Source organism: Apteryx mantelli, chromosome Z (genome assembly GCF_036417845.1).
Source record: "Apteryx mantelli isolate bAptMan1 chromosome Z, bAptMan1.hap1, whole genome shotgun sequence".
In the NCBI taxonomy this organism is placed as follows: Eukaryota; Metazoa; Chordata; class Aves; order Apterygiformes; family Apterygidae; genus Apteryx; species Apteryx mantelli.
In genome coordinates this window covers 21,601,657-21,745,835 of record NC_090020.1, presented here as the reverse complement: position 1 = coordinate 21,745,835, position 144,179 = coordinate 21,601,657, and the positions used below count along the sequence as shown (strand labels likewise).

At 39.3% G+C, this 144,179-nt stretch overlaps 1 protein-coding gene across 1 annotated transcript; it reads left to right on the top strand.

The window, feature by feature from the left end:
* Positions 1-41,954: 41,954 nt before the first annotated feature.
* MPDZ (multiple PDZ domain crumbs cell polarity complex component) lies at positions 41,955-135,393 on the top strand. Its single transcript, XM_067315718.1, has 49 exons — positions 41,955-41,970; positions 42,574-42,740; positions 50,184-50,405; positions 51,363-51,502; positions 53,493-53,706; positions 55,654-55,782; positions 56,926-57,129; positions 58,642-58,756; positions 61,005-61,093; positions 62,800-62,995; positions 63,971-64,069; positions 70,938-71,017; positions 72,277-72,423; positions 73,130-73,297; positions 74,281-74,466; positions 77,170-77,379; positions 79,513-79,629; positions 82,220-82,381; positions 85,854-86,141; positions 87,065-87,188; positions 90,927-91,125; positions 94,090-94,131; positions 98,428-98,532; positions 101,697-101,789; positions 102,291-102,468; positions 104,666-104,776; positions 105,299-105,382; positions 108,100-108,201; positions 109,438-109,509; positions 112,286-112,448; positions 113,064-113,260; positions 115,279-115,370; positions 115,647-115,737; positions 116,082-116,162; positions 117,574-117,666; positions 117,759-117,833; positions 119,303-119,480; positions 122,030-122,175; positions 122,533-122,616; positions 122,724-122,917; positions 123,206-123,353; positions 126,493-126,579; positions 128,030-128,126; positions 128,820-128,863; positions 129,958-130,080; positions 130,996-131,100; positions 131,351-131,463; positions 132,575-132,698; positions 133,555-135,393. The coding sequence occupies exons 1-49, from the start codon at positions 41,955-41,957 to the stop codon at positions 133,699-133,701; spliced, it is 6,441 nt and encodes a 2,146-aa protein (XP_067171819.1). The 3' UTR covers positions 133,702-135,393.
* The last annotated feature ends 8,786 nt before the right edge of the window (positions 135,394-144,179 follow it).

Here is a 144,179-nt window from a genome sequence, read left to right as displayed (position 1 = left end):
TTAGTTTTACATTATCTACCTTACAAAGTATCCTAATCAGAGCACTCGTCATACAACGAGCTACTGCGGTAGAGTTCTCCTAAGCCAATGGCACCTTCATCATAAGGCTAGGCTGTCTCGTAACTCTAATGAACAGTCTACCTAAATGATGCTCTCCAGTTACTGTTGTGCAGTGGGAGTAGCTACAGGCCCAGCTGATTGTAGGTGTAGGATGCCTACAAATTCCCATCATTTTAATTGTAGTAGATTTCATTCAGATGTTTAGTGGCTTTCAAAGCTACACTGTATGCATGTTATCAACTGTATGCTGGTGGACCCCTCTAACATCATCAGACATGAGGTTTTTATATAAGCATTTATTTACTTTATATGCAGCAATGTCTAATCTACTGATTTTTAGTTTTTTATTACAATCTGACTGACCTTTGCATAAAAAAACCCACAAGAGATGAGACTGCTATTTCCAAACTTCACTGTTAAATTAGCCCTGCCAAATTTAAAATGCTGCTCCATCTTCAATTTTTTAAACTTATTCTTGTTCCCTGCATCTCCTTCAAATTTCTTGGAATTGATGTGGCTAAAAAATAAGATTTGCCTTTTTTTCTTTAGTTTCCTTCATCGGTTTAGAGCATCTTGAGCATAGTCAGGTTTTGCTATCCTGGGGTACCATTTAGAAAGAGCGCTAACTCCTTAAAGGGTTTGTGAACTGCCCTGCAGTACTCACTGTGTTTTGGAGGCCATCAGAATGTGGTATGTATGTAATGAAGTATCATTATGTGCATCAACACTTAATAAGACATTTGATACCATGCTGCCTTATGTTGTTCCTTCATATACTTATAAGACTAAGGCATTGCACTCTGAATAATTTATTTTCCCTTCTCTTTCCTGCTTTTTTAACATGAAACTGCAACTGTGACAAAGTGCCTCTCTTTTCTGACCCACACACAAAGGTGGGGCAGGCAAGTGAGAAATGTAAAATGTGCTTAATCATTTCAAACTCTTTTGTCTTGAAATTGATGAGTTATGACATAGATCACGTTTCTCTTGAGAAGTAATGTATTTATGCTTCTGTGCCATTCTAGAATAATCAGCATACATATGTGTCACTTGAAGAAAAAAATGACTGTAAGTAAAAAAATGTTCTATAAGAATAAATGTTTTTTACAGTCAGATAAAGGCACTTGCAGATGTTCTTGTGTGAAGGCTGCTCTGGAGTTTTTATTTTGCTATAAATGGTTCTAGTCCAATATTCCACCCTCCTTACACTCATTTAAAACTGAATCAGAATTCAAATAAGGATTAACCACCCATGGAGTCTGGCACAACAATAGAAGTACTTGCTAACTTTTTTCCTGCTTGTTATTAGCGAAGGGAATCTAGGTTAAAGAGTTTCACTACGGAAATATAATTTTTAATTCTTGACTCGTAGTCATTTTTTCTTTGTACTCAACAACTGAAAAGTTTCCATATATCCTTGTGGCCCAGAGTAATCTTTATTCAATAAATATTTCAGATAGTAAATAACACACGTTCTTATGAGCAACTGGAGAAGTCACTCAGCAAAGCAAATAAATTGGTTTGGTTTGCTGAATTGGAATCTAGTACTTGGAAAGAAAAAAAAATCAGTTCTTGTCTATCCTTCTCTTGTCTTTAGGGATTTGTTCAAAATAGTTAAAATCAGACACAGGCAACAAATATTTATAGTCATTTAGGGTGTTTGTCTTCATATTTAAGAGCAGCATTTCTTTCAGTCATTTTGAATGCTTATAGTAAAGGACTAGAGGAAAAATTAAATTCTGAGTTATCAAATGGAGAGTTTAATTGGCTGAAATAACACCGTAATTTGTTCCAGCCTAATCTTGGGTACTCCAACTGCCACGAAGTACAGCTATAGAAAATGGCTGTTACTAAGCTTGAGAAGACTCTTCCAAAGGCGGAATTTAGCCAGATAATTCAGTTTTCATAGCTGGGTATCTGAATATACATCATTGGTAATGACATTCCAGAGGTAATTGTATATATATGCAATATCTTGACTAGAGTTTGGAGCTGTAGTTGCAAAGTACTGTAACATCACTTGAAAATGTTACAGTGAAGGGAATGGTCTAGCAGATTGCCTTATTCAAGCCAAAAGTAAAACTAACATTGATTTTAATAGTGCAAGAATTTCACCTTTGAGACGAGTACAAGTACAATACATTTTTGCACCTTTGACTGTAAGGAAACTATGGTAGTACACTGTGTTACTAAACTCTCGTCTTGAAATACCTGCCTGGGAAGGTTATGCAGAAAGCACAGAAAAGAGAGTTGGCCTCCAGAGTTTTAAATCAAGGTCCATGAGATGCTGTCTGTCTGTATGGGCTAGTGTAGACTGAGCAGTAACTCAGTGCTAAGACAAGGTGGAGCAGTTGGGATCATTAAAATGGCTCTGGGAGTTTGACAGAGGTTTACGTTCCTGGTTTATTGTTTTACCAGTGCCTTTCATTAGCGTTGTGTTGTCATATTACATAATTTCTTACCTATAGGTTTATTAGAGTGATTTGCCTGTGGTTTCTAACTGCATCTGAAAGTAAGGGTGGGGCCAAAATGAAGCAGAGCTTCATTTCTAAAGCCTTTCCCCCCCTTCTACTGTATTTACATTCCTTTTTCTTCCTTAATAGCCAACTCCCAGTGAGGGAGTACATAATGTAGAGACAGAGGTCTTCATCTTGCAAAGACCAGTGTGAATTGTATGCACTCTGAATAGAGCTGAGTCCATGCAAGTGTGGCAAAACTAAGCTTTTTCAAGATGGGGGCTGTAAGTTACACCACTGGGCATGGTAAAATGGAAATTCTATGACTAGATTCTCCTTCCCAATTTTTATCTACAAGGTAGGATGGAACAAGGAAAAAAAAAAAGTTACATCTCAGCAGGAAAAGCTAGTTTTGGAAAATAATTCTTTCAATAGCTGACATCCTATTTAATTACAAAGGGCTCGTCTTTCAAGATATCTGTTCTCCAAGTACTGTATTTCTTGTCTGAATACTTCATTTGCAAGGACATAATGTTCTCTGGTAAAAAAAAAACAAACAAAAACAAAATAAAAATCCCAAACTCTACCAAAACTAATTTCCTTAATTTTCCTTTGGCCAGACTGTTACATTTCTATAGAATTACATCTAGTCCAGAGAACAGAATATGTGGCAGAGTTTTTTCCAGGCATTCATAGCTTTTATTCTCTTAGGGTAAAATTTTCTCCTGTGCAAAAAGCCTGCCTGGAACCTAAGCATACTGTAAATTTCATTTAATACTTCTGGAGAGAGGGATCAAATAGCATATAATGTCTTCAACCCATATTCTGAGAAGGTGAAAGTACTATTCTTGCCTTGTCCTAGAGAGATCTCACTTGCATCAGGAAGTCAAAGAAATGCCAATATTTATCCTCAGAGACGTGTGAGCTTTACTTCTCACTTTAAGAACAAGTGCTGTGTCATTATTATGAATAGGGCCAACATTCCTCTCCAAGATCCATGGGTTTTTACATTAATTTTGTTTCCAGTGCTTTTCCCTCCTTTCAGTGTTTGCTCATCTTGGATGTTTTGTCTCAGATTACTAGAGGAAGCTACAAATTTAAGCAAATATCTCCAAGTAACTGAAGAAAGAAAAATCTGAACTTCTAAATGTGAAATAATTTCTCTGGTGGTGGAACAGATGTGCACCATGTCACACGCAGCGCTGATCATCTGGCAGAACACTGAGGACCTGGGTGCAAGAATGGCATTTTGCCTATTTAAGTATGAATAATAAAATATAGTGCTATTTCATCTGGCAGAACACCGAGGACCTGGGTACAAGAATGGCATTGTGCTTATTTAAGTATGAATAATAAAATACAGTGCTATTCCTTCAGCAAAGAAGGTCAGTGTGAAAGTTGCTTTGCCTTATAATTGCCATCTGCACCATTTAATGGCCAGTGGCATGGGCACTGCCTGCCAGTTGGGTATACCTCTTGCTACCTATTCAAAGCCCAACAAGACATTATCATTCCTACAGCATGTCCAGCTAGGCAGGTGAAAGGGAGTCATGACCTTTGCACCCTGCATGTGCAGTTGGGACCATACTAGAAGCCATTCAGACAAACAGGTTCAAGACTGTGTGCTAGCTGACAAGTTCTGGTGTTCAACTCTGGATTAACACATGTGAGTAGGGACATCAGAGGATGAGTGGATCTGGCTTTAAACAGCCTTCATGCTATCCCTGTCCACCTGATAAAAGCTCAACAATATAGAATAAACTTCACAATGCTAAACTTACAGAGGTCCAACCACACAATGAGGTGAAGTGCAAAACAAGAATTGCACACAGAAACAATTTGGGAAAACTTTCTAAGAAAATGTGTGTTTCCATGTTTGCAAGAATTTTATGAATGGAATAAATTTGTGAAATTTGCCAGTCAAATGTTTTTCTGTAAAGTGTTTGCTTGTTTCTATTTATTGTTATAAAACTGGTCAGTCCTTAAATACTTCTCTTCCAAGTTCCTGTTGCACTATGGGCCTGGAAACAGATTGAAAACGAAAATGACCAGCTAGTTAGAGAGACAGATGGAGCATGGGCCTTTTTTTTTTTTTTTTTTTTTGCTGTTGTTAAGAAAAAGGGTAACCAAATTAAGTGTTCAAATTACCATGACCAACTCATGCATGATATTTGCATGACTTGCTAACACTTCTGCACATTTCAGGAAATTCATTTGCCTTTGAAAATTGAGGCTGTAGTGTTCAAATGAAGTGCCTACCCTTCAACTCAGTAGGTGCCTGATGGAGCTGAACAGCTGCATCGGCTTGAAAAGAGTTGCTATTGTGCATTGCTCATTATGGTCCTGAGAGCAAGAACTGGCTGCTGCCAACCAGCCTTGCTCTCCACATTTACTGCTAGTAAGTGCCCTCCAGTTGAGAAATTGATGCCACTGAATAGTTTCCTCTCTATTTCTTCTTCTCATGTGGCTATATCCCCATGAAAAAGCCTTCTCTTCTGCACTTATCCTCCTGGTGAGAGGATAAGTGTAAGGGGTGCTGTTATGGGTGATGTAGGTGGAAGACAAAGTGCTGGCCTCTGCTGCTTCATCACAGCTGGTGCCTTTTTCCCTGGCTGTAATCCCTTGATAACACCCCTGGCTGAGTAACATTATATGCTGGCTGTTTAGTCCCCGCTGTAGCCCATCAAGAAAGAGAAGAACATTGTATTCCTAGTGCTGATTCATCCTGAGTGCCAAGCGCAATAGCGCTAACCACAAAAAATAGTGTTATATGCATGTGGATGCCATCCCCTACATGCTCTTTAAAGGGTTGTGTTCTCACCAGGCAGGAGACCCGCATTTGATGATGACCAACGCTGGCCTCTTACTCCACCAGTGGCAGGTGTGTGCAGCCTTGTGGAGGTGACACCATTGGCCCCTGTGGAGCAAAGGACCCTTTACAGCACTCGGTGGCAGTCTCTCCCGCGAAATGAGCCAATGGGTGGATGAACTCCAAGCAGAACTGCAACCCGTTCACCTCAGCCAGGAGAACGGAGGCTCTGGCTGACGCTGCTGGGGCTGAAAGCAGGGAGAAAAGGAAAGAGCTGTTTGCAAACAGCTCCATTTTGAGAGCAGCACAAGTGAACCAGAGGCTATTTTAAGATTAAAACAAATACGATATTTTTGACAGGACAGGGGAATGTGTTTTAGCCCTTTATCTCTTGCTAAGCTACTGGGCATTTGGAACTGAGTACAGCAGAGTATTTTTAAAGGCTCACTCTCCTGTTATGGTATATAAGTGAAGCATCACTGAAAACTCATGGAAACACCAAAAGCGTCAGGCTGCAGCAGCCTGCCCACTATGCTTTCCACTGTCAGACAGTGAAATACAGTGATTATAAGGGGGTGCATGTGTGTGTGGGGAGCGTCAGCTGAAAGAGCTGCCAATATCTTGATTGTCCCATCCTCCAGGGGCAGAGGTTTACTATGGTTTTGAGGGTGCACTGTAGTTTTGGAGGTAATTTCCTCAAACCAGCTCTTCTGCTGTTCAGTGACAGTAGTGTGGGCTGTGGTAAGATCTGGGGCTGTGACAAAACCCACTAGACAGCAGAGGAAACACATACCTGTCCAGAATCAAAACCCTGATCTCTCCTTCCCTTTCAGAGCTTGCATTAGTCAAATCAGGGCGGTCATGCTGTAGTGCTTATCTGCCATAGATCAGTAATCATTATTGCATTTTTTATGGAAATCTGAGTTTTGAGGCTGTGAACTCAGAGCAGCCTCACAAGAACAGGTATGAGCATGACCATTTCTGCACTAACTGAATTTTTCATTTTAAAATACAACAGGTAAGGCTCAGTTCTCATTAGTCATAATGGATCCACACAGAGATACCTTCCCTTAGCACACAGCCCTGCCATCAAACTACCCTCTCTCATAACTAGCAAATATCTTCTAGGCGTGGAAGAAAATAATCTGGCCATGGGACTATGGTCCTTAACCAACACCAGGTTGCCCTGCTGCTTGTTGGATAACTGTGGAAACGTTACTGTGTGTGTCTGTGAATGAAGGAGGAAAGGACATGACCTGGAAGATAATTCTGTGGATTTGCATCACCAAAATAACACTTTAGCTCCTTCACAAAAGGGATTTCTGTGTTCATATTAAATTTTCAAAGAACTTGAAGAAAATAACCTCCCTGGAAACTTGGGGAATATTCGCTGAGCAGGGAAGCATCTTTGTTAATGTTCAGATTTTGGCTGAATTGTTCTACAATTTTGTGTTTGCCAGGGGAATTGCGCTTCCTCATCCCCTCACTCTGCAAGACAGGGATCCCCTATTCTTGTGATCTTCACCCATTGGGCTGTTGTGATGTGATCTCAGAAATCCGTTCATTTCCATGGTGAGGCATGGAGGGATAAAAATAAAGCAAAAAATAAAAAAAAGTAAATGATATTCTTATATCTTTATTGCCTCCAGGCATTGGCAGAACTATCTCTCATGTCACATTTCTGCAGTAGCATCACTTGGCTTCCAAGAGAAATACAGCTTGTCTTTCTGCATTTGAGAAACAGGATGTCCTGATGCAGGACCCCTGGAAACTCTATGGGCTGCTCAAAGGATGGGCCTGTGCAAAGGAATACTGCACTGTGAACACAGTGTGGAGGCAATTCCTTAAATATTCCTTACAATGGTCTTTAACACTGTTCACCTCCCTTCCCCTCTGCACCTCCACCCCCAAGTGTCAGATGACTAGCAGGACTTTTTGCCAGTACGGTGTGAATGTTAAGTGCAGGATTATTCTAGCCATTTCAGGTCATGTAACCAGCTGGGCTCACTTCTGTGCGTGGGTAATAAACACTATGCACATTTCCTGTTTCCTGATCTCACACTGGGTATTTATATATGTAGATCTGGTGGTTGATTTCAACGTTTATCGCTGTTTCCCAGATCATTTCCGGCTTTCCTTCTCCCAAAAGCACACTCCTTCCTGAATTATATCAAAGTAAAGTACATTTCTGGGTGGTGTACATTTGTTTCCGGACAGGTAACACCCAGCAGAAGCAGATAACTCTGGAGAGTTGAGGTTTCAACATGCAGATATTTTTGCAGAGCTACTGAATCCCAACACAGCTCCTGCACATCCTACGAATGTTGGCAGAAGACAACTCCTTGCCAGCTGGTGTGGATCAAACTTTTCCTCACTCTTCATTTTACTTTGAGCTATGTACCATATGGCAGGTGGTGGTGTGCCTGAGTATAAAGGAAGGACAAGGCTGAATCCAAACAGTGAAGTTGCACCTAGTCCCTCACCTTTGACAGTGCACTATATTTTTTAGTGTACTGTCCACTCTTATTTCATGATCTAGTGCATATGTGATGGCTTTTCTTTCACATAAGATAATGCCTTTGGCATAATGTATGCACAGAAGTTTTATTTTATTGGCAATCTTATTGTAATAAAGTCTGCATATTAATAGCTGACTTTATGATAGTTTTTTTATATCTCTTCAAGCTTTGTGTATTTTCTTTATCCTGTGTTAAGCAATTCTTTAGACTGAAAAGATATTTACTTTTCAAAATAAAGCTATGTTTGTGTTTAAAAGTCCACATAGCATTTGCAGAAGATGACAGTTTGATGACACTGTAAACTGAAGTCTTCTTTTTCCTTAGTAAACTGTTCTAGCACCAGCGGGAGAGAGATCTGCACATAACTACTAATCTTCTTTGACCTCTTCCTGGAGGAAAAGTTCTCAGAATGACAAACTTTGCCCACATACCTCACTTACTCTGGTTTTATACCCATCTGGGAAAGCCAACAGGGGTGCCATTTATAATGGCCGATTTCTTTTCCTTATCTGTGAGAACTGAGCAAAGACCACAGAGGTCACTAATGCAACTTTTATTCAGTGCTGTATTCGGACTGGAATGATCTGAACTATTGAGGTCCCTCTGTATAAAGGACTTCTTAGCTTTCTCAAACCCTTACACAAAGATTCAGCCAATCTGCCTCCTCATGCCTGCCCTGCCCCCTGCCAATCCTTTATATTTAGGTAACTTCACTTCTTCTGTCCACAGATTAAAAAAGTAATACAACTAAGTTTTAGTGGCAATTTTTCAAAAGTAATATAGGGGTTTGCCTCATGGCTCTCCTTAAATTTAATGAGTCATATGACTAAATCCCATCATGAAATGAATTTAAAGTGTAGAGAACAGTCAGTTAAAACCAACAGACATGTATCTGGAGCAAGGAAGACTTACTGCCATTGGAGATACACCAGATGGATGTGCTGCCACTCACAGAGACTTGACAGGTAGGTGAAATAGGCAGAGAGGAACTCTTGAGGTTAACAAAGGCGAGTGCAAAGTCCTTTCCTTGGGGAGGAATAACCCCATGCACCAGCACATGCTGGGGGCTGACCAGCTGGAAAGCAGCTCTATAGAGAAGGACATGAGAGTCCTGCTGGACAACAAGTTGGCCATGACCAGCAGTGGGCCCTTGCACAAAGAAGGTCACCAGCCTCCTGGGCTCCATTAAACAAAGCGTTGCCAGCAGGTCGAGGGAGGTGATCCTCCCCCTCTACTCAGCCCTGGTGAGGCCACATCTGGAGTGCTGTGTCCAGTTCTGGGCTCCCCAGTACAAGAGAGACATGGAGCTACTGGAGCGAGTCCAGCGAAGGGCTACTAAGACAGTTAAGGGACAGGAGCATCTCTCATACGAGGAGAGACCGAGAGAGCTGGGACAGTTCAGCCTGGAGAAGAGAAAACTGAAGGGGGGATCTTGTCGATGTGGATAAATATCTGAAGGGAGGATGTAGAGAAGATGGGGCCAGACTCTTCCCAGTGGTGCCCAGTGACAAGACGAGACACAATGGGAACAAACTGAAATACAGGAAGGTCTGTCTGAACATGAGGAAAAAATTTTTTACTGTGAGGGTAGCTGAGCACTGGCACGGGTTGCCCAGAGAGGTGGTGGAGTCTCCTTCCTTGGAGATACTCAAAAGCCATCTGGACACAATCCTTGGAAACGTGCTCTAGGTGACCCTGCTTGAGCAGGAGATTGGATTGGATGATCTACACAGGTGTCAGCCAGCCTCAATGCCTCTGTGATTCTGTGATTCTATCACTGGGACAATTAAATGGAAAATTAGATGGCTTTGTGTTTTATTGTGAATTCTAATAAGTAGAGAAAAATGGTACTTAAATGGTGGAACAGCTGAACAAAAACGTAAGTTAGGCAGTAGGGTTTTTTTTCTCTTTTTGGATTTTTTTTCTGAGCAGGTTAATTTCAATGAGATGGGGGCAGTGAGTTGATTGTAAAATCAAATCTGAATGTTGGTTCCTTATTGCATTTGTAAAAAATGCTTCATTTTCCTGAGAATACTTTCAGCTTTGAATAAGGCTTTGAAGTTCTTCATTTTAGACCAAAAGATAAGATACCACATACAAAACAGAGAGATTGTATGACTTTTTAGCAACTCTTCCCGAAATGTTCAGTGAACATGTTTAAAAACTTGATTACATGATTCTAGTAGATTACATTTGGGTTAATGCCAGCAAGTTATAGACTCCAAGAAAGGTGAAAATCTCCTCGAACTACAGTGAAATTAATGCTGCCAAAACTGAGTTGAATACTCTCCAAAAGTATTTCCAAATAAGACTCCTCCATTACTCTGTTGGGTGCCAATAAACAGGTCAACTTTAAACCTTGGAACGTTAAATGCAATGAAAGCCAAGAGCTCATTTGCTACATTTTCATGACAAGAAGCTTTTTTTTTTTTTTTTTAATTTGAGCTATTAGAAGACACGTTCCATATAAAAAAAAAAAAGTTGCTTGGCTTGGCTTTATTTAAGTTATTGACTTTACTGTGTTCCTCTTATGTAGAACAAAAGAACTGGAAGAAAAGTTCTAAGATGAATTCTCCTCTCTGTTAAACTGGTGAAAATAAAGGGTAGTCATTTTGATTTATACTAGTGTAACTGAGAAGGTGATATGGTTTTTATTTGGAAATTTACTGTGAGTGCCTAGCAATTTAGCTATCCTTTCACGCATTTTTTTTCCTTTTTTTTTGCAGTGAAAATTGGTCTCATGATAAATGTTTTAATAAATTAAATCATGATATTGCCTGTATCCAATCCAACTTGTCAGGCTCTGTGTGTGTATAAATATGCAGCTGAAATATCTTAGTGAGTAAAAATATCAATAAAATGTAGTAATATAAATACAAATACAAATTAGAGAAGTACAAAAAAAAAGTATCCACAGTTTTACATGTGATTATTTTTATGTTTTTAACATCTATTGTACTTTATAAACATAATTTTGCATGTAGGTCTTCTATGGGTCTTTGATCTCTGACAGAACAATGTGAGCCAGACTTAGCTTTTGTGTTACCCCAATGAATGCTATACAGCTACATCAGTGACAAACTTGGTCCTCTACGTTGTTTTACCCTCTACCTTCATTTCAAAGATCTTTTGAGACTTGTCTCCTGTGAGTCATGCTGAGAGTTGGAATGGGACCTGTTATCTTAACAGCTCAACTGAGCTTTCATTAAAGTCAGTATAAGTGAGAGTGCAGTCCTGTACTGAGTGATGAGAGCTGCCCTGCGCATAAGTAATTTGCAGAGAACCTCTCATACAACACTGGAGTAAACATTTCTTCAGAGGAAAACCATGGAAGATTTCTTGCAGCTTGGCATGCAGCTGGAAAAGGAAGTACTCTCGATACAATTCTGCAGAGCACCTTTCACCACAAGAGGGAAGTGGGCACCTGAATTTACTTTACCGTTAATATTGTAGATACTTTGGGGCAGGCAGGGCAATTGACTCTTTACATCCATGCACATTTAGCTGTCAAATTGGCAAGTACGCAACAGTATACCACATTTTTTAATGCTGTATATATATGTATGTAAATATATATGGCATCTGCTGCAGACCAATAGGCTTCTTATTGTGTGATTTCTCTTACTGAGACTGTATTTCTATACTAAGATTTTTAATTTTCCATTTCAGTCTGTGTGCATCTATACATATTGCTTCCAACAATTAACCTCAGTAGATATAACTAGCTAAGCCCAAACTCTAAGATTTTAAAAATTAAAAAAGTGAAAGGCAGAAGGAGAATGACTAAACTGATTTACTTTCAAAATAGGAATTGAAATGGAGAAAATGTGTTCAGATAAAAAAACTATTCTGTTAAGTCTCAAAACACTTCAGAGTAAAGGTTGATAAAAGACTGAGAAGAAAAATGATTCACCATGTAGGAGGGAAAAAACAAAAGCAGAATCAGAAAACAAATATTTGGAGCAGAAAAGTAAGATGAAGGAGAATACTCTTAAGAAAACTATCTGTAAACACAAACATTAAAAAATTTGGAATAAAAAGGCTAAAGGAAAAACAAGCAAAAAACAAAAATGCAAGGATTAAGGTTATTCACAGAATCACAGAATCACTGAGGTTGGAAGGGACCTCTGGAGATCATCTAGTCCAACCCCCCTGCTCAAGCAGGGTCACCTAGAGCACATTGCACAGGATTGCATCCAGGCACGTTTTGAATATCTCCAGAGAAGGAGACTCCACCACCTCTCTGGGCAACCTTTGCTTGAAAGTAGTTTCTCAAATCTTTCTTTATCTTCCCCTCTGTTTTGTGAATTTTTCTTCACAGCACCAGGTCAAGAGAGGAAAAGTTTCAGGTTCTGTTCCCTGCATAGCTCACAAAAAAAAAAAAAGAAAGAAAGAAGACTCTGAAGTGAAGTAATTAATCTGAAACCTTTTTATTATTAGCGCTCACATAGAGAAATTGTAACTATTGTACAGCTTTAATGGAAAGTTTATTCTGTTATGCTGTGAATTTCCACATACAGACAAGCACTGAAAATGGAAACATAAAAAGAAGATTTATCCTTGCAAACCCTTTGTGTGGATCCAGCATCTGTCCTAGGCATACCAGCCAGCAGAGACCTCTAGAGGCTGCTCATGGCTTCATCTTCCTGCATGTTGGCATCCATCATGCAGGAGATGCATCTAAATACTCCACCATCTGTGGGACAGCCATTTGCTCCCATGGTGTGTACATGAAAGTCCCACAGCTTTCCCATTTCTGGACCATATGCTGCTCTCATTTAGATCCCATGGATTTGGAACTGAGGCGTAATGTAAATGGGGAAGCCTAGTTATCTGGCTCTGCTGTTTAATTTATGCAAAACTGGGGCACAGTCATTCTACAAATCATATGGCATCCATTTCAGGAATCCATCCATTTGTATAAAGATGGGGGTGTCCTTTAAAGTAGATGGGAGCATATGTATATACACATCTGAATCACCGAATTCACACTTAGATTTCTATTACTACCTCATCTCCAGCTTCCATGATATTCCATTTCTCACATTTAGGTCAGATCATTGCAGACACAAATAGGAAATTTGCATCTGGGCTAGGTTTCCAAATGCCCTCAATATTTAGGTGGATATGCAGTATTCAGTCAGCCACTCTCTATTTTTAAAGTCTCCTTTTACTCAAAATTCTATGAAGACTCTTCTTTCTCTCTGTCAAAAATACACTTCTGACCAATTTAATCTATTAACAATTCAGTTCTCCATAGAAAATAGAGGTTATTCTTTTTTTCTTGTGAATCAAAATATTAAGTTGACTCCACTAGGGACATGGACTGTGTAATCTGTGTTTCAAGTCAGATGCTATGGATGAATTTTATTTTAATTACTTGTATTATGGGCCTGGTAAGAATCTGCAGTCAAACTCATACTGTTTCCATCAGTGCAAACTGATATGCAGTTTTATTACTTTCAGAAGTAATTGCTTTCAGAACAGCCCTGTGGCCAGCACCAAGTAGTGCCACTGAAAGTTGGACTTTGGCTAAGCTAATCTCACCCACCCTTGTGGGAGCCCGTCTTGATCAGCTGGCTAGCTGCCACTGTCTAGAAAAAGGGGTCGGGGAAGGTGCAACAGGGCACTCCTCGTTGTGTTTGCTGCTCACTTGCATGCCATGTGCTTTTATCAGATGACGTATTTTCTTCTATTGCCCTGACTAAAGGCCAGGTGCATAATGCTCAAAGCAGTCATTGGCTAGGAGTTAGATGCCTAAATGCCTTTGTGGATTTGGACTTCAGTGCCTCCCTCCTGGCACCATGAAACCATTGCCTCTGCAATGAGCCACTGTACCACTGAGGCAAACCATTGAAAAACTGCTGGGGCCACCACAGGGCTTGCTTATTTCTGTTGCTAGGAGGAGTTTTACTAGTGCGGGTTGCTTTTCATGTCCCATTTGGCAGTATCTCTCATAGCTCTGGCTATTGAGGCTCCTCTTCAATAAAACAGCAGTCTAGTATTCTTCAAAAAAGAGACGAAAAAAAATGGGGTGAATAGTTGTTGTCTTCCTTGTGCTACTCGGTTCATCCTTCCTTTATTTTCTGAAACATCACATACAATATGGAGCTTAGGGAAATATTCAGCTGCCCACTTCAACTTAACCTTAGAATAAGCTATCAAGACTCCTTATCTCATCAAGCTATGTCAAGCATTCACTGCAAAGCTACAGAAATTGGAGTCCAACAGCACCCTGCTGTCTTGTGGCTGTGTAGAATAAGTATGCTGAGGCACAACTGGTGTTTGCTGAAGTCCTGAAAAGAAGCAAGGGGGTTGAAGGAAGGTTTAGTCAAGTTGCATAGGTTGGTAAGTGATGCCACCATCTTGCGCACTATCATTTTTCATAGCTGATTGTCATGACATCCTTCCTCAGCTGAGCTGTCACTGCAAGGGCTATGGTTGGAGCTCGGTCCACCTGTGCTGGCCAGGTGCCCCCTGGTGACCATGTCAGGCCAGGCTGCATAAGGAGAGCACCCACTTGTGGAAGCCAACAGAGGAGCTGTGGGACAGTAAGACTCCAGCAGGGAATGTTTTGTGTTTCTCTTAGACTTTATTATTTTCCTGCTGGAGGTGAATTTTGCGAGCTAGCGGTGAGGCCAAGCCCCCTCAGGGCTACTAAAACTCTTGCACAAAAAATATGTGATCTTCCTCGTACAGGGAAGGCATGACAAAGTGGACCCTCAGCCACCAAATATTAGAAAGGTCTGAATGATTATGCAGCCTGGTGCTGTTGCATTCAGGGCGGGCAGCCTTTTATCACATTTTGAAGTTCTTTAAGTTTAAGTAAAATGCAACGCTGCTTAACTAATGACCCCTTTCTCCCAGAAAGGCAGTGCTTGTTGTGTTACATTGTGTGAGATTTATCTTCTCTCTGCTGGTTAGCTCTCTTTTTAACAAGAGTTTATTTATTGAAGGGACCGATTTTTCCCTTGTATTTTGTCAAAAAATTAATGAGTATTTTTAGATATTTGGCTCTTTAAAGAGCAACAAGTGGAAAGATTGTCTCTTTTTTAGGAGAAAACCTTCTCATGTAGTACCTATTTCTGTGTGGTTAGTAAAAGTAGCAGAGAAATGAACCAAAAGCTTTGCAGCACTACATGCCAAGCTCTATTTTCTTTCAGTGGTATGTTGATTATAAGTGGCTAGTCCATGGCTGAATACAGAATGCCTGTCTTCACCATTTTTAATTCTACCCACATTTCCAGGCTGTATATCAAACACAGTCTCCTCAGTGCCTGATTTTATCTCTCTTCTTTCTTGTTTAGAGTTTCACTTATCTGGCCAGAGAACTGAAAGTGACTGATGCATCCTCATTCTGAGCTCTGTAACCACCCTCCTGTACTGCATATTATGTCCAGTATACAACTTAATGCTAGCTGTCTGGTAATGATCAGCAATGTGTAACTCTGCCTTTCACAAGAGCTGTGGAGATTATAAATAATTCAGCCTGTCTGAAGAAGAGATGCTAAACTTGCTATGACTCATGAAACCAGGAAGCATACTAGTCAAGAACAGACCTGAGGTTGGTGTTTCTCTAAAATTACCCTGGCCTCTTCAGAGAAAAATGTGCATTTCTCTAATCACTTATGAAACATCCCATGCATGTCTCAATAGTTTTCATTCTGCATGATGATGATGGACTTTGGTTTTTGGAAGGATGAGTTTTAGAATTTTGTGTTTTCTTTGTCAACAATGACATCAGTAAACACCTAACTTATGGTGAAGAATCTAACTTTGTGCTCTACTTTAGGAGTTAGGGCTATCATCAGCTATTGCAGGAAAGAATAAAGAATCACAGCCTTGAAGTACAAAAAATTAAAATACAGGAGAAGAGTATCTTCAGTTGTTATATGTTTTTAATGTGATTATAAATCTACTCATGCAACATATCTGGTCTTGGCAGCTAACCTATTTATATAAACCTACATACATGTGCATATTTGTGAAAAAAGATAGATGTGTGTAGAAGTGTAACAGGAATGTAAAATGTGTTTTTTTTCCAAACTAAAGCACATTCTTTATGCTTAGCTTGGATGTCATCATATGCTTGAATAAAATTTCTCTCCATATTCCTTCCTGAGAGAAAATAGGGCTTAATCGTGCCTCTTGTAGCATTTGCTATTTTTACCTCCAGTTTGTAAAACACTTTACTAGCCTCAGATGAGAAAGTGGAAGGCAGATAGCTGTCAGAGCTGTTCAGATCCAGAGACAAAATCCAGGCCTTTGTATTTCCAGGCTCATGTCCTGTGGATCAGTTTGTCACCTATGCAAGGATAGTTGAAGAAAAGTGTATCTGCAGGACGTGGAGGAATAGAGAGAGAACGCAGCCACTGCTACACATTAAGTGCAGATCCTCTTTTTAACAGCTGTGCCAAGGTGTCTCATGGCAAACACTCATCTGCAGGTCACAGAAGTCCCATAGCAGAACAGTTACAAGCATATAAATTCAAAATAGCCAAACTGGTACCAGAACGAGAAGGTCTGTTATAGTGCAGCTTGATAAATATTCACCAACAGGGATAAAGGATGTGATCAGCACGGAAATTAGATCTTGTGCTACCTTGGATTCCTTGTCTTCCTTAGGCCGAGTCTGAGCGGGGGTTTGTACCATGAGTGAGTACTGGTGAGACCCAGGTACCCAAAAGGCGCTCTTGCCCTTGCTACATCCTTCCACCCTGGTCTCCACAGAAGAGAAACTTCAACGCACAGTCCAGAAGCCACCAGGCACCTGGAAGTCAGTTTAGCCTCATCTTTCATTTCTTTGGGCTTATATTTGTATCTCTGTGGAATGCAGTGAGGATAAGATTTCAAATATAATAGGGAATGGGGGTCACAGACATAAACAAAAGATGGAATTTGACACCGTATAAATGAATATCTGACTGTTTCTGATCAGCTCTCATTTTGTCTAGGTGTCACTTAAGATCTTGGAAAATAGATCTGTTTGTGGCAGCTAAAACAGTTCACTGGGAGGCTACTTCTTATTTTAGGTTCTAGATTGTAACAGACGCTATCAGCCTGTTTTGGTCAGATGTAAGAGAAACCAAGCTGTGACATTAAGGATTCAGTATTTAAAGTATTACCACTTGATAATGTTCAGATCCAGGATTCAGGCTGCTTTAAATAACAGGGTCATCAAATGTGTGTGCATTGTATACGCAAGTATTTTTTTGTGTGGTATGCCTTTGCAGCTATTAGGCTGTCAGATAGAAGTAAGGCAGAATTGGTGGGGTGAGTATATTAATTGCACTAAATACAGATTTTTGGTTATTTTGGTGCTACTCAGAGTGTTAATTCTGCAGCTTTGGGGGCTTCTGGAAGACAGGGCTTAGTCATGATTTCAACCCAAGGAGCAAAGTGTTAAAAAGGGAATGGGAGGAGATGAAACTATATCAGAACACTCTGGGGAAATAATCTCCCTGGACCACAGTTAATAATGAGAGTTTGCCATGCCCTTATGCAGAGATCTTTTCTAAAGACGTAGTCTAGTTCTGTACTTATTAAAGCCATCACGATGCCACTCCTACTCCTCCTTGCTTTGAAGGTATCCAGTTTCAAGATCTATATCCATTGACTGCCTCAGACTTTATTTAAACTTCCCCATCCCCTTGAAAGTCAGAGAAAGACTTAATAATCATGAGTTATAGTCCTCCCAAGTATGGTCTTGCAGATATTACCTAGAAAGATCAGAGAAAACTACAGTTATCTTTGATGAGGTTTAGTCATGTCTCAGTGGTTGGATTTCTAATTCCAAGGCTAGCTGGCAAAAAATAATAGTCTCAATACCTATTTCTTTAAAAGCTATGAATTCATTAATGTACAAGGAAAGGATTTTGGAAAGAAAATGGATGATTAGCATTGCTCTTCAGCAAGTAATGAAGATGGCTGCAAAAATACCTTTAAAATTGTTTAAAACATAAAATCTGTATAAGTGCTAGATGTTGTAAATCAATCCATTGAAAAAATATGGACTCAATCTTATCCAAAGCTCCAGGAACAGGTGTTCCATGATATACAGATATTCAGGATATATTCCCTATCTGCAGTAATGAACAGGGAGAATATGCTCTGCTGTCTTGTAGTCGAATCCAATGATTGTACTGACATCTACTGGTACAGTAATATTTATAACTAATATATGACATATTTGAGATAAAAGATTAGAAACTTGTTAGGTGTGGTATAGAAAAAAACAACTCTCTGCAAGTAACTTCTTTTTTGCATTAAAACAAGCAACTATGTTATTTTATTAACATCTTTTAATAACGGTTTCTGAAAATGAAATGCCACTGACATATTTTAAGTATTTTAGCAACGTGCAGAATGATGTAAACTGTGTCTGGGGAGAAAATCTTATGAATATGTAGTGGCTGCAGAAGAGAAATGCAGAGGAAAACTGGCTGTGCTGGGCTGAGGGATAAGGCAGTGGAGATACGTTCAGCACATCCCTGCAACCCTGAGTATCACAGTTAATCTCTGTGGAGATCCACGCAGGAAGAGATATGCTGGGACTAAGGGTTGTTCAGCAGAACAGCAGAGGCATGCATGACGGCTGAGACATTGCAGCACTTGTCCTACAGAAAGCAATTGGGATGCTACAGCCTAATTCTGCACTGAACGTAAGTGATTGCAGGGACGTGGAAGGGCATGACCACAAACTTAATGTCAGACATAGGTTTACTGGATCAGAGTTTAAATTGCCCTTGGGTAGCTACTGAACTGAACTGCTGTGCTATGACTTTGACAGTGCACACACCCTGCACCCGGCTTCTGCGTGAGGACAAAAAGACACCCATCCCTGTCCTGCACTTCTCAGTGAATAAAGTTATTTTGACACTTCTTGGAGGAATTTTTAATTCATAGCTGGCCAAGTGCATCATGAAATGAAAGGGAATCTCATTAGAAATGAATACACTAAAAAGTTGTCTGGGAGGGAACAATATATATGAATTATTGCTCTTCACAAATCACTTTGTTAGAAAGACAAAAAAGACAAGTAAACCAGAATTATTAAGTGTAATAAAATTTCCAATGAAAAATATACTCATCCATTTAAAACAGGAAAGAGGCTAGGTCAGGTTTTTTTAAACACCAGCTTGAAAGCTTTCAATAGGTAATTTACACTACATTTTAGATGTTTTTACATCTCAAAACTTGAAGAAGAAAAAATAAGTTAAGGCAACATTTTTTAAACAATGTTTCATTGCTGAACTTCAAAGTCATATTACACAAAATGTCTGAAGTTAGTAATGTTCTCTCTAATTTTGAGTGAGACTCCCCTGACTGCAGAACAACATTCTTAATCTTGATCAGAGAAGGGAGGCAAAATAGTCACTGTGCCAATTCAGGAGTGGACTGGAGATGACCTAGATCCTCTGTGATTTAATAAGAAATGTATGTGCTTTGTCTTTCAGAAGCCCTTTGAAGTAGTCTGTGGAATAGCCTGTTTAAAAATGAAATTTGTAGGATGTGTATAGCAGCTGTTGCTTGATTTTTATTGCCATCATTAAATTTACCTCACTAACAAGATGTGCAAAAAGTCATCATAACGCTGTATAGGCCTGTGTTATTTGGAGCAGAGTTACCCTTAAAATGACTGATTTAGGTTTGACCTGCAATCAGACTGAAACAACAGAGTTGCACACTTCTTAAATGTGATTATACTTTTAAACTCAGGCTTGGGACTTTATCAAAACAGTGAGAAAATATGAAGCTGAAAGACCAGTAATCTTGACAAGTGATTATGAGCTTAATTTGGGAGGTTAGAATATTAATAGTTTTTTGATTACCAGTAGGTTTGGATATTAGAATATTTTGCATGTGTGAAGATCTCAGATTCTTTATGAATTAAACATCCTAATTACCTTAAATGAATCCTTTATAATTGAGTCATTATAGAGATACATGATTCACTATAGTTTACTAAGAGAAACTGCTGATAGGCATGTCCTTTAGCCACTAATGCTTTTCCTTTACTGATATGATATAAACTTTCCAAAACTATGACAAAGCATGAACATTTGACCCAATCTAACCATCTTATCATAACATATTTTCAATGTGCCATTAGAGCAAGGCTTGAAGAATATTAATTCATTTTTAAATAAATGGCTATTATTTTTAAGATATTTAAATATAGTTAGCAACAATATGAAAAGCAGCTTTTAGTTGGAGCCTTCAAACTGAATATTACACAAATGCTATTTATAAAACATGGCACTTTCACAGTGTTAATTTATGTGAATTACATTCTTTTTATAGTTTTCAATACCAAATAATCCTTGTATATCTTTCAATAATCCCTAAGGCAATGGCAAGAGAAATCTAAACTGAGATTCAGGGCTGCAAAGACTGAATTTATTTAAAATTTAATTGAAATGCTGCTGCTGTAACTAGCAAAGCTAAATATTTGAAAATGAGAATTTAATGTCCCCACACAGACTTAAACCTTTTATTTTCAAACTGTGGGAGTATTTCAATAGAGTTTTGTCTTTATAAAGGGAGACAAAGATGAGCATACAGATAAGCTGTTATAGCTGCTTTTAGAAACTGTTCATATAATTAGATATCACACTTAAATACCTACATGGCTGGATTTGTTACCATATACCTTAAATGCCTGTCATATTTTGCCACCTATGGTCAAATCTATCACATACTTGATGGTAGAAGACATCACGTACCTCTGAAGCAATGCCCCTTCATTACATATACCTCTGAAGGACAAAACAATGTTTGTGCCCTAAATTTGTCAATTCACTGATGCTGAGACCATGAAAGTAACTTTAAGCGTACCAGGCTGACTTCTTCTGTGTTCTGGAACATTAGATTTTACATAGTCTCTTCCTTTGTTAAGATCAGTGATATCTATTTTAATAAAGTTTACTTTCTAATTAGCAATAGCATTTCTTCCAGAAAGGCATGCAGCCTTTGTGAGAAAGCTTAGCAAGCGGAATATCTATTGTTTTACTTCATAGTTTACCCTATATGAAATCATTGTCACTGTTAAAACAAAAATATATGCTGAAGTTACATTCTGATTTTGCCTGCTTTAAGTAACCAAGAATTGGATCTAGAAAAAATATATAAAAGCTCTTTTGAATAATGTGACAATGATAAACACATGAACTGACATGTTGTTTAAAGCCCTAGACATGAATCCTGATATTTTGGTGCTTTGAAAATAAAACATCATTGTAAAAAAATTCTTATTTAATTTGTCTTGATGAAAATAAGCCATGTTTCAGTGACAGAAGCTCTTGATGACCAGCCTGGGCCAAAAGAGCAGAGTCCTTTGACACTGGTAGACATTCCACTATCTTATGCTTGGAAGGTCTGATCCCAGAGGTGGATAAGACAGGATGTTGCTGACCATATAAAATTAGATAGAAGGTCCCTACTGGTGAACTGTCTTGCACTACCTGACTGTGCCTAATGAAGAGTGTGAGAAAATTATGAGTAGAAATATGAGACTTCCTCAGAATATTTTCTCTGTACCCTGTTGTTTATCATGTCTTCATATCTGATAGCCTTGAATAGGTTTTGTTCCATATATTTTTTTCTAACCCTACACTGATCTCATGCAAACTTCTGTCTTGTAGCAAGGAGTTCCATACATGCTGTACAAAGAAGCATCTCCTTCTGCTTTAATTGGTACCTTTGTACCTGGTTTTGGTTACAAGGTCTGGGTACCAGGTCTGGGTTACAAGACCTTCTAGTTTAGTTTGAGGTCGCCTAGCGTTCATATTGGAAGAGACAATGAACTATTGTTTCCAGTTTTGTTTCTTCATGACATTTGCTATTCTACAGAGTCCCTCAATGTTGACTTCCTGTAAGCAAAAATTGTAGCAGCTTTTACTGCACCTGTTGGGGAAATATATTTGATGCTGCACCAGTCAACTAATTTGTACATCCTCAATTCCAATCTTTTAACCTAAAAACATTGCCAGTAGGTTATCATATTGTAAAACACTGATGATGTGTTAATAGCTTTTGTGCACTGTGAATTGTTTATGCCCTGTAGTAAATATTTGATACTTGAGTGTGTCAACATGATGCATCTACGGGGGTACCAGGAGCAGTATAGACATGTTAGCACAGCAGCCACCTGGGCTAACATGCTCTGTGCTCAGGAGGACTAATCAGCTTTGGCAGAGTACTGCAGGAATGCGGATCTAATGTTTCTGGTACCCAGGCTATCTCTGAACATCTGAAAGGGCTCTGTTGCCTATCTCTGCACAGCAATGCATCATGCCACATAGATACCTCTGAAGTGCCAGGTAGTAATATTGCTGCTGACAAAATATCAGGATGGCTCCCACAAGCAGCTTGAGCCACCCTGGGCGGCAAATTCTGCAGAGAAATTAATGGGGACTAGCTGCCTTTCTTACTTTATGAGCTTGTAATAGGTTTAGTAAGTTCCAGTGATGAGGTACTCAGTTATATTGTACACATCTCCTCATCTGACACTTGGTAAATGTAATCCTTAAATTTCTCTTAGTTACTCTTGGGTGTTCTACTGATTTATTTACAATTTTGAAGAGAAATTAAGACACTCCTTTTTTAACCATCTGCCAAATTAATTTGAAGTATCAATCTATCTCTTTTGTTTATTCTCTCCAAGCTTCTATGTTGAAAGTCTATCAGATTTATTATTTCACTCACTGGAGAAACACTTACTGAGTTTTAACAGATGTTCTTAATTCTTTAATTTCTAGAGTTTGCAATTCCCCCCTGGTCTTAATGAGTTTCTTCTGTACCTCTGGGTTATGAGATGTTATGTTCTCACAGAAAATTTGATTTCTCAAATATCCCATCAAGGGTGAAAAATCACTTACCCCCTGCAACTAATGCCAGATTTGTAAGGAAGAAACCCTTGTAAGCAACGCCTAACTGTTACTGCTCTATCTGGCACATGCTTCCCTAGCTGAGTGCTGATGCTCAGGGCTTAGGGGAAGCTGAAAGTCAGAAGTCAAAACTAGTACAGACATTTTTCTCAAGACTAGTTATAACTGGGTATAAACATACTGTCCCCTGAACAAAATTACAGAAGCAAAGTGAGTCTTACTGAACTATTCTGAAGATGAATTTGTCTGTTAAACGTACTTTGAGCACTTCCTGTACAATTAATACAAAAGGATTCAAATCAAGATGTTCCCAAACTGTAGGGGGTTAAATAAGAGAACCATTTGGGCCTTCTCCTGAGACAAAAAGTAGAAGATAAGAAATTTTGATCTGGATCCAAAAAATGTGGTTAGTCCAGGTTGATATGGATTTTCAAATCCATTTACTAGATGGAAGAACTGAGATTTGGGCAGAGAACATTTGGTATCTCAGTGAAGCATACCAGGCCAAAAGCTGCCTTAGTTAGAAAGAATATAGACAAGGGTATTTAAACCTTTTTTTCCCTTCTGGGATTCAGGCAGCAGTACATTCTTACAATGAGAAAAGCCTAAGCCAAAGACTTAAATGTTGCCTCTGTTTTAAAATGTAAATAATGATCTGTACATGGACTGCAAAATGGAACAGTATCAGTGCTGGATGTGAAGATGGTGCCTAACTCAGCACAACATTAGTTAGGTATGGACAGCTTAGGATACTTTTGCAAGAATGTGAGTTTAAATCCCTTCCAAGAGGATTTTGATCTTCATTCATTTGTCTGAGCACCAAATTTTTGCTTAAAAGCAGTGAGGAAACAGCAGGTTGCCCTTTGACTGATGCGGTACCTGGGCAAGAAGGTATTTTCTAATAGACAAAACCCTCAAAATTCGACAAAAAAATGTTTGGTTTCTGAGTCCTAACAGGGCTTACATGAGGGTAGAGGAAGGGTATGTCAGGAAAAAGAGACAGAGTCATCTAGGCAACTGTAATGTCACAAACTTAATGTTGATGGATCCTGAGGAGTTAAGCAGGCAGCAGCTTTGGGTGGGGCTAAGTGTTGGGTCTAGCAACACCACAAATCTTCGTATCTAGAGAAGGGCTTTTGGTCTCTCCAGCTGTAGCAGATTCAGTAGGAACCGACTATCCCTTCCCTGCCTAGAAAAGTTTCACTATGTAGGTCCCACATTTATTCTATTACAGAGCAATGGAGAGTGGCATTATTAGAAAAAGTCATCTGCATGAGACATCTATAGCGAGTGCGGCCGTGTGGGCACAGCAGAGCAATTCTGACTGAAAGCATCAGCAGATACTCCTGCTGTGAAGTCTGTAGGAGCCATCATGCCTGAGGTCTCAGAAGAGGGAGACCCCAAACCCAGTAATCTGGCAGAGGGAAGGAGGAAGGCTGCTTGTAGCCACAGGAGCTGGATGAAGGGCTCTGTGCTGTGCGATGAGGGGCTGTACGCAGATTAGTGGTCTGAGAAGCCTCCTTCGGTTTATGCAAGGAGCACTCCTAAAAACTAGCAGCGCTGCTCTCCTGCTAGCGGCTTCTCTCTCATCTCTCTTGTCAAGTCTGTCCCATTGAAAAACCATTCAAGGGGAAGGGGGAAATGCAGAAAAATCTCTCTTGCTGGCTGCAGCAGCTCCTTTCTTCTGTCAGAGTAGCATTTTACAAAGCAGATGTGCACTTCAGGCCATCTTTATGATTCAAGAATGTCTGTGCATGTTAAGGTAATAGGCGGTTATAAGATTTAATAACTTCAATACTTTTGTGCCCTTTACTTTCCCACCTTCCTGCTATTGATCGGGCATTTAGAGTTCTGTTATTTAAAGCTGAAGTTTGGGAATGATACAGACATGAGAGAGGAGAACACAGGAGGGAAAAGTTGATTTTTTTTTTGGATGGGTTTTGTTTATTTTCTGAAACTGCATTATCATTCTTCATTCCTCCTGCATACAAATTAGATTCAGAGTTCAAATATTAGTAACAGCAGCTTTAAAATTCATCATTTTGCAGTTGTTAAATCCATTTCCTCTTGGTTTGTCCCCTTGGCAACAAAAATTAAAAGGCAGCCACATGATGGAAAAAATTGCAGCTCATCTGAGCCTGTCTTTTCATAACACAGGCTGAAATTCTGACTGGTTGAAGACTTGACGTTGGCTCAAGCCAGAAAATTGGAAGAAGCAGGTTTATGAGTTACCTGGGACCTTGTCCTGTGCTCTGTACACCCTGAATGCTTAAAGGCTGGAGGGAAAAATGGAGACTGGGTTAATGACAGTGGCGACAACATTTTCTGTATATAAAATTGGAAGTACAGATAGGCATGCATTTTACTGCTGGAAGTGGGGGGTTCAGCTTACTACAGTTGTGTGCATTTACATGAAATATTCATTCTTATTTTTAATTATTATGGAAGTTTCTGACACGTACTGAGCAGCTAAGGCCAAATTTCCCCATGTTACATGTCTAAGTCTTTAATAGCTTCTCATGGCAATGCTACTATGAGAAGGAATCTTTATCTATAAGAGAAGCAGCTGACCAAAACCAATGAAGCATACTTTAATAGAAAAGGATTTACTGAATCAGCTTCCTGTTCTAACACAGCTCTTTTAGAGACACGCTAAATTTGTGTTTGTTTCATTTGCTGAAGTGATTTTTATTTAAGACTAAATTCCTATTTATAAATGAAATAAAATTGACCTTACAAACAGTTGTCAGATGCTTGTATAAATGGGCTTATTCCAGAAACATCAAGCTCTTTTCAGCTTTCAGTCAGTTCAAACCTATTTTCCAGTTGTGCTCATTTACAGTTCTCTTAGTGGTGTGTAGGAATCCCAAACTCTTTTGCACTGGCTACCTGGGAAGGCAGGTCTGGTACTAATTAAAGCCATTTGTAAGGATTTTTATATTAGTGAACCTGCCTGACACCTTAAAAATTCTGTCAGTTACAGAAAACCTTGTTCACATCTGGGCTCACAGTTTGTAGCTCAGGGCACCAGAAGTCTCCTCCTTTCATCCGACTCACTGAATAGGAGATGTTCTCAATATGGGAAAGCTTCTCTGCTTTGCCTGTCTTTGCAGATGCTGACCTTGCTACACAAAATAGCATGGATATGGAATCACTGGGCAAACTGCTAAAAAAGCCTGTTTCCTGGGTAGCCTCTTCAAGAGATTAAAGCTACTTTCTTGGGACATGCTGGTTGGTCATCCTTAAATGACTTCTCTGAGCTGACTAGAGGAGGAATATACAGTTTGCATGTTCGTAGGCAAGGTGACATGAACTTTGCATGTTTAAATTTTAGATTCTCAAAATCTCCATCCTGTGTATCAACACTATGTTGGTAATTCCTAATCTGCAATAATCAGATATCCTGCTGCACTATGTAATAATGGTATTAACTGTAGTTAATCATACTAATAATACTACTAAATTTAGTCCTCAAATAAAGTGCAGATACATCATAAATGAGGTGAAAGAAGGATGGAGATGTATTTTTGACTCTTCTGTAGATGTAACTTAAAACCAGGAGAGACTATGCAGGGCCAAGCAGAAACAGCCCCCTTGGAAAAGCATCTTCTGGAGGGTTGGGGAGAGGGATGGCTTACAAAGTCTCTCCTTGCATAGAAGTCCTTGGAAAATTTATCCATAAATCCTGTGCTCACTCATTGCCCTCTTGACCAGCTTATGCTTCTGATGCTGCTCTTCGTCTGAGCCTGGAAGTTATTGTTCTGATAGTCCAATAAGTAGACAAGTGTTTATCCAAAATGGGTCATAGTATCACTGTTTTGGGGCACAGAGAGCTCAAGGCAGCAAATGCAGAAATGTATTTCTCCTATGCCTTCAACTCTGAAAACCACTGAAGTAAATCCAAATAGAAACACCTCTCCAGTTCTGTAGTTTGGGACAGAAGTAAAGAATTGAAGCAGACATATTCTTAAAGTTAGTCTGTATTATACACTGTGTAGGAGAGAATCTCAGACGCATTAGCAGAATAGCATGTGTAGTGGGAAAATACTAGCTATTTGGACGTTACCACATATGGGATGATGACATCCATGTGATAAACTGCAGAGCCATATGACAAATTGAGTCTATGCATACTGGTCTGCTTTACTTTAGTTCCATTAATTCATCTTCAAGAGAATTCATTCTGAAAATAAATCAACCTGCCAGAGAAATATTTCCTTTTCTTCCTACAAATATGGCTCCCTTCCATCTATAATACACTTTGGTTTAGTTGGCTGCAAAACTAGTTAATTACATGGACTTTTTCAGACAAATTTATATCATTATTCCAGTATACCACTACATAGAGAAGAGATGCTATCATTTTCAGTACGTAACATTAACATGAGCAACCACATACAAAATCCTCAACTGTTCAGTTCTTCCCACTCCAGTTTTTTGAAACTCAAGGCAATCTCATGTAGGACCTAACTATTTTTTCTAACACAAAGTTTATTAAAAAGATATCTTGCCTTTTTAAATACTGGAACAACTGTTGCGTTGATGACTACCCCATATTACATGTTGCTTCTGGACTGTGTCCCCTGAAGCATTTCTGAAGAAATCCTTTCAAATTAGACTTTCTGTGAGCGGGGTCTGTCAAACCTGTGGTCACCCTGAGGAAAACACAACACTTTTAAAAACAGTCTTAATCTGACCAAACCAGATTCTCCTTGTAGGTATTCTGTGTCTGAAATATCTCTGATAAGGTTAATATGCTTTGTCATTTATTTGGCTTCACTTCGCGGCTATGGGCAAGGCCTGTGGTTTTAAACAATCCTGTTTGTGTGTAAATAAATGCCCTTTTAATTTGCCATAATTTCAAGTATTTTGTTTTGTAGTTATGAATAATTAACATACCTTTTATGATTTTTTTTTTTACTCTGTTCTACCTTCTGGGGCATACTTTCTCTTCCAGACACATGTGTAACCTCCAATAGCAATAATAACAGTTATGAAGTATGTCTCCAGGGGAGACAATTTCCCTAAAAATCTTTAAAATGTAAATCTATGCAACATTCTTGCCAAAATGTATGCTCTAGTAAGTGAAACTAATATCCTGTACTTGCCAGCATAATAATCCAAAATGGAATAAATTCCAAACACCAAACTTAAGGGAAAGTTTGTAATTTTAACTTTGCATAATAACATGCATGGTGTTACCTCCAACTGCATAGTTACTTCTTGCCATCTGACTTTTGAAGCGTAATTTTTACGTTGAGGTGAGGGAAGAGAAGAGTGTTATGTTTTATTTGATTGCATGCTTTTGCTAGTAAAACTTCTGGAAAATGTGGTACAAAAGTACTGTGTTCAAACCAGTTCCATGAAAAAGAAGAAGAAAAATACTGATGCAGCCTTATTTGGACAGATAAGGATAGAATGCATAACTGCATGCTTAATATATTTAGATTAGTAGTTATAGCAATTAGGATCACAGTTACCTTTGATCTCAGACTGGTTTTCTACTGTTTAGTTTTACTTAATGCAATGGGTTACTCTTAATGCACACATCTGGGAATAACATTTGATCTATGATTATTACTGTTTTCTAACAAGGAAGGTTGTTATTAGTTGTGTTTAGCCTAAATTATGAATAAATGCTCTATTCGAAAGTATAATACTGTGTCTATGTATACACACATTCACATGCATATACAGAGGCAAAATTATGCTGTAAGTATTGAAGGGTAAGGTATAAAAGCTGAAATTTATTATATTTTTAATTAAGGTAGTGTTTATGAAAAAGGTTTATTGCAATCTTTCTTTGTGTTTTATTCTTAATACAGAAATGGAATTTGTCAGGCAAAGAAGCCAATACTTATATCTCTATGACTATGTCTATATAAATATACAAAAATATAAATATATAAATTATATGTATGTATTTTATATGTATATATATAAAACACACACACACACACACACACACACACACACACACATAAAAACCACATATATAACATCCAACAGCAAAGTCTACATACAAATACAATACCCAGAGTGATTAAACTAAACACCTCTTTTTGTGAATACACCTATTTCTTAGGAGATAGACTGACTTGTGCCATAAATGTTGTCAAATGTCCTTTAGAGGCAATATCCTTTTTCCAGGGAAGTCAATGTTCGTGACTAAAATAGAGCAGAATCAGACTCACTCTCATTTCATTTGTTAAATCCTGTTCCCATTACCATTTTAAAAGACTAGATTCCCAACAGCGGTCTAATGGATGACTTAGTGGATGCTTAGCCTTCGCTTTCTATTTCTAAAGACTTTTTTGTGCATTTACTTTTTCTTCATATCGTCTAACAAATCTATGCAGTGCACTGTTAATACTAATCTGTGCTATTTTACCAGCAAGATGTGAATACCAGAAGTAAATCAGGAAGACAGACATCTCATCCAATATTGATATTTCTACCATGAGTATTTTTTAAATTGGCTTCAGAAATGAAATATTACTGGGGACTAATATTAGACAACACTGAATGTTTTTAGTTTCTCCTTCATCTCCTCCTTAAGAGTTCTTTCTGACAGAATATTACATTAGGGCTTTTGTTGTAATAACAGATCTCTGAGGAAAGCTTGTTTTACAAAGCTATTTGTAAATTTTATTTAAAACCACATGCATACCTGTATGTGGATAAATTGATTAATCTTTAGTTTGTAAACTCATTTACGCTTTGTGGACAAAGCAGATTCTCTTCCATCCCAGTTTAAGGATAAGGGTATCCTTCGAAACTGCACCGTCCTGACAGGTACCCCACTCACGCTAACGAAGCATGATACCACTTAAACCCTGCATCCAGCACACACCACCCAGCCCTCCCTGTGGAACCATCACCAGCTTGCGACCTTCCTTCCTTGGGCAGCAGCTGGAGAGCTAACACGGTTACCACTGTGGAGTCAGTAAAATGACGGTCTTTTTGTCCTACTTGGTAGCACTTCCGGTAGAAAGAAGAAACGAGTAAACACGAATTGTCTAATTGACGTCGGTCTAGTCATCTCTCTAAACCTATTATGAAGCAGGTCTGCAGGACAGCTACTATACTCCAACCCTCAATAGTTTTCTTTCTTTGCTAAAACTGTGTCTGCATGAAGAGAATCAGTTATTTAAATGAGTTCATTACATTACAGTGATGCAAATTCCTAGTACAGATGTGTTGTGCATTTACCAAGCGGCTAGGTTTGTGGGTACTGTTAAATTAGTATAATTATATCCATGCAAATATTTTTAATGGAGGCAAGGCCTAAGGTAGCATGATTCTTTGAACTTCAGTGAGTATAATCTACTTAATATATCCTTCAAGAGCCATGGCAAAATCTGAGTATAATTGTAGATGCAATTCTGCTTGAGAATAGCAGATTGCACATTAAAAGAATTATCTGGAAGATACATCCCATGCAAATACAAGTTGCAATGGGAAGAACTATCGCAAAGCTGATGTTGTTATACATCAGAAAGAATAAACTGCCATTTGGACCTATTTTGGGCCAGCTTTAGCTGCAAATATGCTTACTAGTGTCTCTGTATTTTATTTCTGTGGGATGCCATGGTTAAAACCAGAGCAACGGAATCAATAACAATAATAGTCTGATTCTGCATTCATCTAACCCACTGTGGTTAATTTTATTTATTGAATAATTATGTATGCAAACAAGAAGTTGTTCCTTCTTTTTAAGATTTCATTCTGGAGTCAAGCAACATGGAAAACTGGTGGGACACTTTACAGAGTAGTCACTGATATAACTATAGCACACAGACTCTCAATATTTAATTTAAAGGATCAATATGTTAACCAGCAAATGTTGGATCAAAAATTGTGAGCCTGTGATTTCCAGATCTTGAAAATGGTTAATTTTTCTCAGGTAAGACATGGAAGAATGACCATCAAGCAGGTGTGATTACATACACGTTTCATGTACAACAGAGAAAAAAGTAGCTAATCATCTGGAGTTCTTCAATCTGACAACTGTAATAAACAAGAAAAATATGGTGTGGGGGTAATTTTTTTTCAGATGATAATGTGTAAAATTAAAACAAAACACAATAATCCTGGAAGTGTACAAAGAGCTGTATTTCTTAAACTTTACACAAAAAATTTCCAGCTTGTGAAAGTGCTGGTATCAGGGCTGCATTTAATGATCCTCTTTTAAATATTAGAATGGTATTCCACTTCATCTCCAAAATAACGACTTTTTAAAAATTGCTTGTGGGACCCCAAAGAAAGATCCTATCACGCGAATGTGGTAACACTTACGATTCAAATCCTTTTGGAGAAAAAAATCAAACAAGATGACAAGCAAAATAACAATGTACCAAGCTTCTGCAGACTAGGAGATGACGCATTCAGCAGAACAGTCCAGATTTCTTTTTAGCTTGAAGAGTGTTATCACAACAGAGCTGACTGAGTAAACATACTTGGCAGCAAAAGGGGGAGACCATGATCCTGATCACATTGCCTAGAAGAAGCAAATTTAACAAACAAAAAGCAAAATACTTGGATTTTTTGCTGAACTAATTTTTGTTGTCATAGCAATCATTGCAGCATTATGTTCTTTACTCGTGTAATGGTTATATATGCATAAGGCATACAGCATCTTCTGATTTTTACTTAAGACACTAATCCACAGTTTCTTAAAAGGAGGGATAATCACCTGTTTAGTCCTATGATGTTATTCATCATTTTGTCTTATTTCATCATGTTTTCATATTTCCAGATGTTTCCTATTTTTCTCCATTCAAATCTGCGCTTGTCTTGTTCAAACTGTTTTTGGGGAAAAAATGGTGGTTTGTGGGGGGACAAGAAGGGGACGGCAGGCTCTTGCACTTCTGCCTTGTGCCAGAATGAGTTACAAGACTAGGCCCAAACTTTTTAGCAGGCATATCGACAAAATATGGAAGAGTTTCTTAGAGAGATGGTGCACAGTATCTTTTTAAATATTCAGAGGGGAGCGCAATGGCACCTGGTTAATTTTAAAAGCTAGACCTTCAAAATGGGAAATCAGGGAAAATCAGTGCCAACCCCCCCCCCTCCAACCCCAAATTAGTACAAACCTATTTTTAGATGTAATATCAAGTACGTTAACATTTGTGCGCGCTGAGCCACGCTGCCCAGTTCGCCGCCTTGCCGCCAGCAAAACGGAGACACTTCACTGGGGGGGGGGGGGGCACGAATACCACTCACACAAAAAAGAAAAAAAAAAAGAAAAGAAAAGAGAACAGCAGTGAGGGAGAGAGAGGTCTGGGAAGCCCTCAGGCGGTTCTTCTCCCACCCCCCCGCCCCTTGTTTTTTCTCTCCTCGGTGCACGCGGGGCATGCTGAGCGGGCGCGGGGCGGGCAGCGCAGCGCAGCGCAGCGCAGCGCCGCGGCGGGGCGGGGGGGCGGCGGGCAGGATTAGGTTTCAGGGCCGCCGGGGCGTGCCTGCGTGCGCTGCCCCCGCGGCTCGGCGCGGCGCGGCGCCGCTGCGCGGGGGCGGGCAGGGCGCAGGCGGCGAGCGGGGCCCGCGGAGCCGGCGCGGTAAGCGGGGCGCGGGGGGCGGCGGCGCTTTGTCGCGCGGGGTCCCCGCAGCCACCCGGGGGCGGGGGGTACCGGCCGCAGGGCAGCCCTCCGCCGGCGCTAAAGTTTCGAGTTTATTTTATTTGAGCTTATTTCATTTATTTTGCGAAGTTTTTTTCTTTTCCCCCTCCCGCAGCCGCTGGGTTTTGCTGGGGGGAGGCGGGGGCGGTCTGGAGGAGGGCAGAGGCCTGGGAGCGGCGGCGGCCGGGGAGCGGCGGCGGGCGGCGGCGCCTGTTGCTGCTGCTGCTGCTGCTGCCGCCCCGGCGCAGCCCGCGGGGGGCGGCCGGGGTCCCCCCCTCCCCTCCGCGCCGCGGGGCTCGGCCCGCCCGGGAGGCGTCCCCGCGTAAACAAAGCCGGCGTCCTCCTGTTGCTGCGAGGCTGGCTTTCCTTTTTCCTTCTCTCCCTCCCACCCTCCTTTTCTTTTTTCTTTTTTTTTTTTCCAGTGGGGAGTTTTTCATCCTTGCAGAAGGTCTCCTCTCTCGCCCTTGCTGCTCACCTGCTGCGCTCTGAGCACCCGAGACCTATTTTTGAAGGTGTGTTTTGCAGGCGATGCCGTGGTGGTTCCAGCTCCCTCCTTGAGGAGGGCTGAGCTCGCCTCTGAAATCCCGTATCCTCCGTGTGTGTGTGGTGTGGGGAGCTGCTGCGGCGGGAGGGGGAGATGGGACATGCTGCAGACATGTTGCATGCGCAGTGGCCCGCGTCGGGCCCCAGTGGGATGTGGATTATGGGAACCAGCCTCCTTCTACACCGCTTGTGCCAGGGAATTTGCGCAGCGCTGTCAGCCAGCGGCTGCGGGAGCGCTGGGCGATGGCCCTGAGACCGACCCCTCGGACAGGAGTGGCCGCCGTCCCTGCTTTGCTGTGGGTTTTAGTGGGTCAGTGGTGCTGGGAGCACCCAGGTTCTCACCAAGGTCTTCTGGTGCCAAAACTCAGTTGAAGTGAAAAGCAGCAAAACCCAGAAGGCCCAGCCAAAACCACTAGTTCTGTGCATCAGATTTGTGTGAAAGACTCCATAAAAACTGGCTGGCTCCTTGACATCCTTGTAACTGCTGATAAGAAGTCACCAGTGTTTTTGGTCTTATCTTTCTCTATCTGTTATTTTATTGATGTTAGGGAATTCTTGCAGTTATGGTCTCAATTATAGCTTTCTGAAGTCACAGTGAATATTTATTTAAACACATTAATCCACATTATGCAGTGGATTTAGAGGGGCAAAATGTAAGCCTAAATTTTGCCTTTTGATAGATTTGGCCAATGGAAACTGCACAGGTTGTATTAAGAGAAGGGTATTCTTTTGGGGTAATTTCTTTTCCTGTGTGTTTTTCCTTCTTCCTTCAAGAACATTCATAAATTATTGGAAAGTATAATAGCCTGTCACAAAGCCGACTGTTTGATTCTTAGTACTACATTTAACAGACTTGGTTTGTTATTTTGCTGAACAGTGTTTCATCCTTTTTCTCTCCTCCCCCCTTTTCTTCTTCAGTTGTAAAAATAGCACCTTGTCCATTTGTATTTTTGGTCCTCAGCAGCTGCAGGAAGTTTTGCTAGTACAACCTGTTGAATGGAAGATGTCATTACTGGTTATGGTACCAGAAAGAGTTTGGTACAGCAAGAGTATTTTACCCAATCAGAGCCATTGCCTGCAATGTTAAAGGGTCTGAATTCTGCTGTCCTTGAAGCTTATTTTGAAATACCAGTTGGTATCAGTATCAGTAATGTGTTTCCTTGGAGGACAACTGATTGGGAGGGAAGAAACTAAACTAGGCTGGGGGAAAGTAGTAAAATGTTCTTGGGAAATGCTGCTTGATGCTCACAGGCAAATGGAAAGATGTGTAACATTAGAAAAAAGAGTGTAGAACTAAAATATCTGAGGACATATTTAAATAGATATTAACTAGCCACAAGTTTTATGACAGCATCACCTTAGCTTTTTTTCCCCCAAACTTTTATCTGTTTTTAGCATCTGTTTTTTGTGCTTCCATCTTATTAACAGAAACATGCATGTAACAGTTTCTTGTTACCACTGGTGTTTCTAATGGTTTCCTTTGTGCTCTCAAGAAGTTTTTCTTCAGGAACTGGATACATTCTTCCATCCCTTAGTATGAAAGTGCACTAGGAAAGTGAGATCAATATCAACACAGGGGAAGAAAGAGCTGCACTACTTACATACTAATTTTCTGTCTGTCTCTGTGTCTGTGAGCTCTGTGGGGATTAGTGCCATACAGTGTTTTAGTCACTCGGATCACTGTAAATGATGTGTATTTCTCTTTTTTTTCCTTTCTTTTTAATCATTCGTTAATCACTGTAATGAAAACCATTATAAAAACCTTTTAAATCACCTGATCTACGGATAGGATTTAGTAAATTTTCTGTCTAAATGGCTTTGCATTGAAACACCCCATTAAAGCAGTTTAAAGCTAGTGGAATACCATGCTGGTGGCATGCAGTGTTAACAATGGTAAGGATAGTTTTGTTTCACCATTGGAATTCCCAGCAAGACAATATCTGAATATGTCATTTTGTTTTCAGTGCCCTCTGTTTACTAAAAAAATGCTTTGGGGTACGTTTGGCTCCTGCTTCTGGAATAACCGGCCCAGGCAGTTTTGGGGTATTTCTCTCACAGGCTTTTCAGACTTGGTCCTAGCATCTGAGCAGCCTTCTACAGTGTTCTTGTTGCATGTTGTAACAGTGTTCTGCGCTGCTCTTCCTGTATTTTCACAATACACAGTGTTTATTTTATAGTGTTTTCAGATAATAAGGAAAAAGGTGACTATTCAGTGGGGCTTTTTATTTCTTCATTTATGTGTGCAATTTTCATCTCTATGAAGTGTCAAGTGTACATTAAGAGATGCAACTATTGTAGGAAACATGTTTAATTAAGTTTAACTGAATTTAATAAATACAGTCATTAATTCCCTATGCTAAAAGCAAATAGACAATATTAACCTTATACATAGTTGTTTTTGAGACATAGATGTGCTTGGATTTGATATACTAATTTGATATATATGGTGAGACATGTATGCTGCATATGCTGAAAAGTTGCTTTTTGGTTTTTGAAGCCAATCCTGTGTTTTAAATGTTTGAAGAAAGTAATTCCAATTAATCTAAATTAAAAAAAAAAAAGAAAGAACATTTCTTCTAAACAGATTATCCATTTGTTAAATAGTTTCCTTACTCCCCCCACCCCCCTAAAAAAAAGAAAGGTTCCCCTAATATGTGGTTGTCTTTGCAGTACTACTTATTGTTTAGTTCTGAATAACGTGCATCACACATTTGTCAATAGGTGAAAGCAGTAACTATATTTTAGGCCCAATTCCAAATTGCAATTATAGTTTGTGCATCATCTAACAGGAATATTGTATTCGTGCAGAGTACCTTGATGGATCACAGAACATTATTAATTAAAACAAAGTGGATAGACAGCTTATTTATCCAAAAGCATTATAAGTTTCCCTTAAAACATTATTGTGACTTGTACAAAAGCTTAAAAGTAGCTGAATGTTCAAAATCCTCTGTTCGTAGTTGCTTCAAAATACATAATACTGTTTAGGTCTATCACAGTACTCTTCTGTGACATACAAAGCTACTGCTCTTACCTTTTAAAATCTTTTTGGTGCATTCAATGTTGTGCAAAATTTCAAGAGACTAGTGACACCACTTTAAAAAAAAATGCTTGCAGTCTTAATATAGGATTTACATTAGTTTGTGAGCTGTCTTTTTATTTTTGCTTTGAATGTTTCAGAACAATTTTTCCTAAGTGCAGCTTTTAAATGTAAATTTTGGTCGTCTTGTCTTTTTTGTCTGTTACATTCCAGCTAGTCATTGGAAATCTGCTTTGTGCCTTGTGAAGCAGTGCATATTGCTTTTTCTTCTATTAAATCCTTAATACAAATTGCTTTCACTTGTATTGAATCAGTTCTCTCTTCTGTCATCTGGAGGTGTGCAGTCCAAGCTCTCTTGGCTGATGAAGCGAGTGATTGGTGTTAATTTTGTACATTGCTGTCCTGTCAGTAAAGCAGTGGGCTAGCTTTTTTTTTTTTCCTGGTGCCTTCCTTTATGTTTATTGTTTCTGTTGCTCCTTTTCCTGCCTGTCACTGCTCTCCAGCATTTATTTATTTTCACCCCCTTTTCCTGCATGCTAAAGTATGCATGTCACTTTCATTATGAGTAGTGAAGGCCATACCAGGCAGGCTACACCCGTCAAGTCTCTGTAACATTGCTTGTAATCCTAGGAAGTATGTATGTAATAACAGAATTGCCTCCATGGGAGTAGAAGAATAAATAGAAAGTGTCTTTTTTTTTTTTTTCCCCAACATCCCTTGTATGTTTCCAGCTGTTTTTATATGGATGGAGAAAACACTTTTTCCAGGAGTCCAGAGACCACCTTAATTTTCTTGGTGAGAATGGTAGCCAGTGTGAGGAAGGTAACTGAGTGAAACTGAAGATCTCCTCCTGTAAATTGCCGGCAAAATAGAAGCTTTAGCAGTAATTAGTATCTTCCCCTTCCTGTGTGGTTTGGTTTTCATTCCCCTACCAAGTGGTGCTAACACAACATTCCTGCTTGAGCGATAGCCAGAAAGTAGGGGAGGGGAAGGACATAGGATAAAAACCAAGTACAAAAGGATATCTCCAGTTCAGCCAAATTCAGACCCAGATGTTGAAACGTAGATTAAACATTTGAAATACTCAATTTAGGAGCTATAAGATGTATATTGTGATTACTGTGCTGTTTAATTGAGTCGGATTTGGTTTTAATCACCTACACCTCCTAGCCAAAGTTTGGGCCTAGATATCGCTCTTTCTTTTGTATCTTGAGCACACTTCCAGTAATGTAAGAGCTATAGGGCAAAGCCTGTTACTGTAGTTTCTATCTTTGGCATCACATGTTTGCTAATCCAGTGCTATGAGCATTAGTTTCTAAGGTATTATCTGAAATGGATTTGTGAAATAGTAGATGGAGTATCAGTGAATGAAACAGAATAATTTTCCTTGTAGAAAGTGTATGATCAAGCATAGAAGAGTAGTTATTAGAGGTGGGTCAGTTGTTCTTTTTTTGAACCTTCTGGCTGTTCAGCCAAAAGGCTTGGATAGTTGCAATGAAAAAAGGGGAAGGAAAGTCAACATAAATTTCATGGCTATATTTTGTAAATTCTTATACCCATGGATTTTAGTGTTTTAGGACTGGGCACTAGGAAACCACAGCTGTGGCCTGTCAACTGTTTTCTGGCAACTGGCCTTACAGAAGGAGGATACCTTAAAATGAGGGTGAGAATATATTTTCATGAATCAGCCCAGAAAGAGTCAAATTTCAGAAGTGCAAGTGCATTAATATTTATTTAAAAGGGATCATCCTTAACTTTTCACAGAATCACAGAATGGTTGAGGTTGGAAGGGACCTCTGGAGATCATCTAGTCCACCTCCCCTGCTCAAGCAGGGTCACCTAGAGCACGTTTCCAAGGATTGTGTCCAGGCGGGTTTTGAGTATCTCCAAGGAAGGAGATTCCACTACGTCTCTGGGCAACCCGTGCCAGTGCTCAGCTACCCTCACAGTAAAAAATTTTTTCCTCATGTTCAGACAGACCTTCCTGTATTTCAGTTTGTTCCCATTGTGTCTCGTCTTGTCACTGGGCACCACTGGGAAGAGTCTGGCCCCATCTTCTCTACATCCTCCCTTCAGATATTTATCCACATCGACAAGATCCCCCCTTCAGTTTTCTCTTCTCCGGGCTGAACTGTCCCAGCTCTCTCGGTCTCTCCTCGTATGAGAGATGCTCCTGTCCCTTAACTGTCTTAGTAGCCCTTCGCTGGACTCGCTCCAGTAGCTCCATGTCTCTCTTGTACTGGGGAGCCCAGAACTGGACACAGCACTCCAGATGTGGCCTCACCAGGGCTGAGTAGAGGGGGAGGATCACCTCCCTCGACCTGCTGGCAACGCTTTGTTTAATGGAGCCCAGGAGGCTGGTGACCTTCTTTGCCACAAGGCTCAGGCTGGCTCATGGTCACCTTGGTGACCACCAGGACTCCCAGGTCCTTCTCTGCAAACTGCTTTCCAGCTGGTTGGCCCCCTTTTGTGCATGCTGTAGGAGATTACATGGCTCTTACATGTACCTTGGCTATCATTATCTGTATTTTACACTTTCCTATTATGAAACAGGAAGAAAGAAAGGAAGTGTGTTTTTATTTTCAATGCCTCTTTCAGATACCTGTGACTTTAAAAATTTGAAAGTGAATTTAACTTTGTATTCCTCTAGCAATATTTCTTCAAGTTGCCAATAAAAAGGTCTAATTCAGTTCATGCTCTTATTACTGTGAAGAGATTAATGAACTTTAATACTGAAACACAAAAATAGTTAAATCTACTTTAAGTAAGCTTGTAAGCTCTTTGAGGCATGAACAGCATTTGTATCATGTATAGAAGGGCTGGTTTTGGCATAAGCCTAGTGTAATACAGTTTGCCAAGAGCACAGAAAATGACAGAATCGGAAATAAATTTATCTTTTGTGCATCTAAAAGCATGTGATGGTGTTATAATAATATTCACTATAGCAAATTTCATTCTTTCAGCAAATAATCATGTATGCCTCCATATTTCTCCCCAGGCAAGATTTGCTCCACTGCATAATTATCAAAATACCTGGAAAAAAGCTTTCTAAAGGCCAGGAATTATATCTGTAATGGGTGGTGGTGATTATGGGTATGCGTATGTGGTGCATTCTGGACAGAAGCGTGCTTGCTTCTCTATTGCTTTCGCTATGTTAAAGCGATATTAAGCTGGTGCTGACAGGTCCCACTTGTTGGCATGGATGTGATGCAGCAGGAGCAGAGTCACGTGGCTCTTCACCACTTCAGAGTGCAGGCAGGCGCGAACACGGGTCAGCGTGGTATACAACATATAGAAATACCTTGTGTGGCTGAATACACTGTTAGTGCCTCTTTGGCCTGATTCTGCGTCAGAGGAAGTGTCTTGAGTGAAAACATCCTGATGGCAATTTCAGTCTGCATCCAGCTTTTTGCCACACACAACAAAAGCGTTAAGCAGGTCAGCTGACGAGGGAATCTCTGCTAATGCAAATACGAAATAAGGAGATTCAAAGAGAATTAAAATAAACTGAGAGATAAAAATTGATTTGCTGACATTAAGATAGTTCTGAACAGTATTCCTACCTGTAAAGCAAGGGGCAGATAGGAAGTATAACGTAAGAATCTTAACAGAGTCAAGCATGTCTTTTCATTGCAAATTAGGTAGAATCATCTTCATCTATACAGTATATTTAATGACTTCTGTCAATAATTGTCTGTTTTGAGAAAACTTCTATTGTAAATCATCAGAGATCTTGCCTCTGGGCCTGCATGAGCACAGTGGTGACCTTGTCCATTCTCTCACTTGTGAAACATGCTTTTCACAGCACACCAAGAGTAAGATTTAGGCAAGTATGGTCAAAATTTAAAGCAAGATCTAGCTAGTCCAAAAAGACACGGACTATCTTTATGGCTATTCTCCTTTTGAGGTAGTCAGAATCCAAAGCAGAAGAACAATAGCCCTGTATTTTTATTTTTCCTGCTCAGTTCTTTGAAAGGTAGAGCTGAAGATCTGATGCCTATTTCCACAGTCAGTTCTCCCAGTTGCTTGTCATTGCGCCTGCGCTACCTCATCAGTTGTGCTGCTACACACACGCGTGTGCGGGAGCATGGTAAACAGGATCCTGAGACTGAAGTGACTTAAAAATCCGTCTTCCTTTTTTTTTTTTGTTTTTTGACTCAGTTCTCTGGTTGCATTCATTGTACAGCCCCATATTAGAGAAGAAGCTGCAATGGCGAAACAGGAAAGAGCTGCTTCAGTTGGCACTGCCACTGGGAAAAACACCATGGCATAAATGCCGCTATTAGTAAATAGGGGCTCTGAATAAAGAATGCGATCCTGTTTTTTTGACATGGAAGCAACCTTCCTTTGTAATCTTAAAAATCCAACCCTTCTCATGTGAAATAGATATTTCTGTCTTGTTTTTGTAGGTTGACAAAGTAAAAACACAGGGTGTTCTTTGGCCTGATTTTCAGATCTGGTAATCAAGTTCTAGTGTTTACCTTGCCAAGTGAGAGAACAAATTCATGAAAAGTTTGTTTTATTTATTAGTGGCATATATTTATTACTGGCATGTATGATTGTGTAGTTTAGATCATGGAATAAAGTTACTTTGACAAGGTTACGCTAAGGAATTGAATTTCTTGCCTATCCCAAGCTGGTAGATTGTGATAAAAGGATCTTCAGTGATTCAGTGTCAATTTATCTGCATATTCAGATGCAATAAAATAAACTGATAGGAAGCTTCAGGCTTGTTGAAACTGGAGACATTTTGGCAGTGGAACTTAAAACAATTTTAAATTCACTTGATTTGGGTTTTCTGCACGGACTACAGATAATACAAGTTTGTCAAAATATTCAGCCTGGCTTGTGATCCTTCCAAGTGAATCTGTGTTGTCAGCTTTTTTCTCAGATTTATTGTGGGGATTGATGCATGCTTAATTGTATGACTAATAGTCCTTTTGAGTTTTACTTGGGCTTTCTTACACAGTTATCTGTCAACATCATCCTTTACCTATTTATCTCCTGAGTTTCACTAAAAACTTACCTTTCCTAAGTGAGAGATCACAGCTCTTTTTACAGTGATAAGCTCACCAGATTTAAATTGGGTTTGTATCTTAAATTTCTTTGCTATTATCAAGGATACGAAGGTGTTGTTGTGAAAGATATGAAGATAAAAAGCAGAGCTCAAGTCATAAACCTGTGATGGTATTTGGACTCCTCACTTGTTTTTTTTCCCTCAGTTATCCATCTGCATCAAATGTAGTTAAACACTCCAGACTTTGTAGCCTCTTCAGATAGGCACTGAAAATAAAAAAAACAAATAAACCCCACACAACAAAATTCAGGTTTTTTCCTCTCTCTGTGGAATTTTCACCTGCCTGGATCTGGGTTGGCAAAAATTAGCTGTGGATCAGAGCCGACTCTCAAAATCAGTATGTGTTAATAAATGTAGCCTGAGTCCTGCAAACCTGTGTGGCATTAAGGCTTTGTGACTTAAGTGACTCTTCTTTTTAAAAGGTAACTTCAAATATGTGCTTTGGCTCATTCTGAGACTCTTGTATTTGCACTTAGAAATGTACTTGAAATTGTCAACATAGGTCTTGAAAATGGTTCCCATAGGGAATGTTGTTATGAATCACTGAAAAGTAAAGGAATGAAACTGTGTAAAGTATCAGTGACAGCTATGATTCATAGCTGCTGATGAAAGTAATGAAGGACAGTTTGTGCAACTGTATACAGACAGCATCTTTGATATGGAAATGTGAAAATATTACAAAATACATTCCTAAAAACAATTTGCAGGCAGAATTTAAGCTCCAAAGTGAATCAAAATAGGGTCAGTTCTGAGGTTATTTTAATTATCCATGGGTTCATGGGTTGTTATTTTTCTCTTGTTTTGAGTAGGTCTTTTTTTTCTCCTTCAAAGCTTAATACTTAGGATTCTGTAAATATGACCCTTTTCCTTATCTGTTATTTTTCAGGGAAATACTGTTTTAGCTGCCTGTTATCATTTTGGGATAGAAGCTGAGAAGCAGAAAACATGTTGGAAACAATTGGTAATATTTTTTAATATTTATCAGTCTACTTTTGTGACCAAATTAAGTGTGCATGATAGATTTAGGACATTACTGTACACAGCTGAAAGACATTGTCAAAAATAGCTATCGCACTTAGAAATATATGTTGTATTTTATTTTTGCATTTTGTATTGAAAAGCAGAGAGATGTACCATCATTTGTTTAGTGTATTTATACACTAATTTATAGCCTGTTGTCTGATTTTATTAATTTAATTTTTAATAGAATTAAAATAGTTTATATAAAAAATACATTTTTTTTTTCATTGGGGTATCTCCATCACTTCTTATTTACAGTTGCCTGTAGCCACAATTCCTGCAACTGAATTTTAATGAAGGTTCTTTCACATTTGTAACCCAATTCCTAATGGACAAGAGTCTGATTTCCTTTGGCTTCAGTTTTGTGCTTTGCCTGTGACTTCCTGATTAATTAAGACATGTTTGGGCTGGGATTTTTGTTCGAATCTGAACCATTCAAGTTCTCTGTAGTTTGAACAAAAGAGGATGGTACATTAAACTCCGTTATCTGCTTGTATGTGAATGTTTCTAAACTGCCGCTGAGTGTATGTGAATATCACTACAGATACGCATCGGGCCCTCCAGGCCGTGGAGCGCTTGCAGGCAAAGCTTCGGGATCGAGGTGACATTGCAAATGAGGAAAAGCTGAGCTTACTAAAATCGGTGCTGCAGAGCCCTCTCTTCAACCAGATTCTCAACCTTCAGACTTCTGTCCAACAGCTGAGAGAGCAGGTAGGAAAATCCCTCTCCCAGGCGCAAGAGGAAAATTGACAGCAAGCTGCAAAATGCATGTGTCTCTTTGCATGTTGAATTGTGAAATTAAGTAGCTTAAGTGAAGGGCTGATCCAAAGCTTCAGGGAACTGCGGGAGAGATACCCATTGACTTTGCTGGGCTTTGCTGAAGTGCACAGTGTGTGTGTTTATGCATTTTTTATGTACGCGCCTGTTACTTATTGATGTGCGCAGTGTAGAAATGGTGATACTGGGTGGAGAGTTAACATATGACTCTCTGCCCTTCAAAAAGAAGGAACAGACATATTTCAGATGTGATCTTAAGGGTTTTCTCCTAGGAACCTTCTACTGCTCTTCTGCATCTTACCCTGCGAAAAATGAGACTATGCAAGGAGAATTGTTCCTGTAATGTGGACTTCATAAGGAAATGAGGATTTTTATTATTATTATTATTATTATTATTATTATTTATAAATAAGTGATTAAAGACAACCAAGAGCTCCTCCTGGGAGCACTATATCCCTTCTCTTGCTTAGGATGTAGGGTGTTACTTTTCTGCATGACCTCAGCAACAGTAAGAAAAGGGGCAACTTTGTTTTAAAGATTCAGTTATTACTATTATTTTATTTTCTCATCATCAGAGTAAGAACTTGAATATAAAAAGTAGTTCAGCAATTGAATTAGGACTAGGCTGCGCATCTGGCTCTGCAAATAGTTGTTACTGTTAACTGCTGTAAGATGGGTAGCGCCATGTCTGGTATGCAGAAATGCTGAAGTGGGAGGAGGCAGCCCCTGCAGTCTGCCCTTACGGTCCGCCTGGAGTTGCATCTGGTCTTTGACAGGATTGCCACTGGTGAAAAGTCCTGGTGAAAAGCATTCTGGAGGCTTTGACAGCAGAAAACCGCAGTCTGGCTCTTTGTTGCTTCTTGCTGATCATCTTGATGCTATTTTACAGACAAGAAGTACATTGGACTGGTATTTACAGTTCCATGCATTGCTCTGTTTTCCAAATTTTGAATGTTTGGTATGAGGAGACTAGGTTACTTGAAGTGATTGGAGTGATTAAAAAATTTTAGGGAAAAAGTTCATTGTTCTATATGAAAAGGAGAATCTAAAACTGACCTCCAAAATTTACGGTGAATTATGTAGTTTATGGCTCTGGGAACACATCTTCAGAAGTGAAGGTGTGCCTGAAGCTTTACCAGAAATTTTCTGAAAATGCAGATTAAATTCTCAGTACTAGACATTAACTGTGAAGTTAAAAGATACTTCTCTGCTTAGAAACAGTCACCAAAACTAGAAGCTACTAATCTGATAGCAGAGATAGGTAATTTCAGATAAGTACTTTTTAAAAAAACAAATCGAACGTTCTACTGCCCTGTACCTACAGGTTTATCTGTGCAGTAACTTTAGGGGTCTGTGCTTGTTGGATGATACCTATCCAGTCTAGCTGCCACAGGAACTATTTGTATCCTGATGTGTGCTAATATGAACACTTGTACATGCAAATGTATGTATATGCCTATTCTTAGATTTGGGTCAGCTCTTTAGCAGGGAGCCCGTAATGTCTCTGTAGAACCATTTCTTCCCTGGATTTTAGATCACATTATCTGTTTCCTCTTTGCTTTATTTAAATGTTTATAAAGAACATTACTGAAACAGGACAAAGAAGAAAATAGGTAGGAAATAAGAAAATATGTTAAAGAAATTAAATTTCTTAGTATTTTCAGGAGCTTAGTTTTGTTCAAGGCCACTCTTTATTTTTATCTTTTTGGTTGGCTTGTTGGTGTTGTGCTTTTGAAACTCTTAAATTACTGGTTGGTGAAAATTGCAAGGCACACAAATGGTGGTCCAGCTTTTTGGCCAAGCTCTGCCAGACTGAGGAAGATGTTTTCCAAGCATTTGGAGTTGGAGCTCTGTTTGAGCCATGATGTCAAATGGTGCTGAGCTGTGCAGTGTCTAGGTGTTGTGGGATAATACTCAGTAAAGACTCAGGTAGCTAAATTTATTTGGATGTTTCACAATGGCCTGGATTGAAAGTTGTAGTGGAGTCTCTTCAGAGTTAAGTGTAAGTGACAGTTTAGTAAGTTGTTCATTAGTTTTTAATTGTTCGTGAGTTTTTAAACAGTAATAAGACTCTTGCGAACTCAGGAGAGGGCCATCTTTTAGGGAAGAGTGAGCTGGAAGAGAGGATGGGAGCAGAGGAGCAGCAGTTGCAATTTATTTCTAAATCAAACTGATTTGTTCCAGGCATCAAAACAGAAGTAGGTCACTAAATGAGACCTGCTTGTGGGTGTGCAGTGGCCTCATCAGTGAATTTGAGAGTAGGAGATAGCACCACGTGGAGCAGCCATATAGAGGAAGCATAGAGGTGATAGCATGAACCACATCTTCTGTTTGTGAAATGAGTCTGGAAAATAGGTTGAGAAATCTACTAATTGTCTGCTGTGTTTTCCTAGCAAAAAACTGGATGTAAATGTCTAATTTTCGCATACAAATACTGTTTGTATTCCTGTGACAATCACTACCTTCTTTTAGGATCTAAAATATTAGACTGCCTGTTTTTTCTTTCCCACAGATGAGTGATCTTTTAAGCACCAAATGCAGATCTGAGAAAGCTTGTATTTCTCCATACTTGATGGTGTTTTGGAATATGCTGCCCAGTTTCCTTAAAGCTTGTGTGTGTTAATTGGAAATTGATCCCTTTCACTGTTGGTGTGTGCTTACCAGGAATCTCTTCAGTTTGCATTTCTGTTATGCACAGTGGTGTGGACTTACTGGCATGTTGCTTCATCTGAATGTTGATGAGGCATGCTGACTTTTAATCTGATACTCTTGATGCCTATTTATACTTGCTTTAAAGACTTTTTCTTAAATAGGCAAACAAGGTTTGTTTACACTGCAAATCTGCCATTGCAAAGTTAAGAATTTAAGTAGGAAAACTCTAGAACATGAACATATTGAATGGGTGTTTTTTTGAGAATTACTATCTTAACTTCACCAGTCAATTGAACTGAGGAGCACCAAAGTAACCAGATGTTTTTTCTCCCTCTTATTATCTTCATTCTTCAATAAATGCTTGTTTTCTGATGCTGAAGAACAAGCTCAGTGTTTGAAGATAAGGGAGTGACACAAAATAAAAATAGGAATTGTGATGTTTTGAACTTTTCAAATGTCTAATTAATGTTTTCTTTTTCAAACAAAATAATAATATTCAGGCAGCAGTGGCAATCCTTCTCTGCCTCTAATTTCCTTTCCTTTTTGTCTCTCATTTGTCCAGCTCCTCCTCCCTCCTCCGCTCAGCTCAGGGCTCTACCAAAACAAAAAAATCCTTTCCTTGGCTGGGCTACATTCCTCAGATTTTTTTTCCTTGCAAGTTTGACCCTAGTTATTTCTACACAATGCAGGAATGGAAAAGCACCCTCCCTGCAGTGCAGCCACATACTGGATTACACGTGATAGCTGGGTGCTCAGCACTGCAAAGCGAATTTAGGAAAGATGCAAAATGGAGAAACTATACCTTTTGAATAATCCTTTAACTCAGTGATTTGCACAAGTAAATGAGAACCTTCGGTTATTATTTTGAATGCCTTTCTACAAAAACGTTATCTGTTCTGTCATTTGAAACAAAATATTTCACATGCTCATTTAAAAAAAAAAAAAAAAAAAAAGGCTAATTTGGTATCTGCTTTGTACCCGCTGGGGACGAAGCCCGTTCTCAGAGCAGTGAAGGCGCAGTCACCAGAGCTGCTTTGGAAGGTTACCAGGGAGCGGGTGTCTCTTGAATAGCTGATGCTGCTTTTTCTCCTTAAAACAGGAATTCGGGGGGAGGGGCAGGGAGCCTTCTGCAAAGGGACTTTTCAGAGAATTCCTCACTCTTCGCCTCCCCCTGCAGGAATTTCATGGTGGCCGAGTTATGCTTTATTACTTTTGTTATTGTTATTACTGGTCTTGACCTTTTTGTTGCTCAGCACACCCAAATATCGGATGAAATATTGCCTCATGTAGCGTGTGATCTTAGAAGGCGGTGACTCAAAGCCTAAAATGCAGAAGCACTAAGAATTTGTTCTTTTGAATGCTGAGATCTGAAAATGCTGATTCTGTTCCTTTAAATGCTGGTGTACCACAGACATGACTGGAATAGTTTCTTTCTTATTAAAAACATCTTAAACAACTACATGTAAGCAATATTTGATTGCATTTAGCATCTAACTGTGTCTGTAGCATAAGTTTTATCATACTCTGTGGTATCAGTGAATTTTCTTTTTGTCTAACGCCAAATTATGTCAATATTGCAGATGTTACATACAGTAAAGAGAACGCCAATCAAGGCAAATTGGCATAAGCCAAATTACAGAACAAAGCAATATTCTTTCATGCAGTACTTATATAATCACAGTGCTGCGAAGCACTTTCATGATGGAATTATAGTGATTTTATTATTGCCAAGTAGTGCAATTTATATGTTATGAAAAATATTTTTTGCAACCACAAGAGCGTCATCTTTCTAAGATTTCCACTTGTGGTTTATTTTTCCCTCCTGAATGACCTATACTTGTGTGATTAGCAATAATACACACCAGTTCTTCTCAACTTTTCCCTGCTAGGAGCCTGTGTTTGGGGAGTGGGAGAGGTGGTGAAGAAAAAGAGACAGGTCATGACCTTTCCGTTTCCAGTTCATCTGGGAATTCTGAACTGCTGCCTTTGGGTTCATTATAAATGTCATTATAAAATAGCAATGCTTTGAAAGTATGTGTTTGTTTGGGGAGAGAAGGGAAGATTAATTCTGAAATACATGTTTTTGCACACACAGATATGCAGCACTTTATTCAGTTAACAGTTTGGTGTTTTTTCTTAAGAGTTTTGATCACAAATCAGAAGCCAGTTCATGTGCGGTAGGATTTCTGTATTAAGCATGTCCTCCATTGAACATTGATCTCTATTTCCTTAAAAACAAATATAATCTGAATGAAGTGCCACTATCAATTATTGAAGAAGACCTAGTATTTCACACTGCATTCTAGATATGCCGTAGTCAGAGTTTATTGCAAATTTGAGATGAAGCTTTTTAAAGGTCTAATTAAACTGCTGTAGATTGGAGAGTGCCTTTTGCTATTATGTGAAGTGTGCAGCATTTCTTTTCAGCAATATTTCAGCTAACATGCAAACCTTGGCCAGAGGGGTGGTTTGGTGCTGTTTTCTGCAATGAGGACAATGATTTAGAAAAGGAATATCTCTCCTTGACTTTATAACATCTGTGATACCGGATCCATGTACAATGGCCTTTGAGTGCACATTAGAAACAGTTTGGGTTTGAGCCTCAAAGGCCACTTCAACATGCTTTGGAAGTGTAAAAAGATTTTTAGGCAGAAGCAAATTGTGAGTCCTGCTAATTATAGTGGTGTAATAATACTCCTATAAATAATCATTTGATCCATAAAAAATGTTTGCAGTAAGGAACATGACAGTGGCATGTATTAGAAGATATGAAGGTGAAGGAGAGCAAAAATGAAGCAAACTAATTGACAAAGTTCAATTATATATGGAAAATTACTGAAGTGGGTAAGGTGGGAAGGTGAAGATGAATGAATCTATTGTATGGACTCTTATGCAGATAGCTTCGTGCTATAGCATGACCTTTATTAGGTTAAAATCCATGCATATGATGTAAAGGCAAATCCTGAGTTCATAGAAGGGTAGAATTTGATGATGTCTCTGAATATTTTTACAAATAATAATCCTGGGCACAAATTGAAGTAGAGGAAATTCCATTTAACTGGGTTTGGCTCCAAACAGACATGGTCCTGGGCAACCTGCTGTAGGTGTCCTTGCTTGAGCAGGGGTTGAACTGGGCGATGTCCAGAGGTTCCTGCTGACCTCAACAACTGCAATTATGTGAACAGTGAAGCAAAGCTCGTACTGCCTATACCCTGTGGGCCTGCTGAAGTGACTGTGTGCGGTTAAAGAAAATGTGTGTATGCACATTTTATGTATTATGATTCATCTGGAACATTACCCAAGTGATTCCTCAGGAATATGGATAACAGAACAAGATCGCTGCGTGGTGGAAATCACGGAGATCAAAACATGCTATTTTTCCTCTTTCCAATTTTTTGTGAAGAGCAGGGCTAAGTGCTACTGTATATTGAATTATTTTCTTTCTAGTCTGTTTTGTTTCAGACAGTTTGTAAAACAGGTTTTCACCTATTAACTTCGGATATTTCCCAGGCAGATATTCAAAAAAATGACATTTATTCTATTATGTTTTCGTAAAGCACCCAGACGGAGAAAGAATTGTGTGAACACAATACTGACTTCTTCATGACAGCAGTTTTAGCAGAATGATATGATTGATTTAACAGAAGTGACATATTAAAAAAGTTGAAACTGATGCAGTAGTCATATTAAAAAAATGGAGTTCAGAAAGTGATTTAAAAATACACTTATGGATTTTGATTTTTTTTGTTCATTTTTGAAATTTAAAAATAAGAGTTTGAGAAAAGAGAATTCCAGCCTTCTGTACTGAAGAATGGAAAGCTGGAATTTTTGCACTGTAGAACTATTAAAAGTATTTAGTGCTACAACTACTGTTGTAGTCTTAAATTGAAATTATTGTGCCAGGCCAGTATGAAGTAGGTTGGGGTGAAATAAAATCATTCTTGTTGGCAGTCAACAAGCAGGTGGGACAACAGACAGAGACTTCTGCTTCTCCTGAGGTTTATTTATTTGTGTAAAGCAGCGTCTCCATTCTCCCACTCCCAGCCACTCCATTAGATGGGTCAGCAGAGTCCTGTTTGGAAATGGGCAGTTAATGATGGCTGAGCAGGTTGGAGATTTTTTCTTATTTTATTTTCTGCTCTGAGAAGAGGCTGTCTGTCTAAGGGTAGGGTTGTGATTTTCAAATCATCCTGGTGATTTTAGACTTGTTTAGTAATTTTTGTATTTAACTATTGAGCTCATGCAGAGATTCACAGTGCCAGCCTTAGAGTATAGTGATGCAGAAGCCCTGATCGGTGAAATTTTAACGGGCCCTTTGTTTTCTACAGAATTGGTGAGGTTCCTCCAATATACATATCATATTTTCATTGTAAAATAATAGATAAATTTTTCTTTAAAAATCTGGGTTCTGTTGAAACAGCTTGTTCAGACTTGTTTACCACTACCTAAAGCAGTACTTTAGGCTGCTGTGCTCATATGAACAAAAGAATTCTAGGCAGAGTGCGGAAAACAATTTTATATTATTTCCATCAATTTGTTTCATATATTATGCTGATAATTTGAAACCTTATATCAATTATAAATGTACAAAACATTCTTTTTAAAATTTATAATATTGAGATATTAAATATTTTTAACAAATAATTGGCTAACCATGACACTGTTTGATCAGCAGGAACGGTTTGTCTGTGGCTGTAGATCTGTACTGTTACCAATCTTTTTCAGGTAAATATTACACCTTCCATACATACCACTGGTGAGTTCCCCCAGCTTCTCCATCATGGTGTGAGTGTGGGTTCCTCACCGCATAATGAGTCGTATTTATTGGCTCAGCAGAATGGCAGCACAGCTAATGTGCTGGAAGCATCGATGAGATCCGTCACTCCTCAGATTAATGGGAAATCCTCTAGTGATGACTTTGAGCAGCTGATCAGAAATATGTCCCAGGTAACTGTGTCTTCTGGTAACCATGAAGTGTGAATCACTGTTTATTTGATAGATTAAAATACATGTCTACTTATTTTAAGGAAATTGAGTTATTAAGCAAACCTCAAATCTTTTGCTATATGAAACAAAATTAGCCTTTTAATTTGAGGAACAATTGTTAAAGGAGAAAATGGTCTTGGAAAAATAGCCTTAACATTGTCACTGCCTAGTTAGTGTCCTTAGCTGGTCATCTCAGGTCTGCACACCATGGGTAGTATGTGTCCTTCTACGCTCATGTGCGGGACAGCTGCCCCACGTGAAGGGACTGTTTGTCATAGCATGCTCTTGAATGCATAACTAATTAAAACCTTATTTTGATATTTGATTTCAAATAAGACGGAAAATTCCTTTCTGGCCTTATTGTGCATTGTTCTGTAATCTTATAAGTATTTCCTGTGGTAGGCCAAAATCATGTGCAAGTCCCTTCAGTTCTTGGGGCTGACTTTGGCCCAGAGTGCATTTCAGCATTTTTCTAGTTAACCTTTAAAAGATGTGGGAAGTCTTCTGCCATTCTCCTGGAAAGGCTTCTACACTGTCTTGTATTTTCCCTCTTTGTGAAATTCATGCTGTTATTTCTAATTCTGCTTCAAAGCTGTGCTGTACTCTCTAATGTATAGACATAGGAATCCTGCTTTAGCCACTACTGAGCTCAAACTTTTGTATGAAGCTGTTTTTCCTAATCTTCTCTTCTTCAGGCCTGCAATAATTTTTATTTCTCAAATCTTTCATATTTTCAGCTTCTATATCATAGTTAGAAACCAGAACTGAACAACTATGTTTCAGTTATTAGCTTGTTTAGCCTTCTGCAGCTGTAGCAGTCAAATTGGAACTCATTTACCAAGCTCTCATTTACCACACTCTTATGCTACTTTTCAACATTTTTAATATTTGTACGCTTTTCTTTCTTCTGCTGAACAGGGTCGTCTTGTTGAGACCATTGAGCTTATTAAACCTGTAAGTGGTGGCCTGGGCTTCAGTGTTGTGGGCCTGAAGAGTGAAAACAGGGGAGAACTAGGAATATTTGTTCAGGAAATCCAGGAGGGAAGTGTGGCACATAGGTAAGATTACTAATGCAGTATTTCACTATACCAAGTATTAACATGACACTGTAGTTTTGTTGTTGTTTTTATGGCACAAGGACATGTTCTCTGTTAGTCTAAGCCATACATTCTAGCAGATTTAAAATTACTCATTACTGCAATTTTTACAACATTGGAACAGAGAAGCATATGATCTGTGTTTGAATTTTCCTCAGATGTAGTTACTCTGTGGTATGCTTATGGTATCTCCCTTTCAACAGGGGAAACAGGGAAGTTGCAGTTGTGAGCAATATAGATTTTGACACCATTGATTATACTGAAAAATAATTTAGTGCAAAAAAATCCTGTGCAATTAATCACATTGTTTGTGGGGTAGGGTGCCACTGAGCAGGTGTCAGAAATGCAGCTTTTAAGTCAAGCAGTGCTTGACCTAAAGTCCTTGGACTCTTAAAAAAGCTGATGTTACCAGAAACTCAGCAATAATAACAGCTTGCTGGAATTATCTTTCAGACTTTAATCCTGATCCCACAAGTCCTGTTGAAAAAAAAAGGGGGGGGGGAGGGATTTCTGCTGTAAGAACAGCCTGTGGCAACAAGCAGACTCAGTGGTGAGTGGCAGCAGTGCTGGTCCATTGTAGACCAGTGGTTGTGCTGCCGTGTAGTGTATGACTGCACATGGATTTGCCGCCCAGTCTCCTGGTGGCCGTCAGAGCTCACATGTGGTGTCATCGGTGTGTTGTGCAGGGGCTGAGGCATCGTCTCCATGCCGTTTCTCTCCCTGCAGTAGGGAACAGTGTTCTGGTGACTTGGGTCTGAATGTTGTCATTTTAAGAGTGCAGAGCATAGCCTACAGAGTTAATTCGGTTAAAGAAAAGTAGCTTGCTGTATGTCATTACGATATATTCTAATTTGCCTAAAGCTCCCTTTCATTTCTTGGATTTTTGTTCTCCCTTCAAATGGTCTTTGCTTTTGCTCCTCTTATTCCTTAGAGAACGTATCTATAGAAATCTATCTATATCTAAATTGAGGCATATCTATACCAAATCAGGTCCTGATTCGCTGGCAAGAACAGAACTGTTCAACAAATGCTATAGGCTGCATCAGTAATAAATCTAGAGCAATAATAAATCTAGAGCACTTGGAAAAACAGTTCAAAAGCTTGAAGCTAGATAGCATTCTTCCTGAATGCTGTTGAGTATTTTGGCTTCTGTACTAGAGGTGCACACAAAGGCTGGTATAATAGGTATTATCATTTTTGTTGCTGGCCTTTGTTTCATGAAGCATTGCTATGTAGGGATTCTGAAGATGTGACCTCCAGAGTCTTTGCTTGCTTATTGCAGAAGTAATAGAAGCAGGGGAGAAGACAGAGGGTAACTTGTCTGTGTGGGCTTCATACACTTCCTTTGAAGTAGGTCCAGGGAAAGGCTCAGTATGTGATTTTACAGTAGTGCTTCCTTTATCAGAGAGTGAAGAATTGTTTTATAATTTATTCAGCTTTCTTTTTTTTAATTTAGAAAGGATCTGTTTTTTTTTTGATTTTGTGCAAAACAAAATTAGTTTCCCTAATGTCTTGATGAAAGTGTGTTCCACTCTACGGTTTGATGACTATTGAGAATGGGTGCACTGAACAAAGTAGAGCACTTGGTCTGTTAAGCAAGAGGCTCAAAGTCGAGAATAAATATAAGTTCCCAGGCTATGGTTGGGAGGGACTGAGATCTAATATGCTTAGTCTCGGATGGGGGTACAGGGAGAAGAAAGCTAGCTAGGGGGTAGCAGCCAGGGGAGAGTGGCAGTGGGATTAGCTTCAAAGGAGGTGATCACCAGGGTGCCACTGCAACTCCTTGTAGCAAAACTGCAGGGAGAGATTAAAAGGTGGGGAAAATAGAGAACTGGATATTAAAAATACTGGAAAATTGTCAAAATATTATAATTTCTGTGGCAACACTTTTTTGTTTTTTCTTGTTTGTTTGTTTTGTCATCCTCCTTCCCTCTTTATACATATGTGACAGAGATGGAAAGCTGAAGGAAGCAGATCAAATCCTTGCTATTAATGGACAAGCCCTTGATCAGACAATTACACATCAACAGGCTATCAGCATCCTACAGAAAGCAAAAGATAATGTCCAGCTAGTTGTGGCCAGGGGCTCTTTCCCTCAGCTCATCAGTCCTGTAGTTTCCCGATCTCCATCTGCCGCTAGCACAGTTTCAGCCCATTCCAACCCGGTGAGTATACCCCACATGTGTCTGTATTCAGTTCTGGGCATGTATGAGCTTATTGCGTCTAGTATTTTGAGACATTTTTGTAACTTGTGCGTGCATTTCCTTCACAATTCTTGACCTTTTTTTCTTCCATATATCTGTGTTGTACCTCTTTCCATGCAAATAATGGAAAGTATTTAGGCTTGCTGAGGAGATCTCGATCTTGACCATATTCCTTTTACCTTCTGCCAAACTCTCGACATTCACCATTGCAAGTAGAGCATGTTTGCCTTCCATTATAAAGCTTTATTTGGAGGTAGCAGTAAACAGCATCTTCTTCTCTCTTTCCCCTCTGCTTGGGCAAACAGAAATTTCTGAGGCATTGCAATCTAATCTGCACCACCAGCTGAACAGGTGCTTCTCTGTTTGTTCCTCTGTTGTCTTTTAGCAGTGGAGCTCAAATAAAGCAACAGAGAGAGCCATCAAAATGCCAGGTGTGGGGAGAACACCTCAGGACCCACAGAAAGCAGCTCTGCTGCAATTCATTTCTTTTGAAAGATGTAGTATTTCTAGCTACAGAAAAGATAGTTCAAAACCAAGGTGATATTAACTGCACATTTCTCTTGATCTCTTTCTCTTGTAATGGACCATATATTTTTGCTTGCCCTGGAATGGAATGGCCTATCTTCTGTTCCTGTAGGAACATCTGACTGTTCAGATATCTGTGGCTTTTCTTTAAGGGAATCTGAAATCAGGGGTATACAGTGCTATGTCTTGAAAAAGCAACTCTTTTATTGTTTATTTTAACCACTAGCATAAAATATTTAGTGAAATTCAGAATGATTATTTTCTTCTATATGCAGATTTATACATATAAAATGACTTAAAACCAGCACATGGAAAGACCTGCTTTCTTCCAGTATGCCTATTATATACTTTTTTCTCAATTTGATTACCTCCATTATCTCTGAACAGCTTCCATTTCTTGAAAAAGTTCTTCTTAAATCTACCACAGTTCCTCCTGTTTTCTGTCTGTCTGTCTGTCTTGCAAGCCTTTTCCTTGTGGTCTCTTTGCATTCAAATGCTGGTGGAAAGCAGTTTATCCTGAGCTGTTCTTTTTCCCTCTGGCTTTTCTTTTTAGTCATTGGTTTATGCTAAGACTGTGGATACCCAAACAAGTACCTCAGGGCTTTGAATTTGCAGTACCTTGATTACTTCAATATATCTACTTGTATGTAAGGTGCTACCTGGCGGAGCATCAGGTGCACCTTTAAATTTTAGATTAGTTTATGGTGTGATTTGTCCTTACACTAGAAGCAGTCCTGTGAGCACTCCAGTAATCAGTTCAGTACCGTGGAATAGGAACTACCATTTGCGTTTCTTTCAGAGCAGTTACTCTTCTGTCACAAAATGAAACCTACCATCAGAATTATTTCATTCTAATGCTGTCAACATCAGATAATCCAAAAATCTTTGTCTGCTACGCAGGGGGCAATTTTGCAAACATATATCTCATAATATCTAGTGCTGCTTTCAAACTTAATTCCACCTGTGGATTGGGCTTATGCTTTTTTGGGAGTGTTGTTATAAATGCCAGTTTGAACATGCACATATGTGAATTTTCAGTCCTGTGAGAATTCCTGTAAGCAATGCTTCTGTCACTGATCCCAACTGGGATTAAGATGGACAGTCCTAGGCTGCTTCATAAATTCATTCAGCAATCAGGTTCTTGAAAGGCAAGACCCACTGTTCAGCTCCAGTTTTTACCACAGAAATTCCAACTGTGACAGAATGAACAATTTATTATGTTAAATACTATGTACTCTTATACCTAATGGTAATTGTTAAAAAGGTCCCATGTTCCCACCCTCTTCTTATTCTAAAACCTACCTGAGAAATAAGAGAAAATGTTTTGTCAAGTTTTAATACATATGTCCTTAATTTAATAATTGACAAATTTATTCATTTTAGGTTCATTGGCAGCATGTGGAGACCATTGAGTTGGTGAATGATGGCTCTGGTTTGGGATTTGGAATAGTGGGAGGAAAGTCAACTGGAGTGATAGTTAAAACCATCCTCCCAGGAGGGGTAGCTGATCAGGTAGGTTCAACCCAACCTGGTATTTGCCAATCAGTGCAGTGTGAAGTTGTTATTTGTCTCTCTAAAGCTGTTGAGTAACAGTAACTTTTCTGCTTACAAGTGTAAGAAACAGAGCAAGCGTTTACCTCAGTAAGGGTGTGTTTAGTGCATGTGGTCTGCACGAGTAAGTCCAAAAGCTGGATTAGGCTCTAAATCACTTTTTCAGACCTGTTACAGTACACCTGTTTTGTACAGGTGTATGTAGACTCCTAATGTCCAACCCAGAGGTCCTGGTCCTCATCCAAGGGAGGGACAGAGCAGCAACTGTCTCTGTTCCTGCCTGATGGGGCTTATACGAAGGGAATTGCGTCAGCTCAGTCCATTTAAAGCTCGTCTGGTGGACAAGTGTCCATACAACTGTGGTGCTGCTGCTGCTGAAGGGCTCCTCCGTTATAGTGCAGGTCAAGGGCTGAACAGGCACCGAGGCCGGTCAGTCTTGCGTCTGCGGGAGCTGTGCCTCGGAGAAAGGTCTTCAAGAGGCATCAGTAGCTTGCATATAGGCTAATTCATGTGAAGCATTTTTATTGTTTAAAAAGTAAAATAAATTTGAAAATAAAAATAAATCGATAGGAGAATAAACCAGTATAAAGCAATACCAATAACCAGATCACAGCAGGTGAGAAATGTGTTTTGTTCTGAAGATATGGCTAATCACGAGGACAGATTTTTAAATAAAAGCATAAAGCTTGAATATACTTTATATGCTCTCAGTTGGAAGTGTGTTTAGAGATGAAACCTGAAATCCTCTAATGTACATATATATTTTGTAAATATCAACAAGTAGTAACCATAATTGGAAGCATTTTTTTCATGCTCAGGTGCGTGTCTGCTTGAAAAGGGATTTGTCCTCGATATTTCTGTGGAAATCTGTAGTAAAATTAGTATGCGCTTTGGTAACCTATTTTTCTTCTCCATGCTATCAGGATATTGATGTGGCATTCAAAAATTAAAGTTACTTAGCCGTATCTTAAAAGTGACTACAGCCATGTAGTAGTTTTCTAATGAAACTACTTTTCTGATTTTTCTGTGATATACCTGAGGGAAATGGCAGGATGTTACAGATTTTTTTCACGGTTATTTTAACTCACTGGTTACTTCCTCCAGAATGGCAGATTATGCAGTGGAGACCACATCTTGAAAATTGGTGACACGGACCTGGCTGGAATGAGCAGTGAGCAGGTGGCCCAAGTCCTGAGACAGTGTGGAAATCGAGTGAAACTGGTAATCGCAAGAGGTCCTATCGAGGATCCACCCCCACCAGCAGTCCCTCCGGGTACACCAGTACCCACCTCCACACCAGAGAGACAGGTAAGTACCAGCGAATATGCTTAAGTTGTAGCAAACTTTTACTTCAAACTCTTACTTTTTTATTTTTTCAATTGCTGTTGGAGTACCTTGCACATGTGTGTTCTCTAGAGCCAGTATTTTCATTCCCACTAGCAGTGTTTTCAGCCTACAGACTGGGAGAATTTACATGCCATCAGTCACAGTGCACTGAATACATCCTCGAAACCTTCCAGGATCCAGGCTTGGAGACAGAAATGTGATCCAAGTGACTTCTGGGTTGATTAATTCATTAACTTGCTTGTGATTATGCAGAAATACTTTGGGAACAACAGAAATGGTGCAATCCTTTCTTTAGATGGAGCAAGCTGGCTCTGCAGCACTTCTCTGCCTGCCCGTCCTTTTCCTCTCCAGGAACACTTTTCATTCCCATATCGTTGCAACCATTCATCAGACAGCTCCTCCCTGTGCCAACCCGCACACAGATGCCGCTTCTTTCCAACGTCATCTGGCATTGCTCATTTGCTAGTCATCTTCCAAAAAAACAGTCAGCCAGCTGCTACCCTTATTCCCCTGCCGATGACTGCACTTGCTCTGCTCTGTTACTCGTCAGACTCGTCATGACTCCATCAGCCACTTCGAAAGTGCTGTAAACATCATAATGTTTAGTCAGCTTAAAGCCACTACAAAACAGGTCATTTGTGTGTGTTTACAGCAAAGTCTAGTTTCAGAAAAGTCAGGAACAGTGGCGTTTTGTCATATGTAGTTATGACCAGATAGATTTAAGTGTTCTGAATACGTGAAATAAGTTAGTGAGAGAAGAAAGATGGTGGTTGCTTTTGAGTCTAACATAGATACAATTTATGCCCCACAAAGAATTTTTTTCACTTTAGTTTTCCTGTTTCAATCCCAAATAAAAATTGCATTTCAGATAAGTCACTTAAAAAAAAAAAAGTCTTCCCTGACAGTTCCTTGCATGATTACATCTTTTTACATCTATCCATTTTAGTGGTATCTATGGAAAAGGGCAGAATAAGCAGATATAATCATCCCTTCTGTTTTGGCTCTAAGTTGGACTAAAAAAGTTAATCTTAGCATGCACACTGAATCTTTTCTGAGCAAATGAGAGTAGGGATTGGGACAGGGGTTTTTGTGTTTGTACAGCACTCAGAGGCATGAGGGCCTGGCTGCATTTTTGATAGAGCTACAAGTTATAACATTTAAGCATGGGTTGTGTAACTTACTATAGGTGACAGTGCTCAATTTGTTCAGGTTTCACCAGTCATTTTAGTTATGAAATAAAGATTTTACAGGCTAGAGGGTTAGTACCCCAGGGGCAGTGAGGAGGGGAGGGCATGACCCAAACTGCATTGTTATCTCTGCTGAATACCAGAAAAAAAGAGCAGAAGCAAATTTGCTGCTTCTTGGTAACATTTGTGCTTAATATTATATTTTTGTGTTAATGACGTCAAAGAACGTGGTGGACTTTCCAAAAAAAAAAAAAAGTTTCCGTTCTAATCACTCTTTTCTTGTTAGGCAGAGCCTCCTCTTGACAGCTCTGAAGATGGAGAGAAGTTTAATGTGGAACTCACTAAAAACATCCAAGGTTTAGGAATAACTATTGCTGGTTACATTGGAGACAAAACCTCAGGTAATGTTAGACTCCTAGAGCTTGCTTTACATTCTGTTGCTTAGAGTAGTCTACCTGCCCTACAGACTCAATTTGAGATTTGGTGTAGCATCTCTGAACAAAACCTTGATCCTCTAAAACTTTTTGAAGGCTTGTAACAAAAAAAACAACAACAACAAAAGTGTTTTCCTGTGGGAAGTATGAGATTCAGATTACAAACAATAAATATTCGTTAGAAAATCCCTCCTTAAGGTCTTGCATCGTTTCTTAGCTGAAGCTTGTCATAGGTATATTTTTGGAAAACATTTCTAAAGTAGACTGAGGCAGCCACTTTTATTAGAACTGACTGGGCTTTTTAAAGCACATTTTCATTTTAAAAGGCTCTTACAAGATAATACATTAATATTCTGAGCAGTTGAGCAGTTTTAGGAGAGCTTTTTTTTTATTTTTTTTTTTTATTTCAGTGACCTCTGAATATAATTGATCTCAGTGTTGTTGGCTGACCTCTTGATCTATTGGAGATTTACATTAGTGTATTTGGGAGCCAACCAGTAGGTAAATTTAAATAAATGGTTGCATCAGTGGTCATATACAGTTGCTTGTTTTTACCCATAATTTCAACTACATTTTTCTGAGAAATTATTCAGAACTGCCAGACCTCGCTGTTTGGCAAATACAATACTGCCATGAAAGGCTGATTGTGTCATAACACTTCACAAACAGCTGTTGCTATGACTCTTAGTCATGTATTTATTTTTAGAAAAAAGTATGGATAGGTATATCCCACATCATTGGTGGATTATGGACATAACCTGTTGGCTTTGAGAAGCTGGACTAAATTTTAATGGTCTATTAACCTAGCCTCCATAGGATGAGTAGTCAGAATTTATGTAATTCTGCTTATTAGCATCTTTGAGTAAAGCATTAAAAGGCAAATTAAATTGTAGAACATGTGATAGATTTGATAGGTTATTTTAACTGATTTAATATTGTAGTATCACTAATCCAGATTTTAAATTATTTTTCTGCACATAACTTTATTTAAAAAGCTTCTTACCTTTGAAACTAATTGAGCATCTCACTTAATTTTACAACTTAACACCTGGTTAAAGAATTACCATGCTGTCACAGAAGCAGCAATAAAACTACTGGACAGTGAGATCTGCAGCTCAGTTTTTCTTCACCTTGGCTAATGGCAACTTGTCATGTTACCTTGTAGCTGTTACAGGATATAAAGACATTGGGAAATTAGGAAGACAAGCCATTTAATTATTCACAAAATCTGGGAACACAGCAAACTAAGAAAAAAGCAAAAGAGATGAATGTAAAATGTTTTGCAAAGAAAAAAAATAGTGATGTCATGGCCTAAATATATTTGTTTTCTTATTCTTCACAAGTTAAATCTGATCATTAGAGCAAAACACAGATGCTAACTCACTGCTAACTTTTGTCATATTGAGGCTGGATAGAAGATGAGTATTAGGTCTGTTAAGGCAGTGAAGTGTCTTGAGAGCTGCTGAAAACATTTTTAGTAGATTATTTTCCCATCAAAAATTATTTGTTTAACTAAAACAGATTTCTTTTTGTAGAATGTCCCTTCCATAGGTGCTTTGTGTATCTGACTTTTTCCCCAATTCAGAATTAATGGTTACCTAAAACAGGTTTGTTGCTGCTGTGTTTTTTTCTTTTTCTTTCCTTTAATTGGATCAAATGCTGGCTTACAGCTGTAGTTAAAAGCTGGTTCAAACATATATTGTAGTCCTGCTTGCTTATGTTTCCTGCATTTGATTATCCAAGCATTCATTTTCTTAAGCAGACATAGAAAATATAATGAGTTTAACAGGTGAGTGATAAATAGTTGCTAGTATACTCAAACTGAATTTTCTCTCCCATTAGTTATAAATCAGATCAAGAGTTAGAGATAAAGCTTTTTGTCAATGTTGTCAATGTTGTCAAGATTTAGATTAAATTAAATTAGAATTTTTGTTGTTCTTTCGCTGCAGAAAATGGGATTTTGAGGTTGTTAGATTTTGAGTAAAATATCGTAGTGTGAGATGATATTAATCAGGCTCATCCTTTTGAAAAATAGTAATACATATGTTTCAGTTTAAGCATATACTTTCTTATTAATTCCTTATCTTGCTTTGAGGTTGTGTTTTCTTTCTTTCTCTCCCTTTGGCTCATGTCGTTAGTATGAGATTGTTGCATTATTTGGATTATTTCCATAATAAATTAGTTAATTTAATTTTCTCTGTTTTCTTCATCCCAGAACCTTCTGGTATCTTTGTGAAAAGCATTACAAAAGGCAGTGCTGTTGAACATGACGGTAGAATCCATGTTGGAGATCAAATTATAGTTGTAAGTAAACACAGAAAGGAGGCTGACACAGTCATCTGGGTCATGTATGAAATCACTTGCCTGCAAAAAGCTGTGCTTTTTAAAGTTGCAAAGTAAGGCTCCTATAATACTTGTTCAAAGCATTTGAGTTTGGCCTTTAAATGATAAGTCTTTTTTTGTCTGAGTATTCGATCACATTATCTTTTGGATTATGCTATCTGTGTACACCTCTGTTTCTTAAAGAAATCTCTGTGCGTGTGTGTGTGTTTCTTAGCAGCATGAGCTTTTTAGAATGCTTAGTAAAAGCAAATCATGGTTTGACGCAAATTAAGCAACTGTTTTCAAAATCTTTTTTTTAAAGTGTGTCACTAAAGTTTTGATGCTTAGAGAAAGAAGAAAATATTTATCAATATTAGGAAAAAAATGCGTAAAACATTACGTCTATTTTGTGGTGAAAATCAAGACATAAATGCAGGGACCACTTTTTTTTTGGCTGTCTCAGATCTGACCTCTCACTTGTGTGAAGGAAGCACTTAAGTGCTCACATAAAGTGCTTGGTATTTATCTAAATACATATGTGCCTGCATGTGCATAGGTGGGAATATGTTTAGTTTTTATAATGATTTAAATGCTGAGTACAAACTGAAACAGAACATTGCTAAATTTGACTTCTGCTGCTGCTGCAGATGCAGAAGGATAAAAATGATTTGAGTTGACCTAATACATAAGAAAAATCAACATTTTTTTAAAATCTGTTTTGCTTAAGTGTGGTGGAAAAAAATAAATAATACCAGCTCATTAGAGCACTGGAGTTGGAAGAAGTTCAGAGGAAGGCAACAAAATGATTAAGGGTCTGGAGAGATTGATTCTTCATGCAGGAAGGATTAAAATAATGGAATATGTGTATTGTGTAGACAGACTCAACAACAACTGGGGCTAGGGGATAGATCACTGATAGGCATATTTGAGAAACTGCAGTCACCAAGGGGTGAAAAGGAAAAAGAATAAGGTAATTTGGAGCTTGCAGAGAAAAGGAGAATAAAAAGGTCTGTATGCTAGCAATAATCGGATGAAACTGAACAACACCAGATTAGGTCTGAGATTCAGAAAATAAAATTGAGTTGTTAGATAATGGGATAGCTTCAAACAGAAAAGGTCATAATTTCTGTTGCTTAAAATATTTTAAAAACTGGCCAGAAATAGCATCTGGACAGATGAGACAGCGATTGGGAAACTGAATTTCATTGTGTACAGTAACAGACTTCACTAATCTTAGATTACCTGACTTCAGGACATCTGTGCCAGGTAGCTCTGGTTATTACCATGGGTGGACACATCCCTCATCACCCCCCACCAGCCGTTGCCAGTTATCCGGAGGGTTTCAACCTTTCTGCTGGAGCAGGGGTGGCTGGGGCAGGGAGCGGGCGCTGCGTGGGCTCTGCCTGCTGGCACCGTGCTGAGCTGACTGCCTGGCACCGCCGCGCTTCCCACCACTGCTGCCCTGTGCTGTGGTGGGTAGCTGTGAGATATTCCAGTGAAAATGCTTGGTGTAGCCGAGGACACCAAAGCTTTGAAGTTTTTTGTTCTCGTCCCTCCACTTGCTTTGTGCGCAGCCTAACAGCTGCTGAGCCCTCAGCTTATTACTGGGAAGGGGGAAAAAAAAAAGCTACTGTGACTATTTTCTATGGGTAGTGTCTTGCTGGCTAATAATCTGCTTAATCCTGCAGGTGGATGGAACAAATCTTCAGGGTTTTACTAACCAGCAAGCAGTTGACGTTTTGCGGCACACAGGACAAACCGTTCGACTCACTTTGATCAGAAGAGGGCTTAAGCAGGAAAATCATACTCAGCCCCAGGAGGACTTCAGTGCTGCTGTTGAAAAGGACTTACTGCTCCAAATGATGGATAGTGGCACACCCAAGGGTAATTAAAATGGGCTTTGCTTCAAAGTTTGCATGAAATAGTTTTCTTCCCCGTTACAAACTGGAAGTAATGGGCCAGGTTCATTCTGAGTAGCTGTTCCTGATGGCAGAGCTGTCATATGTGTGTACACAGTTCAGAAGCCAGTGGCCAACAGTAGGTTTGCCAGTGGTGACATGAGACTAGTGACTTTTCAGTGGAATCCCTAACCTTATATTGTGTGCATATTGAAATCCATACATTGTACCTTGTAGATCAGTGTGTTCGAATATCCACGCAGATACTGGATGTATAAACAGATTTTTTCAGCTGCTTATGTCATCGATTGATGTCAGCAGAGGTATATCACAGATCAAGCCATAATCACCCCCTCACACAAGATTTTGAAAGATAAAGTAGTGTGTTCACTGTATGGCATCCTGTCATGCCTACATTCAGCAGAAATTATGAAGGAAATGCTCAAAAAATGCTGTTTCTCCTGCCTAAAGGTGTTCAAGCCAGCTGACAGCCAGCAACATACCTAACAAAACTGTTGTAGTAGAACAGGCTTTCTAAAAGTGTAAAGTCTGTCGAGTATCCAGATCCCAAAGTATAGGGATTTTCTTTGTGCAGCATCAGATTCTTGAATTGGACACAGGAAAGAAGGAAAAATACAAGCATGGCTTTACCATGTGTATGCTAAAGAATGCTAAATTTGTATGCTTTCCAGTAACTGTTCTTTCAGTCGTAAAGAGAGATGCAGCTACTCACAGATGTGTTTTCATTTTTAACTTAAAAATGCAGAAGGCAAAGCATTAACAGAAGACAAAATATCTTTAAAATACATTTTTTCGTGGCCCTTCGTTCCACACTGCCACAGGAGCCATTTCCCAAACATGGATCCTCTGAAGTCGTGTAGAAGATAACACAGGCATGCCAAAGAGCTTGATTGAATATTATAATGCATAAAATAGCTGAAGAATTTTCTTCCTTTTCCAGAAAACAGTGAAACAGAACAGGGATCTCCATCACTGCCATACAGCACCAGTATGGTCAACATTGGAGAGGACAATAAACAACAGGAAACAGGTTCCCAATGTTTAATATTTTTTTCTGTGAAAATGCATTTGGTTGTGCTTACACAAAGAGCAAGTGTTTTATGTTCCTTTCCATCTCATGTGTGCTATGTATCTGAGGTGGTACAGCTAGAAAATGGAAGTAATTGTACATGAAAGTGTGTGCTCTGGATGCTAGACAGCAAGTATGGTCATTGATGACTACTGTATGTGCCTGAAAATAGTGATTATGTCTGAGAAGTCATATGAAGCAGTGTGTCTTGCTACATATTCATCTTTCTTTTTAGTCTAATAATGTGTTTCCCCTTGAATTTCTTCATTAAACTTTTTCTGTCCTCGTTCCCCTCCCTGTCCACAGAATCACAGAATGGTTGAGGTTGGAAGGGACCTCTGGAGATCATCTAGTCCAACCCCCCTGCTCAAGCAGGGTCACCTACAGCATGTTGCACAGGATCGTGTCCAGGTGGCTTTTGAATATCTCCAGAGAAGGAGACTCCACAACCTCTCTGGGCAACCTGTTCCAGTGCTCTGTCACCCTCACAGTGAAGAAGTTTTTCCTCACGTTCAGATGGAAGTGTCTGTGTTTCAGTTTGTGCCCGTTGCCTCGCGTCCTGTCGCTCGGCACCACTGAAAAGAGTCTGGCCCCATCCTCTTGACACCCTCCCTTCAGATACTTGTACACGTTGATAAGATCTCCTCTCAGCCTTCTCTTCTCCAGGCTAAACAGGCCAAGCTCTCTCAGCCTTTCCTCATAAGAGAGATGCTCCAGTCCCCTAATCATCTTTGTAGCCCTTCGCTGGACTTGCTCCAGTAGTGCCACATCCCTCTTGTACCGGGGAGCCCAGAACTGGACGCAGTACTCCAGATGTGGCCTCAGCAGGGCTGAGTAGAGGGGGAGGATCACCTCCCTCGACCTGCTGGCAACACTCTTCCTGATGCAGCCCAGGATACCATTGGCCTTCTTGGCCACAAGGGCACATTGCTGCCTCGTGCTTAACTTGGTGTCCACCAGCACTCCCAGGTCCTTCTCAGCAGAGCTGCTGTCCAGCAGGTCAGCCCCCAGCCTGTCCTGGTGCCTGGGGTTATTCCTCCCTAGGTGCAGGACCCTGCACTTGCCTTTGTTGAACTTCATGAGGTTCCTCTCCGCCCACCTCTCCAGCCTGTCCAGGTCTCTCTGAATGGCAGCACAGCCCTCTGGTGTATCAGCCACTCCTCCCAGTTTTGTATCGTCAGCAAACTTGCTGAGGGTGCGCTCTGTCCCTTCATCCAGGTCCTTGATGAAGAAGTTGAACAAGACTGGACCCAGGACTGACCCCTGGGGGACACCGCTAGCTACAGGCCTCCAACTAGACTCTGTGCCACTGATCACAACCCTCTGAGCTCTGCCATTCAGCCAGTTCTCAATCCACCTCACTGTCCACTCATCTAACCCACACTTCCTGAGCTTTTCTATGAGCATGTTATGGGAGACAGTGTCGAAAGCCTTGCTGAAGTCAAGGTAGACAACATCCACTGTTCTCCCCTCATCTACCCAGCCAGTCATTCCATCAGAGAAGGCTATCAGATTGGTTAGGCATGATTTCCCCTTGGTGAAGCCATGCTGACTACTCCTGATCACTTTCTTGTCCTCCACATGCTTGGAGATGGCCTCCAGAATGAGCTGCTCCATCACCTTTCCAGGGATGGAGGTGAGGCTGACTGGCCTGTAGTTTCCTGGGTCCTCCTTCTTGCCATTTTGGAAGACGGGTGACATTGGCTTTCTTTCAGTCTTCAGGCACCTCTCCTGTTCTCCATGACCTTTCAAAGATGATGGAGAGTGGCTTAGCAATAACGTCCACCAGCTCCCTCAGCACTCGTGGGTGTATCCCATCAGGGCCCATGGATTTGTGGGTGTCAAGTTTGCTTAAATGATCTCTAACCCACTCCTCCTCGACCAAGGGAAAGTCTTCCTTTCTCCAGACCTTCCCCCTGGTCTCCAGGGTCTGGGGTTCCTGAGGGCTGGCCTGAGCAGTAAAGACTGAAGCAAAGGCGGCATTCAGTAACTCTGCCTTCTCTGCATCCTTCGTCACCAGGGCACCCACCCCATTCAGCAAAGGGCCCACATTTTCCCTAGTCTTCCTCTTGCTATTGAGGTATTTGAAGAAGCCCTTCTTGTTGTCCTTGACATCTCTAGCCAGATTTAATTCCAAACAGGCCTTAGCCTTCCTCGTCATATCCCTGCATACTCTGACAATGTTTCTATATTCCTCCCAAGTGGCCTGTCCCCCTTTCCACTTTCTGTAGACTTCCCTCTTCTGGTTGAGTTTTGGCAGGAGCTCCTTGCTCATCCATGCATGTCTCCTACCTCCTTTGCTTGACTTTCTACTCATAGGGATGCACCGCTCTTGAGCCTGGAGGAAGTGATGTTTGAATATTAACCAGCTCTCTTGGACCCCCCCCCCCTTCCTTCTAGGGCCCTCACCCATGGGATTCCTCCAAGTAGGTCCCTGAAGAGGCCAAAGTTTGCTCTCCTGAAGTCCAGGGTTGCGTTCCTACTTCTTGCTCTGCTTCCTCCTCACAGGACCGACCCTGAACTCCACGATCTCATGGTCACTGCAGCCAAGGCAGCCCCCGACCTTCACATCTTCAACCAGTCCTTCTTTGTTTGTTAGTACGAGGTCCAGCAGCACACCTCTCCTTGTTGGCTCCTCCACCACCTGTGTCAAGAAGTTGTCACCAATGCTCTGCAGGAACCTCCGGGACTGTTTGTGCCTAGCTGTGTTGTCTTTCCAGCAGATATCGGGGTGGTTGAAGTCCCCCACGAGAACCAGGGCCTGGGATCGTGAGGCTACTTCCAGCTGTCTGTAGAAGGCCTCATCGACTTCCTCATCCTGATCAGGTGGCCTGTAGTAAACACCCACAACAGTGTCACCCATGCTAGCCTGCCCTTTGATCCTTACCCATAAGCTCTCGACTCGCTCTTCATCCACCCCTAGGCACAGCTCAATACATTCCAGTTGCTCTCTCACATAAAGAGCAACTCCACCACCTCGCTTTCCTGGCCTGTCTTTCCTAAAAAGCACGTAGCCATCCATGACAGCACTCCAGTCGTGCGAGCTATCCCACCATGTCTCTGTAATGGCAATGAGATCATGGCCCTGCGACCGCACACAGATCTCTAGTTCTTCCTGTTTGTTCCCCAAGCTGCATTCATTGGTGTACAGGCATTTCAGGGAGGTGATCGAGCATGCAGGTTTCCCAGGAGGGGTAAAAGAGGGTCCTCCATAGCCACATCCCATGCGCACTTCCCTGGCTGCATTCACCTGTTGGAGGCATCCCGACTTGAGCAGTCTTTTGCCAACTACCCTGTCACTATAACTCTCCCCTTCCCCCGTCTTTCCTAGTTTAAAGCCCTCCTTACCAGGCTGGCCAACCTGTTGGCAAAGACCCGCGTGCACCGCCTCGTGAGGTGGATCCCATCTCTCGCCATCAGTTGTCGATCTTCAAACAGGGTCCCATGGTCATAGAAACCAAAACCCTGTTGCCAACACCAGTGGCGCAGCCAGTCGTTAACCTGGAAAGTCCGTCTCCTCCTCTTCTCATCCATCCCCCTCACTGGCAGGATTGAGGAGAAGATGACCTGGGCTCCCAGACCCTTGACCACCGTCTCCAGAGCTCTGAAATCCTGCTTGATGGTCTCCAGTTTGCCCTTGGTGTCATTGGCGCCCACATAGAAGAGCAGCAGCGGGTAACAGTCCGAAGCGTGGACAAGCCTTGGCAGTCTTTGCATGACATCTCTCACACGAGCCCCCGGCAGGCCACAAACCTCTCTAGACATGAGGTCAGGTCGGCAGATAGATGCCTCCGTCCCCTGCAGCAGGGAGTCCCCCACAACAATCACCCACCGCTTCTTCCGGGCGTTCTGGCAGGGCACAGGGTGTGTTGTCTCAGGTACTTCCCTTGCAGCCAGGCCCATCTCCTCCTCATCCTGGAGGGCACTAAACCTGTTCTTCAGCTTCAAGTCTTCGGGAGGAGTAGGAGCCTTTCTTCTCCCACGAGCAGTGACCAGTTTCCAGCCTTCTTCTACGGTGTTATGATGTACCGTTTCACATGGCACAGAGCCCTCCGGCAACTCCACTGCTGTGGGGGGTTGGGACTCCTGAAGCTGCACAGTCTCCGAGAATACCCTGTCTATCTCTTGCTCATCTTCTCGGATGCTGCGCAGCCTACTGACCTCCTCCCGTAACTCCCTTACCTGACAACACAACTTGTCAACAGCAGCACACCTCCTGCAGGAGAGCTGACAGCCAGCCCAGGCCTCCCGGAGAGGCCTCAAGCACTCCCTGCAGCCTGAGACCTGTAGAGCTGCATCTGCTGTCAGAGGGTCGGTCTGGGTCCCAGCCTCTGACACAGCAACTCCAACAGCCACTGGGGAACGCGCTGTGCGGCATGTCACAACCGTACTCGGGGAAGCGTACACCACAGGGAACAGAAATGAAGGTTCCTTCATGCACAAACTGCTGCACTGCACTCTGTTAGCTGCGCTCTAGGCCTGGCTCTTATATAGGCCTCTCCCTAGCACTGGCTAAGAGGGTGCTTGACCTGCCCTAATCAAGGGCCACAGGGATCAAAGGCCCCAACTCCCTCTGGTCAGGGGCAACCAAGAGAGCTCGTTAGCAGCAGCCACTCCTAGCTAGAGCTTCTCCCAGGAGAAGTCAAGGTCTCCTGCAGTTGTCCTTGCCTAGCTTCCCCTTTCCTGTTCACAGCAATCACCTGCTAGTTCCTTGGGGGTCCTCAGAAAGCCCACAACTTCCAACAAGATCCTCAAGTTCTAGTCAGAGCTCAAACACTGCTGCGCAAACTGCTGCCTCTGTTACCTGGGCCACCACCATACCTTGTCTTCCTGGCTCCCTGCCGCTATCTGGCTACAGCTCCAGGACTTTTACCTCTCGTGGTAAACTTCCCTTTGACAAATTCCCAAGTCTTCATTCATTTCAGTCTGTGTTCTCCGATAGTGCTTGAAATTTGGTTGCTTGTGACTACTGTTATGGTCCTTCTTATTTTCTTGACAGAAATTCTTATTTTCCAACAGGTATTTCCTTTATTTCTTAAACTCTCAGGCACAGTGCTATGTTTCGGAAGTCCTATCTGGTGATGCATTTTCCAAATCTATAGAGCACTTGATGTGTGTCATAACATTTTCTTGCTTCTGGAGCTAGAGGGGAGCTGAAAAACATCACCCATATGAGTTCTGTAACATACATCTCTTCTGTGTATCTTTTCATAACTTCTACTTCCATTATTCTAGAAAGCTGAAGAATTTCTCTTTAAAAGCTTTCCTCCAGACACTGCCAGGTATTCTGATTTTGGGAAAGTACCATCACATTTGAATGCCACACAGCATCTAAGCAGCTGGCTTTATTTTTAATAAAATTTCAGAGCAATGACTAGGTTTAAAACACTTTATAGGGCTATTAGCCACTTTCATTTCTAACTGAAATCAGTGTGAGTTGGGAACTTACCTGTTTATGTTTGTATGAAGATCCTAGCCTTTGCCTGCAATGAGCATTCAGATTTGAAGAGTTTACTTTGGTATTTCCTGTGTGAGCAGCACAGCCCTTCTAACTTAAATAATTAGGTTTCTGTTAAATCTGCTGTGTTTATTAGGTATTCCATCCAAATACTGCTTTTTGTTTCCTATTGTAGAATCTAAGCTGTTTGAATGAGGAGAAAAATGAGCAGAAGACAATTTCTCTGTAGTTTGAGCTTGTAGATAAACTTCCGATCAAGTTAAGAGTTGCTGCAGTTTGATTTCTTGTCTGTCATTGTATTTCTCACAGCATCATTCCTTTTCTTCTCGGCTTCTCTTCCAATAAGCATTTCATTGCTAGTCTTCGACTGTTAGAATTATTTCTCTTTGTATGTGTGTGTGGATGTGAATCTAATGGAAAAAAAAGAGAGCTGGGACTTGCATTCTCTCACTGCCCTCTAGGGCCTACAGTTTCAAAAAAATCTTTTACAGTCATTCTCACAGTTTTGAGAACAGTTTGTTTGATTTTTTTTTTCCCCACTTGGACACTTTCTGTAAAGGTTTGTCCACATATATGCAGGGTCTGTCCGAAAGGAACAGTATGCAGTGTCATGGCTATTGGTATTTCAGCTAGCCCACCAATTCAGTCTGAGCAGCCCACATCAGCCTGATTTAACAGATGCCTGGGGCACGTAAATTTTTCATTTGTTTTGTGCCCATTCTCTTAGTAAGGTTTCAATAAAATTATTAAATACTGAGGCTAGTTTAAAAACTTGTCCTTTGAAAAAATATAGTTAGTTTTGGGGGCTGGAGGTTAATTTAGTGCTATTTGACTACCAGCCCTTAACAGGCCAGCTGGGAGGCATAAAGTAGGAAACGGTATTGAAGATGTAAGAGCTGAGTGGAAGTTTTGGCCATGGCTTATGCCCAGCACAGGTTCGGTGTTAGAACAGAGCCACGTGGGCAGCCTGCGGCTCTCGACACCCGGCGGTGTGTGAGAGCTGGGGTCCCTGCCCCTCCTCGGCACTTGAAGTGCAACCTGAGGGGTGAGGAATATTGGCAGCAAAACAAACAAACAACATAATTTGTTGGTGTTATTTGTTGCAAATTAGTATGCTGAATCTAGTATTGTCCGCAAGTGCAGGTGGAACTTATGAGCTGAAGGGGGACAAAATGTCATTACCTCATCTTTTTGAAAGTTTTTCTTCCTGTTAATCTAAATTTGGTGAGGCAAAACTTGTCAAGTTTTTACAGACACCTGGGAGAGTGCTGATGTCATGGAATGGTTCTGAAGTTCTGCATGACCCACTTACTTTACCAGTGATAAGAATAGACAAGAATGTTTAGTTTGCATCATAGTAATTTCAGACATAACTTTTAGATTTTCAGTTAACTACTGCAGAAGAAGTAGCTCTGAAGACTAAATGGCAGAGAATTATGGGTTCAAGTTATGAGATAGTGGTGAGTAAACTTTGATTACTATTGTTAAATGCCTCTGATCCATCTGTCTATTACATTGGTTACCTATAGATATGTATAGTATACATTGTGTTTGTGTCTTTATATATACAATGCATTCATATGTTCCTTAATCTGCTGAGATGATTTTATTTCAGTTATAAATTTTGAATACAGATATATATTTTTCTTCAGTGACTCTGGAAAAATAATCACAGGCTTCAAGGGTTGATATGCCTTTGAGGACTGATAGCTGTTTTGCAGGTTTAGTACCTGCCTGGGGGGTAAATGTGTATTAGGGAAAAATAAATTTTTGAGATGAACATCAAGACTCACTTGATTGGCTAGAATTTCAAGCTAGTGTCTGAAACCTCCTACCCATCCTATATACTGAATGAATTCGTCACTTGATGTAGTCATCTGAATAACATGTAGGACACTACTGTAACCACAACTAAAAAACCCAATGTCTGAGTTTAGGACTTTATTTCAAAATTCTATGCCCCAAACTCTATTCTCTACAAAAGTTGTTCTGTTATGTATGTGTTTGTCACATACGGTTTCCGCTTGCATATGCTGAAATAATGCATTTATTGTGACGAAAGTTACAGTTTTTACCTGACTCCCTTGATCCAAGCATTTTTGCACAAATTCAAATTTGAGTGCACATAGCCTCTTCCCCATTTTACAGAGATCATATTGGATGAGATTTTGTTTCAGTTTCTGCACTGCAGGACTTTTTGGTTGTTCTTGCCTCAGAATCTGAAGCACCACAAAAAGAAAGGTAAAAAAGTAGATCTATCTTGCTGGCCTTTTATCCTCACACATGGGGCAATATAGGCACGTTACTCCAAATGTGTATTTTGGTTTCTTTGTGAACAATACTGTGAATCCGTAGCAGTAGTTTTCTTTCCAGAATAGTCTTACTATTTTGTGATTGCATAACTTTCACTGAATATGGCCTGTACATCTCAATTTTTATGCAGTATTTGTATTTTCCTCTCAGTGCTTTTCATCTTACTGGGAAGTTAAAACTGGTTGATTTATTTTGGCTGCTGTTGTTACTTCCCTTAGTGTTGTTACAAAATATAGAACCCAAACTAATACCTTTGAATGTTTTTTGCAGCCTGAAACGTTGCATTACACACGACCATATTTCTAGTTCCTCACTTCTGAAATATTCACTTCATTGTATGTGAATTGAAGTGGAAAGTAACAAATATGGCTTTAAATATATCAAAAGTAACTTTATCTTCTTCTAGGTGGTTGTAGTTAACAAATTTAGTGAAAGCAGCGGGTTAGGGATAAGCCTTGAAGCTACAGTGGGACATCATTTCATCAGATCTATCTTACCGGAGGGGCCAGTTGGACGAAGTGGTATGCTGTTTAGTGGAGATGAGCTGCTGGAAGTAAGAAAAAATTTGGACTTTATCTTAGTCTGCCTTCAGTAAGATTCTTGTGAAATGACTTGCTTTTCGCAGGTTCTGACTTGGGAATGTAGCTTATCTTATTGCATATCAGCCCTAACGAGAAGTGTTTGAGCAATCACTTCATATGCATTCTTATGCATATTTATTTATGTAAATAAATATGACATGCATCTCTCAGCTAATAGCTGATTTTTCAGAGATATAATTCAAGGTGACCAAAAAAGTATACTCAACAAAAGAGTTAAGACTTAATAGAAATATCACTACCCCATGACAGGAGTAAACAACTCTTTTCTAAACCATTTTCTTGGAATTAAAATGTGAATTTCCTTCCCACGAATACAGGAAATCAAAACGATCCATCTGTTTTCATGCTTAATATGCCAATTTCCACATGAATGTGCTAATGTTCCTTATTTTATTCCACTCTCTTTCGTATTCATATCTTCTGTATTGTAAACCTGGGGGTTCTTGCCTAAGAAGTGCCAGTGTTCATGGTTTTTGTAAGGTTGAGGTGGGCAGTTTATGGGATTTATCCATTCATCTCGAAACTTGTTTAGGTGTCAATTCTACTAAAAAAAATCCAGCAGAATCGTTGACATTTTCTGTTGATAGTATTTTTTAAACTTTTTTATTATTTTTCATTATACTTCTACTAAACATTGTTTATTCTTTGTTTCTTGAGGTAAATGAGATCTCCTTGCTTGGAGAAAATCACAAGGATGTGGTCAATATCTTGAAAGAACTGCCTATTAAGGTGACAATGGTGTGCTGCCGTCCGGTAGCTTCCCCTATCAGTCACGCAGAAGTATTGGACAGTCTAAGTCTCTCTGAGGTTCAGCTCACAGAAAAGGTATTTTGTTTTAAAATTATTAAGAAAAGAAATGTTTCCTTGAGCAAAACATACAAAGTTAATATAGAAGATTTAGAAGGACCTTTTAGTATTTGGGGATTTGGAATCAAATAAATAGAAAAAGACAAGTTATATTCAGTGACCCCAATTTAAGACAACCAGAAGCTATAGATACTAGTAAGCCCCGGGCAAAAAAAAAAAATCTGGAATCCAAGAATATCTGCCCAAGTACCTAACGTCTGTTCTGCAGGTGGGCTGTGTTGGTATAGCAAATTGAACTATGTGTTTTTTAGAGTCTGAATATATTAAATCTGATTTTGAACTTAGCTTTCTGGTTTTCTTTTCTGTAGATCTCAGTGTACACTCTCTGGCATACACATTTTTGTCATTCATAGCTTCAAAGCTCTGGGCAACCTGGTGTGCTGAACATGTAGAAAGGGTATTTTTATGAAAAGAGTCACAATGAATTTCAGTTCTGGGCAAGGCACAAAATTTGGCTCATTGTTGTTAGGCTTTTTATGAAACAAAGGGAATAGTAAAACATATGTGCCTGTGTATATGTGCATGTGTGTTTGTGTGTTTTCTTTTTTTAAATGTTTTGACTCCTGTCAGTAGTAGTATGTTTAGATCAAGGCCTTTTTTTAATGTTCCATTTAGTAACAGGTATTGCCTTGTATTTAGATAAAAATATTAATGAGTGTTTTCTAAAGTGATTAGTTTGACAGAAATTCCATTTTGTAAATGTTCTTGCCAATGAGTGCTTTAATATATTTACAGCATAGGTCTTTTGTTACAAAGATACATGATTTCTATGTTAGATATGTCAGACATGTTTGTTAACTATACTGAGTGCTTACACTTTCTCTGTGTTCAGGGAAACATCACTTAGTTTTTTATCTTTTTTTGGTGAACAGAGTTTAGTCTCTGCTAATTCATGAACGTTTGCATATATGCAGTTGGTGGATATTCTCTGTTTTTTCCAGGCTCATGTAGAACTGGGATTCATTGGCTCCTCGGACACAGAGGGAAGAGTTTTGGAAATCACTGATGAGGATCAGAATATGGAAGAGGTGCAAAGCTCTTCCTTGGCGATGTGGGAAACAGAAGTACAGCACATTTTGCTGGAGAAAGGGAGTATGGGACTTGGATTTAGCATATTAGACTACCAGGTAACTTCGATATTCCCTCCTCTGAGCAGAGAACACAATACTTTGCCTTGTTTGAATCTCATTATGTGATCTAAATATGTTTTTTAATTGTAAATGTTAATGTAAGCTAGACAATATAATAAAACTATGTGGATGTCACTGTTAGCAGGCACTCCATTAGCTGTGTTACTTATTCCTCTTACTGTATTAAGACTATAGCTTCTATCATATTAATTCAGAAAAATAATCAGTAGTATACTAGATCTTCAGAAACCTCATCTTCTGGTGCCCCAGGGGCAGTGAATGATGCACACAACTTAGTATATTCAGGCATCTAGCCATATATTTTGCACCTGCAGTTGGGTGCTTAGAACTAGATCCAATAAAGGACTTAGGTGATTAAAGCAGGATTTACTATTGCAATTCCAAAATCCCTCGCTTAGCTGCTGTCTAACCGGGACATGCCTAAATGCTCCAGTTCATTTTGCATTTGACTTCAAAACTCCTGGCTTCTGAGTCTGTGGTTCTTGGTGTGTCCAGATGCTAGGGCAGCTCAGTACCTGTCTGCTACCTGGGTGTCAAGGTCCAAGAGCAAACACTCCTTCATTCAAGACAGGCACCTGAATTTTAGCGAGAAAGTAGAGTGGAGGTTGTTCTCTGTTTCCTATTGTTTCAGTAAGTATTTTTTCCAAAGTCAAATAATTTCTTCCCGTGGTCCGTATAGGCTTCTGCTCCATTGCTGGTGCCGCAGCAGTGTTAGTTACCCAGTTCTCCATTGGATCTTGTCCTTAAAAGCAGGTTGCTATTTGCATCCGGAGTTCGCTTGCAGATGGAAATTATGCCCACAGGGCACTACTTAGAATTACTCTGTTCCCTAGTGATATTTTGCGTTTGCAAACTGATAAAGGTATATGCAAAGCAGGGAGGTTTAGTAATGAGCACAAAATCTGAAGATTAGAGGCATAGTCAAATATCTGTTCTATGCAGCAGTGATTACAGTTTAATGTGTTACTTTTGGTGCCCTGAATTGAGACACCACAGCTGAGCCTGAGTATTTCCAGTCCATGTCATCACAAAGTAAGGCATGTTTTTCAACCTTCTATGTCTTATTAAGTGTTGAAACAAACTAGGATTGCCCATATGGCCAGTTACTGCATTTCATTTATGGATGATAATAATGAAGAGTTGTGAGAAGTGCCTTAAATTATTAAATTAGATTGATTATATCCTACAGTTATAGGAATCTTTCTGAAACTTACTTATCTCTATTTGGGATTTCATGTTTGTGATTTATTTGTTCAGTATTCTTTCCTCTGCAATGTGGTTAAAGCCTTTCAGTTTGTCAATGAAGTTTATTCTTTCATCTGGGATTGCGAACAATAAACTAGATTTACAGTACATATGCATTCTATATTTGTTCTTTGCTATTTCTGTTGAATTTTTAATTAATTTTCAATGAATAGTGACTAAAGTTGTGGACTATGTTCATATTGATATGCATTCCTCAATTTTTATACAGTGGCAGACCTGTTCATATCGCTCTTTACCCTAGGAAAGAACTATCATGTACACTACAGAGGTGATTTTTTCTAAAGAATATGTCATGCAGTCATTTCAAATGACCATGTAAATACTTGTTGGTAAAATAGTGAGGAAACAGTGTTCAGTCCCAAGTAATGTCTTCAGCAATTCTGGTTGTGGTTCAACTTGTAAATTGTTTTATCGCTCTATGGCAGTTTCCTTATTGCATTAATTGCCATGAGCTGTCAAGGAGCTTCTTAGTCTCCCTCCTTCCCTCTCCCACTTTCTCTCAGATTAGTTTTGAGCAGTCTCTTATTTCTGTATTTTTGGATGCTGATTTTATGGTATGCCTCTTTTCAGTTGTACATCTTGGCATGGAAACTTGTTACAGTTGCATGCTAATTTGTAAATGTTTGCTTTTCTCTTCTTTTTGGTATCAGTAAAGCTGATACTGTGTTATATTTCCTTTTTTTTTTTTTAATATGCGTGCACACAAGTGAATTAAATGTGTTGGTAGCATTAACGTGTATTTATGTTCCTTATGAATATAATTCTGTAAGAATTATGCAAAGGTATTCACCTGTGATAACTGCTACAACAGAACTATGTGTTCCTGTTCTTAAGTATTTGATGGTAGCATGTTTATCAAAATCAATGTATTGGAGAGTGGGGACTATAAAGCAGTTTTCTTTTTAAAAGCAAACTTCTCTTTGTTGTGTCTTGTTGATTGAAGAGTGCTGTACTGGTATTCTGCTATCTGTCTTGCATGCACAAGGACTTTTCTCTTATAAAGTGCTTTCTCAGCTGAGTGAGATCTGGTGCCATGAAGTACAAAACAGCTCTTGAAAATAAGCCCTTTGTTCCGACAGCTGAGTCCAAGGGAGGCTTAAGTCTGTGAAGTTTTCACTACAGCAGAAATATTTCAATTTCTGGTGTGTAATTATTTATTACAGTAAAAAGTGCACTCTGTAGTTTAGCAGAATTTTATACTGGAGATGGAGCATTGCCTAGTAATAATTTTCACATTTAAGAACTGAAAATAGGGGCAAGCCTAACTGTATGGACAGGAGGGTAAGCACCTGCTGAGGGTTCGTCTGGAGCAGGATCTGGTTTCGATTCTTAAAAGTTAATGCATAGAAATTACCCTCTCAAGACGTAAAAGAATAAATAAAATGGAATGCTTTTCTTCTTTCATCTGATTAGGATCCCGTGGACCCAGCAAACACTGTAATTGTAATCCGGTCCTTAGTTCCTGGTGGTGTGGCTGAGCAGGATGGCAGACTTCTTCCTGGAGATCGGCTCATGTTTGTCAATGATACCAACTTGGAAAACGGCAGCCTGGAAGAAGCAGTGCAGGCACTGAAAGGAGCCCCGGCAGGAACAGTTAAAATAGGAGTTGCCAAACCACTGCCTGTAAGGATTTGGGAGTTAGATGGGTACTTTTCATATCTTTTAAGCCGGTATATAGTGGTTCTGACTTCCACGTACACTTTGCGTGCTTTGGGGTGTAGTTGGATGACTCAAAGCATCCAGAAAACTATCTTAACCAGATTGCTGTACCTCCTTGCATATAGCAGGGGCCTGTGTAGCATATGAATGCTGTAGTGATTCCAGGACCTAGCATGCTTGCCTTCTGGATCAGGGATTGTAGCTGAGGAAGCAGCAAAGCATCTTGCAACCAACACAGTCTTTCAGGGCTACAGGCTGCCAGGCATAATTTTGTAACCTTCACAAAATCTTCAAATGTGTAAGATGGTGGCATGAAGTCAATTTTATGTTGTTTGTCTGGAATTTGCAAAGTCTGCTTTGCAAAGTCTGCTCTGCTGTAGGTGTAGCACATAGGCAGTTTTTGTATTCAGACTGCACATTTTATGTTAGAAGAATGCTAAGTAGCCTTCAGCTCAGACACTACGGGCCTACCTGTTATTTTGATATGTCCATAAATAATGTTGGGCTTGATTTCAGAAGATGATCTCTAACAATTAGAAAAATGAAGGTGTAGAACTGTCTTTCTTTAGCCATCCAGGGGCAAAAATAACTAACCAGTTTTCAAAGGGAGCTCAGTAACTTAAAGATTTGCTTTGTATGATGACTCAGGGATAGCAAGGAGTTCGAAGTAGAAGGTCCAGTAGTAGCAGGATTACCTAGATAGTGTGTCCGCAAGGGTGCTGTGCAGTTATGCATCCCTGCCGTTATCTTTTAGTAATTCACTCTCTGTGTTCAGGACAGCTAAGAGTCCTCATTTGCACAATATTTAAGTGTTCACATACCTTTTAATATATTAAGTGCCATAATTTACAAATAAAGGAGAATGTAGAGGATTTCCCAGGATGGAAAACAGCTAATTCAAGGTTACATAGGGATACAGTTAAAGAAAGAGCCCAGGGCTTCCTGAACTATGTTCATTTCCTCACTGACATCTCAGAGAAACAGATTAAAAAACCCCAGTGCAATCCTTTTGACTGTTATCCTGAATTATCCAGAGTAAAGTCAAAGTGTGGACTGGAGGTCCTAGCATGTTACGTTTAAATCAGTGGAATGGCACCGGTTTATATGAGCAAAGAAGATTTGGCTCACTGTTTTTGGAAGCCCGAATGCTGTGTTTTGGATTTGCTTTTGCCTCTTATGAAATGTTCGTCTTCCAGTCCCTCTGGATGCAGATTTCAAATTTTGGTTCTTAGTGGTTTTCTGTGGGGGGGGTGGGAAGGAATGGGTGGGTTTTAAGTTACTAGAAACTTTTCTTTCCTTTTCACTGTAAGAGGGCATTTTTTTAGCTTGCTTTGCAAAATTATTTTTTGTAGTGGAGACTGTATGTTGTGCACTAACATGTCTTGAAAATCAACATTTTTATGCTTAAGAAAACGTCAGCTCAAAAGAGGGCTTGTGTGGTTGTTCCATTGCTGTTCCCAGCATCACATAAAGCTTCAGTATTTGGACTTCAACGTTTCACGTATTAGGCTTGCTGATTAATTAAACATTTTGAGTAACCCTGTTTTTTTCTGAAATACTGGACAAATGTACCTAAAATCAGATTATGTGGGGAAAAGATACCGGTTTTCAGTGATAAGTATGTTTTAGTCTTTTGTGGCAGCTCCACCCAGCAGTTACAGTCTTAATGCAGGCAGTGGATGCAGTCTTCCTACCTATTAACATGATTACTTTGTGGCTAGCGATGCCTCTACTGTTGGGCTGTGTTCCTAGTGGAAGCTTTAAGGGCGTTTTTAGAAAATGTTTAATAATATGAACAGAAATCTAAAATGAATTTAGAATAAGCTATGGGTACTGTGAGATAGCTGCATACATGTTTTTCATTACTTGTGCATATAAAACAACATTGTGAAGCTGAATCAATTCAGGTAAATTAAAAAAAAAAGAAAAAACACAAAACCAAAGTTTGTTTACTTACCCAGCACTGTAGCTGTGACTGAGATGGATTCTTTGCTGCATTTGGTATTCATTTGCCTCTCTGAACTCCCTCACATAACGCACTCTGCATGTCCTCTGTCCTGGCCACTCATCCAACTCAGAGCTTCGTTCTCTCTGCAGCTGTCACCAGAAGAGGGCTATGTCTCTGCTAAGGAAGATTGCTTTTTCCGCACTGCCCAGTCACTTGAGGAGGAGGGCCCAGCTGATGCAGCCCTCTTCCGTGCTGAGCTGGCTCTGGTTAGTGGCCCAACTTACCAAAGATTTCGTTAAGTCCTTGCATTTTGTAATGAAAAAGGGTTGCTTTGTCGCTGTTCATGCTTACTTTTTAGCGTTAACTGTCAATGCACTATTCCTCCACCATAGCTGGGATGGTTCCCCACACGGTGGAAACAGGCATCTGGAGATTTTGTTCGTTTGCATGAGCTGTGGATGTGGCCTGTGATATTTTAGTTGCTGGAAAACAAGGAAATATTTTGCTGAGATTTTCAAAAGAGCATGGCCACCCACTTCTGCTTGCATCCATTGAGCATCCCTTTGAAAATCTCGCCTTGTGTAATGTTCATGCACTTACTTTATAAATAAATCTCTTCACCTGTATTTCATAACATACCTCTTTCTGCTTTCCCAGATACCCTGAAAAGTTTTTGGAACTCTCTTTTTGCATGTAAACCAGCCTTATGAGGAATGCTGTCTGTCTTCAAAAGTTGCCAACACTTCATCCTAATAGTATTCTTTAGACTTTGGCATCAATCAGTGATTATGAGATTTGCACGATTAAAGGGTGTTCACTTGTACAAAGAATACAACTTAACTGAGTATTTAGTGCTATATATAGCTCAGAAGTTTCCAGTAATAATTCAGATAAAAAAGTCAAAGGAAAGAGGACTCTACAAAAGAACAACCCAAAACCCCCAAACCCCAAATTGTGTTTATTTTTTCCTGGTTATTCATACTGATCTGGGCCTGACATGGATTTTATTATGTCTGCATTTGTTGGGGCATGAGTAGGGAAGCAGATTCTACTAAACAATAGAATTTAATATATTAAAAAAAAAACCCAAAAATCCAAACCAAACAAGAAAAATAGTTAAATGGATCCTTCCTCATGGAAAAATCTCTGAATTACTGATTCCAGTGTGTTTGTTATCTTTTGACATATTTGCAAATGACAAGCTGTTTTTAACAATGTGCTTTTAAAGAAGACTACCTGTGTTCTCTTCCTCAGTTTGGTATATTGATGCAATAGTTAGACTACTAATTATTTCAAAATAACAGAATTTGACTTCTTCCACTCATTGAGAAGAAATATGAAGAAACCAGGTTATCAGAAATATACTTTAATTAAAAATACATGGAAGAGGTCAAATAAAACTTAAGGACATAAAAAATTGACTTCTGTGTGTAACTTATATAAACCTGTTTTAAAGTAATGCTGAAGAATAGTGAAAATGCATGGCAGGTAACAATATCGTTGAAGTTGTCAAAACTGACTCTCTGACTTAATGGGCAAAACATGAAACTGAATGAGCAATTACACAGCTGAGGATGGGCTTGTAGGGTGGACTCACAAGGAATTAATTTTCATTGATAAACCTACGCTCAAATTCTAAGGTTCTTTCCTCTTTTTGCACAATCCTTTTTTAGGATTGTGCAAATATATATTTTCCAGAGGATAGACTGGGAGTAAATTACCTCAAAGGAGTAGTGTGAATTAGATGCTTGTTCTTTGGGGTTGAGACAAACAAACAAAAAAGGATCATTTGTACCCTCCAGAAAAGAATATATTTTCTGGTGTCACTGGAGATTATTGCTGTTGTGAATCTGCCATGATAATTTCACAACATGATTAACCATAAAGCCTAAACAACACAGCAGTTAGATATCATCTCTGCAGTTTATTGACTGGGTGCTCTTAGTTTCTTCCCAAGAGTTTTCAGTACAGTCATGATTCTGAGATCACTGAGCTGTTTTATATTAGCATGCATTGCTTTCTTGAACTCTACCAGAGGGGATGAAAATAGAATCAAAGTATGGTATGTGAAGCTCTGTGAAGTTGTTTTAGGATTGAATTTTGCTCTAGTACTTGAAAAGATGGAAATCTTGAAAAAAAATTATTTAATTTGAGGAAAGAGAAGAAAAAAGATTGAAGAATACTGTCTATGTCTGCAGCACTTTTTAAAATTTCATTTCTTTTTGTAAGATAGGAGAACAGTCCATATTAATCTGCTTGTTATTGAACATTTTGGAAATGAAAGTATAAAACCATGTATGTCATAAATGTTTCTTATAAATGTTTTGGAAAGTATTGCACTTTCCAGAGGATTATTTTTTGTGTGCTTTTAAAAGCAACCAAACCTGTGAAGTAGGGTGGGTGGGGAACATTCCTGAAATGTGTCATTTAAGTGAAGCTTTATATTGTTCCATCATTAATTTTTGTAAAAGAAAAGAAAAAAAGAAAAAAAATCCCGAAACAAAAACAAATATTGAGCACAGGGAGTACAGCAGAATTTTCCTAACACCTCATACTTCTAATAATAGGCATTAGCCTGTGTCAACTCTAAAATACATTTAAGTTCAGACTCCAACTTTATTTCACATATTCCTTGCAACCTCTAAAGTTGGAGTAACATGAATTGCAGCTAGAGGCAGAAATTTTGCGTACCGTGCAGTGCATATAAAATTCCATTGTAAAGCCTGGGGAGATTAAAAAAAAAGAAAAAGAAGCGAAGTGTCAGTCAGTATGCAGCGGCTGAGGTGCACGTGTTCAGGGCTTATGTGGTGTGGAGGTAAGAGAGATCCCAGCTGATTAAATCGCTGTTGTTGTTAGGTGGACTCCAGCGAGGCAGACCTAGCAGACGAGTCCACCTTCAACTCGCAGTACTCGCCGGACAACGACAGCACCTTCCAGGTGTCCATGATAGCGCTGCGTGGCAGCGCCTGCAGCGATGAGCTCAACTACAGCCTCTCTCTCCCGTCGTCAGCTCCCAAGGTAACGAGGATGGGTTTTATGGATGACAAACCTTGACTGTGACAAGGCTCAATGTTTCTATGTGGCAGCAGAATTATTAGATATAAAGGCATCGTGTTGTCACAGCTCCATCTGCACCTACATTTGGAACCAGATAAGGTGCAGTTGTGTTCTGGGATAGCGCTGGTGTCTTTCAGATGTCTGCACTGGAGACAGAGGCAGCTGGAGGGTTCAAAGTGGGGACTGTGTTTTGTATAGTCAGGTTTTGAACAGTCAGTCATTATTTCCAATGTTAAAATTGTGAGCAGTCTGCTGCAGAGAGGTTAATTGTTACTACTTCAGAGCTATTTAAAGAGTGATTACTCAAAGTACCTGCATTACTCTATAGTATTTTAGCCATAAAAAGCAAGAGTAACTTTCATAATAAGTTTTGCTTTTATACTAGGTGGTTAGAATATTTGATAATTTGCAGTGTTCTTGAGTCAGTTGTTCACAATGACACTGTAATTAAAAGTGCATCTGTAGCATATCAAACCTCTGGTTGCTAATTCATTAGTATATAAAGTCAGTACATGAAGATAAGTTCCGTAAGAGTATTTTTATTCTTGCCAGTCACATACCTATGTTGAATTGTTTTTTATATCAGTGACAGTGTTTTGTTTCTCTCCATGGTTTTTCTTCCTCCTTTTTCTTCGCAATCTACAGATTTATTTCTCTAATCCGGAATCTTTAAAGTATTTTCTTCTAGTATTCATGGTCTCTGAAACTATAGCAACGTGGAACTCTCTTCCAGGGTTCTCTGTGCGTGGTCTTGCACAGAGTAGCTGCCTCTTTTTCCTCCACACCTGAGTCTCAGTAACTGTCTTTATCCTTTCTGGACTGTGTTCAGCCCTTGCAGGCGCTTGTCTGAAAGCTGAGTTCATCTTCTAATGGACTGTCCTAATCCACAGTAGAGCACATCTTTGCTGTGCCAATGGGACAGCTTGCATTGTTTAACTCTTTAATTGTTACTTAAAGGGATTATGCATATTGCATGCTGAGAAGCATTTTATGAGATACGGACTGGATTTACATTCTGTACAGGGCTGAGGCTGCCAGAAGTCTTGAGTTATTTTCAGCATTGATTGACTTGAAGAGGGCTTTTGTTCACTTTTTGTTTTTGAAGATCGTGGTCCTGACATTTCACTGTTCCTCTTTGTGCAGTCATTTGAGCCAGTATGAACTGACTGTTAACTTATCAAATAGCATTTTTACTCTCTGCAGAGTTATGAATGACTTCATGAAGTAAACATGGTGAGGAAATCAGTTCTTAAAAGAAGACTTTTAAAGCAAGTGAGAGATGCAGTAAACAAAAAAAGTGCTATTAGATGCTATGAGGAATGCAGAGGTATTTCAGCTATCTCTGGTGATAAGGATGGCTGAAATACAGGCTCTGAATGCCTTTGCTGTCACTTTTAAAATAGATGATGTAAAAACGTTTTAAAGAAAAGTAATATAAATGGTCTAATGAGGCCACACATTCCTGCTGCTATGAATTCCTGAAGTTATGTTTATCTTCAAAGATTAAAGCATTGACCTCTCTTTAAGTGAAACAAAAATAAGAAAGGGTGTATACTGCTGCTTTATATCCAGTAGCATATGGAAAAAATGTTGCATATGATCTGGATTTTGGTAATGAGTATGTTTTCACTGATTTGGAAATGGATATATAAAAAGGCTTAAAAGTAGACATGCCAGCTGTTACTGAAACCTTATGAAATCGTTTAAATAGATTAGAGTCCTGTTCTCTAAAAGGTAGGAAATGATTTCTTGATTACATCATGCGGATTAATGGTATTTAAGCTTTGCTCAGTTATCTTGTCAGAAGTTACTTAAAGCAGTTGTTCACAGGTGAACTGTTTTTAATAATTGTCTGGGTACAAGTTCCTCCAGAGATAGCTGCCTGTATTGTCCACTTTTTTTCCTTCTTTCTTTTTGCTGGGTTGTACTGAATTGTCGGGACTCTGGCAAGCATGGCTTTTGCATTGACATCTAAACAGGAACTAGCTGTCTTGCATCTATGTCCTAAGTTTGTACTTGGATGCTCCTTTATATCAAGAAAGCTGCAATGTTAATTTGCGCACGGCATAAAGAAAGAGGCAATTGCTTTTGAGGCTAATTTAGTTGTGCCAGACCTTTGTTTAGAGGATGACTGAAATTAGGGGAGTCCCCCCATGAGGGACTGCCTGCTCATGGTTATATTCCAGGAGGTGGTATTTTTATTGTCTGAAAAGTGGATCCTCTGATATCTTTAGTTATGTTATTTGTTTGCTTTTAGAAATGTGTCAGAGAGCAAGCATTAAAGCACTTTGTGAAAAGATGAGGAAAGTCAGTTCTAACACCTTTGGTGCACAATGTTGCAAAACGCCACAAAATGCTTTTGTGAATTTTGATTTAATATCTTCCATAAAATAAACTGGAGAAACATGCTTTTTTCCAACTTTTGGGAAAAGGAATAGAAGTATTAATAGAACCAGTAGCTAAAAAGCTAAGACAGACATAGGTAGAGATTCTCGTGTCCCCATTTACTATGTTAGAAAAATCACTAGGATTGATATAGAACCTTTGTGTCCTTGATAATCTTATTAATAAATAATGGCCTACCTATTTTCAACATTATTTGAAAGCTCAGACAGGGAATATTTAAAGGGTGTGGGTTTTTTTTTTTTGGTCAGAAGGTGATTATTGGAATCACTTATATATGAATATATGAAGTTAGGCACCTTGGAATCTGGAAAATACAAACAAATTTTGTATGGTGGGCTTAACCTTAATACTGCAGCCATTATCAGTGAAATTTGCAATAAGTAGGAATTGCCAAACTTCTGTAACAGCAGTGTTGTATTTCGATGCTGTCATACTTCAAAACCTCCATGATCATTTTTTGCTCAGGTTTGACTGAGGGTTTTTTTTGTTGTATTCCTTCTTTCTATAAGAGGAATATCAAAATATATTTCACTCAATTAACTTGATTGTCAGATTGTAAGCTTATTGCATAAGCTGCTTGAAATTTCCCTTGCCTCGCTATGTTTGCTGTGTATTTTGAGAATAAAGATCTTGGTCTTACAGAGTTCTTCTCCCTGAGAAAGATGATTTTGCCCTTTAATAACTTGCTGGAGTTATGTCTAGTTTAAGAATATGCAAGTTGACACTGCTGAAATTAGTGGAGTTATGTTGGTAAGCCTCAGATTAGAATTTGGCCTCTAATGTTTGGCAGTAATGTTACTAGTTACTCTCATTGATTGCTAGTATGATGAATTGGAAAAAGTTGTCTGAGGAATCAAGTAAATTTTATAGTAAAAAGCCTGTAGGGATCTACTGAAGATACTGCCGTGACAGTAAATGTATTTACAGTCTGTAAAATTAGTTTCTGTTGAAGATTTTAGCATGACATATACATTTTAATTATACTAGAAAAGAGTGTTTGTTGTTTACTGTCTGCTCTGTTTAACAGGCTGCTGGAGAGGAAAGCTCAAACACTGCAGCTGATTTCCAAGTATCCAGCAAGAATCTTTACGACATGGACCTGAATCAGAGAGTGAGAGAGAAGATGTCCCTAGCAGGCAAGAGCTTGGAAATAGCCACTGGTTTTACTAACAAAGAGCTTCTGCCTCTGGATGTTTCGGATATCAACCAAAATGAAAATGAAAACACAGTGACTTGGACTGGACCTCAGCCAGCAGCAGAAGATGCACGAAATGCAAACCTTGCTACTACAATGCAGCTGGATCCCACTGGGAAAGTAAAGATTTTTTAAAAAGAAAAAAATAACCATAGAAAAACTATATTAAATCATAAAAAGTCTCCTACAGAAACTGACACTGGCTAACAGCCACGCCTGGTTGTTTGATTATAAATGTCAGAGTCAGATGTGGTAAATCACATCAAAGCGTATGAAATTAGAGCCAAAATGGAAGATGATTTGTGGCTTAAAGGTAGCCCTCTCCCAGAGACTGGAGGTATGGGGGTATAAAAATCTGCTCGTTTCTCACGGCAGTAGACACTGGTGAAGCTCAGTTGGACAGTTGGCCTTGCTAGAGCAAGGCTTTTCTTCTGCCCCTGTTAACCTCTGCGGAGGCATGGGCATAAGGGGGAGGGAGGCACATAGCTAGAAACTAGGACTGGGAAGCAAAGGGAGGAATCTGTGCGAATGCCTTACGTTCTGGTGGTCACGCAAGGTCATGCAGTTCAGCTCACAAATTAGTCTGTGATGCTATAGTGTCTAAACACAGTTTTTCCTAATGACAGTGACTATGATACATGTTTATATTCCTTCCATGCAGTGATTTATTAAGGAATTCTTACAAGAGCTATTGTTTCTTATAATATTTTTTTCAGCCCTTTTTTTTTTTTTTCAAAGTCTTGGCATATTGTCAGACATCTGTGGCGAGTGAGTCAGGGAGCCCTAAATTCATCCCACTAATTTTAAGAGTGTAACTGATGTCCCTAAATTAAGACCATACTTTGCAATACACTTTCTGTAATATATGGATGAAAAAAGAAACCTCACATATGTCAGTCTGATCTCTGATGGATTGACTTTTCCACTGACTGTGTAAGGAATCTGTATTAATTATGCTCCTAGCTTTGGTGTAAGGTAGGATGAACTGAGGTCAGGCTTTCCATCTTGGTGTTCTGAACTGATGTCATTTTTCTTTGTGTCAGGATCAAGTGCTTTTAATGGAAAAGAGCTGCCCAGTATCTGTGGAGGGAAGTTCCACAGTCCCGAATTCAGTCAAAAGCGTATATGAGAGGACTATCACTATCGCAAAAGGCAATTCAAGTCTAGGTAAGGTAGCTAATATTAACGTTTTTGTAACCTCTTCAGGAACATGATTTTCTATTTCTCTCCTGTATTTCCTGTTTTGAAAGAAGTGACTGAACATTCTCATTTTAGTGTGGAAAGCATGAAAAAATATTAATATTTGATTCTTTGCAGCTCTTGGTCTATTCAGCTATGATGATAGTGGATCCAACTGTAACCACCTTGAACAGAGAAGTAAAGTGTCCAGTCTCAATGAGATTTTCTTTTTTTTTCCATAAAGGAGTTTAGTTGCTCCTGGATGTTAATAGCATATTTTAATACACTATTTTTTATTGTCTATAAGCTTATGTAATACAATGAAAAAACATGATATAGCTGAGGAGTTCTGTACTGTGGCATGAAAAAAGCTTTGGTCAAAGGGTTGCATACTGGACTTTGAAATGTGGCTAAATAGCAAAGGATCCTGCTTTCTGGGATTACTCCAAAAGGTCTAAACAAGCTGTTCACTTACTTGCTACTGAATTTTATTTGTATCCTTGAGTGCCCCAATATTTATAAAAATCAGATTATTGATCCCTTTAATGGGCAACGTCTTTAGCTCTTTAGCTCAGATGCTTGGACTGCTTGAATAACTACTGACTTTGCAGCCTGGCAGTGAGGTCAGTAGAGAGAGCAGGATACAGTGCGGTCCCAGGCATTTGGATTTTGTTAAAACAATTTTGTTAGTAATAACCTCTTAGCAAAGTAGAGCTGTGTGTTTCCTATATGGCTATGGGTATTGTAAATGCTGTGAGCATACAAAGCACATTTCATGACACATATCACAATAAAGCATAAAAATACAAGCCTGGGGTGAGGTGAGAACTGTCAGACATTAGAAGCATGAAAAGCAAGAATAGCGTTTCATTTTGTATCCACGTTATGAACATGCATTATGCTTTCTCCTGGGTTTTGACTGTAGACTTTTTCTTCCAGTCTGTGCTCTGGTCCGGTATGCTGCCTGGGCACAGTGACCAATTTACACACATGGCTGCACTGCTTTTAACTTTCATTTTTACAAAAGGAGCTAAGTCAAGAGCACTGAATGAAGTTGAAAGCTGCAGCTGCATCAATTATTTCAGTTGAGAACTGGCTTTTTTTTTTCCTTTTAAATGACATCTCTCATAGCTTGCATTAGCTCTTCAAATCCAGCCATAACTGGAGCTGTAAGCTTTTGAGTGTGATTCAGAAAAATAAAAGCACTGAGCACCCATGTGAAAGAGGGCATCTGTGATAGGATTTCTGTGATACATTGATGACTTGGCAGTGACATTTACATTTTTCACCTGTAGCTGTCTAATGTGTGATATCAGAGCTGCAGTTATGTTGTAATGAGGATGTCACCATAGAAAAGTGGAGTCATATTTTTCTCAAGTACTGCTATGCCAGCCTTAGTAAAATGGTGTTATTGGCTTCATAAACAATAAACATAGGCTCAGAGTTTTAAACCACATTTTAGTTGTTTCCTAAGAAATTGGCTTTTCTATGTGTGCTACCTGTAATCCAGTGCAGAACTGTGTCTGCATTCAGATGTGGCTGAGTAATCTGTGCGAGCACATCTGTAGAGAGATCTTTGTTGGAAGGATTATGTGAATGTAAATACTAGGGCATCCATCCTAGAATAGCATCTACAATTTCCATCTGTAATGCGTTCAGCATTGTAACACCACTAATCTAGGAGGCAGAAGACAGGCAGTGTATCTCTATAGTATGCTTTCTCTAATAGCAAGGGATAAATCAGGGGCATTGTGTGTCTGTATCATAGGTCTGATATACCCATGTTTAAATTATATGAAATGCAACTAGCCTAACCACAGCTGACATAATTACCTGGAAAATCCTAAATATAAATCTCCAATCTTCTGTAATTCCATAATCTTTCACCTCTTTAATATTAATTGCCATCATGAAGATGGATTTTTGTTCTTTCCAAAATGTTAAACGATCACTTCCACATACCAAAATAGACAAGTATATTCCTGTGTCTAAGAAAATTATTGGACAGCTCCTTGCTAGTCAGGGCCACCTTTTTTTAGCTTGACAGCTATGCTAATCTCAGCTGCAAATGAATTTGCGGAGACAAGACCAGTAAAAGCTCTGTAGTTTCTGGAAGGAGTCCTAAAAAGCACAAGTGAATATTAGTGTTGTTCTCTAAGGTTACAGTATTTTTTTCTTTCAGACAGATGTAGAGGCAGATGTTTGTATGGCTGGCTGAGTTTGTGTACCCTGGTGGTTAGAGCTGTTTTCTAAAACCTACTCAGCCAGGTCATATTCTGTAGTCTGTCTCCCAAAGTATAAGTTTGTAGAGTAATATGTTCAATCTTTCCCTTCTGTAGCCATGTATGTATATAAATGGTTAGAATTTTTTCATAATTAGTGTCCTGGGAGCTTTTGCTGTGGGTAGCTATCACCTTGGAGATCCTCTTCCTTCTGTTCACAATCTGGACAACACAGTAGAGGTCTGCAGATACAGAACTGTGCTAGCAGGGTTTGCTATCTTGATGTTTGCTTGAAAAACCAGGAGAACACAAGTGGAGTTGTCACAGCCAGGAAATTTCTCCAGGAAATGTTGCCTTGTAAGGCACTGTTTCTTCAGTTGCCTGATGTTGTTACTCAGGAACAGCTTCTGTGTTTGTCACTCCACAAAAAGAATAAAAATAACTTTTGTGATATTAAGACAGTAGAAATCCAGCAATATTGAAGGGAGAAGACTCTGCTTTCCCTGCTGGTACCTTTCCCTTGTCTGGCTTAGGAAAGGGCACTTTTTCCTAGAGCTGTCATCGAGGTTCATTTCCTGAGCACCAACTGCCCTGAAAATAACAGTGAAAACTCATGCATGTAAGAAAATTCACGAAGACATATGAACCCTATACTAAGAATAAGTCAGAACCAAAAGGGTGGCGGGGGTAGGGGGAGCAATGAGCATTTCTGTCTCATTTCCCTTTAGAGAAAAGAATGTGGAGTTAAATGGTGTGTAAGTCTATAGAAGCAGCGCACTGCTGTGCTGCAGGTAGGATCATCGTGTAGCTCAAGGAATATTCTGTATCCTTCAGTAGTGTGTGGACTCTTGCAGAAGTCAGGGTGCTCTTCTGGGCCCACCACGGGCAGCAGGAAGGCAGCCGCTGTCTCCGGTGGGGTCTGATTCAGGCCTTTCGCCAGGGACGAAGAATGTGCAGTTCAGTTAGGTTATCGGGCCTACGCTCCTTTGGCGTTTAATCCTTTTAGCCGTAGCCACCTCCCTCTTTTCTTTCCAGGCAGAACCCCCACAAAGCACAGCAAAATGTGAAGTATGAACTCAGTGAAACATACAGAAGAGTGATGAATTTAACTGGTTTTAGAATCAATTTCATTACCCTTTTGGCTGAAATCTATTTGTTCTTTTTCTGTTTGTTTGGGGTTTTTTGGCTTAAATTTTCCGCTGCCCTTCATTTTTCTTTTTCTTTTTTTTTTTTTTTGTATTAAGCTTGATATATGAGACAGCACAAGGCAATTATATTGTGATTGTGCTTTGTAACTCCTCTCTCCCATTGGGAAGAAGGAAATGCAAGGAGAACATGAGCAATGCATATAGCTTTGCTGACACTGGCAAGTTGGTTGGCTAGCTTTTACCTTCCTAGCCTCAGTTTACTTTCTCTCCCTTGGGACTCAGAGCAGTAGAGAGTATTTTGACCTTTATAAAGATGAAGATTAACTGTTGTCTGTTGCATGCCTATTTCACTATAGGGATGACGGTAAGTTCCAATAAAGATGGCTCAGGAATGATAGTCCGCAGCGTCATCCACGGAGGCTCGATAAGTCGTGATGGACGGATTGGTGTGGGGGACTGTATCCTGTCCATAAATGAAGAATCAACCTCTAACTTAACCAATGCACAAGCCCGGGCTATGCTAAGGAGGCATTCACTCGTTGGACCAGATATAAAGTAGGTAAAGCTAGAATATGAATTACGGTAGGAAAAGGCTAATAATTTAAAATTGTCCATAAATATCCTAAATCAGAATTTTGTTTGTTTGCTTTTACAGTGTAAATTCACCTTTAAATTACAGCTTCATATGGATAATTCATCTTCAAATTACAGCTTCATGGGTTTGAAAGATAAAATCATTTGTGTAAGAGGCTTTGTTGTTTTTAGAAAAGCCATTGTCATTAGTTATCATCATCACTACTGAAGGAATAGGATGACCGTGATTATTTAATATGGATTTGATTGGATTTTTTTTCAAAACCAGGCTGTTTGACCCAGGATTGTCATTGTTAGGGAGTTGCAGTCAGAGTTCTGCATTCACGGTATAACTCTTCTAAAGAAAGCAAGGCTTTTGGTGAGGTATTTATGTTTCTGGAACATGAACTGTCCTGGCCATTGCACAAATGATTTTATTTGATGGATATCTTTCTAATGGATTTTGCTTTTGACTGCCAGACAGAAAGTATGACACGTGATGTTAATGCAGAAAAATAATGTTTATGAAATTTTCAGTACATCTGTGAGAAACAGTAGCAACAGTCTGTTTTGTGAAGTCACTTCCAAGTTTTTATTAGTATATATAAAGGAGCTGTTGTTCTAGTACATAAATGTCTGTTCTTTTGAGTAATCATTAAAACTTCTATTTTTTAATAGAAGGCTTGAAAAATCCACTTGCTTGATGATTAAAATTTCTTCTTCTCAAGTTCTGTCAACTTACAGAATTTTAACTTTTCTTTAAAGTGACTTTTTTTCTGGCTGTTTTGGTTGTGGAGTTAATTTTGCCAACATGCACACCAGCTAGAAATTGCAGGTTCCTAAGTGTATGGACAGAATTCCAGACCCATAAATTCTGGACTTAGAGCTCAAAGAAACTATTAGCTGTTTTTCTGAAATCCATGTTAATGTAGATTGGGTCAGGTCTGCTGGTGGCATTATCAGAGCTGTCTATACTAGGAGCCTCTACTTATTTAGGAGGGTGGCCTTGAAAAGGAACAGCTCAGTTCAAGTGGCAGGTAATCATGTAGTTTCTGTCAATCAAATGGACTGCACAGCATTCCCTTCTTCCCTTCAAACTGTTCTAGTTTTGAACAAGTCTGGCTTTTGAGGGAACAGCTATGCAGGGAATCTTCACTAGGGGCAGTAGGTTTAATTGTCTACCACATAGCTGTCGTGTTTAGGATTTAATGCAAGCTTCTTTAAATGATGGGATATGCTCATATAATGAATTGCATTATTGTCAATGCTGTCACAAATATGAGTGAGCCAGTGGTGATAAAACATGAAATTGAATATTACTCTAAGCTTTCAAACTGTGTTATAGTTCCCACTGCCATTACTGAAATCAAATTGTTATGTGCGCTTGCGTGTGCGTGTATGTCTGCTTAGATATACAAATGCAACAGCAGCATTTTTCTGTAAGGAGTCTTTTATTAATGCCAAAGTTATGTAATCAAACATAGATGTGTTCATTATTTGTGCTTATCCTTTTATAGCTGCTGCATTTTACGCTATGTGAACAGAAGTTTTGTTTTGTAGTCAAAGTCTTTTTCCAGTTATGTCTGGAAGACCAAAATCTGATCTAAGACATGAATATTCAGCTGTCCTGGGAAAATGCACCACCTTTCTGAGAGATCTCACAGGAAAAGGGAAGTTGCCCTTCAAATTCTGACAAAGATTTCTGGCTTTCACTTTATATTTTTCAGTGCGTTCCTGTGATAGGGGTTCAAAATGAAGCCAGCTTCTTCATTTCAAAGAAATGAAAGACCAAATCCTTTGGTAGCTTCCAAAGCTTGCAGGAATAAGGACAAAATTTTTGGCCTACACAGTTTTATTAGAAAGCTATTCTGTCAACATAACTGAAGTTTTCTTTAATTTGTACTTTCAGGAGCAGTACAAGATCCCAGAAACATGTTATGATACAAATGTCTGGGGAAATGTCCCGTATCAGATATTTGGAGATATGGAGCACTCTTATGATTCCTGTTTGCTTCGAAGGCTAAAATATAAACCTGCTGCTGCAGAACTAACTTAGTGCACCACCATGCAGGAAGTCTCTGTGATTTAAGGGCTTGCCTTTCAAAAAAAGCAAAATTTGAGTCTCTGTGGTGTTATCCTGGGGAAACAACAGTGCACAACCACTCAAATATGGCCACCTTGATTATTGTTCCTCTTTATCCATACAGGGCTTCAGGGTTTGAACCTCAGCTGTTAAGCTGAGCTTTTTTGGGGTACCAGAGTGACCCCAAAAGGTGATTCAGGAGAAGTATTTTAATTTCAAAGCTATATATTCAGTGGCAAACATTTTCTGAGCAAACATCAAGCCATCTTTACTTGACACATAAGACTTTGTTTTATTTTATTCAAGGAAATTTGATTTTTGATAGTTCAAGAACCATCATTCTGAGTTCCAGATTTATGTATTTAATTTTTTATTTTTTTCCCCCTTTGTGTGTGGAAAACCAGATATGTGGCCTTACCAGAATGCATTCTGTTTCATTTCTCACTCCACCTTGCCAGGAGTTCTTATATTTCTGCAATAACAGCCAGGGGTTTGTGCTCAGAAGCAGCTGCTTGTAACATCTGCAAGATAATTGCTGAGCTGAATCAGAATTCACCTGCCTTAACCTAAAGTGTGGGGATGAATTCCTGATCAAGGAGTACAGTATTCATTGCAGTTCCATTTCCATGCTTGTTAATAATCACTGCTATAGACACTAATAAAGTGCAAATGCTTTCTGGGGGAGATGTAGACAGAGTGGAGGTGGAATGGGAGAAAAAAAAGAAAAGAAAAAGGAGAAAGCAAAAAAAAAAGGCAGCTCACACTTTTAACTACATAAGTACGCCTCGCACATTCAGCATGAGACATTGACATTTGTTAACACCATTTTAAAAAGATGCTGCATCATATGCTTCACATTCTAGATCTTCTCCAGCACCTGCTGATGATCAGGCCCTCTTTTATGTGTGAGTATTGGTGATTCAAAAACTCATTATGGCTCTGTGTTGCAACTTGTCTGTAAAATAATTTCATGCTTTTATGACATCCATAATGTCAGGGATATATCCAGATATAGGTACATATTCTGGGTGTGTGTTTTTGTGTGTGCATGTGCCTCTGTCTGTGTGGATATAAAAATGTGTTTGTGCGTATGTGTACGTATATGTATGCTTCTACAAATCTGTATGGCTTTAAACCTGAAGATTGGAGCATGCTTCCTGAAGCTGGAATGAAATCACCTCTATTCTAAAAAATATATATTTTTAATTTTGTCTATGTTAGCCATCCCAGATGTGCTCAGAGCACGTGTGTGTGTGTATAGGGTTCACTGCTAGAATTGGCATGAGTATGATGTACTGATATCTGGATTAATCTCAGTGTCATATTTTCTGTGGCACTTACTTACATTTTACTTCTGTCACGTATAAAAAGGTTCAAATTAGACCTTAAGTATTAATGACAGTAATTGTCCTGAACATTTTACATACTCCGTTATTTGATTTGTTGATGTTTCAAGGTTTTTTTGTGTGGCTGTTCAGTCAAGCATGTGATAAATGTTCCTCTGTACTGCATGCAGTGTTGTGTTTACAAGATGTTTTCACATGTACACCATTTGGTGTTTCCATTGTCACTGCTTTCATTGCTAGTGCTTATCTCTGTGGGGGAGGTTTTGGGTCTCTCAGAAAAGGAAACAACACTTTCTCCTTAAAGCTGAACAGCTATGAAAGAGCGGAAATGATTAAACTTTGCATGTACTTCCCTTTGAGATTGTTGAATCTTAGCTTCTCTTGCAGATAAGAAATGCAACACAGCGGTAAAGCAGTCATTTACTTGCTTCCTCTGTTTTCTCTGTTTTCCACCCTATTTCCTGGCATTTGCTTCTCTTATTCTTTCTTTCCTCCCTGTGGCATTTTAAAGCGGTTATGGGTCTGGCCCCAAGGTCTGGCTGGGGGCATGCGCTGGGCAGGGTGGTGGCAGGTATCTTCAGACCCTGCTGAGCCCTCCAAGAAATGAGCTGTGGTAGCTAAGAGATGAATTTGATAGCTGTGAGGGTTATATCCGAATACTAGAAAGGGGACAAATTCTTGGCGGATGTAAAATCCAAGGGCAAGGTAAATCCAAGGGCATTAGTACAGTCTGAGCTTGCTGCTTCTCACAGAAAGCAGTCTAACAAATGGAGGAGGAGAGACAGCCACTCAGCAAAGATGAATTTCTGCTGAACACGCATGCTCCCTAGAGCTCTAATTTTCAGCAGAGCTAGCTTTGTTTACTCATCTTCATTTCAGTAATAATGTGCAAAGGAGAGAGGGGAGGGGTTTCTAACTGACTGTCACATCAATAATATAGCTTAGCTAATAAGAGCAGCTAGGGAAACCTTTCTGGTTACTTGAACTTGGGAAATTAGCAAGCAAGGAACAGATGAACTCCTGCTTAGAACACACCTTTTCCTGCATTTGATCCATGTAATTTAGTTTTCTTTTTCTTTGATATTTTGCAATATTCAGGTAAATATTCTGGATTATATTTGTGAAATAGATGAAGCATTATTGATGTTTATTTGCAGATAAGAGCACAGACCTAAAATATATAGGATGTTCCTTTGCTTAAAATTAGGCAGTTAGATCTATAGATAAAACACTAAAATAGAAATAATGTAATTCTTAGAAGAGCTAAAATTTAATAGCTCCCAGTGATACGATCTAAACTTGAATCCATCTGTGGAAATTAGTTAGGTAATTCAGCTGGTCAGTTTTAGATGGCTGGGTTTAAAATGGCAGAGTGAACTGCTTTACTTCTCACTTTCTGCGCACTGCACAATACAGATACCTGCCTAACAGAGTTGTGGGGAGGTATTACTAAGTAACGTGTAAGGCTCTTTGAGAGCATCCTTTGAGCCATACCTTTTGAATACCCTAGCACAGTGTCAGTTATTCACCCATATAATTAATCTACAAGGTATCCCAGATGTTGGAGAGCATATGCTTTCTCTCCCCCATTAGCTGATCCCTCATGCTAATGTTGCATGGAGGTATGGGGTGAGGGGGAAGGACTGCTACTACCCTTGGACCTTGGGACCCAGCAAAATCGTTTGCCTTGTGCTCCTTGCACAAAAGAACTGGGCAAGAGTTGAAGCGTGCTGCACACTCTGCCATCAGCAGTCACTCTCTACTGTCTACATCTGGGCTGAATCTTGAGCTTTGGCGCATCTGTTTCCTGTCTAAGAGCCTGCCATTCTCCTTTCTGTGCTACAAACAATAGCTTCCAGCTACAGTTTAGCATAAAGGAGATGATGGTCCAAATGTTCCAGCCAGCAGAAACATTGCTTGCAATTCTGGTGTCTTTATTGCAGCTGCCTTTCAGGGGAAAATGTATTATTTCCTACTTATTTTTATGGGGTGAAAATTGATGAATTTGAGGGATAGGTCAACATAACTGGATGAATGATGCATTTTCTTTCACTGAAATGCAATTTTCACATTTCATGACTTTTACAATGGCAAGAATCTTATGGGTTTACTGGATGGAGCATCTGTAGCACCATTTGTCCCTGTGAGAGTTTTATGAGCATAATACAGCACTTTAAACACATACAGAATTGGAGATGGCTGACAAGCAGTTTTGGTCACTTTCAAAAACTGAAGAACTTTTCAAAGATTATTTCTAAAATCATCATTTCTGTTCTTTCCCCTCTTGGTCCTTTCCATTTCATGGTTTAGGCTTGATAGAGTAGATGTGTTGTGCTGTTGTGTGTTCTTTGGTTCTGGCATGCCAGAAAGATAGATAAAAATCAGTGACCTTATGTTGAGTGTTCCTTACTGTATGTTACCTTTTGAGCATTTCAGAATGAAAGCACTTTGAATACATGACACTGTTGTGTTTGGAAAAAGGCTAAGGCAGAAGAGGGAATAGATTTCAAGGGAGAGAAAAAAACAGGTGATAGTATGTAGGGACTGTGCAGCCTTAATAGCCATCTACTGCACTTTTCAAGATATGGTGTCTATGAAGGGAGGTAGGGAACATGCTTGGGCATGGATGAAGAAGACAAATAAGGTACTCCCTATGATAATCTGGATAGAGTGTTTTGGATAGAGACCGTTAGTTGTATAAAAGTTTATTTGCTCTGCTTTCTGCCACTTGCTGTATTTAGCAGAAAACCAATGGGAGAAGAAATTGTTGGCTGTTTCAGAGAGTGATGAACAGGAGAAGGGCTCCAGTAAGCGAACAGCCTCTAAGCTGATCATCAGTGGCTTCCACATCCTTGTGAAGTAGTCAAGATGTAATTTTTTGCCCTGCCTGTTCTGTGGGGAAATGTGCTCATATTTTTTTCAGTGATGTGAAGGATGGGAGGGCATCCTGTTTATTGAGTTTTTTTCTCCTTCAGCCTTACTTCTTAGCAGACTTGGAACTGTTAGCTAAGCTGCTTATCAAACAAGTGAAGGTTTTTGACATGACAAATGTTGGTTTAAGTAGGGCTATCTCTTTTATCTAAAGGTCCTCAATTTGATCATGATGTCCTTTTGCTGCTAAAGGGAAGTTTTTTAAGAAAGATTCCTTGTGCCTTATTCTTTTTTCTTCTCTCTGTCCTCCTGTGCCATTTCTCTTTCTGGTGTTCAACTATGATCAGGTTATACCAGGGCTTCAGGAGTCTGCATGTCATTTGGCCAATGAAATGCAACTGTCTGGCTGTCCCAAGCTGGCTGGAAGTGCACAATGATGTAGTAGGAAGGATCTGAGCACAAGCAGAGGATTGCTCCCTGCAGCTTAGGTGATGTGCAGTAATATGTTTGTATGTCCAAACCCATGGAGTATTTTTCACCAAAACCTAAAACGTGTTCAAAATTTTCCTTGAAACCACAAAACCTTCTGCAGACTGACTTCCATAAGCATTTTCAGCCAGCATGTAGAATGTACACCTCCCAGATCCTTCAGTGTTTGTGCACGAGGCTGTTTTGAATGTGCCTTTCAGCAGGACTGTCTCAACTATGCTTCATCACTGTCCAAGCACCATTTACTTAAAGTGCAGTAGCGAACCCTAAATTGTGTGCTGTTCAGCTACCTAATTTGGTCATAGATGCTTATTTGTGTCAAAGTCACATAGGTTGTATATAATTTCATATTCCCAAGATACCAGCATGGTGGCTTTTGAAGTCAGTGGCTGTATGAAGTAGTCTTTAGTGGCTTCCATATACCCATTCCGCACACCCACCAATGGCAGGACCAGCACTTCTGATGTTACTTTAATCATGTTCTATTTTTTGCAGTATTACATATGTGGCAGCAGAAAATTTAGGAGAGTACCGAGCCAGCTTAGGACAACAGACAGAGGGAGCTGTGCCACTTGATCTTTTTCCTTCACACACTGTCAGGTGAGTCAAAAGCTTCCATTATCTTCTGACAGGTCTCTCTGGTTTAACTTTTTCCATATACTGATACACTTTGCATTGTTCTGCTCAGGGAAATAAGTTTTGGGTTAGAATATTTGAAAGATGGATGATCTTCTTCAGACCAGCAGCCATCGCAATAAAAAGTTGTTGAGAAATCATTTTTTGCTTTGGCTACCAAATTCCATGGGTGTTTGATGTATGTATTACAGAATCACAGAATCACAGAAACGCAGAGGTTGGAAGGGACCTCTGGAGATCATCTAGTCCAACCCCCCTGCTCAAGCAGGGTCACCTAGAGCACATTGCACAGGATTGCATCCAGGCGCATTTTGAATATCTCCAGAGAAGGAGACTCCACAACCTCTCTGGGCAACCTGTTCCAGTGCTCTGTCACCCTCACAGTGAAAAAGTTTTTCCTCATGTTCAGATGGAAGTGTCTGTGTTTCAGTTTGTGCCCGTTGCCTCGCGTCCTGTCGCTCGGCACCACTGAAAAGAGGCTGGTCCCATCCTCTTGACACCCTCCCTTCAGATACTTGTACACGTTGATAAGATCTCCTCTCAGCCTTCTCTTCTCCAGGCTAAACAGGCCAAGCTCTCTCAGCCTTTCCTCATAAGAGAGATGCTGCAGTCCCCTAATCATCTTTGTAGCCCTTCGCTGGACTTGCTCCAGTAGTGCCACATCCCTCTTGTACCGGGGAGCCCAGAACTGGACGCAGTACTCCAGATGTGGCCTCAGCAGGGCTGAGTAGAGGGGGAGGATCACCTCCCTCGACCTGCTGGCAACACTCTTCCTGATGCAACCCAGGATACCATTGGCCTTCTTGGCCACAAGGGCACATTGCTGCCTCATGCTTAACTTGGTGTCCACCAGCACTCCCAGGTCCTTCTCAGCAGAGCTGCTGTCCAGCAGGTCAGCCCCCAGCCTGTCCTGGTGCCTGGGGTTATTCCTCCCTAGGTGCAGGACCCTGCACTTGCCTTTGTTGAACTTCATGAGGTTCCTCTCCGCCCACCTCTCCAGCCTGTCCAGGTCTCTCTGAATGGCAGCACAGCCCTCTGGTGTATCAGCCACTCCTCCCAGTTTTGTATCGTCAGCAAACTGGCTGAGGGTGCGCTCTGTCCCTTCATCCAGGTCCTTGATGAAGAAGCTGAACAAGACTGGACCCAGGACTGACCCCTGGGGGACACCGCTAGCTACAGGCCTCCAACTAGACTCTGCGCCGCTGATCACAACCCTCTGAGCTCTGCCATTCAGCCAGTTCTCAATCCACCTCACTGTCCACTCATCTAACCCACACTTCCTGAGCTTTTCTATGAGCATGTTATGGGAGACAGTGTCGAAAGCCTTGCTGAAGTCAAGGTAGACAACATCCACTGTTCTCCCCTCGTCTACCCAGCCAGTCATTCCATCATAGAAGGCTATCAGATTGGTTAGGCATGATTTCCCCTTGGTGAAGCCATGCTGACTACTCCTGATCACCTTCTTGTCCTCCACATGCTTGGAGATGGCCTCCAGAATGAGCTGCACCATCACCTTTCCAGGGATGGAGGTGAGGCTGACTGGCCTGTAGTTTCCTGGGTCCTCCTTCTTGCCATTTTGGAAGACGGGTGACATTGGCTTTCTTTCAGTCCTCAGGCACCTCTCCTGTTCTCCATGACCTTTCAAAGATGATGGAGAGTGGCTTAGCAATAACGTCCACCAGCTCCCTCAGCACTCGTGGGTGTATCCCATCAGGGCCCATGGATTTGTGGGTGTCAAGTTTGCTTAAATGATCTCTAACCCACTCCTCCTCGACCAAGGGAAAGTCTTCCTTTCTCCAGACCTTCCCCCTGGTCTCCAGGGTCTGGGGTTCCTGAGGGCTGGCCTGAGCAGTAAAGACTGAAGCAAAGAAGGCATTCAGTAACTCTGCCTTCTCTGCATCCTTCGTCACCAGGACACCCACCCCATTCAGCAAAGGGCCCACATTTTCCCTAGTCTTCCTCTTGCTACTGATGTATTTGAAGAAGCCCTTCTTGCTGTCCTTGACAGTATTAAGGAAATTGTGTGCTGTTTCTTCATAAAGTTCTCCTAAATTCTATTTTGATAGACTTTATTTCTTTTACTTGCTCAGATAAATGTTCTATCAAAAATGCAGACTGTGTGCAGGTATTCTTCATTAATTTCTGATAGGCTTTTTTTTTTTTTTAAAGAGCTATCTCAAAACAGTAGGAAGAAAATACTGATATGATATCATAATATGAAAAGATATAGAGCAATAGAAATATTTATTTCCATCAAAAAGGAAGACAGACCATGGAAATTTCATAAGAGTGAAGGTATCTGATCTATGTGTGACCACGCATACTCAGTGCTTGCAATGTTAGAATTTAGCATTGGTCATCTCTTCAGAATGTATCTGCAAAGAATGAACTGTGCTGTCCTTTTCCTTTGGTTTCAAAATTTCATTACAAGTATAAGGCAAGATACTCAAAATGACTAATAATTTTGTTTTTTTCCAGTTTTGTGATCTGGTCTTTGGGCACTTTAAAGAGACTTGATTTTTAGAGAATGCACATGGTGGTTTCTGATAAGCAGTCTTTCTAAATATCTGAAATAAATCCCCAAAAGCACTAACTGTTTCTGAGGACTGCTGTTGTTATTCCTTCCATTTTGGATACAGTAAGCAAAATGTAGTCTCTTTTTATTCTTTAGGTGTCACTTGATAAAAACTTAATTTCAGAGACAAGTGGAAGGGGAATTCCCAAATACAACATGTATTCTAGCAGTCTGCTTATAAGGAAAGCTACTGAGTGACTACTGACTCCTGATGGTTTGCAGTTGCACCATAAAAGTTTTTTTAAAGTTTTCTTGCAGCATAAGGGGAACACTAAGGGGTAAATATGGGTCTAATGCATTTTAAATGCTTAAAATTACTTTCAAACTGGGTTTCAGCTTCATTGGGTAAAAAAAAAAACCTCTTTTAGTAATATGTATTTTTGTGTCTTCTGGAAGATTATAGGGTTCTTTTATTTGTGTCATAACTGCAATTTACAGGTATTATACAAATTCTAACACTGGCAGCATGGTCCAATACATGAAATTTTGTTGTGAAATCTACTGATGTTATTGGTGTTTTAAAAATGGATTGCATGTTCCTGTTTATTAGCAGGGAAATTCCAGAACTTCCAGAACGCGAAGAGGGGGAGGGAGAAGAAAGTGAACTTCAAAATGCAGCTTTCAGTAACTGGAACCAGCCCAGAAAGTAAGTGTGGATCCAGTTCTACAGTGAGTGTGTAAAATCTCATCTCCAGAAATTCAAAAAATTGTGAAACCATTAATATATTTCAAGAGGAATAAGAAAACAAAAGAAATAGTGTACTTATATGTATCGTACATTGCAAGAGTAATTCAGTGCTGATTTTTATTGTCATTGGGCTAAATCTCTGCAATTTAACAGTTGGTGGATTGCCTTGGTAATTTATCTTTATGGACTACATCTATGGGATCCCATAGGAAGAGATGAAGAGAAGGATTCAAAGTTTTAATTAGAAGCCAAAATAAAATGAAGGACAGTAGACACAATTATAGACCCAGTAAATAACTCCCACTGAAAGACAAAAAACTTTGCAGGAAGAGTTATTCGTGAATGGCTTTTTTACAAAAATGTGCAGATAGGTGGGTCTTCAGAAGGTGGAGCAGAGAGGACATTATTATAATCACAATAGATTTTCACTTATTCTTGTCTTTGTTTTTGTCACGGCAGGGTTGAACTTTGGAGAGAGCCTAGCAAGTCACTGGGGATCAGCATCGTTGGTGGACGAGGGATGGGGAGCCGCCTGAGTAACGGGGAAGTGATGAGGGGGATCTTTATCAAACACATCCTGGAGGACAGCCCAGCGGGCAAAAATGGCACGCTGAAAACTGGAGACCGAATTGTGGAGGTACTGGACTGCTTCCTTTTGCTCAGGACACCTGTTGCAGCTCGGGAGTCACCGAGATGGATGCTCGGTCCTGAGGTGACAGCTGTGTAGCTGCTCCAGCTGGCAGCACTTGAGCCATACAGTGTTTTATAAACACCGTGGTACCATCTGCTGATATTTGCATGCAGACAGCTTTAAGTTGAATATATGTTCTGTAGTATAGGTGGCTGTCTGTGTCCTCAGGGTCTACACAGCCTGTGGCTCTACCTGTCTCTTTTAAAGCCAGAATGTTCAGGAAAAAGCTTGGTTTGGTGAAGCTAAAACGTTCAACAGTGCATACTGAATAACAACAAAAATGGACAGAGATTGAGAAATCATGCAAAGAAATGCCAAGCTTATCTCCCTGTTAAATCTTACTCTAGTCCCATCATTCTTGCACGCCTTGTGCAAGAATTAAGGAATTATCCTTTCTTTTTTATGCTGACTTGAGAATATCTGGATTTGATAGGGAGGTGTTGCAAGGAAGTTGAGAGCATATATCCATGCCTGAGGACAGGGAAACCAGTGGTGTCGCGGGAAGAAATTTGTCCAGATTTCTCATCTCCTGTTCAGCCAGTTCTGTGCTTTTAGGGCCATTTTGGCTTCCTTGTTCAAAGAAATTGAAAATGAGCATGCTAAAAGGTATGTAACCTTCCCAAGATGGTTCTCAGTAAGTCAGACATTACTTCATCTCCAGCGTCAGGCTGCTAGGAACTGCGCTCCTCTTCTCCTTCCTGGACGTTGTTAGCTGACTCTACCAGTGCGAATGTAATGAGCCAGATGGTGGAGACTGTGACTCTTCCTCTGAGAGAGAGTGAGCCTGCTTTACGCTATGACATTCAAACTGGTGGTATACAGCTGCTCTTGATACAAGATCCAAATATAAGACCTTGAAATAATGCATAAATATAAGCAGCACTTTCTAGGGCAGGACAGAAGAGCTTCCAGTGTATAACAAATTTGGAGATGGAATTTTGCTCAATGGGCACAAAGTTAAAAAAAAAAAACTCATTATAACTGAATTTCTGGATTTTTATGAATGCAGTGATTGTCTCTGTTAATGGTGCTTGCAGAAATGGAAGTGGGTGAGAAAAATTAATACTGCCTGAGTGTTTCTGAATGGATGGTTTCTGTTTCTCAAGTTGTGACATACCTAGGCTTTCCTCTCTACTAGTGCACATGTATTTCAGACAGAGGAGGTCACAGAACTGTAACATTACTCTTCATTTCCTAGGTTTAGAATATTCTCTTTCAGATCATTTTCTTTCTCTCCTTGTTTTACATTGGATGGTTAAGTCTAAGATAGAATTATACAGTTAAAGAGGCAGAGGTGATCCTTATTATATAACTTCTTGTGCAAGAATTGCCACTAACAAATAACCTGTGTTAGCTTCTAGCTTTTATTGTGGTCACTGTGAGAATGCTTTACTGATGCTAACCTCACCATAACATGGTTCTTACCTGGATAGCAAGCAAAAGTATTTTACACACAAATACATAGGAAGGCACAAAGAGAATCAACCAATGAAAAATTTCTTAGCCATCCTTTGTAAATGCTTTCTTTAGGAAGAGAGAAAGCTTTTCAGCTCTAAAAAATTAACTTCTGGGGAAAGTGTCTAACAGCTAAAATTAGTCTTATGTTGTTTATTAAAAAAAAAGGAAAAAAAGAAAAAATACTGTGTACTGACATAATACCCCATAATGAAAGATCCTCCAGCACTTAAAAGTTTCAGTTTATTAAATCTTATAAAGTGCTGGGGAGGTAGGTTACTTGAAGCAGTGTTTGGCAAATGCTCTCACTGTGTTCATATAATTGTATCTCTTGTATCACACTGCCTGTGGGAAAACATGTGGAGCTTGAACCAAGAAGGTTGAATAACCTGTTTTTAAAACCGTTGAGAATATTTAAAACCTGAAATATGTGGTTTTGGGCAGGGAGTCATCCCAGTTCCTGTAGGAATTAAAGGGGACAGTTTGACGTCCTTTCAGCACTCTTGGAAATCTCAACCTGTACGTGCGGACTTTGCTCCACTTCAGGCCAAGTCATGTCAGAAACCTCTCTACTGAGCACAGTGGTTTGGGCTTAGGTTTCCATAGAAGTTCCCAGACCAAAAACCCAAAGCTGATTTGTGATACTGTTAGCTTCTTGTGATGATAAGATGAGGCCTTCCAATTACAGGTGGATGGAATTGACCTCAGAGATGCCAGCCATGAACAAGCTGTGGAAGCCATACGGAAGGCAGGCAATCCTGTAGTCTTTATGGTACAAAGCATTATAAGCAGACCAAGGGTAAGCATAAAGAATATGAAAAGAGACATAATATGTAGCAATAGATGAAATAAGTGTTCAAGGTGGTGATGTTTGGGAATGGATATTTAATCCTGAAACTTCCATCTCAGCTATTCTAGGAACAAAGATTTAATTTAAGTATTATTTCCATTTAGAATGAAATCCATTTTGAATTGGAATTACCCTCCAGCACGCCGTCCTCAAACTATTTCGAAAAGCGTCAAGAATGATAATTTGTTGGGGGGCAGAGTAGGAGTCTAACTAAAATTGACTCTTAGTGATTGACAGCATGTCTGAGGAGCGCATGCAGAAATACACCTGTTAAAATATTCATTGGACATTAATGAAAGGACCTAAAAGTACACAGAAGTTTTCTGTCGCTAAGCTGCATGGACATTGCAGACACAAGCTAATGGGCTTTGATAGAGTTGCTTGCATCACTTGAAACTAAACTTCCTCATTGTAGAGTCTATGTAAGCTGCATGTTTATTTACTAGTTGTCTCATAACTCTTGTTCCCCAGCCAGAGTCTCTATATAGCCCTTCTTCAGCTTCTGCTCCCTGTGGGCAGAAACCTACTAACCCATTTTACCGTCAGTCATATCAGGTAAAGTTGCATGAAAAAAATCTGTTGAATGTTGGTTTTTGATACTTGAGACATTGAAATGGCTTTTGCATTTGCTGTGATGTGAACAAAATTGCCATTGCTGAATAATCAGGTCACCATTTGGGATATGAAAGATGCCATCGCTTTATCACAACTTGCTTTTCTTACTTAGAGAATGCTCCTTTGCTATTTTTAATTGCATTTTGTTCTCTCTTTCTTCCACTTATTAAGCTTGTTGGTTGTTTCTTGATTGTTTATTAACAAACTTTTGTTTCTCTGTAAGCAGAAACATTGCAAACGCTCTTACTGTACACATGCTTTGTGTTGTGATCTTTGTAAACAGCATCATTTTTATTGTCTTCATTTTCCGAAACTTGCATCTGTACTTTATAATAAGATCTTCAAGAGAATTTCCTGCCGTCATTCATGTGCAGTCACCCAGACAGCTGGCTGTCTGCAAACAGTAGCTGTATTTAATATGGTACTGCAGTGTGTTTAGTAAGACAGTCATTTTCAAGTGACATGTTGCTAATGAGTCAGATTCTTTCTTTCTTTCTTTCTTTCTTTTCTTTTCCTCTCTTTTCTTTTCTCTCTCTTTTTTTTTTTTCCCCTCCGTTCAGGTTGCTGTAGGTATAGTGGGCCTAAGCATACAGCAGAATGGCCCTGATAATGCAAACAGACTGTGTTGCTGTGAGAAGCTAGTTCAGGAGTTTTGCTTGCAAGCAGTTATCTGTCAAATCTGTGTTTCATATGATACTGCTCTGTTTATTTCTAACAGAATTAATCTATCACTGGGGTTATGGTCTCAGACAATCTGTAGGACTATAGCATTATGATTTGCAAAATACTTGCTTGCTTCTGGTACCTGAATATCCTGAACACATTTGTGAAAAATGCACACAACAGTTAAAAGAAAATTAAAAGTTAAGAAAAAAACCCTTTATTTTGTTTTTTGTTTTGCAGAGATCAGTAAAAAAAACCACTTTATTTTAGTCTTTGTTTTGCTTGTCCTAGGTTGTGCAAGAAAACATGCTTCATGCATGTACTATAGAAAACATACATGTGTTGGCAGACTGAAGTGCTCCATAGATTATAATGTTAAGCAGTCGAAATTAATACAAAGTAGTTGCATAGGTAGAAATTTGAGCTATCAGTTGTTTCTTACGTGCTATGCCATCATGTCAAAACATAAAAGAAAAGATTTTGAACTACTGTGGTTGATCTGTTTTCTGTTCTACTAGGACTTCACTGTTTATATGCAAAATGTTTGTGATGCTTTTTTTATTTGCATAACATTTCATCAAGTTATGATTTAAAATTTTATGCAGATGATAAATGTGATGGTTAAAGTGTAAGAGGATCATTTTACTCGTAAATTACTTTTCCTAAGACTGTCTTTATAAAAGACAATGTCAAATGTGAATTGCGTGTCTAAGTAGAAAATCCTGTTGTATTGTAGGGAAAACTTTGCCTGTTGACTTTGAGTGGCTTGCCAGTGAAGAAATCTTGTTCATGCACAGCTTTACTTCCTCAGTACTGAAGATACTCTAGAAACAAGACGTTGTTTTATCAAATTACATTAGTTTTTGTTTTGCAAAACGAAACCTGAGAAAAAATATTTAGAATGCATCTTCTGTTTTAGGAACAAAAAAAAAAAAAAGCTTTAAGAAAATTTTTAAACAGGAACATATATCTGGATTAAGTTGCCATGATCTAAATTTATTAGTTGATGTAGCAAGCCTTTTACGTTCCTTTCTACTTATTATGCTTCTTATTTTCCAGCAGCATTAAGAGACATTACAGCAAAGAGACATTCAGGCAATAACCAGAAGGACACACCCTTTACAGAAATTATTTTCAAGTCTTCATCTGACAGCCTTTCCAACTTACTATGCAATATCAGAGTTGTTCCCTCTTTCTTTCAAGTAAACAAGTTTGTTCAAAAGAAATCTGATCTCAAAACAGAGTGCATTACAAGAAGTGCATAAGGAATATGAAAGTTCAAATTATATCTTTTAATTTTTTCTAAATACTAAAACTCTTTTGTTGTTAAAAAAACACGATAATAATAAGTACTTTGTACTTTTTAAGGACCAGAGAGTTTTATTTTATTAAACTATAAACTATACACACATGCTCATGCATACAAAGTAATCTATCAGAGGTATCGTGAAGTCTGTTGTAGAGTTGTCTAACATTACTAAACCTTCTATTTTGAAATATACACTGCTGGTATGTCACCATAAGAGGTAATTCAAACAATGAGAATTAATCTGCAGTTTTCAAAATAAATTAAACCTAAAATTTGTACTGCATTGTCACTAAGATTTACATTTATTCTGATCCAGGAATCCACAATTGTGTAGTTATTAATATAAATGTATAAGAATGTCCCATATGCTGAGATGCTTGGACAAAATCTTGCAAATATCACAGCAAGTAAATTTTCTGTTGTTCAAACTACTGAATTCTGCACTTTATGGTTGGTGGGCTAGGGCAGGTCTGAAGGTCAGTGCTTTTCTCTGCTCTCCGTTTAACACAGCTGATATAGCCAAAGAAGAAATGCAGTTTTGCCTGCGTTCACATGTCTGTAGCAAAGTGCATGAAGTGGATCTTTTTTGTTTAGCACAGAGTGCAAAATAAGTATGGCTTGTTTCATGAGTCACAAAGGCTTTTTATAAAGTTTTTGCTTAGTTTCTATTATGTTTTCCTTTTAGAACCCCTCCCTGGCTTTCCTGCAGAACAATCTTTTCTGTAGGCCAGCTGTCTTCAGCAGTACTAACCCGTTTGCTGATACTTCTCAGTTCAACACTGACAAGGTTTGATGACGACAGACTGTCTGCTTTTGACTCACCAAACATTACATATGTGCTTCTTCGCCATTTCTGTCTCTCTGTGCTTGTTTTTTTTTAAATCAAATTTGGATAAAATATTTTGCTGATGAGGATGGAAATTCTGTGTAGTGAGAGACATAGATCATGCACCAGCATAGAAAAGTTTTGAAGAAGTTGAAAAAAAACCCAAAAAACAGCTCCGTTAATCATAACCACTCAATCTGACCTAATCAAAACTGCTAAAGGAGTAGTTTGCCCAGTTACAAAATCAGTCCCTGTGATATGTTAAAATATCCACCTGAGCGTAAATGATCTCTCATCAGTGTGAGATGTTTTGCTGCTGTGTACTTTATTTTCCTTTTATGTGGTTAGGACTTTCCAGCTGTGATTTCTCTTACTTTGCATGAAAAAAAAAAAGAAAGAAAAAAAAATTGACAGCTTTCATTTTATGATGGTGAAAATATTTCTCCCCTGCTTCTTGGAAATTCTTTTGATGCCCCATGAACAGGATGCTGACATCTTTGGAAATCTGAAAAATGTTAGATTCTGTTTTTTTGTGATTAGTGCTTACTGCATGTTATTCATATCAGGAAATTGACCTCTAACACAATAATGAATAAAGGCTGAATTCTTATGTGCATGCATTTCTGATTTAATACAGTAGCTTCTAGCTGCTTGTACATCTTCGGAGTGATTGTGCCCTCTCTCATTTTTTCTGTGTTGCAGTATGTCAGATGTCTCAAATGTATAAAGAACATTTATGACATGTGCTACATAGTTGTATGTATGTTTTTGAAATCTGTATCCATATTTTTTATAGCTCTGAGGAAAGAGAGTAACATAAATTGTAACATAAAGTGTAACATAATTGATGGCTTATTTTCTGTATTTTCAAAAGTATTGCTGAAAAATGTTTCAGGTATTTATAGAGAAAACCTAATTTTTTTTGCAGTTTCTCCATAATTATGTTTTTTTTTAATTCAGATAGGAACGGCCTTTTGCCTTCTCTCCCACTTCTGCAGGAGTGGACTAAGATTTATATACATACAGTAAGATACTTTGCTGAATCACAGCTCTTAATAACTCCTTAGATAAATGCAGTTAAAAAATTGTCTGCAGTTAATAAAATGGACCTGTAATTTAAACCAAGTTTTTCATTAGTAATGCTATGTATTGCCAAAGGTACTGTAATATATGGATTGCTGTTTTCTGTTGCTGTAGGAGGTATCGAATCCAATTAGGGTTACCTTCCGTTGTTCCCCAACTAACCCTTTTGCTCCCACACCATTCAAGGTTTGTCTTGATTCCAGTGAGTGGGTCATACCCTGTGTGTGCTGTGCGTTTGTACATGGCGTGTGATAACTTCCAAAGTACTGCTCCTTCTTCCACATGTACCTCCTATGCTGAAAGTGGAACTGCTCCAAATTTGCTGCCGTTCTTAATATTTGCTTGGCTGGGACCAGAGCGACCCTGGCAGCCAAATGTGTTCATGTACTGTCTGATTCTTTTCATTCTAAATGACATAATATGAAATATTATGTCATGGCACATTGGAAGTATTTGATGAGTTAAAACGGTTTAGTTGTTTTTTGAACATGGCCCAGTTCAGAGAGGAAAAGTCTTATGTGTGTGTAAACAGAGGGAGCCGACTTCTGTTGCTAGAAGTGCAGCGTGACAGAGTACTGAACTCAGAACGTGGCCCCAGATGTTTAAACTGTACAATGACGCTCTTTTTACCCTTCTCACAAAAGAGCCTTGCTTTTACTTTCATTTCAACATTTCCTTAAACATCAAACGTTCAGATTTATGTGTGTTTGTGCAGAGATGTAGAAGGAAGCATTTTTTTCCTCAGTGAAATTTTAATGGCTGCAATTCATAAGGGATTATCTGTTAGGATGTAGCCATATGTCCACACCTTATAGATATTCCAGAGTTCCTTGATAGCAGGTTTTTGTCCTGTTTTTTAAATATATATTTTTTCTTTATGCAAAATTATTGGATATACTTTCTCATTTACCAAGAGTATGACTAAGGTAATGTATTGATTTTGATTTTAAAACACACAGACTGCAGTGAGGTCTGTTAATCTAGTCAGTTCACACATTGTATTTCCTCATTTTCTCTGAATATTATGTAGTTTTGAGTTAAAGCTCTAGGAAGCAGTCTGGAAAATTAGTGCATTTCTAGAACTAACTCTCCCTTTCTCACCTCCTTGAGGTAATATTCTGCCATTTTTCTGTGTTGGATACATGGATTTTTGATACTGAAAAGACATCTTGTACTGGGTTTCCACCCTACTCTGATTCTGATGAGTAAAAATGTCTTTGCTATAATTCTGCTGCTTTAGCTGAGGTTTATATAAAATCCATCCTGTAACTATTAGCATATTTTAGAATATAATTTGCATAAACTGTAAAATAATTCCTACATGCAAGTTCAGTCATATAAGGTATCTCAACTGGATGCTGTGACCCATTCATGTGACCCATAGATTTGAAGCACAGACCAACAAGGCTGATAAAACAATACAAAAATTCATATGGCATTTACATGGTGTTTTTAATGGAAACCGTTGCCTTGGGTGCCGTTTTAACACTTCCCTCAGATTTTGCATTTATTAGTTATTAGTCTTAGTTAAGTTCCTAGACAAAATTTTTTGAATGAGAGGAAAATCTTTTCCAACCAGAAGCAGAATGAAGGAACTGAAATCGGACATTTTCATTTTCTTTAAATCTTTTGAGTATACGGAGAATGAAGGTAGCTTATTTCCCCTGAGAGATGGGGACTTTCTTAAATTTCAGTATGACTAAATTGGTAGATTTCTAGTTCTCTCAAAACCTTCACTTGAAAGCTGCACTGATTTACAGCCCAACTTTGAAGTCTTCCAGGGTGCCTGTTATCTGTTTCACTGTTGTCTTGGGCAAAGAAAGTGTCTCAGTGCTTTTGGCTCCCAAAGGTGCCATCTGAGGTGAAGTGTTCAAACCTTTGCTAACTGAGGTACTGAAAATTGCAATGATGATAAGACTGCTAGGAAGCCAGGACAATACCTGAAAATCCTAGTTCTTGGAAAGTGTTTCTGTTTTTCACCTGAGGTTGATGTTGTTTACATCAACAGTTGATTTGCCAAGTACCAAAATCTCTTGGGCTTGGATAAGTTTCAGAATGATGATATTCAGGCACAAGTTTCTTGCCTATATGTTTACTCTTCTTTACAGTACTGAGGAAGCCAAAATGATGCAAATTAATGACACTTAGCCAAATCCTTGATCCAAGTCCATGTTCCCATATGCCTCAGGGAAACTGACCTGAGTGGAGTCTTGGCAGAGTTTGGATTTAGGTATTTAACCATTATATTGCAGTGTTCACATGTGTTTATACTTTGGGCTTTTTGTGAGCATGAATAAATCACACATATCAAGACCAAAAGTATTCTCCTCCTTTGTGGCTGAATCTGTATCTTTATTTATTTGATCTCCCCCATGCAGCTTATAGGAAACCAGTAAATAGGACTGAAAAGGTCCAATTACTGTGGATTTTTTTCAGTTATCATCTGTTTTATTTTATATTTAAATTTTCTTTCAGTTAATACTCCAATTATCCTCCTTGACTGGAGGAGTTTTTAAAATTACCTAGTTCTTTTCCTTCCCCTTTCCTCCTACATGGCTTCCAAAGTATATTGCAGGAATAAATTACATTTACAGGCTTTTAAAAGTAAAATAAAATTCTTCTGTAAATATGATACTAAAAAAATTACTTGAGCCTTCATATGAGACTTTTTCTGAGATGTGAAGTGGCACATAAAACTTTTCTGAATTGGGCTTTCATTGTCAGTTCTGTTTGCTTCAAAGTACATTTTGGAGTGAAGTTGTCTTTTACCTTGCCTAGTGTTTGTTTCCATCTTTGATCTCTTGCAGCCTTTCTATGCCGTGTTTTTCACTTAGAATTCCTGTTGCTTGGTATTTAAATTTCAAAGCCATAGTCATTGCCATTTTGACATTTTTGTGTACTAGTTTGCCCTGCATACGAGTCTGCCTGTGCTTAGCCACTGCATTTTTCTTATTCTCCACAGGCATCCAGTCAGTCAGATTCAGAGCCAGAGAAGACTTCATTTTGTAACTTGCCTCTGCCCCCTCCTTCAGCATTTTCAGGAATGAGCTGTGATGTTGCACAGTCATCTTCCAGCAAAGTCCCAGAGGATGTGGAGAAAGAGGACGAATTTGGTTACAGCTGGAGTAAGTTTATCCCTTGTTATAATTTCTGAAATATTCAACATTGAAATAACATTATAGCAGAAGATATGGGGGGTCCACTTTGAACTACTTTGTTTTCATATGCTTTGTGGTTTCTGTGTTAAGTGTTGCTGTCAGCGTTCGGTTGTGCTTGGTCAGATGCACACAGTGAAATATTAGATTAATTTGCTCCCGGAGAATGCGCTCTGATCTCTGTTTTCCTCAGTGGTCCAGAGTCACTCTTTCACATGTTGAACTACTTGAAGAATTTCACTGTGCTTTAGATAACTGACGGCAGTGATGTAAGATAGTTACTGTTATCTGAAGGTGCTATTACAGTGGAAATTGTTGCTTTTCAGTGTAAAGTCCTTTCTTCTTTTTTTAAGAGAAGCTTCGATATTTTTCAAAGCTAGAAGTAAAACAAGTAACTAGGAGTACTATTATAAATCACCTAAGGCTTAGCTGAAAAGAAAGTGTGGTGTACACTTAAAATTTCTCATCCAGTTTGGGATTCTGCTGTGAAGTAGTGCATGTTGGCAACTTACCTTGGCTCTCCAGGTGACTTGTGAAACTTTCTAATGTGAGTCCAACCTCTGCTGCCCACACTTTTACATTTAGAAAAGATCATGCAGCGCTATGGAAATCTACCCGGGGAGCTACACATGATTGAGCTGGAAAAAGGAAGGACAGGTCTGGGACTTAGTCTTGCTGGTAACAAAGACCGATCCAGGATGAGTGTCTTTATAGTGGCAATTGATCCAAATGGAGCAGCTGGCAAAGACGGCAGGTTACAGATTGCAGATGAGTTACTGGAGGTGAGTTTTTGCAATTTGTCCTGAAACTCAAAAATATTGATTTGAAACAGAAATACAATAGTAGATTCTTGGTGCAATATATTATGTTCTTCAGTGAGCTATATGACCTTGAAATCCCCAAGTTACCCAAGCTGAAATCACTGTGTTACCAAATTTTCATTCTGATATGTGTTCAGATAGTTGCAGTTGGGATTTTTTTCTCATATATGTGTGTGTGTGTGTGTGTGTGTGTGTGTATGTATCTATTTAAATGACTAAAAATGGGTGAAGACAGCTGCTTTTGTATTGTGGAGGTGTATGGGAGGGGAATGCACTATGGACCATGGAAAACACCAAATCCCATTTGTCCATCCATTTGTGGAGTGCTACAGACTTTCTAACTATAGCTCTGTCTAATGGAAGTGTGGTAATACACATTATATTTATGCTGTGTACCATATAAAATGGAAACTAAAAAGGGGAAACCAGGAACAGATCCACTTGTATCATAGACCCTGTTTGTATTCTTTGCTGTACCTTTTCCCACTCTCTCCAGAGTAGTAGGTAACATGTTACTCACACATAGATGCTCCATGTAACTTCAAAACTGTATTTAGAGGTATGCAGGGATGTGCTGGGGAGATGGTACAGTGAAGGAAGGGTGAAATTCAACAAAGCCTGAGGGAGACCCTGGGAGAGCAACCTGTATGGGCTGGCAGGTGCAGACTGGGAGAAAGCTGGAGAATTTGTAGCTCTGTGGACGGCTGCACAGAGGGACTTGTAAGTTGCAGAGTCCAGTGTTACCTACTAGAAGGATCTCTTGAGTCAGTTAAAATGTCCTTTTTAAAAAAAAAAACTAAACACCCTAATGCAGTAGATGCTGAATATCCTCAGAACTCATGGCCTGAGCCAGCTCTCAAGTAATCCCTTGCTTACTGTCCACACTATAAATATGCAAGACGATGCAAAGAGATGGTCTCAACCTGAGCACTCTTCAAGAAGGAAGAGTCTGAGCTTACCCTTTGTGTTCACAAGTTCCTGTCCGTCAGTGGTACGGGGCTTTATCCCATCACCAGCTGCTTTTCCTGATCATGGTCCTTCACAAGCACATGTGAACACCAGAAGTACTGCTGCATCTGGATTATCACCTCCTGTGTGAATGAAAGGACCAAGTATCCCTATAGCAATGCCTGGCAGACACAGCCTGTGTGGGAGCTGAGGGATTGCTGTTATGTTCAGCCCACTGTTGATTTTATTGCTTGTGTTGGTCCTACAGACCTCCCTGCTAACTGCTTCTCTTCATCTATTAGTAGCACCTCTGTGTGTGTTGCATTATTTTCTCTTTGTGTAAGTCCAAGCTGTCATTTTCAAATTCTTCCCCCGTTATTAGAGTGGACTTCTCCACTGCAGCTTTGCATTTGCAAGAACAAATGTAATTAATAAAATGTGAGTAATTTATGGCCTGATTCTGCAAACTCACATTAATATCTCCAGTGTGAGTAAATTATGGACTAATTCTACAAACATTAATATCTCCAATCATATCTGAATCACATGAGCATCAAGGGGTTTCAGCGAGTCTGCTCTGTCAAGTGAAGACAATGGTTGTAGGGTCAAATCTTTAGATTGTAAGTGAACCAGCATTCAGATTCCTGTGTGTAGTGTGGCTGTCTCAGAGTTGAGATTCAATGAATAGTAGTAATCTTGTTGCTGCGTATAGATGATTCATTTGTTATTGATAGAATTTCCCATGACTCTGCTTTATCCCTACATCTGTCATGAGGTGATCAATGACAAGTGGAAATAGATGATGTGCCAACTCAACCCAGAATAACCCAGAGGAGGACATTTTTAGCCCTGTGACAGTGTTCGTCTGAGAGGGAGTGAAAGCAGGACACAATATATTCCAGAATTTTAATACAATATTTAAAATGCTGTTTTAGCAAGTGATGTGGAATAATGGTGTGTCTCTAAGGCTTATACGTTAGTTTAAGGGAATTAAAATATTCTGAGACATAATTGTTATTTTCTTTAAATAGATAAATGGGCAAATACTCTATGGAAGGACTCATCAGAATGCTTCATCAATAATCAAATGTGCGCCATCTAAAGTAAAAATAATCTTTATCAGGTAAGTTCTGTTTAAAGGTTTTGCTAAAAAAGTTTATTTAATATGCTCAAGTTCTTGCACAGAGAGTATTTCTGTTTTATTTTGGATTTTGGTGAGGCAGATGTGCCTGATATGCTTTTTAGCACAGTCCTTAGTAGTTGTTGAATACGTCATGTGTTTTATCTTTCGATATTTGCATTGTGACTGCCAGAAATAAAGCAGAAAAAAAATAGACTTAAATTTGTTTGAAGAAATATGGTGCTGCTTTATCACATGCTTTAACTGCATCTGTTGTAGAAATAAAGATGCAGTAAATCAGATGGCTGTTTGCCCTGGGAAATCAGTAGAGTCTTCACCTTGCACTTCAGGGACATTTCAAAACCAAGAGGTAAAGTAAATTTTTGTTTTTCTCATTTGAGTGAGCTCTTAAATGGAGCACTACCCAAAATAATGTTACTAAGCAAATAATGAAAAAGAAAAATAAATTCAATGAAAAAAACAAATGAGATTTTAGTACAACTGTTACAGATTCTGTGCCTAATTCTGTTTTACTTTATGCTCATCTAAACTGAGCAGTAACTAGTACTCCCATGAACAGGGTTATAGCAGTTTAAATGGATCCATAAGACGATCAGACCCATTTTGAATGTTAGTGTGCTACTTCAGTTCAATTCAAGAGGTATTCTAATTTTGAAAATAGTTGCTCACAGTTATGCTTTCTTTCTCTGTCAGACTGATCTCAGTGCTACGAATACCAATGCTTTTGCTGACTTCAGTTCATATAAAAACATTCAGCATGTGGAGCTCCCTAAGGTACATTCTGAAAATTAAATTTACATCAACCACATTTGTGTCCATCAGCGTGTTCTGTGTAATGGAGTCCCTCTTAAGGCAGGCAAACTCTGTCTCTTTCTTACTCTAAGTCAAAATAGAGATTTCTAGGGATCTGCCCTTCCTGTCTGTGAATGCACTTCAAGACTTTCCTGACCTACTGACCCTCTTGGGCAACTTCATGAGGCTCTTGCACTTTATTTTAGTTTTCTAATTACCGTGTGTCTCAGGAAGAAGGCACCTCTTGTGCTGGCTGCAAAACTCCTGGTAGCCAGGGGCTGTGGCTGAGCGCAGTGCAAGGCTGCCAGGTCTCTGCCCCCGGCACAGTGCAGTGGAGGAGGCAGCTTGAAGGAGTTTGGTAGCAGGTTGTGGAGGTCCAGCGAGCTCCCCCATGCTGTCCTGTTACAGGATTGCTGTTGGATCAGACAAGTTCATTGAAGGAAGAGAAATGCATGTTCTGAACACAATAGAAAACTGGTTGCAGTGTCGTGAGGGAGGATGGACTGCATTTAACCAGATTTGGTTTCATACTGTGACATACATCCACATTTTTCTAGTGGTTTAGCACCTGCTTGACGCTGCCTCGGGTGAAATAATTGCCTGAGTTGTTCTAAGTAAATTAATTAGCAGATTATAAGCACGGAATCCCGCAAACTAACATATGCATAGTAACAGAAATCATGTGTTTCAGAGAAAATGGCCAGGTGTTCTGTAATTATGAACCTGCCAAAGGAGGGTAGGAAAATTGCCGCTGCTGCCTACTGGCATGGAGAAGACAGTTGCATCTAGTGGACAGAAGTGCTGAGACTTTAGGACTGTTGGTTAGTTTGTAACCTTGGCAGGCATCTGGCCTTTCCTTGTTAATTTGGACTAGATATTACAGATTATGGTATCCAGATGATTTATTTCTAGGTGAAAGTTCTAGAGAAATTTTACTCTGCCACAACCATGTCCTAATTTTACAGGAAAAGCATCCATTTTTCCATCCTTTATATTTTCCACTCCTGTGTGTGCGTCTTCTGTGGTTTCAAATAATATATTTAAGCAACATTATGAAATTCTATTTACCTCCGTCCATAGTTTCCAAATATTCTGTGTGTCTTCCTCCTATTTTTCAATTTAACAACTGAATCACAGTTGATCTAATTTTCTAAGTATTTAAATGGGATTGAATTTAGAAGTATTTCAGATATATCTAGATAGCTGATATGCTGTTGGTAGGTTGGAAAAATCTGCTATTTTGAGAAGAAATTAGCTTGCAACAAAAAAGATTGAGGCACTGTGAAAACCCAACTTTTGTTATGTCATCAGGCTTCACTGGTCTTTAGTGAATGTGTTTTAACATTTTGATAAATGCAAGACCTAATTATCTCCATTTTTCTGTTTGCCCCAGGATCAAGGAGGATTGGGAATTGCCATTAGTGAAGAAGACACAATAAATGGAGTAGTTATTAAGAGCTTGACAGATCATGGTGCAGCAGCAAAGGTGTGAGAACATTTGAAGTCCATATAGGGAAGGAAAAATAATTTTTGGAGTAGCATTCAGAGCTCATATTTTGTTTTCTGTTTTGTTTCTAGGATGGACGAATCAAAGTTGGGGATCAAATCCTGGCAGTGGATGATGAAATTGTTGTGGGCTATCCAGTAGAAAAGGTGATTCTGGAGTATCAGGAATATTTCAGAAACTAACCCTAAGTGTTTGAAACGATTATGTCTCTAACAAAACTAGTGTTTCTACGGCTATACTCTGACTGCATTTTGAAAGCTAGCTAAAGAACCACAGGCCTTGTCTGGATGAGAAAAACTGTTGGGGAATAAGATAGAGCCTGAATTGAAAGCTCAGTTGCTATTTTTCATTAATTCACTGCATGAATAGTCTTGCTCTGTGCTACAATGTTTTTTTCTTTTTTGTGTATGTGTCTGTGGTTCAGATTTGATGCATCAGGGGCACCTAACTGTGGAATAAAAGCCATGAACTATTGCTGAGTGATGACCTTTTCTGGCTGTTCCACTTTAAAAGTATTATTAAAACATAATATTAAATTATACAAGTAAAACTATTACTTGTGTATTTTAAACCAGGAAATTGCATCAATGGTATAGCAGGTCACAAACTGTGCTTATACATGGGAAGTGACTGTAATAAGGGCCTTGTTATATATCAAGTATGGTATTTCAGCCCCTTAGAGAAAACTAACTCCTTTCCTAAATAACGAGATTTATTTCTAACTTCTAGCTCTGCAAACTCAACTTGGGTTCTGTAGTGAATCAAGGAGGGCTTTTTTTGTAGTATCTCCTTTGCTACCAAAAGAGGTGATTCTTTAATGTGAGAAGATCATTTTCCATTTATTAAAAGCTGGTTAGGAGAGCATCTGTCTTGCTCTCTCAGAGCACTGCTGTCTCTGCAGAAAATGTCAAAGGGGTAGTGAGATGGTTTGCAGGGAATTGAGCAGAGTTTGGAAGAAGGGACAGAGTGATTGAGTAAGGGCTCATTTTTGAAAAAAGTCTTTTTTCTAATTCTGCTGATATGTTAAAGGCCTGAGAAGATTTGCTTTCTTCCTGTGCGACGGCAATGCATTTTGAAAGTTTTTTCCCCTAAAGGTAGATCTTGAGTTTGTTTCAGTTCTGTGTTACAGCCCAGCATCTTTCTCTCCCTCCTGATAATATTTTCAGATAATATTTTCAAAACTTTCTTCCACCTGTGTGGTTAATTAAGGTGCTTGGATAGCATAATATCATGTTCATTTAAATTGATAGATGTTTTGGCATGGACTTCAGTGGGATCAGAATTGGGCTCCACCCAAACATTAGATTTTTCTACTAATTACTGTAAACAGATAGTATTTCATCCAGAGAAGCTGTCCAAAGACTGCTGCATTCTCCTCTGGTGTAGTGTGGCATAGTTTCATGTGGATTAACATTAGCCAGATCTGGCCCTCTGCTATTAACTCTATTGCCGTTTATCATGGAAAACATCAGTTTTTGTCCTTGTTCATTGCCTGGAACAACTGCAGGACTGCAATCCTAGCTCCAGTTTCCAGAAAAGTTGTTCTGCCTGACCTTTGTTTTACAACTGAACAGTCCAGTTACTCTCTTTACCATCTGTTCTCTTTATCATTCAGTTTATCAGTCTCCTGAAGACATCCAAAACCACAGTGAAGCTTACAATCAACTCAGCAGAGCTGGATAGCCTGACTGCAGCACCAGTCCCTGCCAGCACTGCCCTAGCAGAGAGGAGGAATATCCAGCAGCCAGCAACTGTCCCCACTTCGGGCTCGCCAGAACCAGAGGCCATCAGAAGTAAGCTTCCTCCATGTGTGTCTAGCTTCACGTGAGGGCTGTAAGATAAAAATGAAGATCCATCTTAAAATACCTCTCTTCTTGTGCACTCAGCTGTCTTCTGGAATATAGATCAATCTAAATAAACCAATGAAGCTCCACACCTAAGACCTACCTCTAGTCCTCACACTGGCCAGCTACAGAGGTGGTAGGATGGAGGAATTTCCTCCTCCATCCCCAAATCTGTTCAGTGAGTGCCTATGCCATGGTTGTCTAGGATAAGGTGGGAGTCATGTCCTTTAGAGTGGTGAGAAAAGTCATGTCATCCTTCCTAGAACAAAAGAATGAGCGAGACTGTCTTGCGATGCATTACTGACCAAGTCCAACTCTTCCCCCTTTAGACTGGAGATTTGAGACACAACTGATTGAAATGGTTATCATGGTTATTGATAAAGCAACACACCACTAAGAAGCTAGTAATATCTTAAATAATTAATGAGCGCATCACAGTATTAATTTACATGTATATCACCACAATTATTACTTACTAATGGTTCTATTATGTATTATTAGTAGTAGCATTGATACACAGTTATATTACTATAAGGAAATCTTATAAATTGCATGAGGGCTACTAAGTTACAATCCTGTTGTCTTTCCTTCTTTACTTAGTATTAAAGTTCCTTAAAACTCTGTCCCTGACCCCACCTTGCCCCATCAAGTCTTTTGGACACAGACCTGATGGAGAGTTCAGTGTGTTGTCCAAGGGGGCTCTCCCTACCGGGTGTCCACAGCTCTACTGTTTGAAGATCTACTCCCCACGCCCTTTTGTTCTCCAACTGATTATATATCTTATCCCCATCTTTAATTTTCCTGAGCCCCCCTTATCAATGTCCCTGCACCTTTTTTTCTCTGCACAGATTCTTCCCAAAGGAAAAATCCACTCCTAAATTCTTTTTCCTCATTGATTCCGTTTCTGCTACAACTGTACCTAAATTTGGTGTTGCCAACACCAAAGCCTAGCAGATTTTGGCCCAATATAGTATTACTCATGCAGCTAACTAGATAAGGGCCACTTTGTATCCCAAGGCTCCCTTCCAACCATTTGTTTGATGCTGGTTGCGTTTCGTTTATATTATATGTCTTTTGGACAGAATTATCTTACTTTAGTCTTGATTCGCCTAAGCATAAGCAGTTTCTCCTCTTATGCAAAGGGAGTTTGCGTACCGGAGCAATAGAGCTACCAGTAAGCTCACACAGATTTACCGTTGAATTGTTTTCATCACCCTTCTGGTTTCCATCAGAGGCCTTAGCTAGTTTTGAGCCTTACTGTTCCAGCAGGACCTGTTGTTCCCACTATACCTAAGTATTTCTGTAGTATAAATGTGTATTTCTGAATGGTCAATTTCTCAGTTTCAGTGGAACTTCTTTTAATCAGCACCCTTGTTTTAAATGCCTAAAATGGGTTTAGATGCCTGACTTTACCTTTTGGAAAAAAGTAATTTAGGTGCTCTTTTTAAAACCAAGCAGGACATCAGTGGTAGACATGATCTTAAAACTCCAGGTGTTTTGATTGCTGATCCTTTGCTTTAATTGTCACATAATTTCAAACCCTCTTAGTATGGTTAGTTGTCCCCCCCCGTCCCCCCCCCCCACTTTTTTTTTTATCTTTTAAAGATATGGAACTGCCCAAAAAACTGTGCCAAAGATCCATTTGTGACATACCAGGTACTCTAATCTTATTTATGATCACACATAAATTACTGCATAAGAATGTACATTGCAAAGTCAGGAGGAACTTTTCAACACAACGTATATTTACACTGTGAGAATATATATTTACAGTGTGAAACTTCTTCCTTCCAAAAGCTGTAAATGTCAAAAGTGAGTTAAAAGGTGGACACACATACTGGTGTAAGTAAGCCCTTGTTGAGGGCCACTAGATCGAATACCATATATGTGTCCTTTGGCTTGTCCACACATTGCTAGAATTGGGAAGTATCACTATATTTGCCTCATATTCTTTCTCTAAACACATGGTACTGATCTGAGTCAGAGACAGAATATTTGGTTAGATGCACCTTGACTTTACCCATTACATAAGTGCAGGGCTGACATCCTTGCATACATTTGTTTAACATATAGTTTGTGCTTCATTTATCAGTGATCTGTGTTTCATCATTGCTGGAATAGATGTTTAAATTAAAATCTATCTTAATATAAGCTATGTGTGTTCCATAGTGCCTTTGGCTGTCCAAATTATAAGAGAGAGCTAGGCAGTACAAATACAGGGCATTGTATGTGATACAGTTAATCTTCCCAGCAAACTCAAAACTGTGAACGTGGTACCTGATGACATCAAAATTGGGCAACTGTGACTGAAAGCACAGGACAGTCCTTGCCTGAGGGGAAGGGAGTGAATAGCTGCATCGTTATGTGGGTGTTCTGCATTGAGAAAGTATTCTGTAGGTCAGCTATTGCTGTTGCGTTGTAAGTGGACTCTATTTTAAAGTCACTTTTCTGATGTCAAGTCCTCATACTGTAACCAGGGTGTTTAATTGCTGTTTTAGACACAAGCAGATCTTCAACTCCAGCCACATTAGCTTCTGACCCAGCTACGTGTCCCATCATCCCTGGATGTGAAACAACCATTGATATCTCCAAAGGACGGACTGGTCTTGGTCTGAGCATTGTTGGAGGAGCAGACACTTTGCTGGTTGGTTGGAAAAAAATCTGTATCCCTCAAGTGAAATGGCAATAATGCCATTAAAATATCTGATAGAAGAGAATTTGTTTTCATTTGGTCCTGTGACATTTATAGAAAGATGCCAAAGGAAAACAGACAGGAAAACATCAGAAAAACAAATGCATTTTTAATTGAAAGTAGAAGTGACCTTCTTAAATATTTGGTAATTTGTTCGTCAGTCATTTGACTGTTTGGTTTGCCACTCTTTGGTTAATTTTAGTAGGATTTTTCAATAGTTCTTGGTTCAAAGTAGGAGCACGGTATACTTGCAGTGCACAAAGTAGATCTTCTTGAAGCATGCAATGCATTTTTGTTATTTATTCACAGGGAGCAATCATTATCCATGAAGTATATGAAGAAGGAGCCGCATCTAAAGATGGGAGATTGTGGGCTGGGGATCAGATATTAGAGGTGCAGTAGTTTTTTTGGTCACTATCTATTGTCATTAACTAATTACACATCTTCTATGTGTGTGTTGGAAGCCCTGCATGGTTTGTCAATGTATGCTTACATTGCAGGTGAACGGGATTGATCTCAGGAATGCCACACATGATGAAGCCATAAATGTCCTCAGACAGACACCACAAAAAGTTCGTTTAACTGTATACAGAGATGAGGCCCAGTACAAGGAGGAAGATATGTATGATGTACTCAATATAGAGCTGCAAAAGAAGCCTGGCAAAGGCCTTGGACTGAGTATAGTTGGGAAAAGGTATGAGTGTGCGTGGAGGGTGAGTGTTTGGAACTTGGTGGGCATGCTTGTACTCTCCATTGTGGTGCAGTGCTGATATCCTTTGAGCTTGAAGGCAATGCGTCTGTCTCAGGATCATTTTTTTGCCTAAGCTGATTCGCCTTTCCTGCAGGAGCTATCCAAACATTACTCAACACAAAGATGAGAGGATGTCATGTTCTCAGTTGCAAGCAGGAGCCTTAAGAACTCAGAGAATGAAAATGGCTTTTCAGCACTGTTGTAATGCAGAATATGTGTGTGTGTTTGCAGGAATGATACGGGAGTGTTTGTGTCAGACATTGTCAAAGGAGGAATAGCAGATACAGATGGGAGACTGATGCAAGGAGACCAGATATTGACAGTGAATGGAGAAGATGTTCGAAATGCTAACCAGGAGGCTGTTGCAGCTTTGCTAAAGGTATCAGTGAAACTGGAAGTAGATGAAAGTGTAAAGTTGGGATCCAGATTTTCTGAAAGCTTAAGTTTTATTTAGAGTGTGTTCAGACTGTTACTGAGTTGCCAGTAGGAATCAGCTTTGGTTCCAAATTTAAGCTTCCTGAAGGTTAAAGCATTCATATTTTAATACTTTTCCTGATGAAACTGGGAATAGTGATGGCACCATAGGGCTATAAAAGACTGTTACCTAGATCAATCTAAAATCTAACCCTGTAGTTCTCCAACAAGCTATTAACTGGTTAAGTATCTCACATTTTTAGAAAGATATTTAGAATTGAATTAAATGGTGGAGAATTCATCAGATTTGTTGTCCCAATAAGCGATATTTTCACAGCTAATAATGTTCATCTAATTTCTTTTGTGTACATCTAGTGTTACCTTACATCCATTAAATTCTGTAAAGCCTTTTCCAGTGAACTAGTCATCTAGTGTCAGAAATCACTTTCCCACAAAGATAACTGAAGTAACCTCAGATCTGCAGCTGTTCAGGAACCAGAATTTCTGCTCACAAGGAATTTTGCGTTTCTGATCTCCTCCTCCTATTTCCAAATCTGAATGAAGTCAGAAATACAGAATTCCCTGTGGTCTGGCAGGAAATCCAGCTGGTCAGCCAGCTTGTCTGTTTTCCATCCAGGGCTTTGAGACATTCTTGCTGTATGATAGTATTCCATCAAGTTAGCATTTTCTGATGGAAAATTGTACTACTGGAAAATTTTTAACAGACACTACTCATAACTGACTCTTGGATGCATAGATGAGATTATGCTTCTTTGCACTCACATTAAAAGGTAGATTTTTCCAGGCCTTTAAAAGTTCCTGGAGGATTTTGTTTTTTTGGAATACTTTTCCTGTATTTTTAGCATGTGTCCTTTAGTGAGAATGCCAGAACTGGATGTCTGTTTGGGTAATGAACTCATTAATATACTCTTCTGGGGCAATAGTACTTTTCCATTCTTACCTGATACTTTACTTATACATCTAAGGGCATGTTTCTTCATATGGTGTGTTTTTACATCTCTTCTTAATTAAAGTACTATTTTATTTGGAAAGTTTCCCTCATTTTTATCAATTGGTGAGGGTTTTGGAGTATCTAACTGAACACTCTTAGTTCCCATTTGTCATTCATATTTTAAAGGTTTAAATACTTCATCTTACTCAGTAGTGCTTGTAATTAATTGTCCTAGTTCTGAGAAAAAAGGCTTTTAAAATAACTTTCATATGTTGCTGTTAAAGGTTCTATTTAGTTCATGCAGTATAAATGGAGCAAAACATGATCTCTCACATGTAGACAGTCACCATTTTTAATTTAGGGATCAGTTCTATTTTCACCCACAAGAGTAAGATCTAGGAGAGCTTTGTCTTGAATTGTCTGAAATATATTGTGGTAGAAATCTGAAATAAATTTTGTTGGAAAGTTATCCAGAATCTTTGGAACATCCAAATGTATTTTAGCTAGCATGAGTCCACCTGAATGTGTCCTCAGGCTTAAAATTCTTCCTGCTCATGCAGTTTTTATTTTTAAATATCACTACAACATGTGAAAAGCTGATGATTCTTTTCTCTCATTTGACTTGGTGATTTATCAAATGTGAGATTTGGGGAAGAGAAAGGAAGTCTTAATAAAACTGGATGTGAATTGATTTATTCACAAGTTTGGTTGGAAAGTATTACCTCCCAGTTTCACACATAATAACTTTTAAATCTCATTTGTGGGTTTGCATTTTATGTGAGGATGTGGTAATTTTAGATACATAGCCTGCTTCCTGAACTTTCCATTTTGGACAAGAATGGTCCATATGATCTGATATGAGTCAGTGCATAGCAGTACGAAAGACTGCTTTGGCCTGAGCCCTGATTGTGTCAGTCCCAGAATATAGAAGAAGTCAACGTTATTTAAAAATATAAAGAACGATATATAATAAATCTCTTCTTAGTGTCATCCCTAAGAGAACAATAACTGTTTATGCTAGTTGCAGGGTATGGAAGCCTTACTTGAACGGCTATATCCTATTGTTGATTTTGATATATTGGTCTGTTTCTTACTGTGAATTTTCTGACAAAAAAATGAGCCCCTCTTAGTGTAATATGGGTAAAGCATGATAAATAGATACAAACTTCTGTAATATTATTTGGCTGCATGGATAAAGGAGTCCATATTAACAACTTCCCAGTGGAAGAAAGAAGGAAAAGCAAAATAGTAATAAAACATGGAAATTTCTGTATTTAAATATTGCAGATAGATGTTGTTGTTTTGACACTTCTAACTACTTGCATTATTTCAGAAGTCCAGATTTTTAAATGTTGTTTGTGATAGTTATGTGTCTGTCTGCTTCCAAAATCAACCTGATGTCTTGGTTTCTAAATACTTGATTCCATGGTGAATTTTCTTCTGAGATAAAAATTTCATGCAGCCATGTAGATACTTAATCCTATACTTAAAATCTCAAAGAGTAATGGAAGGATTTGCCAATGTGCAAACAGTCCATCTTACCTAACTTCCTGTTGGGAATCAGGTATAAAAAGGGCAGTTAAAGTACAGATGGATGTTTGGAAAACCTCCTACTCAAAATCTGATTACTTATGTTGGTGTAGCTCCAGAGTAACTGGTAGTTTCAATAGCAGGAATAAGATGACTAACTACCAGTTTAAATAACATGCTCTCAGCTACATAAACAGAAGTAACGACTGATAGTTTGAGTTTTTGTACTGTTTTTAGTGATTGCATTGAAAATACTCCACTTCTATTAATCTTTAAAAAATGATATCTTGAAAATATATCTTGACATTACACTTTAGAAATCAATACTTCTCCAATTTATGTGATAGGTAACAAAATTAGGCTCCTTCATAATTTTCATGACTGCATTGTAATATTGGTTAATCCAAAATATATCCTCTTCTTTACTGACTATTTTGCTGTACCTGGTTGGTAGGGCTCTGATCCTTCCATGAATTCAGTGCTCATTGCAGGGTTATTAGACCTATATTTTCCCCTCTATTTTTCTTCTTCTATCATCTAATAAGTGACTTAAATATTGAACTATATTTTAATGGGACTCCTGTAGTTAGAAGAGACACATTATAAATTACTGGTTCTTTAGTGTTCATTAGGTACAGTAAGACTAGAGGTCGGAAGAATAAAAGCTGGTCCGTTCCATTCTGAGAGGAGAACATCCCAGAGCAGCCAGGTTTGTAACTGTAAAACTGTTTAGTTTGGAAGAAATCAAATGTGGTTAAATAATGAAAGCAAATAAAAAGAACTGATTTTACGATGACAATGATTTTCCACGTACCCGATCCAAGATGAATAAATGTAGGAGCTTTTATGTACTTCACAGCTTTCTGGTAGCCATTTTATATGTTCATTTTCACATACTGTATCTGTTAAAGACATGATCCAGCCAAAAAATTTTTCCAGAAGTGACTTTGCAGTGTTGCCTAAATATGATTTTTAGGGCTGCATCCTGGGAAGTGGAGAGAGCTCTGATTCTCATAGATGTCAGCAGAGCTTGGAGCGGTCTTTAAGCCTCTTGGTTACTTTAGAAGTGCTTCTGCTGTAAGGGAATATTGTTTCTGGAAACTTAGTGAACCACTCCCCTCCTTTCATACTCTTACCATAATCTTGGTCACCCAAAGTAGCAAACTCACACCCCTTTATCAGGCTTCTCCAATAAACTTGAATAATGTTGGTCTAATTGTCATTAGACAATTAGTGTTACAAACTTCCATCAGTTTCTGCATATGACTGTGTCCTTGATGGGATAGCAGCTCACATTGTGGTTCTCAGGTGATGCAAGTTTGAGGGTTTCTGGTAGGAGCTGTATTTCTGAAGAACTCACAGCTCACCTTAGAACTGCTCTGGTTATAAACTGGGTGTGCAGACCATAGAGGGGTGAAGATAAACAGTTTATCTCAAATCGTAATTAAGCAAAGAGACCTTTTCCTTCTGAAGTTTGAAGTTAAACAGGTTAAGACTGAGTAAGGGCTGAAATGTTAGGTTCTTTTCAACAAGGATAATGCCGGCCAAGATGAAAACATGTAGGCTGTGTGGGATCTTAATCTACACTGTTAAGTTAGAAGAAGCTCACAATAATGAATGTTTTGAAGAGTCCATGCCACAGTCAGTGAATTAGACACAGCGTGAGCCACATCCTTGTTTCTTTACATTGGTTCATGAGTGTAGCAAAATCTTTCTGGGGTTTGTGCACATGTAGCTGAATGGAGAGTCTAGTAGTTTTAGCTGATGGAGTGTCTGGGTGAATGCAGGAGTACACATGAGAATACATACGTGTTTTATTTGTCTGTCTTCTGTATTCTGTCCCTACCTTGATAATTGTGGCTAACTTTTGTGCCAGAAAATCCTTATGAAGTGATAGAAGGTGCAAAAATAAGGTCGCAATCTGACCCTCAGAAGCAGAACTTCAAAGCCTTGTGCAGGGATTTAGCCATCCAATCTCTGCTGGTCTAATGACATGTTTTAAACTAAGAGCCGTCTAGAATGCCATAAAAATAAGAAGATTTAGTGTGTCAGCTTTTAACTGGGCACAGAAAAAGTAATAAAATGGGGGATTATGGTTTTACTTTCTAGCAAATTGGGAGTCTGAAGCTGCTGTCTAATCCCAGTGTAACACTATTTAGGTCAGTGAAGGAAGTGGCAGTCTCTCATCATTCGGTTTCCCAGTTTCTGGTTCCAGTGCACCTGAGGTCTTTGAAAGTGGTCTGAAGAAGAATACCAGTAGGTTCCTTTGCTTCTTTCACTATTTAATACCTGTGAATTGGTAGCTGAGATCTTTTGCTTTGTCTAAAACATTGTCATTGTGTACTGTGGGCCTGAAGTAATTAAAGTAATTAAAGTGCTGGGGGGATGGTTACTGTACAGTACGTCTTATTTACCTTTAAATAGCCTTTTATAAAAGAAACTAGCAGCTTGTCACATCAGCAGTTTAGATGGCGAGAATGTAAGTTGAACCAGAATTTTCTGTTTAGTCCAAGTATGTCTTCAGTTAAGCTATGTCGTGCATGGAAATCGGTGGTTAGTTGCTGATACAGTATAGATATTAGGATAGATAACTGTGTATTGGGATAGATGTGGGATAGTTTTCTGGTGCTCAGATTTAAAACAAAGTTACTACTAGCCCAAGTATTGCTTGAAGTAGTTTTTCTATTTTATTTGAGCATTCTTGGCAGTCTTTTTACAGAAGTTATTTAAATTGAGAGAATGAATGAATGACCTCTTTTCATCCATCCTAGAAGTATTTCAATTCTGTTAATGTAATGACAGCCACTTTCAAGATCTGTTTAAAACATATACGTATGTCTGTAATAAACTAGCAAAAAGTTAGACTCAGGATAGTGGTTTGGATGACTTTAATGGAAAAGCGTCCTTAAAATGCTAGTTTAACTTATCTCTTTGGAATTTATTTGACAGCAGCTTCTGAAATACAGGGATTAAGAACAGTCGAAATAAAAAAGGTAAGCTGAAATATAAAATGATTATGTATTGTAAACATGTTCTGTAAATACTGTCAATAGATGTGTTTACATAAGGGTAGAAATCTGGCCCTTTTAATCATTTATAGTCAAAACTGTGTGACTCCCATTGTCTGTATTCTTGTGTAAAATCAGTGTGACTCATGCCATCATATTTTGTGACCTGTTTTGAAGGTGAAGAGGAAGAGCTAAGGGGGCTTTGTTTTACTGTTGTAAGATTAGGTTAAATCCAGACTTAGTTTAGTGAAGCCAAGGGAACTGTACTTAAGTTGCAAGCCCATTGTTTTAGATTTTATATTTTTCGCATTGCATACCTTTTAGATACTTATACAAGAGCTGTGTTTTCACTGTACTGCTGATTCAAAAAATTGTTGCTATGCGTGTTAGGAGACTGGTTTTCATTCTCTGCAGATTTTCAACAGTGAAATTCAAATGACTTACTCATTTTCAGGACTAGAAGATCTAAGTCAGAGACTGTTTCTGATTGTCCAAAATGTATTTATTGGTCTGACTTTATGTGTCATCCAGTTTCTTTGATTACAGAGCTTATATTTAGATATTCTCTGTTCAAAGTAGAATCTGCAAATACCACTTTATGATGGTGGCTTTGGTTCGTAGGTAGTGGAGTAATGTGCTATAGTGAAATAATGGCTATTTTTGTCCTTCAACAGTGAGACGCTAGGGGGAGCATAAAGATTAGTTCTAATCTTCAGGTGGTTCATAATAGGAGATTGTTACTAAAGATAATGTAATCCCATCTGTCCAGTTGTTGCCCATACCCTCTATACTTTATGAATCTGAGGCTGACTTCTGTAAGTAGCTAGTTAGGTTAAGATGAGACATACAAATATGTTAGCAAATTTTCACCTGCAGCTGATAGGAAAAAATATATATTTTGTGCTTTTTATGCTTTCCCAGCAGGAGGCAGAATTCATTAACTTAAAATGTAGCTTGATATAATAGCATTCTGATTTTCATAAGATAGGGGGTTTGGAATTTTTTGAGTTGAGCCTACAAATTCTTTTCATATATTTTTCTTTCCAGAAAGATCTAATTCTTTTTCATGGCTATAACAGGGTGCTGCAGATTCACTAGGAGTAAGCATTGCTGGAGGTGTAGGAAGTCCTCTTGGAGATGTCCCTATTTTTATCGCCATGATGCATCCAAATGGAGTTGCAGCTCAGACTCAGAAACTCAGAGTAAGTTAATTGTTAAGAATTTTGTAAAGATTGCATTGGAAATGCACAAGATTGACAAAAGATGATATAGCTGTGAGTGCTTCTGGCTGTAACAACTTTTTTTGCTGTTTAGATTGACAATACAGTAACTCAGATTGGTGACGTGCTAAAGAGTAATTAACATGAGAAAGAAGTCCTAAAGCAATCTTGGATCACAGAGCTAGTAAGGTTTTCAGAATTCAAAGTAGGGAGCTTGGTTCAGAGCAACAGGTTCTGTAAATAAACTCTGATGATTAGCATGGTGGTCAGTCCTGCTACTGCACATACACAGTCTGTTTTATATCCCATGTTTTCCATACTTGACTGTTTTAGGATAAAGATAGAAATAAAATGGAAGGTGAATTGCTATCTTATCTAATACAGCACTTACATGTGTACCATATTCAGTCTATACCAGAGGCTGGTTTATTTTTTCTCTGTTGAATTTGAATCATACTCCTCGGGAAATGAAGGGATTATTTCAAGATGAGTTTGAACACATAATCTCTGACGATAATCTTCTACTTCAGCCTGTCTGTCTTCAAGTGATGCACAAAATGGACATCTGTTTTCTATGTGCTCTCTGTTTCTCAAATATTAGGATCAAGCCTGTAAAGAATCTTTAACACTGAAAAGAATAAGTTACACTAAACTAATGTAATTTAATTAATTAATTGTGACATCAAATTTTCTACCTCTGTATCAGCTCATACTGTGGCTTGCTTGGTGCCTTAGAGAGAAAATGTACCAGGAACTGCTGATTTCTTTCTTCTTATCTTGCATTGCTGATAAAAACTAGCTAAATCCAGATATTCAGATCTGGTATTGTTGAAGGAAAGTGACAAGTAAATATATGTAACTGAACTTTTTATTGATGTTCTACTTTTTCTTCTGCAGGTTGGGGACAGGATTGTTAGCATCTGTGGCTCATCTACCGAGGGCATGACTCACTCCCAAGCCGTTAGTCTATTGAAGAACGCTTTGGGCACCATTGAGTTGCAGGTAAGAAGAAAATCCGTGACGTTTGGAATATTTTTTGTGGAAAGGCTACATTGCAAGGAAATGTGGGAGAGGCAGTGGGTTCCCAGTGCATACTTTTTTTCTCAGAATTTTAGCAAATTGTCTTTTTTATGTAAGAAATGAGGCAAGTTATGATAACTGTAATTTTCTGAATGCCCTTTTGTCAGCTGCCACAATGAATTGTCTGAGGAGCAACGCTCTCATTTTACTGGCATATGTACTCTGTTCTTAGGTTGTAGCTGGAGGAGATGTGAGTGTCATAACTGGTCAGCAGCAGGATCCACCTACATCCAATCTTTCATTTACAGGGCTAACTTCGACCAGCATTTTTCAGGATGATTTAGGGTGAGTGACTATAGAACATACAACCCCTGTTGTCTCTTATTTTAAGCGGGACCCCCCCTAAAATGCTTACAAATTCTAACAAATTGTGAATGAATTGTTTAACATAATCATGGCTGACACACTTGGTATACATGGCACCCATAGGTCACCTATCCAGTTTTGCATTTTTTTCTTGATAAAATTCACTGTACTACTTTCTTGCCCCTCTGTAGAGTTGCAATGTGATTTGATTTCTTCCTCGTAAATACAGTCTCTTCCTTGTGCTGTGCCTTTGTAACTGAGATTAGCTGATTCACCCAAAATGTTTGTTCTCAGACTTTAATATCAAAGTCCTGTCCAGAGTGGTACCTGTGTTTCTGTACTGTGCTTTCTAGCACCAGACCATCAGAAACCTGTTGCTTCTAACTAACACGTTCTGGCATACTGCAAGGCAGAGCTCTTTCTGTTGGTGAGCAAGTTTTGCCTCAAACTCTGTGATAAATCTGAGGCATTTTTCTTCTAGGAATAGGAAAAGAGAGAATGAGGTTCTTTAGGAACACAAATGTACTTTAGAATATAGAATTTTAAGAATTTCTTACAAACTAAAGTGTGTTTATGGAAATATACTATGCCTATAAATGGTCTGTTATAACACATATATACAATTAAACAATCATATATCAGAGGAGAGGAGCACTTAAACCTTGCAAAATAACTATTATGGCTATTTTTAGGCTTCTTTTAGCAAGTGTTACAAGTTACAGGATTTTTAAAGTAATTGTTTGTTATGGATTGTACCTTCTGTTCTTTGAGGTTTGAGATACTGGTATTGCATCTGTATGTGGCTAGTAAGCACTGCTAAAGGAACCTGCCAGCAGTAACTATGTTGTGAGCTGGGTGGAAAAGGTATGAAAGGAGTGTATGAAATAACTAGCTAAATGAGGGCATTAGACAGAATTAGTATTTTATGTGAATTAAAATGTCCAGCACATTGTGATTAAGACGTTTGTAGTTACAGTGGAAAGCAAAACGTATTGCTTAACTTGAAAGAAAAAATGTTTTGTGTTGAATATTCTATATGTTAAATCTTAAAATAAGAGAATGTAGAAATACTGTTCTTTCCTTTTTTTAGACCTCCTCAGTACAAGACCATTACGCTGGATCGAGGACCAGACGGCCTAGGCTTTAGTATTGTGGGGGGATATGGCAGTCCCCATGGAGACTTGCCCATTTATGTGAAGACAGTATTTGCAAAGGTAAGTGACTGAGTGTAAATTTGTTCAGTCAAGCCATTCTTTACTTAGTCCTCAGCAGCTGATTTCTTAAAGCATGGCCTGAGTTTGAAGCCAGGCTGTTGTTAACAGTTTCTAACTGCTTTCCTTGGCTAGTGCAAGTACTGTTCAAAATGTGTTTGCACCATTTGAAGGCTATAGTTGTAGGAGGATTCAGAACTTCCACTCTGCGTGTGGCAGAGCCTGTTTCAACTGTCAGAAGCTGGAACTATGCACATACTTTGAAAAATAGCCACCCATCTTGTGTTGGGACTGTATAGTCCTCAGGTAGTAGCTGGGACCATTTTATTTAGTTTGACCTAGGGTCTGAAATGTAGACGAAGACAAAATGATAGAAGTCAGTCCTGACCTTTGGAGAAGTTCAGGTCCTGCCCTGGATTTGACAGCTTGGACTGTCTAGGAGACAGTTCTGAGTCAGCAGAAACGGAATCAAGTACCCCAAACTTTTACAGTAAGTCAAAGTACAGGGCTCGGTTTGATTACCAAATTTCTAATACCAGTTGCTGAAACTTTTGTCAGGTCTTGAAAAACTTACTGTTATCATTCCAGAGCTTAAAAGTTGTGCTAGTTAGACCAGGAGGATTGTAGGAGTGTGAAAGTCCTGTAGATCCAACTTCTGGATGAGCTTCGACTTAGAGAAGGCAGAGCATACTGCAGAGCATACAGACTGTGCTGCTACTGACTACAGTCAGTAACACAGCATCACAGAAAAACGAAAAGGTTTAAGGGCACTGAATCCGTCTTATTAAGACCATAAGGACAGTATGGCAGGGAGAAAATGAGATGCATGAGTCTGCAATTACGTGTTGTATCATTGCAGGGCGCAGCAGCAGAAGACGGACGCTTGAAGAGGGGGGATCAAATCATTGCTGTGAATGGGCAGAGTTTAGAAGGGGTGACCCATGAGGAAGCGGTCGCTATTTTAAAAAGGACAAAAGGAACAGTCACTCTGACTGTTTTGTCGTGAATCAGCTGCCCAGAGGAGTAGGGTCAACAAGACCTTACTATTTACATTCCACATAGCAAAGAGAATGGAAATGTTTATGTAGCCTTCTTGTTTTTCCAGCTTCACAGGACCGTGTTACTTCACTGAAGAAAAATATCATTTAATCATATTTTTGTATATGATAGAAGTATTTGTCTTACTGTCAAAGCACTGAGATGGAGTCATGTCACATCTATGGTAAAGACGTGGATATTTTTTCCTAGTAGTATTATGATGATGACTTGTGATCCACCAAAAAAACAATTTTATTTGATTTTTGATTTAATAACCATACAGAGAGACTGGAATGTTTTTCTCAGAGGCTTTGAATGTTTGAAATATAAGGGAAAAATGTTGGATAGAATAAAGTCAGCAAGTCACCAAGGGGATGGCAAGGGCAAGAATCATCAAACAACAGAAAGTGTAAGGTTATTGGAGAAAGAAAGTATTGACAAAATACATAAGTTTTGGAGGAGAAGGAAAAGGACGTAACGTGGAGGCAGATGATTCAATAATTTAGATGGTTATTTGCATTATTTCACAATGCCCAAGTGGAAGGAGCTGGGAGGAAGACTTGGGTTTTCTGTTTGTTTTGTGTTTTTTTTTGTATTTTTTTTTTAAGTTTCCTAAGTCATGGTGTATCCAAGAAAAGGAAACTATTTTTTTCGTTTCCCTTGCGTTTGATGTTTTTTTGCTGGGGGCAGGGGAGGCACGGGAGATATTTCAAAGGGGAGGGAATTGTGCTCAGGACTGAAAAATCTGTTTGCCGGTGGAAACTTTCCCTGGTAAATGAGAATGCCCAGCAACTGCAGTATTAGAAGGATTTAGACTTTTCTTTTATCATAGTAGTATTTTCTAGCCTGTGTGGGTCTGCAAGTAACCTTCCCAATGTGAAATGTGTGCAAGTAAAGGCTGGCCTTTTCCAACATGCAATTCAGTCTCAGCGCTGAAGTTTCTAAGAGCTGCTTTACACACAACCATGAACAAACCACTCAAGGCAGATTTACTTTGCTACACTGAGAGCCTTGCAGATATTCATTGAACTAAGGTGGAAGAAGTTAGTGTTACAGTTGTAAGTAGCAGCAAAGCTAGAGCCATCCCTGGATGAGGAGGGCTAAAACTAGTAGCTGGAGGTGGGCAGAGAGCTGGAGACCCTCACAGTAGAGGGACGGTGAGTGAGAGACTGCGGAGGAAGGTCTTCCTGCATCAGCATCAGGAATCAAGCTGAACAGGAGGTTCAAGGGCCACAGATATTATTTTTGAATTATTAATTTATCAGACACAAATATATAAGCCAGTGTCTGGTAAGTAAGACGCAGTCATGGGGTTGTTCTTTGGGCAGCACTGTGGTCAATAATGTATCAACATCCTCAGCTTCCTAAGAAGTTGGGATCCTCACTAAAATGTTTTCCCAAAGTCTTATTCACTGAACCCCCCTAGCTTTGCCCTTGCTGCTTTGGCAGGGAGCTCTTCAGCTTTTATGAATCTGGCAGGTAATGCACACTTTGGCCACAATTTGCCTTCCTACAGAAAAATTCCATTAAAACTTTTGAGGGAGAAAGACAGATAGCTAATTAGCATGCTATATGTCCTGGTAACAGCAAGGCCCTTTGTGTTGTTTAGCAAAAACATTGTAGCAAGAAGGCCAGCATGTCAGCTATCATTTAAAATAAATTGCTGAACTCAGAATGCAGGAAATGGCTTGGGCCATTATTAGACGAATATGGAAAAGACAGAAGACTAGCATTCGTTTTAGTGGCAGATAAAAACAGTATTAGGAATGTCTGTGAAATAGTATTAGCAAAGTGATAGCTAGATCTAAGTGGATTAACTACAAAAACCCTTTGTCTCATTAACTGTTCTAGAAGTTATAGTGTGATAGGCTAAGATGAAAGAAAACAGATGATACCATTACTAGAGGCCGCTGGTGATGAATTGATCTTCTGTACTTATTGCTGGTTTAGAGTGAGAGATGCCTACATTAGAGTGTGTAAAGTCACTTTAAGTAGTATCTATATTTGTAACAGAAGTAGTGTACAGTTATTTTATTACTGCTGTTGTGTCTAAATGGAGGATTTAAATGAATAAATATGAAACTGTCAGTGATGGAAAAAAGTTGCAGGTGTGTTTTTGGCTGCTTCACAATGATATGCTAACATTGTTCATTCTGTTGTGAAAGGTCAATTCACCATTTTTTTAAATTAATAACAAAAAGTTAATGGCATTACTCTTCGTGTAGAACTTAAAGCATCTACTAGAAATGGCTTTATTTGGATTTTAAGATTTTCTTGTCTTCATTCCCCAACTCTAAGCAAATCCATGAGACCAGGTATCGAACTATCTAGGAATGATTAAGAAGTTAACTTGCTTTCTTAAAACAGACAGCATTAACAGTTGAAGTCCAGACTGTTTAAAAAGCAGTCCTTAAAGCATGGGACATGCCATGAGGGATCAAAAGAGTGAGGCATGCAGCCTGGCCCTCTGCTTTTAGCTGTGACCCATGCCACTGTGTGAGAGTACAGTGCAGGACCCCCACCTCCCCCAGCCCCACTGCAGAAATCATTGCTTGACTGTGTTGCATGATCCCTACTTACTGGCTGCCACAACTGGACCGTAAGGTATAAAAAATTTTGCAAACTTAGAACGTTTGGTTTTCTTTGTTGTAAGGTATTCAGTGTTACTTTCATATCACCGGGGTTAGTCCTGCAAGATGCTAAGTACTCTGGCCCTGATTCTGCCCAATTCCCCGTTTTGGGGTATGTATTGATTTTTCATATGACTGTGTTAACTATGGGACTTGACAAGGCTAGAGCTGAAGGGCCTGGCATCTTATGGGATCAAACCATTATCTGTTCAGCTATCCAGTTGTTTATTTTAATTCAATGCTATCTTAGAGTGGTATTATTAAAAGAAACTGTCACCTTTTTTTGAGCATGGGTCTGGACTGAGGACAGCTGCCTCTTGGGTACGCACCTATTCCATCCCTTCACCCTTAGGAGGTATCATTGGGACAGCTGCTTTCCTGGTGATTCCAGCAGGGAAATGCCTGCTGGATCTTATTTCTGGATTAGCTTTATGGAAGCAATGGTAATGATATTTTCCAGTTGGAAGAAAGAGTGGAAGTCAGTAGCCATTAAAGATCACTTTCCCTTCACCCTATGTAGTCTCTTTCTAAAACAAAAAGAAGAAGCTGTATATTAGTTGAACCCTGACAGACACTTGCCTAAATACATCCATATATACAAAGTTGTCCCCTTTGTTCTCAGGTGGCAAAAAGAGGTTTTTGGTTTAGTGATGGAAATTTGCAAATAACATGGAAAAACTGACTTTCTTTAATACTGTTTTGCAAAGTAAACATTGTTCCAAGCTGAAAGAGACATTGGAAAGAGGCTGGTGGTTGTATTCCCTCCTTTTTGGCAGAGTGAATGAAATTCGGTGCTTTCAGGAGGAAATGTTCTTTCTAAGTATTTCTATGGGATGCGGGATACCTCTTTGAGACTCAGCACTGGACAACAGAGCTCCACAATTTGGTGTGTTTTCATAGTGTTTTTTTATACTCCTAATGCTTCATATCAACAGGAGGGAGCATGTTACAAGCCTGGGAGGGCAGTACCCTTAGGGTACATTTTCAGAATGCTTTTTCTCAGGTTTCCCTTACTGCACACAGAACAGAGATAACGGAGCCTGAGTTTCATATCGGGCACTTTGCACGATTACTTAGGTGGAGGTACATAAAAGGTCTCCGCGCTGCACTTCACAGACTGCAGCGTTCAAGTACTTCATCACCACAGGGATTCCGCAGCCTCCAGGCCCAACACTTTTGAGTTTCCCATTACTGGGGATTTTTCAAAAAGCACTGGGTAGATGAGAACAGCATCTGATATAGTTGATAGAAAATGATTTAATCTCTACCTGTTTTTGGAGAATCTTTTTGACTGAAACTGTTGTAGACCCACATATTTCAGTTTGGCTTGAAACAAAATCATTCTTTACTCAGTGTTAAATGTGAATGTGTCTGCTAGTGTGCAGAAAAGTCAGTGTTGCAGGAGAATTATATAAACATGAATATAATCCTAATGATTAAAGCAGTGTGCCCTGGCAAGTCCTGTTTGTGACAGGAACCACTGAGGACAGCAGATAATGATTATTGTTGTATGGGGAAAGTATTAACCTTTGTTTCTGTGACAAAGATCAGAAGATGATTAGAGGTGACAGTGTTTATTTTTGTCATGCTTTTTTATTAACTCCAGACCAAACACAAGTTACTCTTTTTCCCCAAACTTATACTTTTTTCCAAGTTTAAAGTGCTTGCAAAAAGCTAATAAGGTGTTATTCATATGATATTCTTTGAATGAAAAAATAGCTCAATCATAGTTTCAGATAGGTCATTTTTGTTGCCTTTGCTGGATATCTACAGAAGCAAGTACTGAAGGAAAAGCCACTGTTAAGGTTAGATCTCTCCTAGACTGTTCAAGCGAACCCGAACTGGCTGTTTGGGTTGGAGGCTTCACTTTCGGTAGTTTGGGATTCAAACAGAACAAGAAGCACATTTAACGAACTATGTTAGTGTTGTTTCATGATGATCTTAAATGCTGGAAAATACTAGCTGCCCCTGCAGGGCTCTGCAGATGATGCATATTAAATTATGCAGCCTACTAGTTTTAAACATATCTGGGACCGTCTGAAAATACAGTGCCTACATGCAGACCCTGCTCCTGCTGTCACTTGGCTTAGACCGGGGAGGCTGTGTTCTCTCAAATGACTCCGTAGATCTTCAGTTGAGACAACAAAGCTTTGCATATTTACTTTTGCACTTTACACAGGACAGTTCAGACTTGTTTTTTACTCTGTGAGTTAAAAATGCTTTGATTGTTAGCAGAGACTGGATTTTAACCTTTCTCCTTTCTGCATGTATCTAGGTGGTTTACTGCTTAAATTCCCATGTTCTGGCTAAATTCTCTAACTAGTAGTCTTAAGCTATCATAAAAAGGTTCCAGTATTTCCTTTGCAAGTCACATTTTAATAGGAAATAAGGTCCAGCACCATTTTGGAAGAATAGCTGTAGATTGCTGTCATTCTGTCTAATGAGAAATTCTGAGTTTTTGGTCCCAAGTGGACAAAAGCTCAGACACTGTTTGATGGAGGCACTTGTTCTCTGAGAGGTGTGGTGGTGAGAAACCCACTCCTGAGCACAGCACTCCCCATGTCCCTCTGTGATGGGATTGTGGTCATACTCAATCCTTTCCCAGATGCCATGCAGGTGTCTCTCACAAAGCTGGGGAATTTCACTTGTCCTAGAAGTCAAGAAAACCAAGAATGTCTTGGCTTTCATTCAAAGATTATGTAAAGGACTTGCATTTGCTTCATATTTATCTCTAGCTCTGTCATATACTTCCCCTTTCAACCATATACATAAGGAAAAAGTCATTTCTTCAAATTTAGAGTGTCTTCTAACCAAATATGTTTTAGCATGACGCATGATAATTACTTAAGAAGAAATGTTTGTGGATGCTCTCTCCTGGTGAAGCTTCTAAATCTGTTACAACACTGATTGTCAGCAGTGATTGCCTTTGTGTTAAGTTTTGCGTTACAGAAGTTTAGGTGTGGCTAACAAAAAACATTTCCAATAAATATAAATCTCTGATGGCCAGGAAGCTGAATTGCTTGAGACAAGGTGGGGGCCTCCTGAACTGAAATGAACTTATGCTTCATAACATTATGTTATGTTATTATTACTATAAAGCATAGTCATAATAGGAAGTTCATAGTCTTTTTTTCAGTCTGGACATATCTTCCTGGAAACAACTTGGCCTTTGTTAGTGCAAGCTACAGCTGACCATCAGAATTCAATATGTGCATTCTCCTGCCCTCTTAGAAGAGGCCTTTTGTTTTTCCTATTGCAATATCTAAAGCTGGAGGAAAAACTGTAACTGGACCTTTGCCTATAAATGCAGATTTGTGGAAATTCAACATTCAGTAGAAATAACTCATTAATGGCTGATTGGTTGCCGTCATCTGGTGTCCTCCTCTTTCCAGCATCAGAAGTCTTAGACTATTCAAAGTTGTTTATTCTGCTAGCAGCCAAACCACTCCTGTGTGCACTTTTTTACTGCTTATTCCATTTTGATTCATATGTGGGGTGCGCATATGTTTAAGGGGAAGATACCAAAAACTTATATAAAAAAGCTGTCTGTATATGTACACATATATATAGTGTTAGGGGTTTTGTGAATAGTCTTGGATAGGTGCTGATTATTAAACCTGCAGATACTGCCTTCCAAGCATTACTTTTTCATGGAACAGTAACAGTAGGTACTGTAATCATTTTTTTATCCATAGATCTCAGGGAATTAAAAGAAAGTATTTTCTACATTTTGATGACAGGGAAACTACAGCACAGGGATTATCTGTTGTTTCCTCATTATATTGTGATTGTCATGATTCACAGTGTATATTAACCCATCTTTCCTACTATCCTGATATGTTGAAGAATGGAGCATATTGGAGCATATATATCCTGCTAGTACCTTCAGGGGCAATGAAATCTTATTCAAAGCTGAGAAATGTTTGGATCTGGGGTTACCGATTCAATGTTTCTGGGGCTAAGAGAACCTTTTGAAGTGTGAATTAGACCCCAGGATTCCTCACTGGTAATAGCTCTTTATTTAGGCTTATGTTAAAAATCTCATGTTTTAAGTGCAGGGTACTGGTTCCTTTTAAATAAATACAGGCACTGAACTCAGTATTACTCAGTTCATAGTTTGACATCTTTACTCATTTGTAATTTTCAAGTACACTTTTATATATCATTCACTCAGACTCAAGTGTAAACCTTAATCTGTTGGCCAAAGAGGGCAAACCTCTTTGTCCTAGCTGTGGTATCATCTTTTGACTGAGCCCAAAAGTGGCAACAGCTTTGAGGGACCTTAGTTTCCTTCTTAATGCCAAGTGGAAGATAAACCAAGCAAAATCTCTGGCAACAAGCAAGGAGACAAAAGATACTTGCTGGCGCCTGGCAGGCTGTTTACTTTTCTCTAGTGTGAAAACTAGCTGAAATTACCTCTAGTCTGAACTTCCAGTTCAAAAGTGAACTGAAACAGTGGAGGAGAAGTGCTCATACATTTAGGCACAAGCAGGGCTGGAGGTAGCCACCCGCAGTCAAGATAAGCCTATCTGCATGAGTGTTTCTTCTTTAGCATTGTAAAACAAAAAATGTGCTTCTGCAGTCAGGTGCTGGCATGTAGCCAGGGAATTTGAGTATGCTGAAGCTTTGTGGAAAAGTCTATTTGTCTTTAGTACGCAGGCCCGCATGTACGCCTTGAAGTCATGGATGAGGGAGCTAGATTTGTCTCTTAAGTGCAGAAATCTCTGTAGCTGCATTTGTATGTGTTAATCATTTTCATTACTAGCCACTAGATAGCACTAGAGAATCAAGGAAAGTCTGAAATAGTGTGGGATTCAGAGATTTAAAGCAAATTCAAGCACTCCAAAACCAACAACCAATGAGTCTTTGCTTGGTCTTAAGCTCTGATCAGCAGCCTAATGGAAATTGTTCAGTCAGGAGAAAATTATTTTAACGTCTGGTGTATTTAAAATGTCCACACTGCTGTATTCCAAAGCAAAATGAAATAAAATATAGAAGTAGAGAGAACAGTACCCTCACTTCAACCCTCTTTTTAATACTCTTGATCCTTACTGAAAGCCACGGAGTTCAAAAGAATATGCATTAAGCCTGTAATGTTTCATATTGGCCTTCACAAAGTTATGAAGTAAAATTATGCCTCCAAAAACAGATTCACAGGACTTATTTTTCCTGAACAGAACTTATTTTTAGAGAAGGTAAAAAATTATCTGTGCTTGTCACTTTCTGAAAGTTTTCTCCAGCACTTGAAAAATTATTTGACATTTTTAGCTTCCCCAAAAGTGCTTACGGTGGTAAGAGAAATCATTACTGACCATCTCTGTGAGAAGCCAAGAACTAATGTTTTTAATTTCTACTATGAAAAGTAGTAAAGATACAACCTCTGCTTGCTTACTGATAGCCTTTCAGTAAACCCCATATGAAATAATTTTTTTTCTAGGGGCTAGAGAAGGAGAAAATGGTTATGAAAAAAAGGCATGGGTTACTGTATGTGCTGTGCATTTTCATAGGTGTCTCTCTCCTCTTTCAAATCATATGACATCATGCACACAAGAATTTTTGATCTGGGCATTCATACATAGGTGTTCTGGCAGTTCTGAGGAGCACAGGCAGGTAAGCATGGTGCCATGCAAGATAAGAAACTTCTAGCATAATCCTCTGAAAAATAAATTCCTGGCTTTAGTTTCAATATGTGCTGTGAGTGATCACATGTCCTGCTGTTATTTATTAACAGGGTTTGTATACCCAAATGCCACATCCTATGATAAAGTACCTGAAGAGTTTATGGCAAGAACCTCAGATTTGCAAGTTTGAAAGTCATGAGCACCTGGATAGATGGAGTTATATCTCCTAAATGCTTGTCTCAAAGGACAGATTGATAATCAGCTCAGGACATCTAGCTCTTGTGGATTGCTTCTAAAGTTACATTAAACAGGCTAATATCAAAGTATGCAACTATACGGGGGCTAATTTGCTATAGGCATGCTTCATCTTAGGTACACTGGATTTCAAGGACAGCAGCCTTGGCTGTCACTGACAGAAGCTATCGAGGATTCCCAGTAGACCGAGTTGATGAACATATGAACTCTTTCAGCTAGTAAGCTCTTTCTTCCAGAAATGACAGTCTGTTATCAGAAGATGCATGGGCAGTCTCTGAGGTTTGCTTACGTATATAGCACATCCAGAATATCATTATTCAAGAGCTTTCTATAGAAATCCAACTTTTCCCTTCAGTATGTGAGGGAAGTGTATGTTTAAACATGATAAGAGATTTAACAGTGCTAAGGACTGATCATCTGTTTCTCCACAATTTAAATGAAGAGTCTGCAGCCCATCTTTTCCCTCCCACGCCATTCCCTCAGCTCCAGCTCAGAGGGCTGAACAGCTGAACTTTCTTGGTGATAAGAGTCAATTATGCTAACATAGAGCTGAGCAGGGTTGGTCAATCACACTCCTAGCCTGCTTCAGGCACTCTTCAGTAGTGGACAGCTATTTGCAATTGGCAGGCTAGTGAAGCAGTTACCTACATGACTGGAAGGTGGACTAACATCATCGTGCAGCTAAAGCAAGATTAGCGACTGACATTGTACCACAAATCCTTCCAGCTTCTTTGTAGCCTTATTTATTTATTGCACGTATAAAACTATAGTAAGCGTGCCCTGACTACAACTATACTTCACTCTGAAATGCAGCTGATTTTACAGAGTTTGTTCTGTGATTCATTTCACTCAAGTGCCAGTAGCAGGGAAGCTGTTTTTGTAAGTAAGTTCTTTGAAAACAAGTTCCAGCAAAACTGATCTTTATCAGCTCCTGTTGAAAAGGCTGCACTTACTGAATAGTGAACAGGCCAGTTAAATTTTAATCTGGGTTACATAAAGATTGTTCTCAAAGGAAAGTAGCACATATTGACGTTGTTCTCACACCCTTTAACTTGCAGCCAGAAAGTGAAAAGGCCAAAAGATATATAAAACTTCTATGTGTGTGCATATGTGTGTGTGTGTTTATAAATATGTATATAAATATAAAGTGTGTGTATATATATGTATATAAACAACTTCTAGCTAGGTTATGATAGAATGACACAAACTCAATGCTTTCTGCAGCATCTCTGCTGGCTTGTCATTTTTTGGGGGGGACGGGGTTGGAGATCGTCTCTTGCAGTATGAGTTATGTAATTCAATAGCTTTTTGTGGGGAAGAGTCTCTCAGATCACCTCTGTGATTTGCCCTGAGTCTTTGGGAAGTTATTCATCCTCCTTTTTAACTGAATCCAGTCCCTAAAGTCAGCCAGGTAGGTGATGCTGTTCATTAAATGTAATGAAATATCCAAATGATGGGTGATGTAGTCTTTAACTGTGGGGAAGGATCAGAGTAGAGAAGAAGAGTCAGAAACAGGAAGATGACCCTCATGTTGTCCTAAAAGCTGTGTCTTATAGGAAAGCTTGAGCTAGGCAAAGTTATCTGACTGAAAACTTCACAAACCAAAGCCTGTTCTGTCCTGTCTCAGAAAGGGTGCAGGCAGGCTATATATTGCCTTTCTAGTGCTTTATGTTCACTCCTCTAGCACTTACAGTCCAGGTGTCCAAGTAAGGGGTGGCTCAGAGAGGTCAAGAAATTTCCTGCCTAGATATTTCTGCTCACTACAGGTGCTCTGGGAAAGTCGTGCTCTATCACTTAAGAATCAAGCAATCTCCTTTCCAGCTTGCTTAAAGAGCAAATTTAGTCTTCCCCATACCTTCCATACACACCAGAGGATTAGATTTGTGCATTTAGATTCCTAAAGCCATAAAATCAAGCAGGACCCAGCTGAAATAAGAAAA

Coding starts and splice junctions, on each gene's coding strand:
- MPDZ (XM_067315718.1), top strand. Junction 98,533..101,696: donor TTTCCTTCACACACTGTCAG/GTGAGTCAAAAG, acceptor GTTTATTAGCAG/GGAAATTCCAGAACTTCCAG. Junction 112,449..113,063: donor CGAATTTGGTTACAGCTGGA/GTAAGTTTATCC, acceptor TTTTACATTTAG/AAAAGATCATGCAGCGCTAT.